This window comes from Erythrolamprus reginae, chromosome 11 (assembly GCF_031021105.1).
Source record: "Erythrolamprus reginae isolate rEryReg1 chromosome 11, rEryReg1.hap1, whole genome shotgun sequence".
In the NCBI taxonomy this organism is placed as follows: domain Eukaryota; kingdom Metazoa; phylum Chordata; class Lepidosauria; order Squamata; family Dipsadidae; genus Erythrolamprus; species Erythrolamprus reginae.
This window is the reverse complement of record NC_091960.1, coordinates 1,718,429-1,840,846: the sequence shown is the minus strand read 5'-3', so window position 1 is coordinate 1,840,846 and position 122,418 is coordinate 1,718,429. Positions and strand designations below refer to the sequence as shown.

The 122,418-nt window shown below is 47.4% G+C and overlaps 7 protein-coding genes and 1 pseudogene across 14 annotated transcripts; 5 read left to right on the top strand and 3 right to left on the bottom strand.

Moving 5' to 3' along the window:
• The first annotated feature begins 3,398 nt into the window (after nucleotides 1–3,398).
• On the top strand, nucleotides 3,399–30,134 carry SYMPK (symplekin scaffold protein). Its single transcript, XM_070764302.1, has 27 exons — nucleotides 3,399–3,623; nucleotides 5,482–5,653; nucleotides 6,128–6,193; nucleotides 7,060–7,113; nucleotides 7,715–7,788; nucleotides 8,368–8,494; nucleotides 9,321–9,570; nucleotides 10,580–10,750; nucleotides 11,377–11,616; nucleotides 12,320–12,474; nucleotides 13,773–13,923; nucleotides 14,780–14,987; nucleotides 15,854–16,004; nucleotides 16,168–16,403; nucleotides 17,637–17,718; nucleotides 18,899–19,012; nucleotides 20,035–20,182; nucleotides 21,580–21,740; nucleotides 21,836–21,944; nucleotides 22,044–22,144; nucleotides 22,854–22,944; nucleotides 23,178–23,279; nucleotides 24,601–24,788; nucleotides 25,267–25,443; nucleotides 26,415–26,555; nucleotides 28,695–29,003; nucleotides 29,847–30,134. Exons 2-27 carry the CDS (start codon nucleotides 5,540–5,542, stop codon nucleotides 30,054–30,056), a joined length of 3,930 nt encoding a protein of 1,309 aa, XP_070620403.1. The 5' UTR covers nucleotides 3,399–3,623; nucleotides 5,482–5,539; the 3' UTR covers nucleotides 30,057–30,134.
• A 2,784-nt stretch (nucleotides 30,135–32,918) lies between these two features.
• On the top strand, nucleotides 32,919–38,682 carry DMWD (DM1 locus, WD repeat containing). Its single transcript, XM_070764303.1, has 3 exons — nucleotides 32,919–32,996; nucleotides 35,151–36,086; nucleotides 38,407–38,682. The coding sequence occupies exons 2-3, from the start codon at nucleotides 35,154–35,156 to the stop codon at nucleotides 38,452–38,454; spliced, it is 981 nt and encodes a 326-aa protein (XP_070620404.1). The 5' UTR covers nucleotides 32,919–32,996; nucleotides 35,151–35,153; the 3' UTR covers nucleotides 38,455–38,682.
• A 4,642-nt stretch (nucleotides 38,683–43,324) lies between these two features.
• DMPK (DM1 protein kinase) lies at nucleotides 43,325–68,711 on the bottom strand. Of its 5 annotated transcripts, XM_070764733.1 has the most exons (15): nucleotides 67,891–68,477; nucleotides 58,577–58,668; nucleotides 58,111–58,194; nucleotides 56,128–56,223; nucleotides 53,968–54,116; nucleotides 53,759–53,852; nucleotides 53,304–53,504; nucleotides 51,960–52,223; nucleotides 51,128–51,213; nucleotides 49,218–49,326; nucleotides 47,900–48,042; nucleotides 47,548–47,645; nucleotides 46,915–46,991; nucleotides 45,981–46,061; nucleotides 43,325–44,506 (listed from the first exon to the last, which is right to left on the bottom strand). In XM_070764733.1, the coding sequence occupies exons 1-15, from the start codon at nucleotides 68,045–68,047 to the stop codon at nucleotides 44,408–44,410; spliced, it is 1,830 nt and encodes a 609-aa protein (XP_070620834.1). In that variant the 5' UTR covers nucleotides 68,048–68,477; the 3' UTR covers nucleotides 43,325–44,407. The 5 variants fall into 5 exon arrangements, 4 of the variants coding, with proteins under 4 accessions (XP_070620834.1, XP_070620832.1, XP_070620831.1 ...); XM_070764730.1 differs by lacking the exons at nucleotides 43,325–44,506; nucleotides 46,915–46,991 and adding an exon at nucleotides 44,902–44,999 and having other exon boundaries at nucleotides 51,975–52,223; nucleotides 67,891–68,476; XM_070764729.1 differs by lacking the exons at nucleotides 43,325–44,506; nucleotides 46,915–46,991 and adding an exon at nucleotides 44,903–44,999 and having other exon boundaries at nucleotides 67,891–68,476.
• Nucleotides 68,712–72,852: 4,141 nt separating this feature from the next.
• Nucleotides 72,853–86,634, top strand: SIX5 (SIX homeobox 5). 3 transcript variants are annotated; one of them, XR_011560348.1, is made up of 4 exons: nucleotides 72,853–73,670; nucleotides 79,107–80,374; nucleotides 83,099–84,365; nucleotides 84,621–86,634. XR_011560348.1 is itself a non-coding variant. In XM_070764728.1 (3 exons), the coding sequence occupies exons 1-3, from the start codon at nucleotides 72,868–72,870 to the stop codon at nucleotides 83,704–83,706; spliced, it is 2,679 nt and encodes an 892-aa protein (XP_070620829.1). In that variant the 5' UTR covers nucleotides 72,853–72,867; the 3' UTR covers nucleotides 83,707–86,634. The 3 variants fall into 3 exon arrangements, 1 of the variants encoding a protein (XP_070620829.1); XR_011560349.1 differs by having other exon boundaries at nucleotides 83,099–84,942; nucleotides 86,491–86,634; XM_070764728.1 differs by having other exon boundaries at nucleotides 83,099–86,634.
• Nucleotides 86,635–90,653: 4,019 nt separating this feature from the next.
• On the top strand, nucleotides 90,654–95,567 carry LOC139174511 (homeobox protein six1b-like). Its single transcript, XM_070764932.1, has 3 exons — nucleotides 90,654–91,037; nucleotides 94,474–94,637; nucleotides 95,318–95,567. Exons 1-3 carry the CDS (start codon nucleotides 90,654–90,656, stop codon nucleotides 95,565–95,567), a joined length of 798 nt encoding a protein of 265 aa, XP_070621033.1.
• Nucleotides 95,568–96,873: 1,306 nt separating this feature from the next.
• Nucleotides 96,874–110,895, bottom strand: MEIOSIN (meiosis initiator). 2 transcript variants are annotated; one of them, XM_070763661.1, is made up of 13 exons: nucleotides 110,816–110,895; nucleotides 110,096–110,186; nucleotides 109,264–109,363; nucleotides 109,029–109,160; nucleotides 107,503–107,757; nucleotides 106,476–106,596; nucleotides 105,755–105,858; nucleotides 105,297–105,443; nucleotides 104,774–104,850; nucleotides 102,933–103,049; nucleotides 101,100–101,383; nucleotides 99,555–99,644; nucleotides 96,874–98,318 (listed from the first exon to the last, which is right to left on the bottom strand). In XM_070763661.1, the coding sequence occupies exons 1-13, from the start codon at nucleotides 110,893–110,895 to the stop codon at nucleotides 98,147–98,149; spliced, it is 1,770 nt and encodes a 589-aa protein (XP_070619762.1). In that variant the 3' UTR covers nucleotides 96,874–98,146. The 2 variants fall into 2 exon arrangements, with proteins under 2 accessions (XP_070619762.1, XP_070619763.1); XM_070763662.1 differs by having other exon boundaries at nucleotides 109,029–109,157.
• Nucleotides 110,896–116,220: 5,325 nt separating this feature from the next.
• LOC139174180 (adenosine receptor A1 pseudogene) lies at nucleotides 116,221–117,345 on the top strand (annotated as a pseudogene).
• Nucleotides 117,346–118,996: 1,651 nt separating this feature from the next.
• On the bottom strand, nucleotides 118,997–121,838 carry SNRPD2 (small nuclear ribonucleoprotein D2 polypeptide). Its single transcript, XM_070764885.1, has 3 exons — nucleotides 121,732–121,838; nucleotides 120,171–120,350; nucleotides 118,997–119,399 (listed from the first exon to the last, which is right to left on the bottom strand). Coding segments are annotated over exons 1-3 (357 nt in total). The 5' UTR covers nucleotides 121,734–121,838; the 3' UTR covers nucleotides 118,997–119,224.
• Nucleotides 121,839–122,418: the final 580 nt, after the last annotated feature.

The window sequence follows — 122,418 nt, the reverse complement described above, 5'->3', positions numbered from 1 at the left end:
AATTGAAGAAAAAATTTAAACCAGATTGGAGGGGCACTGCCCTCACCCATTAGTCAATAAGGCTCTAAGACAAAACCTTGGTCACTTTAAGACTTGTGGACTTCAATTCCCACAATTCTGAGAGTTAAAATCCACAAGTCTTAAAATGGCCAAGGTTGGATACCCAAAATTATAGTCTTTAAACACAACCTTGCTGCCCAGGGAAAAGTACATTTAGGATCTAGTTTTTCCCTCCACATCACACCTGGACTGTTCAAAAATATTGTTGACCCTTGCAGATTCACACAGCATTTGCTGCTTGTATCCTTAAGATTCATATTGATGGTTTCTCAGTATAATTTTATTGCTTATTTGTACCCTATGACTATTATCAAGTATTGTACTTTGTGATTCTTGACAAATGTATCTTGTCTTTTTATGTGTACCGAAAGCATGTGCACCAGAGGTGGATTCCTCCCAATTTGCACCAGTTTCACAGAACTGGTAGCAAACCACTCATGATTGTCACCAGTTCTTTTGGTGCCAGCCCATGGACACCGCCATCTCTTTTTTAAAAAATTGATTATAATTTTTTGGGTATTTTTTGGGGGGGAAAGGGGATCCCCCCCCAATTTCGGACAAATGACTCTCCAGTCTATTCTTAAAAACCTCCAATGATAATTAATTAGGCTATAAAAACGATCAAACTGACGGATACTTTTTTCTTAACTAGGGACAAACATATAATTATGGTATATGTATCTTTTCCTATTGGTTCAGCTTTTTTGCCTGAGCATCTTCAAATGAAGTTACAGAATATTGCCTCAAAGGTTATCTAATGCCAAGATTATTCCAACATGAAATAAAACAAGTAGAACCATGCTGTCTTCTATAGGTACAGTTACATCCAATGAGCTTCTGCACCAATTATTAACAACCCATCCCGCCAGCACCCACAAGCGCTTTCTGAACTCTGTAGGAGGAATCTGGGATGAGTATCTAGCCATGGAGAACTGCCTCCCTCTAAAGGAGCAAAAGGGGATTTTTTATTTGGAAAAATAAAAACAAACCAGACCTGCTTCCCCAAATGTCCTGATCTACATTCAGGGCTGTGCAAAATGCTAAAAGTTTTCTTCCAGTTTTTAAGTTTTGCTTTTTTATGTTACTTCTGGTATCACGTTCAATGGCTGGACCCAATGGACCGAAGCAGGACCAGGAGCGATTTGAGCAGATTTTTCCTTACTGTTTTTTAGTTTCACGTTTTGTTTTGTTTTCAATAAATATTGCAACAATTGTTGACAGTTTTAGCCTCTAGCCCAGGCCTGCATGAGAGCCCCAGAGCTACATGACAGCTGCCAATAATGGAAATCCACTACTGCCAAACAGATCTTCTAGGGACACCCTGAAAGATATAGTGCCAAGCACCTGCAATGCCTCTCCAAGAATACTGGCACTCTTTTGCTAAATGCCAGAGATCGTGATACCACCTATTTCTCAATTATTATTATTATTTGCATCCCACCATTTTGCAACTAACTCAAGGCAGCATACATATGCAACACACCTTTCTCTTCCTGTTTTCTCCACAACAACCCTGTGAAGTGGGTTAGGCTGAGAGAAAGAGAGAAGGACTGGCACAAAGTTATCCAATTGGCTTTCAAGCTTACGGTGGAAGTAGAACTCACCATCTCTTGGCGACTGGTTCAGTCACCCAGCTGGTTTTCATGCCTAAGGCAGGACTAGAACTCATAGTCTCCTGGTAATTGACCCAAAGTTCCCTAGCTGGTTTCAAGGCTTAATTGGAACTAGAACTCAGCATCTCCTGGTTTCTAACCACTGGATAGCGGTGGGCTACGAGCCGGAACGCTTTCCTGCTGCACCTGCGGAGTCAGCAAAATCACGCACGGAGCCACAGGTGCACCCGTATTCTGGCAAGGCTTTTTTGCTTCCGCGCATGCCAAAACACTCGTGCACCTGTGGTTCCGTGCACGATGTTGCTGCCTCCACAGGAGCAGCAGCAAAATCGCGCTGGTCCCGCAAGAATTTACGAGCCACGGCGGCGACCACAATTTAGCGTTCCAGCTCGTAGCCTACCACTGCCACTGGGCCAAACTGACTCATCCATCCAGCCCTCTCTCTTCTGTCAATTGGGTGCACTGCTCTGGACTTTATCCTCTGATCAGGAAGGTGCCATTTGAGACGACCGGATGGCTACTTTTTAACTGCTTAGAATCTAGAATATAATTTTTAGGACCCAGATTTAAAAAAAAAAAGACAACTAACATTATAGACAAAGTTCAAACAGCTAAATCACAGGTTGTGGTTGGGGATATAAATGGAAGGGTAGGATATTATTTTATTATTCCTTATATTTATATTTATTATTATATTTATATTTTGTTTTTATTAAAACGAAACAAGACACATATAAGGAAACGACAAACATATAACAAAATATAGGAGTTATTACCGCTCCACTCGTATCAAAGTTTCCGGAGAAAAACCTTTGCAAATCATATCATACAACCAAACATCTATTTATAGTTCCTATTATTTACAGATTTTTAGCTATTTAATTCTATATAATATTTGTTATTTATTTATTCCTTAATCTTCTGCTCAACCAATCATAGACCTTATCCCAGACTTCGTAATATTCTTCTTGTCCCTTCAACCCTTATTTGTCCCTTATTTACATTACTTCTATTTATTTTTATTTTCAATAAGCCGCCTACAGTTGCTGTGAGTAGATGGGTATGTAATTTTTCCTGAATAAATAATAGTTTTCCCCGCCCCGCTTTCAACTTTTTAAAATTCAAACATCGGTCGTTTTGCATTACCTTGCTTTCATTTACCCATGTGTTTGTTTTTATCCCGTTTTTATTACTTTCACTGATAACCTATTTGTATTTTTGTGTCTTTCTTTTCCTTTTGTATTTCAATTTCTCACGACAGTTGTTAGCAATAGGTTTAAATGAGTCCGACATTTCTTTTCTTTTTTTTAGGTAAATTTTAGCTTATTCAAAGAATGGTTAAAATACAAATATATTTTGTATATTTGTATTATATTTAGCACAATATTTTTGAAAAAGGACAACCCTAACTGTCAAAAATATTTTCCTGAGGAAAAATAATCCGCCCTCTTCTCCTTAGGAGAGCGGCGCAATTTCCCTCACAATTTCCCCCGAAATGTTATAAAATGGAGGCGCTTCCAGACTCCCCAGAATTCCCCGCGGCGACGCGTGGGGAAACTACGCCTCCCAGAACCCTTTGCACGCCGCACCTCCTGAACTTGTTGGAGCGCGTGACGACACTCAATCGTCAGAGCTGCTCTACCCAGGGTGCCTTGCGACGCGCGCTTAGCCTCACCCTCCCTCTCTCCTCTAATGAAAAGATAGAAGCGAGTCGGGCCCGCCTTTGGAGGGGCCGGCGAAGCAAACTACGCTACCCAAGAGGCGTTGCTTTTCGCGCATGCGCGGCGGCGCATCAAGGCGAGGGGAATTTGCGTTTGCCGACATGAGGGTCTTGCGGAAGCTTGGCTGAAAAATAAATAAAAGAGGGAGGGTTTGGGGAGGGGGACAGAAAGACAAGACATTAGTTTTCGCTTTACTGAGTCGAAGGAAAGGCGCTGCCCGGCTCTGCTGGTAAGGGAAGGCCGCGCTGAAAGAGGCCTAGCAGTTGTCATGGAAACGGAAGGGGGTCGTTGGGGTGTCAGCCCCCCCGGGGGCAGTCGGGGGTCTGGGATGACTGGACGTTTGGAGGGGGGGGCTCATAGGGCGAGATGGCGGCCCTCGGACGGGTCAGCTGTTGGCCTAGAACAGTGTTTCCCAAGCTTTGCAACTTGGAGATATTTGGACTTCAACTCCCAGAATTCCCCAGCCAGCATTCTGGCTGGCCTAGAAGCGTTGGACTCGTATCCCATCATCCCCAGCCAGCCTATTTCCCACCATCCCCAGTTAACCGGTGCCCCCAACATCTCCAGGCACTCTAGCACCCCCATTATTTATAGCCAGCCAACTTGACCCCATCATCCCCAGCCAGCGTGTACTTCCATCATCCCCAGCCAGCATGTGCCCCTATCGTCCCCAGGCAGTATGACAAGGGGAAACCACCCTCCAAAGCAATCTGCCTTTCAGGGGTTCATGGAGCACCCTCTGGCCCTGTGGGACTCACTGCCACAAGACCCAGAGTGATTGGATGGAGCGGTTCCTGAGGGATAAGTTTGGGGCCATTGAAATTTTAATATCTTGCCCCGCCCAATGAATGAATGTAGGATGTATGAATGTGTTTGTTTAACTTTTAACTATGGGGATTTTTAGATTGTAATTTTACTTAGATTTCTAACATTTTATTTATTTTATTTATTCATTTGTCCAATACACAAATACATAGGAAGAAAAATAGACATGTAGTAATATATATAAGGGTAAAGTGAACTTAGAGGAAAGGATATATGAAAGAAAGAGAATATATATGATGTTTATATTACCTTTGTTGTAATGCTGCCCTTGGTCTCAGGACAAGGGCGGCATAGAAATAGAATTAATTAATTATAAAGACCCATTTGTTAAATTTGTTTTTTTAGAGCAGTATTATATTGGCAGTTCTTTGTTAGCAAAAACTTCAGAAGAGAAGGATTGAGGGGTAGTCATTTCTGACAGTCTCAAAATGAGTGAGCAGTGTGGTTGGGCAGTAGGAAAAGCAAGTAGGATGCTTGGCTGCATAGCTAGAGGCATAACAAGCAGGAAGAGGGAGATTGTGATCCCGCTATATAGAGTGCTGGTGAGACCACATTTGGAATACTGTGTTCAGTTCTGGAGACCTCACCTACAAAAAGATATTGACAAACTTGAACGGGTCCAAAGACGGGCTACAAGAATGGTGGAAGGTCTTAAGCATAAAACGTATCAGGAAAGACTTCATGAACTCAATCTGTAGAGTCTGGAGGACAGAAGGGAAAGGGGGGACATGATTGAAACATTTAAATATGTTAAAGGGTTAAATAAGGTTCAGGAGAGAAGTGTTTTTAATAGGAAAGTGAATCACAATCTGAGGTTAGTTGGGGGAAAGATTAGAGAAAATATTATTTGACTGAAAGAGTAGTAAATGCTTGGAACAAACTTCCAGCAGGCGTGGTTGGTAAATCCAGAGTAACTGAATTTAAACAGGCCTGAGATAAACATAGATCTATCCTAAGATAAAATACAGGAAATAGTATCAGGGCAGATTAGATGGACCATGAGGTCTTTTTCTGCCCTCAATCTTCTATGTTTCTATGTATTTCTCAACCTCAGCAAATTCCACAACTGGCTGGGGAATACTGGGAGTCTGGGGGGGGGGGGGGGGGATTCCTGCAGTTGAAATCCATACCTATTTGTTGAGACTGAGAAACTCTGTTCGACATTACCACCAGGATTGGACCATTAAAGTTTCTCTTTTGAACGACCATGAGTTTCTTCCTAGCTTGCTTTTTAACCTAAATGCCCTGTGTTTTCTTCCTAGGTGTCGGTTTGCTAGGCTGGATTTTGTCTGTGGTTGACTTGATCGAGGGTGGGAAGCCATGGCGAACACGAGTGGCGTGGGAGACCCTGGCCTTTTACGGCTGAGCATCGCCTCCCAGTTCTTCTCGGGGGAGGAAACAGCAGAGATTGACACCAGGACCACCTCGGAGAGAGTAAGGCTCCCAGGAGATGACGCTTGAATGTTGTCATGATATGAGCTCAGTCTGGAGCCATCATCTTAAAACCAGTTGGGAGTTAACGGAGTTCCGATCTTTGCAATTTCTTTCCTTCTTTCTTTATATAGCAGAGCTGGGCAACTATGGCCCTTTTATGACCTGTGGACTTCAATTCCCAGAATTCCTGAGTCAATTTTGGGAGTTAAAGTCCACAGGTTGTAAAGAGACCATAGTTGCCTATTTCTCTAACTTTGATCCTTCAGTCCATTTGTTGTTCGAATCATGGAGTGTCACATTTGCAAGAAAATAAATCATGTTATTTTTAAAAATTCAAACTCTTTTTCCATTCAATCTCTTTTACATCCATTATTAAGATTTATTACACCCGATAGTTTTCCATACATATAATAGACTTCTCTGGAGTTTCTTTTTGTTCCTGATACTAATTTGGGTTTCGTTTTAAATAACCAGGTTGTGGATTTGCTGAATCAAGCTGCCTTAATAGTCAACGAGTCTAAAATCACAATCCTTAAACAGGTGAGTGAAGTAACTTTTTCCTTTTCTTGAATTTGAATCCAAGCTTTCTTCAGTTAAATCGGAGGTCTCGAAACTTGGCAACTTTAAGATTTGTGGACTTCAAGTCCCAGAATTCCCCAGCCAGTATTCTAAGAGTTGAATTCAGCATTCTGGGCATTGAAGTTCACACATCTTACTCAAGTTAACAAGTTTGGAGACGCCCCGCTGTTGAGAAGTTGAGAAATGCTGTATTAGAGAATTAAAATCATAGGCAATTTTATATGGTAGAGCCATTTTTGCAAATGAAGTGAACCAAATGAATTAATTTTCAGCAAATTATTAAGGTCTCTGGGGTTTATTTATTTATTAGATTTGTATGCCGCCCCTCTCCGAAGACTCGGGGCGGCTAACAACAATATAAAAAGACATTGTAAACAAATCTAATATTAAAAGACAATCTAAAAAAAAACCCAATTTAAAGAACCACTCATACATACAAGCATACCATGTATAAATTCTATAAGCCTAGGGGGAAGGGAAATTTCAATTCCCCCATGCCTGACGACAGAGGTGGGTTTTAAGGAGCATGCGAAAGGCAAGGAGGGTGGGGGCAACTCTGATATCTGGGGGAAGCTGGTTCCAGAGGGTCGGGGCCGCCACAGAGAAGGCTCTTCTCCTGGGTACCGCCAAACGACATTGCTTAGTATCTCCCTGGCCTTTCCTCACAATCTTTGTACAGAAGGGCCACTTGCTCACATCAGTGTGACTTGTAGCTGGGACACAGGAATACTCAAAATAGTTTCATAATGTGTGCCAGCTTTTTCTTCTTGCTTGCTGTATATTACATTTTCTTTTCTTTGTTTTCTTTTCTTTCCCCCTTTTCCTAGGTCCAGGAATTGATTATAAACAAGGACCCTACCTTGCTGGATAACTTCCTGGATGTGAGTTGTCTGGGAATCTTCATAGAAATCTTCTTTTCTTCACAGTATCTCCTTTGTGGTTCTTCCTGCCCATAAAGCTCCACCACTGGAGGGTTTTAGAATAGAATAACAAAGTTGGAAGGCACCTTGGAGGTCTTCTAGTCCAATCCCCTTACACCACTTCAGATAAATGGTTATCCAACATCATCTTTAAAACCTCCAGTTGGAGCATTTGCAACTTCTGGAGGCAAGCTGTTCCACGGATTAATTGTTCTAACTCTCAGGAAATTCCTCCTTAGTTCTAAGTTGGAACTCTTTTAAGAAGAGATTGTACATCGCTTTGTCTCAGGTGGTTTAGGATCTCCTGCTTGGCCAAGGGCTGGACTAGGAGACATCCGAGGCCCTTTTAATTTGTGCCAACCAGTTGGATTTGAATAACCCCTTCCAGAATAATCAAGGGGCGGGAAGATTGTGGCTGCTAGAACAGCCCTTCATCTTCCTCCTTTCTGTCTATTCTCTTTTCCAAATTGGCTCACAATGGGAGATGTTTCTTTTTGGAGGGGAAAGAGAACTGAAACGCCAAACAACCCCGGACGCAAATCCCTCTCTTTTTCTGTTGTAGGAAATCATAGCTTTCCAGGCAGATAAATCCGTTGAGGTGCGAAAATTTGTAATTGGGTTCATAGAGGAAGCCTGGTAAGTCCACAGTGTCCTTCTCATTTATCATATTTAGAAACTGGCCCAGAGGAATTCTGGGCAGAGTACAAACCAACAATTTAATACAATAAAATGGACCTTCAAAACCAGGGGTGGGCTACTGCCTGGGGGTGGGGGGCGACACGATGCAGTGGGGTAGCAAAAATGGAGTTCCACCCCAGAGCACCTAATTTGCACTGAAAGAGGTTGAAAGAAAATGCATAAGCCCACAGTGTGGTAGTAAAAATTTTGGTAGCCCTTCACTGATCAAAACGTAAAGGCAAATCTAGTCAAAACCCAACATTAACAGTTGATTAAAAGGCAGAGGGAGGACTTTTAGCATGGCTGGCTGGGGAATTCTGGGAGTTGAAGTCCACAAGTGTTAAAAGCCACCAAGCTTGGAGACCCCTGCGTTAGCCATTTTCGAAAAGCCGGGAAAACTTGCCATTTTGATCCTCGCGTTTCCGAGGTAGCGACAGGCCATTTTAACCTCCCTTTTATTTCTGTGTCAGCTGCATTCGTCGACTTTTGCCTGGTCCTCTTTTGATTCGTTCCCGTTTTCACATTTGTTCTTTCCAGCAAACGGGACACGGAGCTGTTGCTCAAGCTCATCGCCAACCTGAACATGCTGCTGAGGGACGAGAATGTCAACGTGGTGAAGAAGGCCATCCTGGCCATGACCCAGCTGTATAAGGTGGCCCTGCAGGTGAGCCGATCCCCAGGGACCAAAGCAGGTTGCCTGCTCACCCGTCAGCAGAACTGCTTGTGAGTAACAGAAGTCAGGGACTTTTGTCTCCCGCCTGTGTTACTGCTTGCTTTTCCCTGGGAATGGTCAGATAAGGCTCGCAGCAGTGCAAGGGTGCCAAGCTAGAGCCTCACTTGACCCTTCCTTCCAATTTGCCTGGGAGTTTTCCCAATTCAATGGTCCCTCTACTTACGAACTTCATTCGTTCCGTGACCAGGTTCTTAAGTAGAAAAGTTTGTAAGAAGAAACAATTTTTCCCATAGGAATCAATGTAAAAACAAATAATGCGTGCAATTGGGGAAACCACAAGGAAGGTGGAGGCCTTGTTTCCTCCCACGAGATTCCTAGAGAGGCCCCACGGAGGCTTCTCCCAGATTTTTCCAGCCCTGTCTCCTCTCAGGAGATTCCTAGAGAGGCCCCACAGAGGCTTCTCTCTGCCTTTCCCGGTTACAGTTTCAGAGGAACGGGTTTGTAAGTGGAAAAATGGTTCTTGAGAAGAGGCAAAAAAATCTTGAACACCCGGTTCTTATCTACAAAGGTTTGTAAGTAGCGGCGTTCTTAGGTAAAGGTACCACTGTATCTTCCTCACTTCTTGAAATGAAAAGTGAAGCCTGAGATTTGCACCATCCTAGAGGAAAGGGATGGGTCCAAGTAAACAGGACACAAAAACTCAGAGTGGGGAGTGGGTGTTGGTCACGGGGGCCCAGGGTGGCACCAAGCATCCTTTCTCCACCTGTGGCCCCTCCAACTGGCCTCAAGGACTTTCTTCCTTTGTTTCGCTGCCCAGTGGATGGTGAAGTCCAGGGTGATCAACGAGATGCAGGAATCCTGCTGGGAGATGGTCTCCGCCATGGCCAACGAGATCATCCAGCTGCTGGACTCCGACAACGACGGGATCCGCACTCACGCCATCAAGTTCGTGGAGGGGCTGATCATCACCCTCTCGCCCCGCATGCCGGAATCGGAGGTGCCCAAGCGACACGAGAACGACATCAGCCTCGACCGGGTGCCCACCGACCACAACTACATCAAATACAGTAAGGAGCCCCCGTGGCGCAGTTGCGGGGACTCTCCACAGCCATCCCCGCTTTTGGGTTCCCAAGGGACTCCAAGGGTGTCGGGGAGGGAGGTGTTACCTTCCGCCAGCTCCAGGGAAGCCTTTGGAGCCTAGGCAGGGCAAAAAAGCCCTTCATGGCATCGGACCATAATATCTCCGGGACCGCCTTCTGCCGCACGAATCCCAGCAGCCAATTAGGTCCCACAGAGTTGGCCTTCTCCGGGTCCCATCGATGAAGCAATGTCGCTTGGCGGGACCCAGGGGAAGAGCCTTCTTTGTGGCGGCCCCGGCCCTCTGGAACCAACTCCCCCCAAAGATTAGAATTGCCCCCACCCTCCTTGCCTTTTGTAAGCTGCTTAAAACCCACCTCTGCCATCAGGCATGGTGGAATTGAGATCCTCTTTCCCCCTAGGCCTTTACAATTCTATGCATTGTATGTATGTATGTATGTCTGGTTTTTATATTAATGGGTTTTTTAATTGTTTCTAACATCAGACTACTATTGTACACTGCTTTATTGTTGCTGTTAGCCGCCCCGAGTCTCCGGAGAGTGGCGGCATACAAATCCAATAAATGAATGAATGAATGAATGAATGAATGAATGAATGAATGAATGAATGCATACAAATCCAATGAATGAATGAATGAATGAATGAATGAATGAATGAATGAATGAATGAATGAATGAATGAATAAATAAATAAATAAATAAATAAAAATCTAATTAATAATAATAATAATAATAAAAGCACGAGCCTACTGTTCCCACCAAAAGTTGGGAAACAGCCCCCCCCCCCCCCAGGCATTGAATTATGGGTCTGGCCACTCACGCATATGGGATAGCACCCACCCACGCTCTTTCGGCACAAGAGGGAGAAAAGGTTGGCCATCACTGGCTTAAGGACTCACTAGGGGTCTTGCTTGGTTCTTGGGGCCCGACAGGCACCAATTCCTAAGTTGATTTCTCCCTCCCCCCCCCCAACCCCCAGATGCCCTGTGGGAGGAAGGGAAGGCAGCGTTGGAGCAACTTCTGAAGTTCATGGTCCACCCAGCCATCTCCAGCATCAACCTAACAACAGCCCTGGGCTCCCTGGCCTCCATCGCCCGACAGCGGCCGATGTTCATGTCCGAAGTGATCCAGGCCTACGAGACGCTGCACGGTAAGATTAGCTGCTTATAATTCTAAAACTATGAGGACAATTAAAGCATAGAAACATAGGAGATTGAGGGCAGAAAAAGACCTCATGGTCCGTCTAGTCTGCCCTTATACTATTTCCTGTATTTTATATCAGGATGGATCTGTGTTTATCCCAGCCATGTTCAAGTTCAGCTACTGTGGGTTAACCAACCATGTCTGCTGGAAGTTTGTTCCAAGCATCTACCACTCTTTCAGTTAAATAATATAAATAATATTTTCTCACGTTGCTTCTGATCTTTCCCCCAACTGACCTCAGATTGTGCCCCCTTGTTCTTGCGTTCACTTTCCTATTAAAAACACTTCCCTCCTGGACCCTATTTAACCCTTTCACATATTTAAATGTTTCGATCACGTCCCCCCTTTTCCTTCTGTCCTCCAGATGATACAGATTGACTTCATTAAGTCTTTCCTGATACGTTTTATGCTTAAGACCTTCCACCATTCTTGTAGGCCGTCTTTGGACCTTATCAACAGTTCCTCCTCTGGTTTCCCCCCCCTCCCCAGCCTATTCCCCCTGGGAGAGAATCCTGGGGGCCTCCTCCCCATTTCTGGGGGCCTCACCTGCTTCCTCTTCCGTCCTCCCGTCAGCCAACCTCCCCCCCACGCTGGCCAAATCCCAGGTGAGCAGCGTCCGCAAGAACCTCAAGCTCCACCTGCTGAGCGTCTTGAAGCACCCGGCCTCCGTCGAGTTCCAGGCCCAGATCACCACCCTGCTGATGGACCTGGGCACCCAGCAGGCTGAAATCACCCGCAATATGCCTAACCTGAAGGAGTTACGCAAACGCCCTCGGGACGAGAGTGACCCCACCTCGAAAAAAATGAAGATGGGTGAGCAGCGGTCTTTGAAAGGGCAGGGAGGCTTTGCAGGTGGGGGGGGGGGTGTTCGCTTTTGCCAAGATCTGTTGATGATGTTCATCCTGGTGCAACCTCTAGGCTGCATCAACAGAGGGAGAGAATCAAGATCGCGTGAAGTGTTAAGACCAATTTATAAGGCCACGCTTGGAATACGGCATTCCGTTTGGGTCGCCATGATGCAAAAAGGATGTTGAGACTCTAGAAAGAGTGCAGAGAAGAGCGACCAAGATAATTAGGGGACTAGAGGCTAAAACATACGAAGAACGGTTGCAGGAACTGGGCATGGCTAGTTTAATGGAAAAAAAAGGACTAGGGGAGACAGGATAGCAGTGTTCCAATATCTCAGGGGTGGCCACAAAGAAGAAGTATTCAATTTATTCTCCAAAGCCCCTGGGGGTAGAACAAGAAGCAACGGGTGGAAACTAAACAAGGAGAGAAGCAACTTAGAACTAAGGAGAAAATTCCTGACAGTTAGAACGGTTGATCAGTGGAACAGAAGTTGTGAATGCTCCAACACTGGAAGTTTTTAAGAGGTTGGATAACCATCTGTCTGAAGTAGTGTAGGGTTTCCTGTCTAAGCAGGGGGGTTGACTGGAAGACCTCCAAGGTCCTTTCCAAATCTGTTACTGTTGTTATGATTATGATGATTGTTCCCTCCTCCTCCTCCTGGTTGCAGAGCCTCCCCTTGAGGAGGACGACGAGGACAAAGACCTGGAGCAGGGGGTCGTGCCCAGCCCCAAACCCTCCATCCAGATCAGCACGCAGTCAGATATCGACATCACCGCCGAGTTCCTGCAGCCTCTCTTGACTCCGGACAACGTGGCCAACCTGGTGGGTATTTGGGGGGATTTAGTTGGAAAACCACCTCTTGGTTTTTCTGGGAGCATTTTCTGTCCCCTTGGGGTCAAAGAAGCCCAGAACTCTGCTTTGGAGCGAGGGTCTCCGACCACGGCAGCTTTAAGGCTTGAGGACTCCAACTCCCAGAATTCCCCAGCCAGCCATCCTGGCTGGACGAAGCATCTTGGTCTGAAACCAGAATCAACACTTGCCCCTTTGCTGGTTTTGGGTTGAGGCGCTTCTCGCTTTAGTCATGGAATTTGGGAGGAAACGGCAAATTTAAAATATAGATTAAATATACTGGATTACACTACTACTTTATATTACGCTGCTAGATTCTGTAGTAGCTTTGTGCCATAGAGCATCTTGGCAGGACCCAGAGGAAGAGCCTTCTCTGTGGCGGCCCCGGCCCTCTGGAACCAACTCCCCCCAGAGATTAGAATTGCCCCCACCCTCCTTGCCTTTCGAAAGTTGCTTAAAACCCACCTCTGCCGCCAGGCATGGGGGAACTGAGATACACTTTCCCCCTAGGCCTTCACAATTCTATGCATGGTATGTCTCTGTATGTATGTTTGGTTTTTATATGATGGGTTTTTAACTGTTTTTAGTATTGGATTTTGTTATATATTGTTTTATTGCTGTTGTTAGCTGCCCCGAGTCTGCGGAGAGGGGCGGCATACAAATCCAATAAATAAATAAATAAATAAACCTTGGAAACTTATTTATAGGGTGCCCAGCAAACCTGGAAAACAGTGAAATCAGGGAAATATCAGGGAATTCATGAAAAAAAAATGGAATAAATCAAGGAAAAAATCAAACTGTATTAAAATGTTTAAAAGTCAGGGAATAATCATGTTTTTTAAAAAATGGATTACGCTCCTTGCCAGAGTCTAGCAAAAATGAGCATAACTGTGGCAACAACTTGCATGCTCAGCTACCGATATTTCTCCATGGCGTAGCCATTTGGTATGACGTCATCTACGACCTCTGCCTTAACAGGGAAATATCAGGGGATTCCAAAATGCTTTCCCCCTGGACGCCCTGTATTTATGATAGTCGCAGTGTCCTGAGCTCCTGGAATTCCCCTTCAGGGGCCTTCTGACAAGACAAGTCAGTGGGGAAGCCAGATTCATTTAACAACCAGTTTACTAATTCATTAATTGACCCAATTCACTTAACAGTTGTGGCAAGTGCCGTAAAACGGGGCAAAACCCATTTAACAAATGTTGGTTGTAAGTCAAGGACTACCTGTATGGGAAAATGACAATAAAGGCCACCTCTTCTTATCCCAGGTGCTCATCAGCATGGTCTACCTCCCAGAGAACATGCCAGCGTCCTTCCAAGCAACATACACACCAGTGGAGTCCGCTGGGACCGAAGTCCAGATCAAGCACTTGGCGCGACTGATGGCCACCCAGATGACCGCAGGCGGTCTGGGGCCAGGTAGGGATGGAACAGTTGCTCAAAGTTACAGCGGTGCTGAAGCAAGTGACTTGTGATCATTTTGCACGTTCATGACTGTGGGAATGTCATTTGCATCCGGGTGCTTGACAGCTGACTCAATGTTGACAAGGGTTACAATGCTCTGAGGTCACGTGATCCGGGGGGCAGGTTTCATGCCAATTGGGGAATTCTGGGAGTTGGAGTCCACCTGTCCAAAGTTGGGAAAGAAAGCCCTTCATGCAGTGTTCCTCAATTATTTTCTATTACACCCCCTAGGAAGAAGTAAACGTTTTTTGCCCCCCCAACTCTCTGCCGGGACGATTGTTTGCAATATTTAGCACGTTTTCGCTGAAAAATCTCAAGTGGCTTATCAGTGTGGTTTAAGTGAGGCCCTAATTTATTTGGCTTCATGCTGTCCACTGCCAACATTTTTAGACCCAGTAAACATCTCGGTCTTCCCTCGTCTCCCACCGTAGTCACAGGGAAGCCAAGCGCTACATACGCTTCTTTGCCCTATTTCCTCCTCTTAGCTTTCAGGAGACTGACGTTTGTCTCATGATCTCCGTCTCTCTCCTCCTCTCTTTTCATCCCTGTCCAGTTTTTCCATGGTGTCTCTTAAGGGTTTGTCATCTGCACTTCACATCTCCTGCTCTGTGCTTAGTGCTATTGTTCAGTGCAGCAAAAAAAGCACATGCCCCGTTTCATGCCCCCCCCCCCCCCGGCATCGCTCCACAGCCCGTCTCATTGGAGGCCCGTCCCCCAACTATTTGAGAAGCACTGCCTTAATGTGACAGGGGTTGCCACCGGTCGGCTGTTGAGTGACGGCTGTTAACGCTCACTTTTTTTTTCCTGGCAGGAGTGGAGCAGATCAAACAGGTCAAGGAGGCCATCAAAGGAGAGAAGATACCGAAGCCAGAAGGCGTCTTGATCAAGCGGCGCCTTTCCACCCTTAACCTCGGCCAGGCCATCTCCGTGGTGGGAGCTGCAAGCCCGGCTTCTCCTTCCACGGAGGCCCCGCAGGCCAAGCGGCGCCCGGAACCCATCATCCCTTCCAGCCAGCCAAGGTGAGCACCAGCAGAAACGCTCGGTGGTGGCCCCGCGGGGTGAGATATGAGAGATTTGGCAATAAGCACCACGGTTGGCGGTATTCCCGAGAGACAAGAGCCTGGCGTGGGGCATGGGGGGGGAAGGCCCTGCCGTGGGAGATTAGCAGGCCCCAAGCCGCTTGGCTTTTTGTAAGGATTTAACACCCCGTCTGGGCTCCCAGGCCTGTGGCTCTGGATGTGCTTAGCGCCCCCCCTCCCTCTGGGCCTTGGGGATAACCGGCCACGTGCCGTCTTTGGGGATGCTTTAACTGTCCTCATAGTTTTAGAATTATAAGCAGCCCAGAGTCGTTGCTTAACGGTGGGTAGCTATAGAAATTGGATATGGGTGGATGGATGGATGGATGGATTTTTGCCCATACAGGTAGTCCTCGACTTATGACCACAACTGAGCCCAAAATGCCAGTTGGGAAATTTGCGAAGTGAATTTGGTCCAATTTTACAACCTTTCTTGGCACAATTGTTAAGCGAATCACCAGTTAAATTAAGTAACCGGGCAGTTCCGTGAATCTCCCTCCCCCACCAAAGGGGATCACATCGTCCCGGGACACGGCCACTGTCATAAAGGCGAGTCGTTCACCAAGCACCCAAATTTTGACCCACCCCTGACATTGGGGATGCCAGAGTGGTCATAAGTGTGAGAAACGGTCCTAAGCCTTTTGTTTCCGTGCCGTCGTAACGTCAAATGCTTCACTAAACAAACAGTTGTATGACTACCTTACCAACAGGGGGGGGGGAACCCACATTTGGGAGACGCCCCCTCCTCCCTCTCCCCCGCCAGGCCCTGCCCCCCCTCAAACACCGACCTTGCTGTGCTGGTCTTCCAGGCTGGTGGGGGCCAGTGGCCGCAAGAAGATCTTCCGCCTGTGCGACGTCATCAAGCCTCTCGCGGACGCCCAGAAGGAGAAGCTCAAACTGGCAGCGGTCAAACGGATCCTGCGCTCCGAGAAGGCCGTGGCTTACAGTGGGGCGGCCCACGTAAGTCAGGGGTCCCCCAACCCACGGTTTGCTCGTGTGCAAAGCTCCGTTCAAGTGAAAACACGCACACACACAAAGACCCTCTGCAGGGCCGGGCTGAGGTCAGTAGAAGGGGCTAGGTTGATGGACTCTCCTGGCCTCAGCTCCGACTTTCCCGCCACAGGACCGGGTGAAGATCCTCTCCTCTCTGGTGACCCAGTTTGAGGTCCCGCTGAAGCAGGAGATCTTGGCCTTCGTCCTGGAGGACATCCGCAACCGGCTGGACCTGGCCTTTGCCTGGCTCTACCAGGAGTACAACGCCTACCTGAGCCACTACCCCACCGGCTCCCTCAACAACTACGACAAGTGTCTCATCGGCCTCCTCTCCGGCCTGCAGGAGAAGCCCGACCAGAAGGACGGGTGAGTCCTTGGGCCCCTGGATGGTGGTGGGGCAGTGGGGGCATGTTTTTACTTCCTTGCTACTGGTGGTAGTCTTAAATTACAGCTGCCACCAAGCAAATCATTCAGGTTGTAGATTTGGGGACCGACGTAAGAACCAGCTGAGTTTGTTTATTGTATTTGTCAGGATTTAAAACCGGAGGTGATATTCCAAGTACAGTGGAAATGCTGTCATTACTATGAAGGCAGAAGGAATGCAATTTGTTCTACAACCTGATTGGTCAATACTTGTATATATTGTAATGCAACTTTGCATAGGTGTGGTTTGGTTGTCGGTTATTCTGGGTGGTTTAGTGTGGTTTAGTAGTGGTCCTGTGGCTGGTTGGTTGGACTGTGATAATGTTCATCTAGTGCAGTGTTTGCCAACCTTGGCCACTTGGAGATATTTGGACTTCAACTCCCAGAATTCCCCAGCCAGCAAATGCTGGCTGGGGAATTCTGGGAGTTGAAGTCCAGATATCTTCAAGTGGCCAAGGTTGTGAAAAACTGATCTAGTGTAATAGTTTTGTTAGGTGGTCTGTTATATAGTATAGAGTTAATAGTTTTGATACTAAGAAGAAGTAAAAGTCTTCTGAAGAAACACCTCCTCCTGTTGTGTCTTTATTAAGGCGACTGTCCAGTGGCTGGTATCCCTCCGTGCTTCCAACCCAAGTTCAAAAATTAACTCTGACACCTTTATTATATTTACAAGTAACTCAGAATGGCGAATATATCCAACACACCTTCCTCCTCCTGTTTTCCCCACAACAGCAGCCCTGCAAGGTGGGTTGGGCTGAGAGAGAGGGACGGACTGGCCCAAAATCACCCAGCTGGCTTTCATGGCTAAGGTGGGACTAGAACTCGCGTCTTCCATTTTCCAGCTTGGAGCCTTCAGCAAAAAACTCAACTGGCTTTCCTAGATTTAGAATTGTTTTGAAGGGGCAAGAATTGTTTGACGACAGGGCATCAGGTTGCCCCATCACTTCTGATGACATGTCTTCTGCAACTGGTTTTGACAGGGCTCCTGGTCAGAATGGTTATCCATAGAAATAATTTTAAGACCCGCTTCCTCTGTTTGAATCGAAAAGTTTGCAATCGAGTTTTGCTGGCTTGGAAATGGTGCAGCTCATTTGTTCCAGTGGAAATATGACTTGTTTTGGTCTCCTCCTGAGGGTTCGCTCTTTGGGTTGGCTGCTCCCATTGTGTCTCTTGCAGGATCTTCACCAAGGTGGTCCTCGAAGCCCCCCTGATCACGGAGAGCGCCCTGGAAGTCATACGCAAGTATTGTGAAGACGAGGTGCGTCTCCAAGACCATCAGCCGACTCACCCAGCTGAAAGTCCCTTCAAATGTTTAGCATTTCGAATTTAGATTTGTAGATAGTGCTTTACAGCCCTCTCTAAGTCAGCCTATTGCCACCCCCAACAATCTGGGTCCCCATTTGACCCACCTCAGAAGGACAGAAGGCTGAGTCCACCTGGAGCCTCCTGAGATTCGATCTGCCAAACTGCTGGCAGACGGTGGTCAGCAGAAGTAGCTGGCAGTAATGCACTCTAACCACTGCGCCACCGAGGCTCTCATTGGGACTGCCACTCCCAAGCCGAAGTTCTCATTCATCGCAACTGATGCCTCAGAGCTTCCATGGCAGTGCTGGCTGGGGATGATGGGCATTGAGTTTCAGGGTGACATCGGGGGAGCACTGGGTTGAGAAGAAAGGGACAGCAATACACACACACACGGTCTGAAGGGCTGCAAATGATGGAATCGTAAGGTTGAAAGGGACCTTGGAGGTCTTCTAGTCCAGTGTTTCCCAACCTTGGCAACTTGAAGGTATCTGGACTTCAACTCCCAGAATCCCAGGTATCTGGACTTCAACTCCCAGAAATCCCCAGCGGGGAATTCTGGGAGTTGAAGTCCAAATATCTTCAAGTTGCCAAGGTTGGGAAACAGTGTTCTAGTCCAATCCCTTGCCCATGGCAGGAGACCCTATACTATTCCAGACAAATGGCTGTCCAGCCTCTTGAAAACCTAATTTAATTTGAGAAATTAATTAAAAACTTAATCTTTTTAAATCTTGGATTTTAAAAAAAAATCAAACCCGTCATTTTGGGGGAAGAAAATTAACATGTTTCTTCAGACGTTCAGTGATACTCTCCCCAAAATCTCCCATAGTACTACCTGTAGTATATTCCTATCTCACACCTTTTCACTACATCAAGGGTGGGCTTGACCTGTGGGTTTCAATTCCCAGAATTCTTGAGCCAGCTATGGGTGGCCGACTCAGGAATTCTGGGAATTGAAGTCCACAGGTTGGATTTCAATTATCTGGAATGAGGCTCCTAAATATTTATGGCCTTACAAAAAGCATAAGTTGGGGGAAATTAATATTTTTCAACATGCTAACAATATTCGTGGAATTTTTTTCCCCTTCCATCTTCGGACCGGGACACACCCTGGTTTCTTCTGTGCTGCTTTGCAGAGCCGGACCTATCTGGGCATGTCCACCCTCCGCGATCTGATCTTTAAGCGCCCGTCCAGGCAGTTTGAATACCTGCACGTTCTCTTGGACCTCAGCTCTCACGAGAAGGACAAGGTGAGTCTTCTGCCCTCCGACAGTCAACGTTTGGGCCAAAACATCTCAGGTGCAGCTCTTAGCAATATTAATCCTAAATTTTCCCATGCACGTAATCCTCGACTTAACAACAGTACATTTAGTGACTGTTCAAAGTTACAGCAGCAACGAAAAACTGATTTATGATACTTTTTTCACACTTATGACCATTGTAGCGTCCCTGTGGTCGCGTGATCAAAATTGCTTGGCAACTGACTCACATTTATGACAGTTGCAATGTCCCAGGGTCACGTCACCACCTTTTGGGCTGTCTGGACAAGCGGAGTCTCAGTGGGGAAGCCAGAATCCCCTTTATGGCCATGTTACTAATTTAACAATTTCAGTCGTTCACCAAACAGTGGAAGAGTAAGGTCATAAAACGGGGGCAAAAATCACTTAACAACCTCATAGGATTGTTGTTGTGGAGGAAATAGGAAGATGTGTGGGACATGTTCCCCACCTTGTGTTACTTGTCAAAATAAAATAAAAGTGAGATATAAATGAGACAGGTAGAAGAAATAAAATGTTTATGTTTATGTTTATTAGATTTGTATGCCGCCCCTCTCCGTAGACTCGGGGCGGCTCACAACACAATAAAAAACAGTTTATAACAAATCTAATAATTTACAATTTAAAATATTTAAAAAAACCCATTATTAAACAGACATACATACAAACATACCATACATAAATTGTATAGGCCCAGGGGAGATATTTCAGTTCCCCCGTGCCTGACGACAAAGGTGGGTTTTAAGGAGTTTACGAAAGGCAAGGAGGGTAGGGGCAGTTCTAATCTCCGGGGGGAGCTGGTTCCAGAGAATTGGGGCCGCCACAGAGAAGGCTCTTCCCCTGGGGCCCGCCAACCGACATTGTTTAGTCGACGGGACCCGGAGAAGGCCCACTCTGTGGGACCTAATCGGTCGCTGGGATTCGTGCGGCAGGAGGCGGTCTGGGAGATAAAATGATCTTGATGGATTTGAAAGCGATCTGTGCTTCCGTCCCAGGTCCGCCAGCAGGCCCTCCTCTTCATCAAGCGGATGTACGAGAAGGACCACCTGCGGGAATACGTGGAGAAATTTGCCCTGAATTACCTGCAGCTGCTGGTCCACCCCAACCCCCCTTCGGTTCTCTTTGGCGCTGATAAAGATACAGGTAACTCAGCCCCCACAAGGTGGAATCTTCCAATGGGCCTCGGTTGCCTCCAAGCCCAAGTGACCAGGTCTACGCATGGAGAGTGATTCCATTCTGCCGATGCTACAGGAACCTCCTCATGCTGCCCACCTCCACACAGGTAGAGAAAGTCGTATGGCACGTAAGGAGGTGGTCAGTTATGGACCTTTTGCAGCTGCCCCAAGGACTCGGGGCTAATTCCACACTCGCAGACTGACTGCTACTCGGACAGGGGTTGTAGGTGAAAAGCCACCAGAGCTGGGGCAGAGTTAAGTGTGCCGTGAGCCTAGAACAGTCATGGCAAACCTTTCCTCCCCCCCCCCCCCCCGGTGCCGAAAGAGCGTGTGCGCATGCTATCGTGCATATGTGCGAGTGCCTGCACCCATAATTCAATGCCTGGGGAGGGCGAAAACAGCTTCCCCGCACCTCCTGGAGGCCGGAAATGGACTCTTTCCCAACTTCTGGTGGACCCAGTAGGCTCGTGTTTTACCCTCCCCAGGCTCCAAAGATTTCCCTGGAAGCTCTCTGGAAGCCAAAATCGCCCTCCCGGAGTCTCTGTGTGAGCCCAAAAACATCTGGGTGGCACACACCTGCACATTGGAGCTGAGCTAAGGCAACGGCTTGCGTGCCAGCAGATATCGCTCCACCTGTGGCACCTGTGGCCTAGAACCATCACATTCCCATGAATAGTTTTTTAAATCCAACCCCTCTTCAGTTCTGTGGACCATAAAATGGGGCCCAAATACAGGTCGGCGGAATTAAAGAAGGGTTGGATTTGGACCATTTGTGGGGACGTAACAATTCTAGGCTGATGGTGCATTTGACACCGCCTCCCCCAGAGTACCTCCGGAAACACCTGCTACCGCACGAATCCCAGCGACCGATAAGGTCCCACAGAGTTGGCCTTCTCCGGGTCCTGCTGACAAAACAATGTCATTTGGCAGGTCCCAGGGGAAGAGCCTTCTCTGTGGCGGCCCCGGCCCTCTGGAATCAACTCCCCCCGGAGATTAGAACGGCCCCCACCCTCCTTGTCTTTCGTAAATTACTCAAGACCCATCTATACCGCCAGGCATGGGGGAGTTGAGAGACCTTTCCCCCAGGCTTTAAAAAAAAAAATTATGTTTGGGTATGTATATGTTGTTTGCTTTTTTAAATATGATAGGGTTTTATGTGCTTCTTAATATTAGATTTCTTTTCGCTGGAATATTGTTTTTATTACTGTTGTGAGCCGCCCCAAGTCTTTGGAGAAGGGTGGCATACAAATCTAATAAATTGAATTGAATCGAATTTTTCTGCTATGAGCGTTTCCCGACAGCCTCCCTCCCTCCCCAGGCCTGGCTATTTAGCCTTTTCCTTGTCCACCTTCCTTCCCCTTGCAGAGGTGGCCGCCCCCTGGACTGAGGAGACCATCAAGCACTGCCTCTACCTCTACTTGGCCCTCCTTCCCCAGAACCACAAGCTGATCCACGAGTTGGCCTCGGTCTACACAGAGGCCATTGCGGACATCAAGCGCACCATCCTCCGAGTGATCGAGCAGCCGGTGAGGCCGCAGAGACCCCTCCTCTCTCTCCCCCTGGGCCAAACCGGCCCTCCTGTCCTCCTCCTTCCCCACTGCTCACTCTCCCCAATTCCCAGATCCGCGGGATGGGCATGAATTCCCAGGAGCTGCTGAAGCTGGTGAAGAACTGTCCCAAGGGAGCCGAGACGCTGGTGACCCGTTGCCTCCACAGTCTGACCGATAAAGGTACGGCTTTGCCAGGTGGATCTTGAGGTGTGGGGGACTCCTGGCCACTTGACCTCTGCGGCCTCTACTCAAAGGCCCACGGTTTTTTCCCCTCTGCAGTCCCTCCGTCTCCGGAGCTGGTGAAGCGAGTTCGAGATCTCTACAACAAGAGGCTCCCGGATGTCCGATTCCTCATCCCAGTTCTCAACGGCTTGGAAAAGGTATCTTCTGCCTTCTCCCTGCTGGGACATTTTTAGTGAAATCTAAGTTAAAATAAGACTCAGAATGCAAAAGTTCTTATGTACCTTGGGGGGCATTACAGGCTGGCCTTGACTTAACGGCCACAACGGAGCCCCGGGTTTTTGCAGCCAAGTGGAACATTTGTCCAAGAAATGTTGCTTCGTTTTATGGCCCTTTTGTGCCACAGTTGTCAGGGAAATGGCTGCAGTTGGCTGGGGGATTCTGGGAGTTGAAGTCCGCAGAGTTGTTAAGGAATTCCATCGTCCAGGTTGGCTTGTCCGAAGGTCAGAAAAAGGTGATGCTGCCACCGTCATAAATATGAATCAGTTGGCAAGCCGTCCCGAGTCTACGGAGAGGGGCGGCATACAAATCTAATAAATAATAATAATAATCCAAATTTGATCACAGGGATGCTACAACGGTCGTAAGTTGCTTTTTTCAGTGGCGCTGTGACTTTGAACGGTCACTAAATGAACTGTTGTAAGTTGAAGACTTCCTGTAATCTCTGCTAGCGTCTTATTGCACTGGGCAGGGAATCAGGGCCCTCTGGCCTGCAGGACCGGACTTCTCTGTCCCGTGAGGACGTAGCGGAGAAGCCAAAGCCCTCTGAAGACGAGAGAAAAGGGGGGGGCACGCGTGGCCCATCCGCACTCTCTTCTCTCCCGCCCCCCTCCCCAAATCCCTTTCTAGAAAGAGGTGATCCAGGCTCTGCCCAAACTCATCAAGCTGAATCCCATCGTGGTGAAGGAAGTGTTTAACCGGCTCCTGGGAACACAACATGGTAGGAACCCCATCCCGACGGCGGCAAACTCCCGATCTCGGTTTTGCGTTGCCCCTGCCACAAGGAGCGAAGGCCGAAGTCGGGAGACGGGGTGGCAGAGGGAGGGCGGAGGACTCGGGCTCTCAAACCAAGCCAGGGAGCCTGGCAGCTTCATCCTCTCGTGGGTCGCGGGCTGCTTCCTGGGGCTCCGGAGAACATCCGCAGGCTCATTCCTCTCGCGGTCGTTCCAACAGGGGAAGGGAATTCCACAGTTTCCCCGCTCAATCCCGGAGAGCTGTTGATCGCCCTGCACAACATCGACTCCACCAAGTGTGACATGAAGTCCATCATCAAAGGTTGGCTGCCTTCCTCTAGACCAGTTGCGCTCATTGCGGAGGGGGATTCGGTTCCTTTAAAAGGGGCACCTGGGTGGGCCTTCTCTGAGTCCTGTCAACTAAACAATGTCGTTTGACGGGACCCAGGGGAAGAGCCTTCTCTGTGGCGGCCACGGCCCTCTGGAACCAACTCCCCCCAGAGATTAGAATAGCCCCCAACCTCCTCGCCTTTCGTAAGCTCCTTAAAATCCACCTCTGCCGTCAGGCATGGGGGAACTGAGATATTCTTTCCCCTTAGGCCTCTACAATTTATGTATGGTATGTTTGTATGTATGATTGGTTTTAAAATAAGGGTTTTTAGCTGCTTTAGTATTGGATTGTCGCATGTTGTTTTTACCACTGTTGTTAGCCGCCCCGAGTCTACGGAGAGGGGCGACATATAAATCCAATAAAATAAAATAAAAAATAATAATAATAATAATAATAATAATAATGTATGTTTGGTTTTATAATAAGGGTTTTTTAGTTGTTTTAGTATTGGATTGTTACATGCTGTTTTTTATCCCTGTTGTTAGCCGCCCCGAGTCCACAGAGAGGGGTGGCATACAAATCCAATAAACAAACAAACAAACAAACAAACTACAACTCAGAATATCATTAGCAATCACAATAGCCCTTAGACTTATATGCCGCTTCCTAGTGCTTTTCCATCTCTCTCTAAGCAGTTTACAGAATCAGCCTCTTGCCCCCAACAATCTGGGTCCTCATTTGACCCACCTCGAAGGATGGGAGGCTGAATCAACCTTGAATAACAGAGTTGGAGGTCTTGTCCAATCCCCTACTCTGGCAGGAAACCTATACCACTCCAGACAAATTTATCTCAATTGAAGAGGCCGGAATTCTTATCACAACTGAAGATTTGCGGAATGGCACTGCAGGTGAGGAGGCTGAGCCCAAGGGAGGGAAGAGTCAAACAAGCCATCAGTCTCAAGTCGCTTCGTGCCCACACGAGACCAGCCCACCTTGAATCCCTCGGGCTCTTATTTACACCGATTTCCTTGGGCCACTCAGGTTCTTGTCCAGAGCTCGAGTTTGCCGTAAACCTTCGTATTCATTTGTCTGGTTTTCTGACGTCCCAAGCTTGACACATACCAGAATAATATACTGCTCAAAATAAATAAATATAGGGAACACTTAAACAACACCATATAACTCCAAGCCAATCAAACTTCTGTGAAATCGATCTGTCCACTTAGGAATCAATTGACCGTTTGCGAGATGCCTGGCGGCCCCCTTTTTCCATCCTTCCTTTCCTCACGTTCTTCGATTTCTCTGCCTGCAGCGACCAACCTGTGCTTTGCGGAGCACAACGTCTACACCTCGGAGGTGCTGGCGGTGGTGATGCAGCAGCTGATGGAGCAGAACCCGCTGCCCATGCTCCTCATGCGGACGGTCATCCAGTCACTGACCATGTACCCCCGGCTGTGCGGCTTTGTCATGAATATCCTCTCGCGCCTCATCTCGAAGCAGGTGGGTCGGCGGGGGGCAGGGAAGGTAGCAAAATCACATGTGGACACGCAGGGCAGTGGCAGAATTGCGCTGGACTCCACTAGCACTCAGAGCCACGGGGGCGAGCACACGTACACGTCACCACTTCACCTTAGCAGCCCCCTCTGCTAAGAGCCCAAAGATCTGGTGGCTTGGGGCTCCAAAGGGGGGGCCTCATGTTGGAGCCGCCTTAAAGATCCCACCTTCCCCTCCACTCCTCTTACTCCTCCCCACCCCATCTTTTAGCCGTTGTATTTTGCATTTTTATAATGCTGTACTGTTTATATGGTTTTATTTTTTAATACATTTGATGAATGAATTGGGTGAATTAATGCATTGGATGGATGGATGGAGGGAGGGAGGGAGGGAGAGATGGATGGATGGAAGGAAAGGATGGAAGGAAGGAAGGAAGGATGGAGTTGCTCAGCCACACTCTTGAACTCTGCTTCCTCCCCCCCAGGTGTGGAAGTACCCCAAAGTCTGGGAGGGCTTCATCAAGTGCTGCCAGCGCACCAAGCCCCAGTCCTTCCAGGTCATCCTCCAGTTACCCCCACAGCAGCTCAGTGCCGTCTTTGAAAAGTGCCCAGAGCTGAGAGAACCTCTGCTGGCTCATGTCCGCTCCTTCACCCCCCATCAGGTAGGGGCATCGCCTGTATGACCAAGACCAAGTAAAAATCCAGAGTGCTCCCCTGTGCACCTGGGAGGCCATTTGCCCCATGGGCTTCAAAGTACCGTATTTTTCGGAGTATAAGACGCATCTGAGTTTTGGGGGAGGAAAATAAGGAAAGAATCTGCTTACCGGTCTGGTCAGTTTCAGCACATTATTAGTCTGATCAGCTTCAGCGCATTATTTTATCCCCAGATTAGGGATTTAAAAAAAAACTTTATTCAGAGAGAGTAACAATGAAAGAGTTTGCAAGCCAGTAAGAGCTGGGAAAATCATTAGCACCTGGAAGGAAACATTTGGAGCGAGCAGAGAAATGAAACAAACCCTGCCAAGACTTAGGGCTTGGAAAACATTCTTTGCAGAGAGTAACAATGAAAGAGCCTGCAGGGTAAGAGCTGGGAAGATCGTTAGCAGCTAGTTACGGCTAGAAAAAAAAGCTACATTCAGAGTATAAGACGCACCCTAATTATCAGCCTCTTTTAGGGAGGGAAAGGGTGCATCTTATACTCCGAAAAATACGGTATATCTCCTCAAATGAAGTCACTGAGAGAACTGGATCAGAATTAGAGTTGGAATTATTGGCCAAGTGTGATTTCACCAATAACACAATGAACTTGTGTCCGGTGCAGAAGCTCTCGGTATTCACACAAAACAACAAAGTGATAATCATAGATAACAATAGGAAAAGGTAATAGGAAAGATGGCAAGGGCAGTAGTAGTAACACACACACACCCTACTACATGGGTAAATGTCTTTGGGCATAAGACAGGGGTGTGGAAATTAGGTGTTCAGCAAAAATGGATCTAGGACCAGATGTTAGTTGAAAAGCCAAAGTCAGAATAATTTTGCATTTGTGTTCCGGAGTCTTGGATAAGTAACTAACCTTCATTTTGCTGCCTTCAAGTCCTGCCATTTGACACAGTATCTTTCTCGCCTCCAGCAAGCCCACGTCCCCAATTCCACCATGGTCATTCTGGAAGCCACCACCAAGCAGGAAACGGAAGGCAAAGACCTTCAGCCCCTGGAAGAAGGGAGGGGCCCTGCTCCACCCAGGACGAAGACCCTGAGGAGAGAGAGGGAGGTCAGCGCTACCAGGACGGAGGGGGGGAGTCATTGCACATGGATTGTACTGAATGGCAACAGCAGAGGGCAAGGGTTTGGCATTAGGAGGGCAGAGAGGGAAGGGGGCATTGTTGGGGAACTGCCCCAGGAAAAGAGCCTCGGTGGTGCAGTGGTTAGAGAATGCAGCATTGCAGGCTACATCTGTTTGATCACCGGCTGCCAGCGGTTTAGCAGATCGAATCTCAGTGGGCTCCAGGTTGACTCAGCCTTCCACCCTTCCGAGGTGGGTCAAATGAGGACCCAGATGGTTGGGGGCAAGAGGCAGACTCTCTGTAAGCTGCTTAGAGAGGGATGTCAAAGCCCCGTGAAGCGGTATATAAGTCTAAATGCTATTGCTACTGCTAAGAGAGAAATCTCAGTTTTGCCTTCCAGTTTGGTTTTGGTTTGAGAGCCAAATTTTGACAAAGAACAGAAACAGTTTTTTTTTTAAGATGGGATTTAGCTTAGAAACATAGAAGATTGACGGCAGAAAAAGACCTCATGGTCCATCTAGTCTGCCCTTATACTATTTCCTGTATTTCATCTTACAATGGATCTATGTTTATCCCAGGCATGTTTAAATTCAGTTACTGTGGATTTACCAACCACGTCTGCTGGAAGTTTGTTCCAAGGATCTACTACTCTTTCAATGAAGTAATATTTTCTCATGTTGCCTTTCTGGAGTTTAAAGGATTCTACTTTCCATTTAGCTAAAGAATTACCAGAACAGGCTTAGAAAAGGATTTCTTACCCTTGAAGTCCAGTTTCTGTTCTGTATATTTTTCCTGCCATTTAAGTAATTACATCCCCCTCTAAACCTGTTTACAGAGTCAGCCTCTTGTCGCCAACAAAAGTGCATGTATGTGTTATTAGGGGTTTTTAATTAAGTATCTTAAATTGTTTTTACTGGAAGCCACCCAAAGTCCTTCTGGAGTTGGGCGGCATGATAGATAGATGGAAGGATGGATGGATGGATGTTAGAGATAGATAGATAGATAGATAGATAGATAGATAGATAGATAGATAGAGAGAGAGAGAGAGAGAGAGAGAGAGAGAGAGAGAGAGAGAGAGAGAGAGAGAGAGATCTGGGTCCTCATTTTGCCCACCCAAGGATGGAAGGCTGAGTCAACCTTGAGAGGGAAAGGAGGACCCTGTCCGTGGGCAGAATTATTCTGGCCAGACAGGCAGTCCTCGACTTTTAACTACTATAATTGCGCTCCAAATTTATGTTACTAAGTGAGACATTTGCTAATTAAGCATTTGCCCCATTTTACCACCTCTCTCGCTCCGGTTGTTAACCAAACGGTCACAATGATCAAATCCACACGGCCGTTAAGTGAGTGGGACTTCCCCAAGGCGTAAAAGCACATCACGTGACCGGGATTCCGCAACCGCCAAGCGCCTGAGTTTTGATCACGTGACCCAGGGGGCCTGCTGCAGCGGCCTCTGTAACTTTATAAGCGGTCACTAAACGAACTTTCGTAAGTCGAGGACCACCTGCAATTCCATTCTAAGCAGCCCCACCGGTGCTCTTCAATGACCCGAATGGCTGATCCCCCTAAAGCTCCCCATCATCTAAAGCAGGGGTCACCAACTTTTCGGACCTCGGAGACCACTAAATTCATCATGTTAAATCCTGCAGACCAACTAATACGATTTTTAAAAATATATATATATAAATAGTATTTACTGCAATACAAAAAGAAATGAAAGTCATTTTTCTGCAGACCACCAAAATTTATCTCCCAGCGGCCAGTTAGGGCTCCTAGAATTGGTCTTCTCATGGTCCCTTTGGCTAGACAATGTCAGCTGGCGGCTCCGCATGAGGGCCTTCTCTGTGGCAGCCCCAGTTCTATGGAATCAACTCCCCCCAGAGATCCGCAGGACCGGCACCCTCCTGGCCTTATGAAAGGCCATGAAAACATGGCTTTGCCGGCAGGGGCCGGTAAATGATGCTATCTTGCCCCGGGTGAATGGAGGTGAATATTTTAGCATCCGCTGGCTGGGGAATTCTGGGAGTTGAAGTCCAGATATCTTCAAGTGGCCAAGGTTGGGGAACACTGCCCGAAGGAGCTTTGTTAGTGTGGATCTTCAAAACCAAATCTGCTGGATTCCCCAGGAAGAAGCGGAGCCCCAGCCCCTGCTGCCTCGGGTGTCCCAGGACATGATCGCCCTGCGCCTGGCCCAGGAGAAGGCCCTGAAGAGGCAGCTGGAGGAGGAGCAGAAGCTCAAGCAGCAGCAGCCGCAGCCCCCTCGCCCGGCTGGGCCCCCCACCCCTCCCCCGGCTGAGGAGTTGGTGGACCTCCCCGAAGATGTGCCCGAAGCCGAGACCCCCACCATCTTCATCAGCATGCAGGAGGAGGAGGAGAGCTTCGCGGGGCAGAGCTCCCTGCTGGACTCCAGCTTGGAAGGAGCCTGGGCCACCAAGGTAGCCCCTTCGCTTTGGGTTTGGCAATGGATGGGTGGGTTGGTTTTGTCAGCATTCTAGGCCGCCTTTCTCCAGGTGACTCGGGGTGGCTTACAAGATAAAAAGTCAATACAGGGAAGAGAAAGAAGCAAGGGGAAGAAGGAAGGAAGGAAGAGAAAGGAAGGAAGGGAAAGGGAAGGACAGGAAGGAAAGAAAGAAAGTGAAAGAGAGAAAGACAGAAGACAGAAGTAAAGGGAAGGAAGGAAGGAAAGAAAGAAAAGGAAGAAAAAGAAAGGAAGGAAGGAGACAGAAAGGAAAGAAAAAGACAGAGAAGACAAGCAAGGGGAGGGGAAGGAACGAAGGAAAGAAAGAAAAGGGAGGGAGGAAGGAAGAAAAAGGAAGGAAGGAGAGAGAAAGGAAAGAAAGAGAAAGAGAAGACAGAAGCAAGAGGAAGGGAAGGAAGGAAAGAAAGAGAAAGACAGAAGACAGAAGTAAGGGGAAGGGAAGGAAGGAAAGAGAAAGAAAAGGAAGGAGACAGAAAGGAAAGAAAGACAGAGAAGACAGAAGCAAGGGGAGGGGAAGGAACGAAGGAAAGAAAGAAAAGGGAGGAAGGAAGAAAAAGAAAGGAAGGAAAAGGGAAGGAAGGAAAGAATTGGGGGCTTTTTTGGTAAAAACAGTTGCCCCTTTGACTCCAATCCTAGGTGTCACCATGGCAACCTTTCCCGACCAAAAACCTGGTTACTTCCTTGGACCCCTCTAGGGTTAAAAAGCCCAGTTGTCTCAAATTCTCTGCTTGGCTCCCAAAGGTTTTTCCCCATGTCCGATTTTGACTCTGACGGGCGTCGTGTCCCCCTTTCCCCGCAGGAGCTGCTCAGCAAGGAAGGGGGCAGTGGCAGCAGCTCAGACGAGGGCTCCTCCAGCAAGGCCCCTGCCCCAGCCCAGCCCAGCCCGGCCCCGGAGGAGCCGGCCAAGGAGAGCCCAGCCGCTGAGGCCCGGTCAGCCAGCCCTTTGGAGGAGCCCCCGGCAGCGCCCTCCAAGCCTGGCACGGAGGAAGAGGAGAAGATGGAAAGCTAATGGGGGGGACGGGTGGGTGGGAGGGGGAGGACGGGAAATGGGGGGTCTCTGCTTTCTCAATAAAGCTGCACAACTCTCCTGGCTGGTCCTGGTGTGTTTTCTGGAGGGCTCAGCCGTTTTCTCTCTCTACCAGCAATGGGGAAGACTCTCCTTCCTTGCAGGCAGAAGGGGAGGGGAGGAGGATTAATGCTTTTGGCCCACTTGACCACTTTGTGTGGACTTCGACGGCCAGAATTCCTCAGCGGGCTACGAATTGAAATCTTGACGGACTATCCAACCACAGGAATTTTTTTTTAAAAAGCAAGGTTTTACACAGAGGCAGGAAAACCCCAAAGATGCAACTAGAGATTGGGTGAAACCTGGCTGAAAATACAGTAAAAAGCGAATGCAATCCAGGCACAGCATTAAAATCACGGAAAGTATTAATATTGCTTTACAAAACCTTAGTTAAGGCCACACCTGGAATCCAGCACCCGGTTTTGGTTCCCAGTGTAAAAAAGGAAAGCGCAGAGAAGAGCCACAAGGGTGATTAGGGGCCCGGAGACACAAAAAAAAGGCAGTTGCAGGATTTGGGTTTGGCTACTTTGATTAGAATAGAATAGAATTCTTTATTGGCCAAGTGTGATTGGACACACAAGGAATTTGTCTTGGTGCAGATGCTCTCAGTGTCCATAAAAGAAAAAGAGACATTGGTCAAGAATCATGAGGTAAAGAACAGAATAGTATTATAGAAAATTAGAATAGAAGGAAGAGACATGATAGCAGGCTTCCAGTATTGGAGGGGCTGCCACAAAGAGGAGGGGTGGGTGGGTTGTCTTCCAAAGCACCAGGAAGCAGGACAAGAAACCATGGAAGAATTTGACAAATTTCCTGTCAGAAGAATTGACCAGTGGAACGACTTGCCACCAGACCTTGCGGCAGCTCCAACACTGGAGGCTCTGAAGAAGAGGCTGGACGGCCCCTTGTGTGGGATGGGATTGTGGGGGTGTCTTCTGGTTGAGGAGGGGGCTGGACTAGAAGACCTCTAGGCTCCCTCCCAGCTTCAACCTGACTAAAATCCAGAACCCGCAAAAAACACAGCCAAGCCCTGTTGGCGGCGCCTGCGCAGAGAAAAGCCCCGACTAGGCGGCCCGCGCAGACTCCAGGTCTTTTAACCCGTTGCCAGGGCGACCCCACCCACTCCGCCTCCCCGGTCTCGCGCGCCGTTGCCCGGCAACGTCCCACTCCCTCCGGCCTCCGCCTTCTCCTCCTCCTCGGCGTGACTTCCGGCGCGGGGCGTCGACTTCCGGGAGGCGGCGGCCGGGCGGGAAGATGGCGGCGGCGCTGGCTCCCCCGGCGGCGGCCCCCCCGGACGGAGGCGCCTCCCCGCCGCCGCCGCCCCCGCCCGCGCAGGCCCCGCCGCACGAGCTGAAGAGCCAGTTCCGCACGCGCGAGGGCTCCTACCGGCTGCTGGGCGGGCCCGAGCCGCGCGCCCGCCCCGCCGCCGCCGCCGCCGCCCCCAGCGCCCCCCCGGCCCCGCCGCCGCCCGCCGGAGCCCCCCCCGCGCCGCCCGCCCCCGCCCTGCCGCCCGTGCGCCTCTCGCTCGTCCGCCTGGGCCTGGCCGACGGAGCCGAGCCCTGCGCCGAGGGGGAGGCGGGGGGGCCAGGCGCCGAGCGCAGCCGCGTCTGCTTCAACCTGGGCCGCGAACTCTACTTCTACTCGGGCGCCGCCGGGCGGGGACGCAGGGTGAGCAGGCGGGGAACGGGGGGGGGGATTGCTGGGGAGGGAGGGGGCGCTGGAGGGGGTCATCAAGAGGATTTGGGGGGCCTGGAGAGGGAGATCTGGGGGTGGCATCCGTTGGAGGGTCCTGCAGAGGGAGGGGACGCTGGTGGGGGTCATCAGGAGGATTTGGGCACCCGGGGAAGGAGTGGGGGCTGGACAGGGAGATGTGGGGAGGGGGCAGAGGGAGGGGTCAAGTGGAGGGGGTGCAAGGAGCATTTGGGAGGCCCGGGAGGGGAGATTCGGGGTGGGTGGGGGGGCAAGGCAGATTTAGGAGGGCTGTGCGGGGGCAGCAGTCTGGGTGGGGGGTCTGGGTGGGGGGAATGGTCATTGGATGGGTCATCTGGGTGTGGGGTGCAAGGAGGATTTGGGGCAGCCCAGGAGGGGAGGACAGGTGTGGACGATGGGCAATGAAAAGCCAAAGCAGAAGAGCCCAGTGTCTGTCTTGATGTGGCTCCTCCAAACATTTCCTGGGATGGGAACCCTCATGAGAGGCTTTTTCCAAAAGGCAGCTGGGGACTTTGGGGGGGGGGGGGGTTTGTTGGGTTTTCTCAAAGCAAAACATCTCATCCCTGAAGCTTCTGACTGAAGACTAAGACTGGAGAAGCTTTTGGGATGTGAAGCGAAACATCTTCAGAGGAAAATAAAAAACCCAAGAAAGTTGAAGTTTCCGTTCAGAAAAAGCATCTTGGGGACAAACCAAACCCGGAGGGTGGAAACCCTCCACAGACCCTTAGCAAGGAAGCTTCCCCCCAATTGGAACGTCCAGTGAGGGTTTTGGCTAATAAAGAAACTCTCCTTATTAATGTAATCAAAATAGGGAATGTATATTTTTTGATCGCCAGCGGGCAAGCCTGAATTATTCATGGCGGCTATAAAAAGGACCAGCCGGAGGAAGCGAGCGGCACTTTTGCGGTGGTGGGCCTTCCTTGCCAGCGTTAGATCTCTTTGCGCAAAGTCCTTGCCTCGGGCTTATTTTGTCTCTTGTGATCTTCCCAGTCCATCGATCTGAAGAAACCCATCGACAAGCGGATCTATAAGGGGACACAGCCCACCTGCCATGACTTCAACCAGTTCACGGCGGCCTCCGAAAGCATCGCCCTCTTGGTGGGCTTCTCGGCTGGGCAAGTGCAATACTTGGATCTGGTCAAGAAAGACACCAGTAAGCTGTTTAATGAGGAGGTGAGTCCAGGGCAGGTGACCAAGAGAAGAGGATTTTTGTAGCTCAGGGTTGAACTGGGGGGTCCTTGGTGCTCTCAGCTTCAGGGGTTTCCTGCAAACGTTTCATGACCCAACTGGGCAACATCCTCAATGTTAGAAGGGGGTGAAGTTTGAATCTCCTTTTATACTCAATGCCTTGCTCTGTCAATATAGGCGAGAGTGTTCTTAGTGGTTCCTTGATTAGCCTGTGGCAGTGATGGTGAACCTTTTTCCCCTCGGGTGCCGAAAGAGCGTAGGCCCGAGTGCCCACACCTTAATTCAATGCCGGGGGAGGGCAAAAACTGCTTCCCCCACAGGCCCTCTGGAGGCTGGAAACGGCCTGTTTCCCAAATTCTGGTGGGTCCAGTAGGCTTGTGTTTTTCCCTCCCCAGGATCCAAAGGCTTCCCTGGAGCAGGAGAGGGTAGGAAACACACACACACCCCCCCGAGGCTCTCTGGAAGCCAAAAACGCCCTCCCAGGGCCTCTGTGCGAGCCAAAAATCAGCTGGCCGGCACACGCATGCACATTGGAGCTGAGCTAGGGCAACAGATATGGCTCCGCATTCACCATCACTGGTTTATGGATTACTATTGTTACATAGAAATATAGAAGACTGACGACAGAAAAAGACCTCCTGGTCCATCTAGTCTGCCCTTATACTATTTCCTGTATTTTATCTTACAATGGATTTATGTTTATCCCCGGCAGGTTTACATTCAGTGACTGTGGATTGACCAACCACGTCTGCTGAACCATTGTTGGTAATGGTTGTTGTTTATCAACACTTAGATAAGCAGAGATAACACCAGAGTTAACATTAGACTGACAATCAGGCAGTAAACAATACCTAAATCAAAAAAACCCACCAACTCGAATAAGCAGTAAACACAGGCTAAGGAAACTACCAAGGAAACATTTCCACCAACATTTGCAGGGCAAGTCACTGTGAACAGACAGAGAACAAACCACACGCCCTTCTAGCACTGCTGGGGTTACCTACCTGGACCCTGAAATGTTGGCAACCTGTGGGATTGGGGGGGATCACTGCAGGTGTCTTTCAGCTCAGCCTGGCTCCATTAAGTGGGGACCAACAGCTGGCAGCTTCCGGATATCAGAATCCGATGCATTTCTGGTTGCTGGGAGGTACGAGAGTTCTAGAACATCTGGAAAACACCCTCTCCTGTGTCTTGGTGACCGATACTAACCCACAGATTAATCAAGCTGCAGTAGCTGGTGGCTTTGGCGCTTGGACAGAAAGGTGACTCACAGCCTTAGCAGACCCGTCCTCCTAGAACTCGGCCCTGGAGAAGCAGCAGTTCGCCCTCCAGTTTGCACCCTGCCTTGCAAATCTCCTGGCCGTGCCGAGGCAAAGATAGGGTTGCCGTCTCCTGCACCAACGGCTTTCCAGGGAAGCACGCGGCAGGCGTTCCAATCCCTCCCTCTTCTCTCTCTCTGATTCTGCCTTAGTTTTACAAAACTCCCCAGTCTGGATATTCTGCCTGCTTTGGCTCTGTTTTTATTGTTTTGAAATGTCCGTTTGCAATGTCTTTTCTTAATTGAGTTATTCACCAGGACGGACCGTTGCAGAAATCAAACAAGTAGTCGTAATTCTAAATGACCTCTGTGTAGCAAGAGGGGTGACTTTCAGAAGTAGAGAATGGGCTGGGTGTTTTTCGGGCCTGCTCAGCCTTTGCTTGTAGGGGGGGGGGTGTTTGAGGAGGGGGCTCTTGGAATTCCCAGGGTCTTTCCCCCCCCCTTCATCTTTGCTTCTGGCTCTCGGCCCTCCCCGTGTTCCCCTCCAGAGGCTGATCGACAAGTCCAAGGTCACCTTTGTGAAGTGGGTCCCCGAGTCGGAGAGCCTCTTCCTGGCCTCCCACGCCAGTGGTCACCTCTACCTGTACAACGCGGAGCAGCCCTGCGCCTCGGCCGCCCCGCAGTACACGCTCCTCAAGCAGGGCGAGGGCTTCACGGTCTACGCCTGCAAGAGCAAGAACGCCCGCAACCCGCTGCTGAAGTGGGCGGTGGGCGAAGGGGCCCTGAACGAGTTCGCCTTCTCGCCTGACGGGCGCTGCCTGGCCTGCGTCAGCCAAGACGGCTGCCTGAGGGTCTTCCACTTCGACTCCATGTTGCTGCAGGGCATGATGAAGAGCTACTTCGGGGGGCTGCTCTGTGTCTGCTGGAGCCCCGACGGGCGCTACATCGTCACGGGCGGAGAGGACGACCTGGTGACCGTTTGGTCCTTCGCGGAGGGCCGGGTCATCGCCCGGGGCCACGGACACAAGTCCTGGGTCAACGCCGTGGCTTTCGACCCCTACACCACCAGCACGGAGGAGGAGGAGGAGGGCGAGGGGGAGGAGCTGAGCGGGAGCGACGAGGACCTGCAGGACCCCTCCGAGTTCCGGCGGGTGAGGACCAGCAGCACCCTCTCCCACCTCTCCAAGCACAGCGCCAAGAGCACGCCCTCGGTCACCTACCGCTTCGGCTCGGCCGGGCAGGACACGCAGTTCTGCCTCTGGGACCTGACGGAAGACGTCCTCTACTCCCACCCGCTGCTGCCCCGCACCCGAACGCTCACCAACGCCTTCGGGGCCGGCATCCCTCCCTCGGGCAGCGGGGGCAGCAACCTGGCGGCCGAGTCGGGGGGCGGAGGGGGCCCGCTCCCCCGCTCCCTCTCCCGCTCCAACAGCCTTCCGCACCCGGCCGTCACCGGCGCCGCCAAAAGCCACGTGGCGGACGGGGCCGTGCCCTTCAGCATCGGCAAGTTCGCCACGCTGACCTTGCAGGAGCGGCGGGACAAGAACGCGGAGAAAGAGCACAAGCGCTACCACAGCCTGGGCAACATCAGCAAGAGCAGCGACAAGCTGAACGTGGTGCCCCGGAGCAAGCTGGACACGGCCAAGGTGCTGGGTACGGCCCTCTGCCCCCGCATCCACGAGGTGCCCCTGCTGGAGCCCCTGGTCTGCAAGAAGATCGCCCACGAGCGGCTGACGGTCTTGCTCTTCCTGGAGGACTCGATCATCACCGCCTGCCAGGAAGGGCTGATCTGCACCTGGGCCAGGCCGGGCAGGGCGGTAAGTGGGGCTGGCGGCGCTCGGGCTGGGGTCTTCTTCAAGGTAGCCATAGTAATAGCGTTTAGATTTGTATCCTGCTTCCTAGTCCTTTTTCCAGCCCTCTCTGAGCGGTTGACAGAATCAGCCTCTTGCCCCGAAAAATCTGGGTCCTCCTTTGACCCCCCCTTGGAAGGACGGAAGTCTGAGTCCACCTGGAGCCGGTGGTGAGATTTGAACTGCTGAACTACAGCTGGCAGCTTTCTTTCTTTCTTTCTTTCTTTCTTTCTTTCTTTCTTTCTTTCTTTCCTTCTTTCCTTCTTTCTTTCTTTCCTTCTTTCTTTCTTTCTTTCCTTCTTTCTTTCTTTCTTTCCTTCTTTCCTTCTTTTTCTTTCTTTCTCTCCCTCTCTTTTCTTCTTTCTTTCCTTCTTTCCTTCCTTCCTTCTTTCTTTCCTTCTTTCTCTCTCTCTCTTTCTTTCTTTCCTTCTTTCTTTCTTTCCTTCTTCCTTTCTTTCTTTCCTTCCTTCCTTCCTATAGCATTTAGACTTATATACCACTTCGTAGTGCTTTCACCGCCCTCTCTAAGCGGTTGACAGAATCAGCCTCTTGCCCCCAGCAATCCAGGTCCTCATTTGACCCCCTGAGTCAACCTGGAGCCGGTGGTGAGATTCGAACTGCTGAACTACAGCTAGCAGTCGGCTGAAGGAGCCTGCAGGGCTGCCCTCCAACTACTGCGCCACCCGTTCTTGAGAGAGGGAAAAGCCCTGGCAGCCACAGGGGTTAGAATGCGCTGCTGAAGGCAAACTGTGCCCACTGACCGGCTCATAGTTTGACTCCGCCTTCCGTCCTTCTGAGGTCGGTAAAATGAGGACCCAGATTCTTGGGGGCAAAAGGTCAGCTCTGTAAACAGCTTAGAGGAGGGCTGTAGTGCCCTGTGAAACAAGCGGTGTGTTTCATTGTTTGAGCTGGGACCAAGCAGCATCCTGGTTAGTCTGGGATTTGTTACAGGGAGTCCTCAACCTACGACCAATGTTGCTTCTTGAAAGGTTTGACTGGGAAGGGCTTCAAATGGCGGTCACACAACCCCGGGACAGTGCAGTGTAACCAGTTCTAAATAATACAAAACGTCAAGAATTTTGATCACTGGCCATCAGCGGTTGTGCCATAACTCGCTCTTTTCAGCTCTGTTGCAACTTCAAACGGTCACTAAATGAATAGTTATAAGTGGAGGTCTACCTGTCATTTGAGGTTCCATTAGGACGAGGGGTGGGGTCGGGAGACGGAGGGCTATGGGGGTCATTCGTGCTCTCTGAACCGAGTTCGTGCGGATGTTTCATGACCAAACTAGGTAACGTCATCAGTGCCGTGATAGGATGACCTAGAAATATTCTCCCCTCTCTGTGATTGGTTCCTGCTGCTTCCAGATGCCCTTTGGGTTCCCTCCTACGTAAGCTTGACTTCTAGGAGCAGAACCTGGTTTACAGGGTATGTTCCAAAAGTAATGCAATTATTTTTTAAAGTAATTTATTGAACAGATTTACACAAACACTTAAAATTCTTCAAAGTATTGTCCTTGGGCCTCTACACATTTTTCCCATCGACTCTGCCATGACCGATACACGCCCTGGAAGGCGTCTTCGGGGACCTCTCGCAAGGTTTTCGTCACGGCTGATTAGATTTCTTCTATGGATGAAAAACAGGGTCCTTTCAGGGCTGCCTTAATCCGAGGGAAGAAAAAGAAGTCTGGTGGGGCGACATCAGGATTAGGGGGGGCAGCGTTGGCATGTGGTGGTTGGCCAGGAACTTGCGGACTCGTAGCACGTTGTCGCAAGGCGCGTTTTTTGTCCATAGAAAAAATCCAATCAGCCTTGTGAGAGGTCCCCAAAGACGCCTTTCAGGGCGCGTACCGGTCATGACAGAGTCACTGGGAAAAATGTGTAGAGGCCCAAGGACAGGACTTTGAAGAATTTTAAGTGTTTGTGCAAATCTGTTCAATAAATTACTTTTTTTAAAAAAAAATTGCATTACTTTTGGAACGCACCCTGTATTTAGCCCTTATTCCCCAGCAAGAGAGATCCTCTCGGCCTTAGCCGGTTGGTGGGTCCGGTGATCCCTAGATCCCATAGGTCTGTCCTGGGGCGGATCCAGGTAGAAAAGCAGAGGACGATGGCTGTCTTAAGTGCAAATGGCCAGAATCGCAGGCTAGAAGGAAGACAAGACGTGTTTAATTGGCAGAGAGGAAGTGCTGACGTCCAGCTCAGGCTAATTTTGTGGATTCACCCCACTGGACCAACACTAGCCATGCCGATATTTAAACTTTGTCCCCAACTTTTCATTTTTTCAGATCCTGAATTCCCAGAACGGCGGCTCTCCTAGCGGCACAATTGTGTAAAACGGCACTAACTCGCACTCGGCTCGCTTCTCCGGTTCGGAACCGTTTGGAGCAAAACTTGGACCAAGACGGGGAAAGTTTCCCACAACGTGTGTGTACAGGTCGTCTCTCCCCACCCCTCCTCGCCTGTGGAAACCTGACTGTGTGGCCATTCGGAAACCCTAACCGCTAACCTCTTGAGACCAACGGCGTCGTGCAGGGTGAAAGGCACCTCCCCGCTATTTAAAAGTATTAATTAACAAAACTCTTTATTATTTAATGTTAAGATTTGAGCACAGGGTGCTTGGAGGGGCTGATTTTGCACAAAGGTGAACTGAGCTACTACTCCCCCTCCCTCCTCTGCCCTTCCCTCCCTCCCAACAGAAATTCTGGTTGCTCTGACCCAGCCCACCCTATCCCTAGCGCCATCTTCCTGGACACACACCCCGCCCCCCCCAGGAGTCAGTTTTGTACAGGGGGGGGTACAAAAATCGTTCCCTGCCCCCTGTAACCGTCCTTTTCTCCCCTCCCTCCCCTCCCCTTTGCTTTAATCCCATTTTTTGCACAGAAAAGTTCCCGTGTTTCTGTTGACCGGAGGTAGCAGTCGTACCTCCATCCGGCAGATAAGTTCCCTCTTGATTTTTTGCCGCGGACGGCCCTCCCCTCCTCCTCCTCCGTGTCCAGCCAGCGGACTTTCCTACAGACACTGCTTACAAAAGTTTCGAGATCCAGCACGATACTGCCAGGGAATTCTCGCCATCCGTTGTTTCCGACGTCTCCTGTGGTGTTGTGGACCTCCGCTTCGGTGTCCTTCGTCCGCCCGGCTGCACCTCGAAAGGGACCTTTGGAAGCCCCATCGGTCAGTCCTTGTGACTCGACAGCCGGTTGGCAACCACTCAAGGATGTTTCTCACGGACGGTTTCGTTTGTTCCTTTCTCTCCAACACTTTTTGGTTGTCGTCGTTGCTGCCTGTCCTGTCGATGACGTTGTCCATCATGCACTGGCAATCCCAGCACATCCGCACCGTCTCTCGTTCCACAGTCTTTAAACAAATCTTGTCTGCGTCCAGCTTCTCGGCCTCGGACACTTGAAGAGGAGGTCTGGACTCCAACTCCCAGAATTCCTTAGCCAGCCATGACGGAAGAAGGAGGCCCACGAATCTTAGTAAGTTGGTGAGGTCAAGACACAACATTCTAGATGATGTAGCCACGGCATCTGACATTTGTCCGGTCAGTTGCTTAGTTTCTTAACTTAGGCTCCTGGGGAAGTCATCTTTGGTCACTATATCTCGGATGGTTCGTGGCAAATCCTGGCTTCTGGGTCTGCAGTTCTCCATCTTGATGTGCCAGACCAAGGGCGGGCAAAGTTGACATGTGGGCTTCAACTCCCAGGATTCCCGAGCTAGCATGATTGGCTCAGGAATTCTGGGAGTTGAAGTCCACAAGTCATAGAAGAGCCAACTTTGCCCTCCCCTGTGCCGGACTAATTCAGATAGGCTTGGCCTTAAAGTGGACCAAGACTAGATGGTCACAATCGGTCCTAGACGTTTCATTCCCCAAACTAGATAGCATCAGTGCTAGTAAGGAGTGGGTTTTGGTGTGCAAATGTCCCTCCTTACCAGCCACTGATGATGCTACCTGGTTTGGTAATGAAACATTGACAAGAAAACCACCAAGGTCCTTTCACTTCAACCCTGAGCCACAAATATTCACCTTTATTGCTATGTGGTCAAGCTCCTGGTTTGGTTATAGAGCAGAGATGTGTTTCAAAACCTCAGCAACTTTAAAGATGGGTGGGCTTCCAACGCCAGAGTCCCCCAGCCCCAGGCGGCGTTCTGGGAGTTGAGAGTCTAAACATCTTGAAGTTGCCAAGGAAACCACAGGATAAGATCTTGAATTCTTGGTGAATTCTCTCGGGTCACTGCTTCAGCCCGATTTAAGGTTCGGGTTCCAGAAGGCGAACAAGGTTTCCCAACCCGGCTCGTCCAAACACCGATTCGGAGCCAACCAAAACATTTTTTTTTTTTTAAAAAGCGTTTTAAATTTAGCCTGGATTCTCAAAAATATCCCAACTATGCTTTGGGCCTGTGGACAACTAAAGAAAGTCTTGGCCTCTTTTCATTTATACAGAGAAGGGAGTGGGAGTTGCTGGAACTGTGTTATGGATAATTAAAATTTATTATTTATTAATCAGATTGGTATGCCGCCCCTCTCCGCAGACTCGGGGCGGCTCACAGCAATAATAATACAATGTAAACAAATCTAATATTTAAGTTAATTTAAAAAAAAAACAATTTAAAAACCAATCATACATACTAGCATACCATGCATAAATTTTATAAGCCTAGGGGGGGAGAGAATGTATCAATTCCCCCATGCCTGACGACAGAGGTGGGTTTTAAGGAGCTTACAAAAGGCTAGGAGGGTGGGGGCAACTCTGATATCTGGGGGGAGTTGGTTCCAAAGGGTCGGGGCCGCCACAGAGAAGGCTCTTCCTCTGGGTCCCGCCAAACGACATTGTTTAGTTGACGGGACCCGGAGAAGGCCAACTCTGTGGGACCTAACTGGTCGCTGGGATTCGTGCGGCAGAAGGCGGTCCCGGAGATATTCTGATATGAAGGGCTTTATAGGTCATAACCAACACTTTGAATTGTGCTGACTGCGGAGTGTTGGTGTGACATGGGCATATTTAGGGAAACCCATGATAGCTCTCGCAGCTGCATTCTGCACGATCTGAAATTATGTCAAAATTATGTACAATGTTGTCCTTTAAAAGACGCACGTTTTGGTTGGCTTTGAATTGGTGATTGGTTGCAAGCGCTACAGTTTTTCTCATCCGTTCAGCTTCCCAATGGACTGGATCGGTGGGGGGGGAAATTAAGAATTTGGCTTATATTTAATAGCTGTATACGATAGCAGTGCAGCATAAGCGAAAAGCATTCCTACAGATGCCCCCATCGAATTGTTTCCTTCTGTCAGATGGCCATTAGATCAGTGTTTTTTTCAAGCTCGGTCACTTCAAGACGTGGACTTCAATTCCCAGAATCCCCCAGCTGGCGCGAGTTCCAATCCCAGCCGCCGCGTGCGCCCCATGACGGAGAAATATTTCCTCCCAACCTCGCGATTCCCTTTGCCCGTCTCGGGCCGAAGCTGCAAAACCCGCGTCCGTTCATCGAGTTGACCAGAGTTTGTCTCTGTCGGCTGTGTGAACCCTCGACAAAACTCCCCCACCAACAAGGAACCATGGTCTCCACCGTCGGCTTCGTTCAGTCCGTCTCTCCAGTCGCAAAATCCTGCCCGGCGTATCGAAGACCCCCAGCCCCGGGCGAACGGAGGACCCTAACGCAGGAGCGTCTCGTCCCCCCCCCCGCCCCCCAGGATTAAAAAGCCATACAACCACAGGCCCCCGGCTTCATCCCGAAGCGACAGGAGAGGGGAAGGAAGGGGGGGGGGAACCTAATTATTTCCCACCCAGATACACTTGGATTCTTTGCCGCGAGACGGACGGACCTCGGAAAAACAGTCTTAATTTGCTTTCTTTCCTTCCTCTGATCCAACCCCCCCCCCCCTCCCATGCATGTCTGAGCCCCCTGTGACCTCCTCAAGAAGCCAGCTGGTGTCTGGCAGCCACGTTCTCCCCTCTCCCCCATCCTTTTGCCTTACTCCCCCTTCCCCAAATCACATCTGGAAGCTGCCGACAACAACAACCCTGTCTCTCTCTCTCTCTCTCCCCCCCCCCCCCCCCCGGGTGCCTTTCGTTACTTTACTACCTGCTCTCAACGTTTGTTACTGTCGTGTCTGAAAAAGCGTTTAAATTATAGAAATCATGAATGCCTATTTATACTAAAGAGACCGTTTTCACAGCTCGGACTCCCTCCAGGACTCTTGATTGGCAGCAGGGGGGAAGTGGGGCGCGAAAGGGGGCGGGGAGGAGGGCAGGCTTGCAAAAAAAATAATTTGGGAAGCAGTCCTCGACTTAGGACGAAAACTGAGCCCCGAGTTGTTAAAAGTGCATTTTTGCCCCATTTTACGACTCGCCACGGTTGTTAAGTGGATCTGGCTTCTCCATTGGCTGCTTGTGAGAAGGTCGCCAAAGGGGACCAGGTGACTCTCGGACCATCATAAATGGGAGTCTGTTGCCAAGCACCTGAATTTGGGTCATGTGACCCCAGTGATGCTGCAATTGGTCCCTTAGGTCAAAGGTCATGAGTGACTTTAAGGCTGCTGTAAATTTGAACAGACATGAAATAGTAACAGCGTTTAGACTTATATTCCGCTTCCTAGAGCTTTTACAGCCCTCTAAGCAGTTTATAGAATCAGCCTCTTGCCCCCCACGATCTGGGTCCTCATTTGACCCACCTGGGAAGGACAGAAGCCTGAGTCGACCTTGAGCCTGGCGAGGATTGAACTGCTGGCAGTGGGCAGTTAGGGAAGGAAGGATGACAGCAATATCATTTAGCCCTTAGACTTATATACCACTTACTAGTGTTTTTATATCCCTCTCTAAGCGGTTTACAGAATCCGCCTCTTGCCCCCAACAATCTGGGTCCTCATTTGACCCACCTCGGAGGATGGAAGGCTGAGTCAACCTTCAGCCGCTGGTGGGATTTGAACTGCTGAACTACAGCTAGCAGTTAGTTGAAGTAGCCTGCAGGGCTGCACTGTAACCACTGTGCCACCCCCGGCTCTGTTGTAAGTCGAGGACTCTCTCAAAGGGTGAAAGGCCTGGTTGGGAGGGGATTGTGGGAAAACACAGCTGCTAGCGTTTGATTCTTCGCATGCGTTTGTGTGTGTGCACTCACACCCACAAGCACAGGGGCCCCCACCCCCACTTTCCGTTGTGGATTTGCTTCCGGCTGCAAAACCCTCCAAGCGTTCCTTGCACTGCGAAGGGCCGGGAATCATCCGACTTTATTCCCCCTGGAAAACGTACAATGTGTCCTCATGCGCGCAGCCCATGCACCGCCTTACACAAAGGAGGAACAATAAATAATTTGGGGCGTGGAAGGCGAGAGAGAGACCCCCAGGGGGCCTGAAGTGAAAAGCCCCACGTTCCCCCTCCCCAGACACAAGCTTGCGTTTTACATAAACATGCGCACACTCTTCCAAACATGGGGACTAGAGACTTGGGTCTCCCGCTTTGAGGCAGGAAGGGCCGACACATCCCCCCCCTCACCATTCGAAATACCTTACAAAGGGTTGAGCCGTGGCGGGCTACAGGTTGCCCGCTGCTTTCAAACGTGGAGATAGTGCAGATAAAAACAGGGCCTGGCAGTTTAAAACTAGCGGCCCCCCTGCGGAGTCCGTGGGCACCTCAAGGCCTTGCGGGGGGGGGGGTCAGATTGGGCTTGTGGCCTTAGAAGCACAAATTGCAGCCGGCCGGAGTGCACTGTTGGGGAAAGACACAGTCGCCTTCTTCTCATTGAGGAAGGTGTCGCTTCTCACAGGTCACCGAGGAAGGCTGGATCGGGGGGGGGGGCTTTTCCTCCTGCCCCCAGGGCCCCTTCTGACCCTCATCTCCCCCAGGGGCATCAGAAATGACCAGAACGGCAAAAGTCACGGGAAGAATCTCCAAATTCTTTGCAGGGTCCTGGGCGAAGTGTTTTCAGCACGCCGGCTTCGTTTGGAATTTTGGGGAACGATGTACGTTTCCAAAAGTGCCGTCCAAGAATTTTTGGGGAGGGGGTGGTGTCTTTATGGGGGGGGGGTCTGTACAGAGTGCAAATATGCTTAGAAAAGCAGGGTCCCTGGATCGTCTCTTCAGCCCCGGCTGCTTCCCCTGCCAAGGCGGTGGGTCGGTGGCCTCGAAGCAAAGGAGGGAACCAGAGGGGCGGCTGGGTCTCCAGGACGCGGCCTTGCCACCTGGGCCCAGGCCAGCCCTCCACCCAAAGGGGCTGGTCCCCATTTCTAGGCTTGCTGGGGCAGCTGCAAGCAGCCGGTGTGACCGAGTCTTCCTTGCCCCAGCCAGGAGGGGCTCAAACGGCTTCCACTTGGCCCTGGTTGGAGGCCTCCAATCCGTGCCCACCAGTGCACAAGGGCAGGTGCCCCACCTGGGCGATGCAGGGCCTACGTACCTGGAAAGGGAACGCAGTTGGTCAAGATGCCGGGCTCCCAAAGACTCTTGAGGGGAGGGTGTGCGATAACTAGGTATACTGTATACAATATACAAACAGCAAGTATGAATCTCTCTAGTATAAACTTTCCCCAAGAGGAGCATCGTTGGCTCCCTCTGATGGCCAAGCAGGGAATGGCTCTTAAAGGTACAGCCGTAAACTTACATTGTTAGCTTCTGTAGTTGCATACAGGGTGGCTGGAAAAAAATGGGATTGCAGAGAGACCCCATCCCACCCTTCCTGGGCAGAGAACTTCGCTAGTAGTCCATGCGGTGTCCAGATGAGGGATCTTAAGCCCCCACTTTCGTCAGAATTAAAACGGGACACCCCTAGGTTGCAAATCGTCCTGGGCCAGCAACAGGTATATCCGGATGCTTCAAAGAAAAGGTCTACCCAAGCTGTGGCCAATATATCTCAAAAGGGGCCACCTCCAATAATCCACTCGGGCCACGTTCTGAAACAGAAAAACTTGCAAATGTGGGGAAAGTTTTTAGTTTGGGAAGGAAGGGAGAAGCGGGGGGAGGGGGGCAGGAAAACAGAGAAACTATGGGTTATAAAACTACGAGGGGAGAGGAGAAATTTTGGTGGGCAAACCCGGATCAAGGAGAGGGATGTTAATGGGTAGAAAATTTGTGACCCTCTGTTGATCACAGAGGATCACAAACAGATTTCAAAGTGAGCTGGCTTCAATGTCTGCCTTCCGGGGTCAGAGGTTATAAGGTCAGAGTCGTGGAATATTGGTGTGAGGGTGGGGGAAGGGAAGGATGGGCTGGGTGGGCTTCTTAGCTCCCATCTCAGGAGACTGGAGGTTTTTCAGAAGAGACTTGACCTTTGAAAACAGTACACGGTCTCCTGCTTGAGAAAGGGGTTAGACTAGGACAGTGTTTCCCAACCTTGGCAAGTTGAAGGTATCTGGACTTCAACTCCCAGAAGTCCCCAGCCAGCGAATGCTGGCTGGGGACTTCTGGGAGTTGAAGTCCAGCTATCTTCAAGTTGCCATGGTTGGGAAACACTGGACTAGAAGACCTCCGAGACCTCTTCCAACTCGGTTATGCTGAAACCAGGAAAGTCTAGTGGTAGTCAGACCTTCAAGAGTTGGTCCATCTTGCAAGTCCTCAAATTTTGACTTCAGATTCTTAAAGGTTGGACCAAAGCTGCAGTGACTGTCAATCAAGAAGAGACAGAAACCACAACCTCCCCAGGTTCAGAAGCCCACATCAGCCCGTGGCCTGGCTCACAAGGACACCACGGGAGGGCCCTGGGTCTCGGGATGGAGGCCAATGGGCTTTGGAGTCCTGGTGGTGCCTGTGAAGGAAACGGGTGTAGAAGACGCACACAGACCCACAACCAGCTGAAGGCATGCAGTGCAAAGGGGGAGAGTGCTGGGAGCGAGAAAAGTTAGCGGCATGCGCCCCAAAGAAAGCGGATGACGTACCCTCGAAAAGAGCAGCAAGGGCCGGTACAGAGGTACCACAAGCGGATATTCACATAGCCGCGATGCCACGCTGCCACTTGGCTGGAAAGAAGAGAAAGCAGAGGTCGACGTCAGCAGGGCGCAGCGTCCACCGACGGACAGAGAAGGGAGGGGGAGAACGCCCACGTGGCGGCCTCTACTCCTTGCGTAGCCTCTACTACTTGCATAGCCTGTACTCCTTGCATAGCCGCTCCGAGTCCTCGGAGAGGGGCGGCATACAAATCTAATTAATAATAATAATAATAATAATAATAATAATAATAATAACACCTTCTAGGGCAGGGATGCCGAAACTATGGCACAGGTGCCATAGGTGGCATGCGGAGCCACATCTGCTGGCATATGAACTGTTGCCCCAGCTCAGCTCCAATGTGTATGTGTGTGCCGGCCAGCTGAGTTTTGGCTCGCACAGAGGCTCTGGGAGGGCGTTTTTGACTTCCAGAGAGCCTCCAGGAGGATGGGGGACGGCGTTTTTACCCTCTGGCCCGAGGGAAGCCTTTGAAGCCTGGGGAGGGCGAAACACGAGCGTCCTGGGCCTACCAGAAGTTGGGAAACACTCTTGTTTCTGGCCTCCAGGTGGGGGCAGAAGCTGTTTTCACCCTCCCCAGGCACTGAATTATGGCACCCGAGGGAAAAAAGCTTCGCCATCACTGTTATAGAACCTTCACAAAACCATGTTCGTAGTCCCCTTGAAAAGAAAACCCCTCAGGGCCATTTTTTCCAGCCCTGCGCAGAGCTGATGGCTCTTTAAAAGGGACAGAATGTTAAAATGGGGCGGAAGGAAGACATCAGGGGCCAAGAAAGAGGTGCAAACCCCCCCCCCAAAAAAATCCCAGCAAGGCTTGTTCAGCTACACAAAGCCCCTGCTTATTTTTTTTCTCCCCCGCAGTCTTACGTGGGCTGGCCCTCCCACCCAGGGCAAGGAAGGCTGGCTGAGGTTGGGGGGGCAGGGGGGGCTCCAGACTAAAGCCGCTGTAAGGAAAAGAAAAAACGAGGGGCTGGGGGGCTCTCGGCAGGGGGACGGGACAAGCATCCATGCTCAAACACATCAGGCCTGCGAGCAGCTGCACCCACCAGCCGAGACCCGCTGCGCAGTCCAAAGCTGCCAAGCCTCGTGCATTCCATGCGAGGGATCCTCTCGGCATCGCTGGGCGCAGTTTCACCCGTCTTATTGTCTCTTTCTTTTGCCACCGTTGTTAAATCACTGCAGTTGTTAAGTGGGCCATGCGGTCGTTAAGCGAATCTGGCTATGCTTGGCTGGGAATCTGGGATGGTTAAAAATGGCGATCACATGACCCCGGGGAAGGGCAACAACCGTCATGGGTACCTGCCAGTTGCCAAGCGTTTTAATTTGATCTCGCGATCACAGAGATGCGCCAACAGTCACAAAGTTTGGGGCTGTTGTAACTTCGAACGGTCACCAAACCCAGAATCCGAGCCCTCCCTGTGCTTTTGGGGGTGACCCAAGTGACCCCGGGGAGTAAGGGAGGCCAGAGCGGATCAGGATGGGGAAGGGTCTAGTACTTGCCCTCCTCCGACGCTGCCTTCATGTCTTCGATCTGCTCCGTCAAGCGCTTGATCTGAGCTTCCAGTTCCACGTTTCGGCTCTCGGCCTCCTTCAGCTGGCTGCGGGGGGGGGGGGGGGACAAGGGGGCCCCCGGTTATTTCCGAGACCACCTGCTGCCACATACCTCCCCAGCAACCGGTAAGATCCCACAAGGTTGGCCTTCTTTGGGTCCCGTAGAGTTTCGGCTGGTAGGTCCACGGGGGAGAGCCTTCTCTGTGGTGGCCCCGACTCTCTGAAATCAGCTACCTCCTGAGATCCACATACCCCGACCTTATTGGCTTTCCAATAAGAGCTGCCCGCCTCTTCGTCTCACCTGGCGAAAGTCTGGTTGGCCACCTTGACCATGCTGAGCTCCTGACACAGCATCTCCCGGCTCTTCAGCTCCTCCTCTAAGGCCGCCTGCAGTTCCAGGAACAATGACCGGTCCAGCTTCTGCCCATCGGACAGTTTGCAGGCCTGGCAGGAAACACAAAGCGGTGATGGTGTAACGAACACACAACCGAGCCTCCCGCTGTCTCCAGGGCCTCCTCTGCAGCTGCTCCAGATCAGGCTAATAAAACCCAGCAATGCACTTGTCAGGCTATGTTCCTCTCCTCTTTTTTCTTCTTTCCTCTTCTCCCCTTTTCTCCTCTCCTCTTTCTCTTCTCTTTTTCTTCCTTTTTCTCTTCTTTCCTTTCTTCTCATCTCTTCTCCCTTTTTCTCTTCTCCTCTCTTTTCCTCTCTTCTCCCTTCTCTTTTTCTCCCCTTTTCTCCTCTCCTTTCTTCTCATCTCCTCTTCTCCCTTTTTCTCTTCTCTTTTTCTCCCCTTTTCTCCTTTCCTTTCTTCTCATCTCTTCTCCCTTTTTCTCTTCTCCTCTCTTTTCCTCTCTTCTCCCTTCTCTTTTTCTCACCTTTTCTCCTTTCCTTTTCTTTCTTCTCATCTCCTCTTCTCCCTTTTTCTCTTCTCTTTTTCTCCCCTTTTCTCCTTTCCTTTCTTCTCATCTCTTCTCCCTTTTTCTCTTCTCCTCTCTTTTCCTCTCTTCTCCCTTCTCTTTTTCTCACCTTTTCTCCTTTCCTTTTCTTTCTTCTCATCTCCTCTTCTCCCTTTTTCTCTTCTCTTTTTCTCACCTTTTCTCCTTTCCTTTCTTCTTTTCCTCTTTTCTCTTCTCCTTTTCTCCCTTTTTCTCTTCTTTCCTTTCTTCTCCTCTCTCCTCTTTTCTCTTCTCCTTTTCTCCCTTTTTCTCTTCTCACCTCTCCTCTCTCCTCTTTTCTCTTCTCCTTTTCTCCCTTTTTCTCTTCTTTCCTTTCTTCTCCTCTCCTCTTTTCTCCTTTTCTCCCCTTTTCTCTTCTCACCTCTCCTCTCTCCTCTTTTCTCTTCTCCTTTTCTCCCTTTTTTTCTTCTCACCTCTCTCTCCTCTTTTCTCTTCTCCTTTTCTCCCTTTTTCTCTTCTTTCCTTTCTTCTCCTCTCTCCTCTTTTCTCCTTTTCTCCCTTTTTCTCTTCTCTCCTCTCTCATTTTACTTTTGCACACAGGTCTTTGAAGAGCCTCTTAATTTTATTTTATTTTTTTATTTTAAATTTCACTTATTCTCCCCCCGAAATCATGGCTAAGCGATGGCCGCCCTCCCAGCTGCCCCCCCCCTCTCCACCTACCAGCTCCTCCCCTGGAGGCGTCTCCTGGGCTGCTCCGGACGGCCTCCTCCCAGCGGGCTCCACCTCCATGGCGATGGGACCAGGCTCCCTTCCCTGGCGCTCTTTCTGTCTGAGAGGGGGGGGGAGTCTCAGTGACCGCGGCTCTCCAGCCACGGCACCTGGACACGCAGTCCTCCACTTACGGCCACGCCTGCAGTGACCGCTCAGAGTTATAATGGGCACTGAAAAAAGGGACTTGACAATCGTTTTCTCATGCTTTACAATCGTTGCAGCATCCCTGTGGCTACGTGATCCGAATTCGGGTGCTTGGCAACCGCCTCGTATTTATAACGGTTGCCGTGTCCCGGGGAGTCACTGGGTGCCCCTTTGCGATGACCTGACCAGCAAAGTTAACGGAGAAGACGGACTGAACAACTGTGCCAAGGAAGGCAGTAAACGGGGGCAAAATTTACATAACATCTGTCTTGCTCAACAATGGAAATTTCAGGCTCAATGGTGGTCGTAAGTTGAGGACTCCCGGTATGTCCAGCTGGTCCTTTTTGAATTCTCCACAGCTGGGTTTATTTCATGTATTTGTGGAGAACAGAGGCGTGGTTGCTTGTCATGCTAGGTGACTCCAGGTGGCTAACAACAACTCCTAAGAACACAATTGTTATAAAACCTCTAGGGCAGGGTTTCTCAACCTGGGGACCGGGACCCCTTTGGAGGTCAAATGACCGTTTCACAGGGGTTGCCTAACAACACGGGAAAAGACAAATTTCCCATGGTGTTGTTAGGAACTAAAGCTTCTAAAACTAAATTAAATTAAATTGTATTCTGGCGCCCTGGAACATATTTTTACAATCCGACCAATCAGGAGTTGACAGTGGGTCTGTCCCTCTGACCTTCCTGCCAATCAGCTTCAAGCTCTGTTGGGAGAATTGGCGCTAGACTTATGGTTGGGGGTCACCACAACACAAGGAACTGTATTAAGGGGTTGCGGCATTACAAAAGGTTGAGAACCACTGCTCTAAGGGGGGGAAATAAAAAGCCAGAGATAAAATATCCCTCACACAACAACAGAGGTGCCATATGGCAGAGCCAGCCCCCCAACCCTACTGGGCCTGTTTAAAGTCCTGGCCCAGCTCTTGGGACCAAAACCAGACCTGGAAAGCAGGTGGGGGTGAGTGCTTGCCCCTCCCCCTTGCCATAAAGCTGGGGAATTCTGGGAGTTGAAGCCCACCCCTCTTAAAACATAGAAACATAGAAGACTGACGGCAGAAAAAGACCTCATGGTCCACCTAGTCTGCCCTTATACTATTTCCTGTGTTTTATCTTAGGATGGATCTATGTTTATCCCAGGCATGTTTAAATTCAGTTCCTGTGGATTGACCAACCACGTCTGCTGGAAGTTTGTTCCAAGGATCTACTACTCTTTCAGTAAAATAATATTTTCTCACGTTGCCTTTGATCTTTCCCCCAACTAACCTCAGATTGTGTCCCCTTTGTTCTTGTGTTCACTTTCCTGTTAAAAACATTTCCCTCCTGGACCTTATTTAACCCTTTCACATATGTAAATGTTTCAATCATGTCCCCCCTTTTCCTTCTGTCCTCCAGACTCTACAGATTGAGTCCATGAAGTCTTTCCTGATATGTTTTATGCTCAAGACCTTCCACCATTCTTGTAGCCCGTCTTTGGACCCGTTCCATTTTGTCAATATCTTTTTGTAGGGGGGACAAATGTAGGTGCTGAGATGGGGAAAAACGAGGATGCAACAAGGATCCGTTCTGCTGCTGAGAACAAACTTTGGACCCAAAACTCTGGTGGAAATTGATACCAGGAAGAAAACTTTTAGGTTGCAGCTCCAGCCTAAGCCTTTGGGCGCAAACTTACACACAAGTTTGGCAAAGTACAAAAGGGTGCCTCTTACTTCACAGCCGTGTAAGTGTAGGAGTAGCCCACAAAGGGCAGCTGCACTCCGAGGGGAGAGGTCTCGATGACGTCCCACAGGGTCTCCTGGAAAAGAGGGGAGGGGGGAGGTTGTCAGTGAGAGCAGAGTAACCACAATCACTACAGTCGCTAAGTAAGTAAGAGGGTTATTAAGTGAACCTGGTGTTCCCCTCTGTGACTCCGATTTCCAGGTCACAAAAAGGGATCACGTGACCCTCAACCCATCATAAATCAGCCAGACAATGTCGGCTGGTGGGACCTAGGGGAAGGGCCTTCTCTGTGGGGGCTCCAGCCCTCTGGAATTAGCTCCCCCCCCCCGGAGATTCGCAATGCCCCCACCCTCCTTCCGAAAAAAGTTCAAAGACTCATCTGTGTCGCCAGGCCTGGGGTCATTGGATCTTTCCCCCTGACCAACAAGTGATTTTTTCTTAGTATGTTTTATGGAGAGAATGATAATGAATGTTTTAAATTATTTTAGGATTTTTAGGGTTTTAATTATATTAATTGGATTTAGATGTATTATTACTATGTTTTTATATTTGTTGTGAGCCGCCCTGAGTCCTCGGAGAGGGGCGGCATACAAATCCAATTTAAATAAATAAATAAATAAATAAATAAATAAATAAAATAAATAAATAAATAAATAAGAGTCAGTTTTCAGCTGTCTGAATTTGGGATCACGTGACCAAGGAGAGAGGGAAAGTTGTGTGAAAAACGGTCCCAAGTCACATTTTTCATTGCCGTGGTTAACTTTGAATGGTCACTAAATGAACGGTCATACGAATAGGGGAGAAAAAGAAGAGCTCACGTACCCCTCCCCCTCTCACCATGTCGGTGAGACAGTCATCCACCACGTCAAAGTTGCACGTGTCCGTGGCGTTGGCAAACTCGGGCACGAAGGAGGGGCTGCAGTCGCGCAGGCCCTGCCAGTCGATGCCGGCGAAGAAGGGGTGTTCCTTGAAGTCCTGAATGCCGTTCCGCCCCAGGCGCGTCTCCCGCGCACAGACCAGCCCTTCGATTAAGGCCTGCGCTTCCGGTGGGATCTCTGGGGCCGAGAGCGGGAAGCGGAAATGGTCCTTGGGGGAAAATGAACGTTGGAAAGAAAGGGGGAAGCAGCGAGTGAGTGACCAGAACAGGGCCTGGGCTACATGCGCTGACCACGTTAGCTGCTAGGGTTCTCTGGAAAGTAAGGCATCGGACCAGAATATCTCCGAGACCGCCTTCTGCCGCACGAATCCCAGCGACCGGTCAGGTCCCACAGAGTTGGTCTTCTCCGGGTCCCGTCGACTAAACAATGTCAGTTGGCGGGACCCAGGGGAAGAGCCTTCTCTGTGGCGGCCCCGACTCTCTGGAACCAGCTCCCCCCAGAGATTAGAACTGCCCCTACCCTCCTTGCCTTTCGTAAGCTCCTTAAAACCCACCTTTGTCATCAGGCATGGGGGAACTGAGATATCTCCCCCGGGCATATACAATTTATGTATGGTATGTTTGTATGTATGTCTGTTTAAAAATGGGGTTTTTAAATACTTTAAATTGTAAATTATTAGATTTGTCATGAACTGTTTTATTGTGTTGTGAGCCGCCCCGAGTCTACGGAGAGGAGCGGCATACAAATCAAATAAATAAAATAAAGGTTACAAGGCACGTAACTCTCGTGGGGAATGTACGACTGTCCTCCTCCTCCTCTCCCTCCCACCCAAATTCTGAGCTTTTATTTCTTTCCTAAGGGGTTTGCCTGCATTATTGGCTTTTACATTGATCCCTATGGGAAAAATTGCCTCTACTTACAAACTTTTCTACTTAAGAACCTGGTCATGGAATGAATTAAATTCTTAAGTAGAGGCACCACTGTATCTGCAAAGCTCCAGCAAGGTCTGAGAGTACCAAGAATCTCATAGTCCTCCTTCTCTTCTGCCTCCTCCACTCCGAAAAGTCCCCCCCTTCTTCTAGCACTGATGGTGTTCCCTAGTTGGGTCGTGAAAGGTCTCCAAGAAAACCACCCAGCTCAGAGAGTGCTCAGGACCCCACAGCTACAAAGACCCTCCCCTGTCAGTAGAACCAGGGTACCATCAACCACTTCTCGGTCCAGCACTGGGGCACGTTAACCCACCCACCCCACTTTCGATCCACCCTCCCGTCGCCCTCCAGCCACGAACCTTGAAGTTCAGGATCTTGCCGTAGGTCTCCACCACGGCGTCGGCAAAGAAGGGGGTGTGCCCAAAGAACATCTCGTAGGCAAAAATGCCCAGCGACCACCAGTCACATTCCGTGCCGTAAGAATGGCGGCCACCTTCCACCGCTCGCAAGATCTCCGGGGAGAGGTAGTCGGGGGTGCCCACTGCCACTATGGAACAGACCTGCCGCCGTGAGAATGCGGGTCAGAACCTCGGAACCAGAGTCCAAACTGCCCCGTCCTGTTTCTGGTATGGCCCCTTAGCTGTCCTTGAAGCCAAGACCCTCCAGTGGCAATCCTAGTTTGTGAGTAGCTTGCACAGGAACTCAGAAAGGTCTTGGGGCCAAAGCCATACTCCTTGGCCATCATTAAGCCATGATGGTCATTTTCCTCCCATCCCTAGAGTTGCCCTCCCCCCAACTCGGTTGGAAGTCTCACCGTCCGGTCTTCTCGAAGCTTGAGGCAGGAGCCAAAATCCCCCAGCCGGATGTGCCCACATCGGTCGAGAAGGATGTTGTCGGGCTTGATGTCCCTGCCGGACGGAGAGCGGAGGTGATTGGCAAGGAGGCCGGGTGGAAGAACCCCAAGAAGGCTGCTCTGGACATTGCCACCACCCCCTCCCCTGGAGCCACCCCCAGCCACGGCACCTGTGCACGTAGCCCATGCTGTGGATGGAATCAATGGCCATCACCATCTCAGCCAAGTAGAACCGGGCCATCTCCAGCGGGATGCGGTCCCCAAATTTGCTCAGGAGGGTCAGGAGGTCACCCCCAACGTAGTAGTCCATCACCAGGTACTGGAGAAAGGCAGAAGGAGGAAAAAAACTAAGGCCGAGGGACGGTTCCGTTCTTAGGCGAGTTGATTGACATCTCCATCACGGTACAGACCCAACCCTAGTACGGTATAATGCAGTACAGTGTTCCCTCGATTTTCGTGGGTTTGAACTTCGCAAAAAGTCTATACCACGGTTTTTCAAAAATATTAATTAAAAAATACTTCGCAGTTTTTTCCCCTATACCACGGTTTTCCCTGCCCAATGACGTCATATGCCATCGCCAAACTTTCGTCCGCCTTTAATAAATATTTTTTTGAATAAACTTTAATAAATAAACATGGTGAGTAATAATCTAAAGGGTTGCTAAGGGAATGGGAAATTGCAATTTAGGGGTTTAAAGTGTTAAGGGAAGGCTTGGGATACTGTTCATAGCCAAAAATAGTGTACAGTGATCCCTCGATTAGCACGGTCTCGATTAGTGCGAAACGCTACAACACGGTTTTTCAAAAAATATTAATTAAAAAATACTCCACGGTTTTTTTGCTATACCACGGTTTTTACCACCCGATGATGTCATACGTCATCACCAAGAGTCACTTCTCTGTCTCTTTCTCTTTCTTTCCTGTCATTCTCTGCTTCAATCATTTTCTTATTTCTCTTTTTTTCTCCACTTTTTTCTATCATTTCTCTCTCTCTTTCTCTCCCTGTTGCCGGCGTGGTATATGAGAGAGAAAGAGAGAGGCAGAGGTCGGGCGCATTACCGGGAGGTGGAGGCGGCGTGGGGACGCTGGGTGCCGGGGACACCGAGGAGGGGGTGGACGTGGCCTCTCAGCTGCAGAGCCGAACAAGGGCAGAGGCAACGGCGGAGTCCGGCGCTGGGGTCATGCGGGGCCGCTCATCCAGGGGGGCGTGGACTGGCAAGTCGCCCTCCTTTCTCTCTCTTTCTCTCTCTTATACCACACCGGTAACAGTGAGAGAAAGAGAGAGAGCGGAGGGCACCTTGCCGGTCCACGCCCCCCTAGATGAGCGGCTCCGCATGGCCCCAGCGCCGCCCAGGCAAAGGGGAAACCCCAAGATCGCTTGCCACTTGCCGCTTGCCGTATTGCAGTGAAGGAGGCGAAGCAAGGCTCCAAGCTGCAATACGGCAAGCGGCAAGCGGCAAGCGATCTTGGGGTTTCCCCTTTGCCTGGGCGGCGGGAAGACCAAGGGAAGGTTCCTTCAGCCGCCCAACACCTGATCCGCTCCGCAGCGCGGCAGCAGCGAGGAGCCGAAGATGGGGTTTCCCCTTTGCCTGGGCAACGGGGAAACCCCATCTTCGGCTCCTCGCTGCTTCCGCGCTGCGGAGCAGATCAGCTGTTGGGCGGCCGAAGGAACCTTCCCTTGGTCTTCCCCGCCGCCCACACGCAAACTCCACCATCTGCGCATGTGCGGCCATGAAAAAAATGGTGCGCATGCGCAGATGGTGTTTTTTACTTCCGCACCACTATAACGCGGAAATCGATTAGCGCGGGAGGTCTTGGAACGTAACCCCCGCGCTAATCGAGGGATCACTGTATTTACTTCCGCATCTCTACTTCGCGGAAATTCGACTTTCGCGGGCGGTCTCGGAACGCATCCCCCGTGGAAATTGAGGGACCACTGTATAAGGTAAGTTATACGACACAGTCTATTCTATGCTATATATTCCATACTGTACTACATGCTGTCGTCTGCTTTTAACGACCCCCATAACCCCTTGCAGGGTGGAGTCTGGGCGCCCTGAGTCTAGGGAAAAGGGCGGCATAAAAATAAATAAATAAATTAATTAATAAATAAATTAATAAAATAATAAATAAATAAGTGAAGAAATAAGTGAATAAATAAATAAATAAATATAGTACAGCACAGCATATTATCATAATAGTTTAAATGTTCATAGCAGCCACCTCCTCTATAAAGCGACTGGGAGGTCTGAATAAACCCAAGCCAGCCAGACCCACCTAAATGCTCAGACCCAAGCGATGCTCCCTGCCCTCCCTCAGGTGGGACTCACCAGGTAATTCTCGTCCTGGAAAGCAAAATGCAGCTGCGTGATCCAGCGCTGGTCTCCGTTCACCAGGACATCTCTCTCCTCCCGGAAGCAGGAGACCTGGAGGAGCAGAGTGGAGATTTCAGAGAGAGGTGGAGACCCCGGGACAAACCTATAGTGAAGGGCAGGTGGCTCTATCTACACTTCTCCAGTTCAGGGCTCTCCAACCGTGGCCACTTTAAGCCTGGAGGACTTCGACTCCCAGAATTTGTGTTTGAGTGTTATGCACGTGCATTGATTGGCTGCTTGTTTTGTTTGGTTTTATAATGGGGTTCTTATTGCTTTGATATATAATGCTTGACTTCTTTTATTATTGTAGTGTATTTTTTATATTGTTTTTTTAATATATTTTTTTATTAAATTTTTATCACAACAAACAAACAAAAAAATCTTTTTAAAAAAGTGCCCAACACCAATAACCCCTCCACCATTTAGGGGGTTAAATTATTTACAGTAAATTTCAATTTACATTTCTTTACATACAAAAAGCGATTGGAGTTTATTTTTCACATTGTCGTCATATATTCTACTTAAGATATAATCTTTCACCTTATTCCATCGTGCCATCAGCTTCTCCAATTTATTTTCATTGTGTATTTTTTATATTGTTGTAAGCTGCCCTGAGTCCCATTGGGATTGGGTGGCATAGAAACATAGAAGATGGACGGCAGAAAAAGACCTCCTGGTCCATCTAGTCTGCCCTTATACTATTTCCTGTATTTCCTGTATTCATCATAAACATGGATCTATGTTTATCCCAGGCAGGTTTACATTCAGTTCCTGTGGATTGACCAACCACGTCTGCTGGAAGTTTGTTCCAAGTATCTACTCCTCTTTCAGTCAAATAATATTTTCTCAGAAGTCAAATTAATAAATAATAACAACTGGCTGGGGAATTCTGGGAGTTGAAGTCCACCAGGCTTAAAGTTACCAAGATTAGAGACCCCGGCTCTAGTTGGTCACAGGCCACCTACAGTCAAACAAAACTTTCCTGCCATCGACGTGAGAAATACAGGCAGTCTTCAAGGGACAACGTGACTGAAAAAAAGGAGCATCCTTGTGGTCACATGATCAAAATTTCGGCACTTGGCATTGAGATGTAGTTATGATACATCCCAGGGGATCACATGATCTGCTTTTGTGATCTCCTTTGCCAGCAAAGTCAGATTTATCTTTGCCTCTGGCAAAGATTTATATTATTTTAAATATAATTTATTATTATTATTATTCTTTTTAGCTTAGTTGTCAAAGTGGTGGAGTTACGATCGATGAAATGAAAATAAAATTTTAGGACGTTTCGTTAAGTTGATAAGATAAGGAAACTTTATAGGTACATTGTTAGGCATTGATGCTGTGTTTTCATTTATGTGTGTTTTTAAGATGCAGAAAAGAATAGAAAAAAATTATACCCGTCAACTAAACAATGTCGGTTGGCGGGCCCCAGGGGAAGAGCCTTCTCTGTGGTGGCCCCGACTCTCTGGAACCAGCTCCCCCCAGATATTATAACTGCCCCTACCCTCCTTGCCTTTCATAAACTCCTCAAAACCCACCTTTGTCGTCAGGCATGGGGGAACTGAGACATCTCCCCCGGGCCTATATAATTTATGTATGGTATGTTTGTAAGTATGTCTGCTTAAAAATGGGGTTTTTAAAAAAATATTTTAAATTGTAAATTATTAGATTTGTCATGAACTGTTTTATTGTGTTGTGAGCCGCCCCGAGTCTACGGAGAGGGGCGGCATACAAATCTAATAAATAATAATAATAATAATAATAATAATAATACCCAAAGGAGGGGGAAGCTAGGTTCGCTTAATGACTGCCTGATTTGCTTAACGACCGTGGCAAAAAAAAAAAAGCAGGTAAAAACCAGGCATGACATCTTGATTAGCAAGATGCCTAGGTAGCCCTGATGGTTCGGTGGACGTTCAGCCTCTGGTCTTTTACCTCTCCCCGTTTCAACATGTCCCACTTGTTCATTATTTTCATGGCATACACCTGGGAGGTCCTCTTCTGCTTCACCACCGCCACCTGCGCAGGTACAAACAGTCAAGAGAGACACATGCAAGATAAAACAAGAACCAAGACTGGTGAAAATCAGCTGCTTATAGGTCAATTTTTTCAAGTTATAAAATAGAAGAAAAGAGGAGTTTTGTCAAAGTAAGAATGTAGGTTTAGATGTAGTACTAGTAAGAGCTTTCCATTCTTTAGCTTGCTCTTTTGTTTCTATTTATATTATTATTATTATTATTATTATTATTATTATTATTATATTATTATTATTATTATTATTATTATTATCTGTCGTAATCCCCAAATACTGGGGGGGGGGGGTTTACCAGCAAGGACATCTCTTGGGGAGGGGGGATGTCTCTAAAGGTAGCCCCTAGTACGGCGCGCCCCCCTTCCTCACCTCGCTGAAGGCTCCTCGGCCGATCACTTTCAGGATCTCGAAGTCATCTCGCTGCAGCCGCAGCTGTCTTAGTCTGGAGGTGACCGGCTCCGCTGCAGAAAAGGAGAAGGACATTGTTGGGGTTCCTCATATTCATTCAATTAAATATAATTCAATGAAATATCCAGGAACCCTGAACTGCAGAGGTTGAAGGAGGAGATGCGAGACATCATCTGACTATGTTCCGGTCCTGCCTCAGCTGGGGGACTTTAGTCCAATCAACAGGTGATGACGAGTTCTAGTCCCTGTCATACATTTAGCTATGAAAGCTGCCAGCCCCTCTCTCTCAGCACAACCCACCTCACAGGGTTGTCGTTGTGGAGAAAATAGGAGCAAGGTGTGCTGGGTATGTTTGCTGCCTTGAATAATTTGTAAAAGTGGTATATAAATATACCAAAGACAAATTCCTTATGTTAGCCAATCACACTTGGCCAATAAAAAATTCTATTCTATTCTATTTTCTATTCTATTTTCTATTCTATTCTATTCCATGTTATTTTCTATATTCTATTCTATTCTTTCTCTATTCTCTCTCCTATTCTATTCTATTCTATTCCTTATTCTATTCCATTCCATTTTCTATTTTATTCTATATTGTTTTCTATATTTTATTATATTCTTTCGCCTATTCTATTCTATTCCATTCCATTCTATTTTCTATTCTATATTATTTTCTATATTCTGTTCTATTCTATTCCATTCCATTCTACTCTTATTCTGTTCTATTCTATTCTATTCTATTCTACTCTACTCTACTCTACTCTATATCTAAACAAACAAGCATTGATAGTGATTGTGGCTTAGGGGAAAGGCAGGAGTCATTTAATCAATCCCAAATCAACAATTGTTTCCTTGCTGGTAGTGGCCTGGCCCTTTAAGCCCCCTGCCCCTCCGGCCAAGCTCTCGTCCACAAATATTAATAGCCCCGCAGAGGATCGGCATCCCACCACAACCACCCTGGACCTCTGACTCAGCTGGCCGCAAGGATTGAGCTGCCCGCCTTAAAAATAAACGTGTGGGTGGCAACTTGAGAGGGTGGGGTGGGTGGGTGGGTGTTTTAAGAATCCACGTGGTCTGCAACCAGGAAGACGTCAGGTGGCCATCAACCTTAACCTCCCCGGTGACTCAGCTGCCGGCCTGCCCAGATATCCAGATTTGGCAGCCGAGGGGTAATAGCGTCTTCAAGGATCTCAAACAACTTCCTCACATGGCGACCCGAAGATCAAGCGGAGAGATCCAGGAGGGGGGGGTTGGGGGGGTTGGCAGGAGGACAGCTAAACCCTCTGGCAAAGGAGCAGCGCAAAAATAGCTGCAGGATGTGATCAAGGCGGCTGGAATGGGGCGCCTAGAGGTCACACAAACAGCACCAGGCGCCACGGATGGGAAGGGGGAGAGCAGACCCCCATCGTCCCCAGTCCGGCACCTTGGGCAAGGGTCCCCCTCAGAGGCTGCGGGAGGAGGGCCCGAGGCTGTCCAGCAAAAGCACCCAGCACTCTGCAGCACACCTCTGGCTCCTTTTGGAGCTGGGCTGGCAGGAAGTCCCCCTGTCCAGCTGGCATCGGGCAGCAAAGTGGCCCTGGCTAACTGCAGAATGCTGGGTCCCTCAATTGGACTACATCGTTAAAAGCAGGGAGAGAAGGGAGAAGGGAGAGACGGGAAGGAAAGAAGGAAGGAAGGAAAAAAAGATGAGATGAGATGAGACAAGGAAAGAGGGGAGTGAGGGTGGGAAGGAAGGGAGGGAGGGAGGAAGGAAGGACGAAGGAAAGAAGGAGATGAGGAGAGAGGGGAGGGAGGGAAGGAGGGAGAGATGAGGAAGGAAGGAAGGAAGGAAGGAGATGAGGAGAGGGGAGGGAGAAAGGAAGGAAGGAGTAACAATAATGGGAGGGATGGAGTGTTCCTGTGTTTTCATATACCACTCAGAATTTGGTGGGAGAGAGACCCTGTTTTTGTGCAAAGGGAAGAGAAATCTGTTCTTAATATATGAATAAATTCTCCAGATAAAGAACCATCTTGTCACCAGTATCTTAGGCCAACTCTTCTTTTTTTAAAAAGGAAGGGCATAAAACTTTGGGCAGAAGCCCTGCAAGGAGCCCCCTTCCTTCCCAGCCCTGCCAAGCAGCCCCTTCCTGCTTCCTCCTCGCAGGGGAAGAGAAAAAGGCGCCTGGCTGGCAGCAGCTGGTGTTGGCACCGGCCAAGAAAGGACAGAAATAGGACCGAATTCCAAAGGCAGAAGGAAAACAAGCAGGGTTTGTTTTTTTTCCATTCTCATATTTCTTAAATTTCCGACACAGCCACATTGGGCAATCGGGTGGAATTTGCAGGAAGAATCTGTGCAACGAGCCCTCTAATCAATAATTGTTATTTATTATTATTATTATTATGATAAGGCACATCAATACTACAGCTCTAGACACTATCAGGGGGGGGGGGATATGTTGTACAGCTAGATCCCTTTGGAGACCACCTCAGCAGCCATAGAGATCAAGGATTTTAAAAGTTATTGGCAGAATTTTGAAAATATGGAGTAAACCCAGTATATCTGGTGCTTCTCAGATTGGCTTTGCAAATCCCCTCAGTCTGTCTATCTTATCTACCATCCTGTCTGTCTGCCTGCCTGTGTCTCACCTGTTAGCTACCTACCATCCACCCATCTACTCTCTCTCATCTATCTATCTATCTAACTATCTAGCTATCTATCTATCTATCTATCTATCTATCATCTATCCACTATCTATCTATCATCTACCTATTTAGCTCTCTATCCACTATCCATCTCTCTATTTCTCTCTCTCTCTATCCATCCATCCATCCATCATCTATCATCTATCATCTATTTATCTCTCTATCCACTCTATCTATCTATCTATCTATCTATCTATCTATCTATCTATCTATCTATCTATCTATCTATCTATCTATCTATCCACTCTATCTATCTATCTATCTATCTATCTATCTATCTATCTATCTATCTATCTATCTATCATCTACCTATTTAGCTCTCTATCCACTATCCATCTCTCTCTCTCTCTCTCTCTATCTATCTATCTATCTATCCATCCATCCATTATTTATTTATTTATTTATTTATTTATTGGATTTGTATGCCGCCCCTTTCCAGAGACTCGGGGCGGCTAACAGCGACAATAAAACAGTGTACAATAGTAATTTGGTATTGATGATTAAAAATCAATTAATATAAAAACCAAACATACATACATACATACCATGCATAGAATTGTAAAGGCCTAGGGGGAAAGAGGATCTCAATTCCCCCATGCCTGGCGGCAGAGGTGGGTTTTATCTATCATCTATCATCTATTTATCTATCCACTCTATCTATCTATCTATCTATCTATCTATCTATCTATCTATCTATCTAATCTATCTATCATCTACCTATTTAGCTCTCTATCCACTATCTCTCTCTCTATCTATCCATCTATCTATCCATCTTTCTATCCATCTTTCTATCCTTGTTATTATCTATCTATCTAGTTATCATCTAGCTATCATCTATTTATCTTTCTCTCATCCTCTATCCTCTATCTAATCTATCTATCTATCTATCTATCTATCTATCCATCCATCCATCATCTATCTCTCACCTATCTTATCTGCCTACTACCCATCCACCCATCCTCTCTCACTCACTAACTAACTAACTCATTCACTCACTCACCTAACCCATCTATCCATCCATCCACTCCTTCTCTCGTCCATCTATTTCTTCCCATCTGCCTGACTGCAATTCCTCTTCACCTGCAGAGGCGCCCAGTTCTCGCAAGGAGCCCAGGCCAAAAAAAGAGGGTATTTTGGGTCCCTCGAGACCCGGGATTATTTTTGGCCTCTTCCAACAGCTACACAACCCTGCAGCCCAGACACAGGGAAAGAAGAAGCTGAGCCACTGGGTGCCTATTTCAGGCACCAGCCGGGTTGGGAATCTGGGCTCGCAAGAATTCTCAGATTCCAGCTGGGCCCTGGGAGACCGGCGGCTGACGGCTGGGGGGGGGGGCTCAAGGGAGGGGGGGCGGATGGGGGAGGGCAGCATTCCTGCCCATGGAAACTTTTGTGCAGTAAACACACGGTCAAAAGTCCAAAGGTGCAGCTTTCATCCGGATTCAGCCAGGTTTGCTCTGGGAAAAAGCGAAGTTTGCAGCCAAGGGCTTCAGAGCATGGGCAGAGTGCTGCTCGCCATGGTGCAGCTAGTCCCCAGTGAGGCCTACATTGTATTCCTCAGTTTACAACTGCAACAGACCCCAACCATGTCTGTCATTAAGCAGTGATTTCTGACACTCTACGAACGGGGGAACGGTGCAGTCAGGTGGTAGGATGCTTGGCTGCATAGCTAGAGGTATAACAAACAGGAAGAGGGAGATGGTGATCCCGCTGTATAGAGTGCTGGTGAGACCACATTTGGAATAATACTGTGTCCAGTTCTGGAGACCTCACCTACAAAAAGACATGGATCAAATTGAACGGGTCCAAAGACGGGCTACAAAAAGGGTGGAAGGTCTTAAGGCTAAAACGTATCAGGAAAGACTCAATGGACTCAATCTGTAGAGTCTAGAGGACAGAAGGAAAAGGGGGGGACATGATCGAAACATTTAAATAGGTTAAAGGGTTAAATAAGGTTCAGGAGGGAAGTGTTTTTAATAGGAAAGTGAACACAAGAACAAGGGGGCCCAATCTGAGGTTAGTTGGGGGAAAGATCAGAAGCCACGTGAGAAAATATTATTTGACTGAAAGAGTCGTAGATGCTTGGAACAAACTTCCAGCAGACGTGGTTGGTAAATCCACAGTCACTGAATATTAAACATGCCTGGGATAAACATAGATCCATCTTAAGATAAAATACAGGAAATAGTATAAGGGCAGACATCTAGGGCTTTTTCTGCCGTCAATCTTCTATGTTTCTAAATAAGTGCTATTGCATGGGGGGGGCATGGGGGGATGTTCCATCTTCTATGTTTCTATCATGCCATTCGCTTAACAACGGCTACGTTTCGCTTAAGAACCCTGGCCAAAAAAAACCCTCAACCACTCACAAAATCGGGCACAACTCACTTAACTTGCTTAGCAGTAAAATTCTGGTCCATTTGTGGTCATCAATGGGTATTGTTAACCTATATTTTCCTTTCAGGCTAAGGTCACCTGAAGCCTCTTCAGTTTGTCTGAACATCCTAATTTTTAGCCCTGGAGGAAGCTGCAAATAGCTAAATAGCTTCTCCAGGTCCCGCCGACTAAACAATGTCATTTGGCGGGACCCAGGGGAAGAGCCTTCTCTGTGGCGGCTCCAACCCTCTGGAAACAGCTCCCCCCAGATATCAGAGTTGCCCCCACCCTCCTTGCCTTTCATAAGCTCCTTAAAACCCACCTCTGTCGTCAGGCATGGGGGAACTGAGATATTCCCTTCCCCCTAGGTGTATAAAATTTATGCATGGTATGTCTGTATGTATGATTGGTTCTTTAAATTGGGATTTTTAAATTACTTTTAATTTTAGATTTGTTTACATTGTCTGTTGTTAGCTGCCCTGCGTCTGCGGAGAGGGGCGGCATACAAATCTAATAAATAAATAAATAAAAGAAATCCAGGCAACCCCCTGCCCTCCCCAGTCTTGCTCCGAAAGCCTTTTCCCTGCCCCGCTTGGCCCCATCCCTCCGCAGGCCTGCCCCACTCCCTGTAAGGAAAAGCAAAGAAGAACCGAGCAATTTCTTCCCCGGGAATAAAGAGCGAGGAGAGGGCCCAGCCTGCCCTACGCACGAGGCCTTTTATGGCGTTTTCCAAAGTCACAGCAGCCGAGAAACACATCACAGGAGCCACAGGAGCCCCCAGGTTCGGCTCTGCCGGACCGATCTCCCGAGCCACGCCTCGCCCAGCATCAAGGAATATCAAAACCCACATTATCATAAGAACCTAAGCAGAGCCCTGCTGAATCAGGCCAAAGCCCATCAAGTCCAGCATTCTGTGTCACGCAGTGGCCCCCCAATTGTCCATGGGGATCTTGAGCAGAAAGAGAAGGCAAGACCCTCCCTTTCCCTGGACCCCCAACAAAAGGGATCCCCGGTCTACACCAAGGCCAGAACAAGCAACTCCTGTTATATACTCAGATCTTCAATCAATCAGACTAGAGCTGGAAGGGACCTTGCAGATCTTCTAGTCCACCCCTCTGTTCAAGCAGGAGATTCTATACGATGCCCAGTCTCCTCTTAAAAGGCTCCAGTGATGGAGAAAGAAGGGAAGGACGGAAGGAAGGAAGGAAGGAAGGAGGGAAGGAAGGAGGGAGGGAGGAGGAAAGAGAAGAAAGGAAGGAAGGAAGGAAGGAAGGAAGAAAGAAGGAAGGAAGAAGAGGGAAGAAAGAAAGAAGGAAGGAAGAAAGAAGGAAGGAAGGAAAAAGAGGGAGGAAAGGAAGAAAAGAAGGAAGGAAAGAAAGAGGAGGAAGAAAGGAAGGAAGGAAGGAGAAGGAAGGAAGGAAGGAAGGAAAGAAGGAGGAGGAAGGAAGGAAGGAATGAAGGAAGATTAACAGAGTTGAAAGGGACCTTGGAGATCCTCTAGTCCACCCCCATGCTCAAGCAGGAAACCCTGCCCCATTTCAGACAAGTGGCTGTCCAGGTTCTTCCTAAAAGCCTCCAGTGATGGAGCCCCCACAACTTCTGGTGGCAAACTGTTCCACTGGCCTTCACTGTTAACAATTTTCTCCTCTCTCCTTGATTAGTTTCCATCCATTGTTTCTTGTCCTGCATTCTGCCGCTTAAAAAAAAGTTTGACCCCTCCCTCTTCTTTGTGGCAGCCCCTCAAATACTGCAATGCTGGTATGGCGTCCCCCCTAGTCCTTCTTTTCTCTAAACTGGACATACCCAGTTCCTGCAAGTATTTTTGTCTACAGGCCTTCAATCTTCTTAGCTGCTGTGACACGCACAAAAAGAGACCTTCCGTTCTCATGACTAGACCACAAAGAATCATGGGCCGGAAGGGAGCTTAAGAGGTCCTCCAGTCCAACCCCTTATCCAAGGCAGGTGTCCGTCCTTATTGGAGAAACCTCCTCTATTCAATCCCCACCTTCTTCAACGGAGACCGTGCCTGAAACAAGCGAGTGTGAACAGGCTTTGCAAAGTTTGGTCCTGCCTCCAGCCGGGTGGACATAAGGAAGTGCTACTTCAAAATTAAACCCTCCAGCCACAAATCCAGGCTTCAACTACACGGGGAATTCCTTGAAGAACAGGTTCAATTGCGCCCATTCCCCTCGGTCATTTTCCACTTTCCTTGGGATTAAATTCCCAGAAGTGTGACCCACACAACAACCCAGAGTTAGTCATGGCCTAATTGACCAAAGGTCTCGCTTTCAACACCCCCGGGCCCACAAAACATGACAATTAGAAATGGATTTTTTTCTCCAAGTTTCAGATTAACACAAGTCTCGGTGGTAAAATGTGTCCAGTTCTGGAGACCTCACCTACAAAAAGATATTGACAAAATTGAAGGGGTCCAAAGACGGGCTACAAGAATGGTGGAAGGTCTTAAGCATAAAACGTATCAGGAAAGACTTCATGGACTCAATCTGTATAATCTGGAGGACAGAAAGAAAAGGGGGGACAGGATCGAAACATTTAAATATATTAAAGGGTTAAATAAGGTCCAGGAGGGAAGTGTTTTTAATAGGAAAGTGAACACAAGAACAAGGGGACACAATCTGAAGTTAGTTGGGGGAAAGATCAAAAGCAACGTGAGAAAATATTATTTCACTGAAAGAGTAGTAGATCCTTGGAACAAACTTCCAGAAGACGTGGTTGGTAAATCCACAGTAACTGAATGTAAACATGCCTGGGATAAACATAGATCCATCCTAAGATAAAATACAGGAAATAGTATAAGGGCAGACTAGATGGACCAGGAGGTCTTTTTCTGCCGTCAGTCTTCTATGTTTCTAAAATAGAATCGAAGGCACCTTATTTATTTCTTCACTTTTACTTTGATTGACTGTATATAAATAGCTAAAGGCAACACCCCCTCCCCACAATACTGCTCCCTCCTCCTGTTTCCCCACCACCACAACCACCTTGTGAGATGGATTGGGATGAGAGAGAAGGACCCGCACAAACTCACCCAGCCGGCTTTCATACTAGAACTCCCTATTTCCTAGCGATTGTCCCGAAGTCACCCAAGTAGTTTTAAGGCGTATGAAAAGATGAACTCACTGCCCCCCAGTTTCACCCCTAGACCAAACTAGCTATGCCCACCTCATTTGCAAAGTCTTCTGCCTCACGTATCCCAGCGGTCCCACAACAGTTGGCTTTTTCCAGGCCCCGTCGGCCAGACAATGCCGCCTGGTGCGGCCTAGGGGAAGAGCCTTCTCTGTGGCGGCCCCGGCCCTCTGGAACAAGCTCCTTCCGGAGATATGTATCACCCCCTCCCTCCTCGGCCGGCGGGGAAAGGGGGCCATGAGTGATGAGATTTGTCTCCAGCCGATATTATGAATCATTGAATTGGATGAATGTGTGTGTCTGTATGGTATTTTTAGAAATTTGCGTCATTCTTTTCAAGTAAATTAGATTTCTTTTATATATTGTTGTATTTATGATGTTGTACGCTGCCCTGAGTCGCTGGGAGAAGGGCGGCATATAAATCTAATAAATAAGTAAATAAATAAACTCTGGGCAGCTATGCTCCCAAAGCCACAAACTCCCTTCTTAGAAACATAGAAACACAGAAGACTGACGGCAGAAAAAGACCTCATGGTCCATCTAGTCTGCCCTTCTACTATTTCCTGTATTTTATCTTAGGATGGATATATGTTTATCCCAGGCATGTTTAAATTCAGTTCCTGTGGATTTATCTACCACGTCTGCTGGAAGTTTGTTCCAAGGATCTACTACTCTTTCAGTAAAATAATATTTTCTCACGTTGCTTCTGATCTTTCCCCCAACTAACTTCAGATTGTGTCCCCTTGTTCTTGTGTTCACTTTCCTATTAAAAACACTTCCCTCCTGGACCTTATTTAACCCTTTAACATATTTAAATGATTCGATCATGTCCCCCCTTTTCCTTCTGTCTTCCAGACTAGACAGATTGAGTTCATTAAGTCTTTCCGATAGGTTTTATGCTTAAGACCTTCCACCATTCTTGTAGCCCGTCTTTGGATTAATTAATTCATTTATTATAATATTGATTGATTGATTTATCTGTAGCGCCCCCCACCCCTTCTTCTCACTGCCCTCTTTCGGGGGCAGCACATCAACCTCCTTAAATCAAGTTGACAGCTGCCACCGGGACTCACCCCACTGTAGGAACTCCATGATGTATTTCTCCTGGGCCAGGGGCGAAGTGCTCAGCTCGTGATGGACGCAGAGCAGGAGGTCCACCAGCGTCTCCAGGCCGATGCTGCGGTCAAGGACCAGCTCCTCCAGTTTCTTCAGTCGGACCTCTGCTGCCATGGGGCCAGCTTGGCCAGGCCCTGGGGACACCCCAGGTGGGCTCACTCCAGGGCGGGTACACTACATCGAGCGGGCACCTTCCTGGCTGACCATCACCTTCCTGGGTGGCCACACGAGACCTTTCAATCCACCGGCAGGGAGATGCTCAGGGTCCCACCACAGCAAGTTCTTCTTCACAACTTCTTCACAACTCTTGTCGCAGGCAGAGATTTCTCTTCCCTTTGCACAAAACCAGGGTCTCTCTCCCACCCACCCCCGACACACACGCCCATCCAGAGCCCCCACTGCTGGCTCTCCGGCCTGCCTTGCGGCCACCCAAGACTGGAAGCGCTGAGGTTATTTTTTCCCTCCCTGGGCGCACAAACACACAGCGCGCCAGTTTTCCACGCCTTTCCCAGTGTCCCAAGTGCGCTGCCTTTCGAGCCAAAATAGGCTCCTTCGCCTGGTCTTCCACCCTCCCTCCCTCCCCACACACACACCCCCGTCTGTCCGTCTGTCCGTCGCTGGCTGCCCGTGCTTGGCACCACCCTGCGGCTGCCGACTTCGCACCCAAAACCTCTCCCCCCCCACAGGCCCCTTCTGCAGGGAGGGGGGGGAGAAATAAAAACACCAGCTCTCTTTCTGCTTCCCCCCCTCTGCTGGGTTCCCCCTCAGGCTCAGCCCCAGCCCACCCCCCTGACCTCGGGAAGCCACACCTCGCCCTCCTGCAACGTCCAGCCTGGCTGGCCGTCGGGTGCCAAGGCCCTGCGCAGGAGCAAACAGGCCAGGGTGCCCATTTAAAGGTCTCCACGGAGTCTCAGGCCAAGAGGTTTCTCTCCTCCTTTTAACCCTTCCCTGCCTGGGAGTCTGGAGGCCCCGTCAGGTTTATTACTTCTGGCAGGGGGTTTAAAAATCCCTCCAGCAAATCAGGGCTATGCTGCCGACTTTGGGGAGGGGTCTGGAACATTGTTTAAGAACCTAAGAAGAGCCCTGCTCAATCGGGCCAAAGCCCATGAGTCCAGCATTCGGAAAGGGGCGTGCATAAGTGCACCAGTGTGCCTTCCTTCCCTTGTCCTAATATTTCTCTTTTGCTAGTATCATGTATATAAATATTATGTCTTTGTATACCACCAATACGTATCTGACAAAACAAACAGACAAATAAATACATTCTGTGTCCCACAGTGGCCCCCCAATTGTCCATGGGGATCTTGAGCGGAAAGAGAAGGCAAGACCCTCCCTTTCCCGTGACCCCCAACACATGGGACCCAAGGGAATTTTGCCTGCCTCCACCAACATAGAGGCATAGGCACATGGACATCTGTTTCGATAACCACGGATACACTTGGCATCCATGAATCTGTCCAATCCTGCCTTGAAGCTCTCCAGCCTGACAGCTGTCACGACCTCTTCTGGAAGGGAATTCCATAAACCAAGGACCCTCTGGGTGAAGAAATATTTCCCTTTGTTTGTCCTCACTTTCTCACCTGTGAGCTTTAGGGAGGGCCCCCTCGTCCTAGTATCGTGTGATAGAGAATAGTTGGGGAATTCTGGGAGTTGAAGTCCAAATATCTTCAAGTTGCACTAGAGTGATAAGGAGGTAAACGGGGTTGTGGGGGTTGGGATTCTCCCCCACCCACCCAGGCGGTGAGGACATTTGAGCGGGGCGTTATTTCTGCTTGAGTTCCCCCCCCCTGCTCCTTGCTGTGATGGGGGGGCTGGTCAGCTCCCTGGAAAGCATCCCACTCACACACCCCCTCTCCTTTCGAGCTGTCTCTGGCCAGGCTCCACTAAGCTAAGTTTAGAACAGAAACATTCCTGCATCCTAAATGGAACGACAGAACAGCCAGCATTTTGGGGGGCGTGGGGGGGGCAAACTGGCTGGGAATAGTTTACAAGGGTTCTCAGCCTCCCTTGTTTTGACCCTCCTGACATGATTAACGGGTCCAAAGACGGGCTACAAGAATGGTGGAAGGTCTTAAGCATAAAACGTATCAGGAAAGACTTCATGGACTCCATCTGTAGAGTCTGGAGGACAGAAGGAAAAGGGGGGACATGATCGAAACATTTAAATATATTAAAGGGTTAAATAAGGTCCAGGAGGGAAGTGTTTTTAATAGGAAAGTGAACACAAGAACAAGGGGACACAATCTGAAGTTAGTTGGGGGAATGATCAAAGGCAACATGAGAAAATATTATTTTACTGAAAGAGTAGTAGATCCTTGGAACAAACTTCCAGCAGACGTGGTTGGTAAATCCACAGTAACTGAATTGAAACATGCCTGGGATAAACATATATCCATCCTCAGATAAAATACAGGAAATAGTATAAGGGCAGACTAGATGGACCATGAGGTCTTTTTCTGCCGCCAGACTTCTATGTTTCTATGTTTGGGGCCTTGGGTTAGAGACCCTCACACTGTCCCTCATCCGCAGGGACCCTTTAGCAGGCGGCAAAAGTCCAATTGCAAAGATTTCACAGCTGGATTTTCTCCTTGGTTTCCTTGGAGCAAAGTTAAGATCAAAGTTAAGAGTCCTGGGGGAAGTCAAAAAAGTCAAAATGGCTTCCCTGTGACCAAAGTGCCAGGGTTAAGGTTAGGAATCTGGCCGTGCATTTTCTTATTTTACTTTTTTTTTTAAACCCAGATTTAATCAAATGTGTTTTTTAAATAAAAAGGCAGTTCACAAAACCTCCTACTGAAATGGGTTAGTCGGAAAAAGGCGCTTCCGGATTCCCGATTTGAAAACAGATTCAGCCTCCTTGCCCCGTTTTTAATCCCACGCCAGGATGCCCAACATACCACTGTAATTTCTTATCTGCAAACAGGACTTATTACCTATAGAGACTAAGCAGTTTTGTCTCTGTTTTCGGAGTTTCTAAGTAACCAGCTTTCGAATTCTCCACCTTTAACAAACCTACGTGGCCAACAGCACCCCCTGGTGACCAGCCTGGGAATAGCATGTGAACCTAGAATTCTCTCTTGGTAGGTAAGTTAGGCCAACTTATATAACAAGGGCAGATTTTCAAGTTTCTCACTAGCCTTCATCAAACCAGGCTAGGAAAAGTCTGCGGGTGGGTGGACTGAAATAGCAAGGGGGATGAGGGACAGGGAGAGTGGAAGGGCTTTTGCCCGCAGCCAGGGCTTCTTCATCTCTTTAAAGCAGAATTTTCCAACCTGGGCAATTTTGCGGACTTCAACTCCCAGAATTCCCCAGCCAGTCCTACATATCCACATATTTGAAAGTTATCAGAGTTGGGAAACCTGGTTTTACAGGGAAGGAAGACCACGAGGTATAGAAAGGAAGCAAAATTCAGCAGACATCCTACATTATCAAAATGGGAATCACATTTGATGCTAAAATAGTTCCATGACAAAGAAAGGTTTCGAAATTATCCAGAGCCAGCAATAATATATATATATATATATAATGTGTGTGTGTGTGTGTGTGTGTGTGTGTGTGTGCGTCAAATATATATATATATATTTCACACTCTGACGAAGTCAATAGGGATTGACGAAAGCTTAGTAACTTTGTACTAGTTTTAAAATAAAGTTTAAATGTTCCAGAGATAGTGATGGCTACTGCCTCTTTATATATATATTGTTCAACAATGTGTTTGTTCGTCTGAGCAGAAAGCTGAAAGCACCAGCCTGAACATGACGAGTGGGACCCCATCGAAATGTCAACCTTACGGGCCCCAGGGGAAGAGCCTTCTCTGTGGTGGCCCCGGCCCTCTGGAATCAACTCCCCGCAGAGATTAGAACTGCCCCCACCCTCCTTGTCTTTCGCAAATTACTTAAGATCCACCTGTATCGCTAGGCATGGGGGAACTGAGACACCTCCCCCAGGCTTTTATATTTCATGTTTGGTATGTGTGGGCTGCATGGTTTTAAATGATGGGGTTTTATATGTTTTTAATATTAGATTTGTTTCATTGTAACATTGTTTTTTTAATTGTTGTGAGCCGCTCCAAGTCTTCGGAGAGGGGCGGCATACAAATCTAATAAATTATTATTATTATTATTATTACTATTATTATTATTATTATCATTATCATCACTAGTTTATGTATTGATCTTTACATATTTACACAAAACTCATAATTGCTAATTTCTAATTATATATGTGTGTGTGTATATGTGTATATATGTATATATACATATATATACATATATATACATGTAGTTTCTGCAAGTGCTAACTTGCAGGCCTTTAATATACGTGTTAAAAAGTAGTAGTTCGTTTTTGTATGTTGTCCTCTCATAACTCCTAGAAAATCCCCATTCCGACCCCTCCTGGCCGCCTTTGAATCCTAGTGCTGGCTGGGGAATTCTGGGAGTTGAAGTCCAAATATCTTCAAGTTCCCAAAGTTGGGAAACACTGTTCTGGTCTACCCCATGTTCAACCCTCACCCCATCCAGGACAAAAGGGGGTCCCGATAGTTTCCTGCAAACTTCCAGCGACGGAGCACCCCGTTTTTGGGGGGGACAGGAGCGTCGGAGGGTGTCGGGGAGGGGGAACGTGCAGTCCGAGCTTTTTTCCCAATCCTGGGTGGGGGAAAAGCAACTTCGCTTGCAAAGGACCCCCGGGGCTGTTTCGGGGAGTTCCGCGGGGCGCCGAGCTGGGATGCGGGATGCCGACGGAGGCGGAGGGGAGCTCGGGGCTGGGCTGAGCCGCCTCGCCGGGCCGCCCGAGGAGCAGCTCCGCCCCAAGGCGGGAGGCGGAGGCGGAGAAAGCGAAGGGCGGATCGGGCGGGCGGGGGGCAGCGGCGGGCGGCCAGGGGCGCGAGGGGGCCGGGCCGGAGGCGGGCGAGGGGGGCCGGACTCCCGCGCCCGAACATGGCCTCCTTCCCCGCCGAGCCTCCCGGCCGCGGCCCACTCGCAGCCCCGCCGGACGCCCCGTCGCCGGGCAGCGCCGCAGAGGAGCCGCGCAAACTTTTGCCAACTTCGGCTCCTCCCGCGGCGGCTGCAACGACGGCGGCGGAGGCTGCGGCTTCTCCTCCTGCTGCTGCTGCTGCTGCTGCTGCGGCCGCCGTCCTGCCGCGCTTCTCGGCCGAGCAGGTCTCGTGCGTGTGCGAGGCGCTGCTGCAGGCGGGCGACCCGGGCCGGCTGGGCCGCTTCCTGGGCTCGCTGCCGGCCGAGGAGGCGTCGCGGCTGGCGGCGTCGGGCTCGGGCGAGAGCCTGGCCAAGGCGCGGGCGCTGCTGGCCTTCGAGCGCGGCGACTTCGGCGAGCTGTACGGGCTGGTGCAGAGCCGGCCCTTCGCGGCGGCCCACCACCCGTTCCTGCAGGACCTCTACCTGCGGGCGCGCTACCGGGAGGCGGAGGCGGCGCGGGGCCGGCCGCTGGGCGCCGTGGACAAGTACCGGCTGCGCAAGAAGTTCCCGCTGCCGGCCACCATCTGGGACGGCGAGGAGACCGTCTACTGCTTCAAGCGCCGCTCGCGGGCCGCCCTGCGCGACTCCTACGGCCGCAACCGCTACCCGAGCCCCGAGCAGAAGCGCCGCCTGGCCCGCGACACCGGCCTCTCGCTCACCCAGGTCAGCAACTGGTTCAAGAACCGGCGGCAGCGCGACCGAGGCGGCGGCGGCGGCGGAGGAGCGGCGGCCGGAGGAGCCGGGGGAGGCGGCACGCCCAGCAAGAGGTAAGAAGAAGCGGGCAGGGAGGCGGACCTCTGGGCATGGGCAGAGCGCCAGGCAGCAGAGGTGGGCTGCTAAGGTGGGACGTGTGCTCGCCCCCGTGGCTCGCAGTGCGAGGGGAGTCCAGCGCAATCCGGCCACTGCATCTGGGCACCTGGAGCGCTGGGGAGACCCTATTTGGAATAACCCTGTGTCCAGTCCTGGAGACCTCGCCTACAAAAAGAGATGGGTCAAATGGAAGGGGTCCAAAGACATGCTACAAAAAGGGTGGAAGGTCTCAAGCATCAAACTGATCAGGAAAGACTTCACGGACTCCATCTGTAGAGTCTGGAGCAATGTTTCCCAACCTTGGCAACTGGAAGATATCTGGACTTCAACTCCCAGAATTCCCCAGCCAGCGAATTCTGGGAGTTGAAGTCTACATATCTTCCAGTTGCCAAGGTTGGGAAACACTGGTCTGGAGGAGATCAAAACATTTAAATATGTTAAAGGGTTAAATAAGGTTCAGGAGGGAAGTGTTTTCAACAGGAAAGTGAACCCAAGAACAAGGAGACACAATCTGAAGTTAGTTGGAGGAAAGATCAAAAGCCATGGGAGAAAATATGATTTGACTGAAAGAGTAGTAGATGCTTGGAACAAACTTCCAGCACACGTGGTTGGCCAATCCACAGCAACTGAATTGAAACATGCCTGGGATAAACATAGATCCACCCTAGGATAAAATACAAGAAATAGTATAAGGGCAGACGAGATGGACCAGGAGGTCTTCTTCTGCCGTCAATCGTCTATGTTTCTATGATTTCACTGCAGAATTGCACTGGATTCCGCTCGCACTCAGGGCCATGGGGGCAAGCATCCGTCCCCCCTTAGCAGCCCACCTCTGCCAGGCTAGGAGAGAGGAAGGTAGAGCCTCCAGGCACCGGCCACTTGCCAAAGCCTCGGATGTGGAGGGTTAGGAAGGAAGGGAGTTGTGGGTGCCCATAATCCACAGGGTTCAATGCCTGGGGGACGCAGCCCTAAGAGTGGGGGTCTCCAACTCCTGTACCTCTGAATCCTAAGCAGTCCTTTCCCTCCCCCTCTCCAACATTGCAAGCAAACCAGGATGAAACTTAAACCCGAACTTTCAGAGGGGGGGTTCACCTGCTGCCCCACAGCCATCTTTTTGCTGTGGAATTTGGGGAATGCAAGAGGATGATTTTGCAAAGCCGGTTGGGGGCAGGGCTTGCCCACCCCCCCAAATGGCTCCTGGGCTGAAACCTGGCCAGGTGCAAATTCCCAGCAGCCCCAAGGGCAGCCAAACCATCAGCAAGAGCTCCCTTCTGGCCCCTCCCACATCTGACCTGGCATGTGTTCCAATAAAGGAGACAACCCCCCCCCTCAACTGTCCCCCTCCACCCATTTCAATTTCCCAGGGTTCCTGGATCATTCTTGGGGTGCCAGAGGGGAGTGTGTGAACTGGCTTCCAATTTCTTTGGAGTGAGCAGAACTTTCTGAACATGCAAAAAAAAAATTTTTAAGGCAGAGGAAGAGGGGGATCTACCAATGGAAGATTTGTAGCCAGGTCTTCGGTCCTGCCTGACCTTGGTGGGTTTCCTGTGGACGTTTGGTGACCCAAGTGTAACACCACCGCTGCTCAGTATCAGCACTGGTAGCCCTGATGATGTTCCCTAGTTGGGCCATGAAACGTTTGCAAGGAAGCCGCCAAGCTCAGAGAGGCCCCAAAGGAATCCACCATCTTCCTCCTCCTCCTCCTCTCTCCACCCAGCCATGAAACTCTAGACCAGCGGTCACCAACACGAGAAAATGTTGGTGGTCCACAGAAAAATTACTTGCATTTTGTGCATATAAATGCACTAAACTAACATTGCACTAAATACAATTTGTCTTTTAAAAAAAACCAACAACATATGAGTAGATTTAAAACTATGAATGTGGTGGTCCCTGAGGTCCGAAAGGTTGTTGTGACCCCTGCTCTAGGCCATTGTTACTCAATCTTGGCCCCTTTCAGACAAGTGGGCTTAAACTCCCACAATTGGAATGGGGAATTGTGGGAGTCTGTTTGTTTGTTTATTATTGATTGAGTGATATATTGATTGATGGACTGGACTTCTATGCCACCAAGGGACTCGGGACGGCTTACAACAATATAAAAATGCAATACAATAATAAAAAGAAGTCAAGTGTAAATAACAAACAATTTAAAAATAAAACCATTATAAAACTCACAATACAGCCCAAGCAAAATAACACACATTGCAATCAATCCAAATATGCCCATGTCACACCAACACTCCGCAGTCTGCATTGGTTGCCAATCAATTTCCGGGCACAATTCAAAGTGTTGGTTCTGACCTATAAACCCCTTCATGGCATCAGACCAGAATATCTCCGGGATCGCCTTCTGCTGCACGAATCCCAGCGACCGATTAGGTCCCACAGCCTACTCCGGGTCCCGTTGACTAAACAATGTCGGTTGGCGGGCCCCAGGGGAAGAGCCTTCTCTGTGGTGGCCCTGACTCTCTGGAACCAGCTCCCCCCAGAGATTAGAACTGCCCCTACCCTCCTTGCCTTTCGCAAACTCCTCAAAACCCACCTTTGTCGTCAGGCATGGGGGAACTGAGATATCTCCCCCGGACCTATATAATTTATGTATGGTATGTTTGTAGGTATGTCTGTTTAAAAATGGGGTTTTTTTAAACTATTTTAAATTTTAAATTGCATATTATTAGATTTGTTATGAATTGTTTTATTGTGTTGTGAGCCGCCCTGAGTCCACGGAAAGGGGCGGCATACAAATCTAATAAATAAATAAACCCAGTAGAAGTCCAGACGGTCTGAAAGGGACCAAGGGTGGGAAGCCCTCGATAATGTCTTTTCTGGGTCTTGGGACAGTTTAGCAGACCCTCGACTGGGAGAGCTTCCCTGCCCACCGGAGCCTTTCGAGGGAGGCTGTGGTGGAGGCTGCACACAGCCCAGAGGTTCCAGCTTCTCCAGGCTGACCCTCCCTTTCCCCAGCTGAAGTCCTGCCTCCGTCCATTCTCTTCAACCCACACAACGTGCGAGACCAGCTCTCCTTTGTTGTGAAATCTGAATCCCAGGCGTTGCTGGGCCCTTTTTCCACCCGGTCTCCTCCCTTCCCAGGGCAAAGGGTGGGGACCCACAACCATCCCCTCCTCCTCCTCCAGATAGCTGGTCAAGGGAGCTCCACCTCTTCTCCCTCAAGGAATGCTCACAAACACGGGCTGGGCAGGCACGGCCTCTCCATAGAGTGAGCCCCAAGGAAGCTGGACAGGCCCTGGTGGAACAAAGCCACTCCATAGGCTAAGCGCCTGAAGCCACCCAATCGTAGATTTTGGGAGGTCATGCTCTAGGACAGGGATCTCCAAACTTTTTAAAGAGTTGTGGGCTTCAATTCCCAGAATGCCTCAGCCAGTCCTTAAAACTTTCTATTTTCCTAACTTTGGCAATTTTAAGAATGGAATGGAATATAGAAAAATAATAGGGAATAGAATAGAATATGTTTGTGTGTATGTTTGGTTTTTTATAATAAGGGTTTTTTAGTTGTTTTTATTAATTGGATTGTTCATGTTGTTTTACCACTGTTGTTAGCCGCCCCGAGTCTGCGGAGAGGGGTGGCATACAAATCCAATAAATAATAATAATAATAATAATAATAATAATAATAATAATAATAATGAAATAATGAAATAATAGAGAATAAATAGAATACGGTAATAATATAAATAGAATAGAATGATAAAATAATATAAAATAAATGGAATGGAATAATAATATAAATAGAATAGAATATAGAAAGTAATAGAGAATAGAATGGAATAATAAAATAATAGAGAATAAATAGAATAGTAATATAAACAGAATAGAATATAGAAAATAATAGAGAATAGAGTAGAATAGTAAAATAATAGAGAATAAATAGAATAGAACAATATTATAAATAGAATATAGAAAATAATGGAGAATAGAATAGAATTCTTTATTGGCCGAGTGTGATTGGACATACAAGGAATCCATCTTTGGTGCAGATGCTCTCAGTGGACATAAAAGAAAAGAGATATTGGGTGGGAGATTCTGGGAGTCCACAATTTGCCAAGCTGAGGGACCCTGTTCTAGGAAAATAGAAAAGTGGTTTATTTAACCAGGGTTTGGACTTTGCACGGTGGGAAAAAAGGGGGTTGAAATTCCCATACTGCATCTGCATTGCTTCTTCGACCCCCTGCAGCCTCAGTTAATTTGTTTGTGTATTAAATTTATATGCTACTTTTCAAGTGGGCTGAAATAATAAGGTTATTGTTTTGAACTGACAACAAAACAATCAAACTGTTCCTTTGTCCCAGCCAGCTAATATCCGAGGAAATTGGATCGCCATTATTTTTGTTTCTTTGTTGATGGCCCACCTCTATTATTATTTATTAGACAGGTCAAGGTGGCCAACATATTTAATACACCTTCCTCCCCCTATCCCCCCCACAACAACCACCCTGCGAAGTGCTTTGGGCTGAGAGGGAAGTCACCTAACTGGCTTTTATGCCTAAGGCAGGACTAGAACTCCCAGCCTCCTGCCGATTGGCCCAGCTGGCTTTCATGCTTAGTGGTACTAAAACTCACCATCGCCCGGTTTTCTAGAAGTTCCCAGAAATCTCTTCCGAGCTTGACAAAGAGAAGGGATTGACTCCAGGGTGGAAGTGGACGGCTGGATCAGAGGGAGATCCTTGGTTCAGATCCCTTTCAACTCCTAGAAAAAATAGCATTAGCATTTAGACTTATATGCCGCTTAATAGTGCCTTCACAGCCCCCTCTAAGCGGTTTACAGAATCAGCCTCTTGCCCCCAACAATCTGGGTCCTCATTGGACCCACCTCAGGAGGAGGGAAGGCTGAGTTGATCTGGAGCCGGTGGTTGGATTTGAACTGCTGAACATATATAACAGGAGATTCCTAGAGAGGCCCCACAGAGGCTCCTCCCAGCCTTTTCCAGCCCTGTTTCCTCCCAGGAGATTCCTAGAGAGGCCCCACAGAGGCTCCTCCCAGCCTTTTCCAGCCCTGTTTCCTCCCAGGAGATTCCTAGAGAGGCCCCACAGAGGCTCCTCCCAGCCTTTTCCAGCCCTGTTTCCTCCCAGGAGATTCCTAGAGAGGCCCCACGGAGGCTTCTCCCTGCCTTTTCCAGTTAGAGTTTCGGAGGCTCGGGTTTGTAAGTGGAAAATGGTTCTTGACAAGAGGCAAAAAAATCTTGAACACCCGGTTCTTATCTAGAAAGGTTCGTAAGTAGAGGCATTTGTAGGTAGAGGTACCACTGCAGGACCTCAACTGGTGAACCAGGCGAACCTGGGCAAACGCCCCCCTCGCCACAGCCGAAAGATGATGGTTTATAAGCTGAGGATTCCCCGTGTCGGGATAATTTACCTTCTGCTCTCTCCTGCAGTGAATCGGATGGCAACCCCAGCACAGAGGACGAGTCCAGCCGTGGTCCGGAAGAGATCGAAGCCGTTGGGGGCCTCTCCACCAGCCACGAGGGAATCGCGGCCCCCGGCAGCCTCTTCTTCCCCGGGGCCTGCACCAGCGCCTCCTCCATCCTTCTGAATGGGAACTTCATCACTGCCAGCTCTCCCCCAGCCATGCTCCTGAATGGGGGCTCGGTCATCCAGACCCCCACCGGAGGGGTCATCCTCAACGGGCTGACCCTAGGAGACAACCAAACCATCACCCTGAGCCCCATGGCAGCCCCCAGCCCACCCATCCTCCTGAACGGCTCTGCCGGCCTGCTCAGCCCTAGGACCCCCAAGACGGAGGAGGTGGGCAAAGCCCCCCTGGAAACCCTCCCCACAGCCGCCGTCATCTTCAACCCAGCGGCTCTCCAGGGAGAGGTGAAGTCCGAGAGCTCCGACCCGCTAGCGCTGGGGGTGGAAATGAAGTCGGAGGATGGGCCGGGAGCAGCTCTTCCTCCCCTGCTGTCTCTCCCGGAGGCCTCCCCACTCCTCCCCGAGCAGAAGGGGGCACTCTTGGCTGCAGTGCCCATGCCCCAAGTGGTCCCTTCCAGTGAAGAGAGCACCACGATCCCCCTCTTGCCCATCGCCCCTCAACCAGCAGCTCCTCAAAGCCCGCAGATTGTCCCTCTTGCTAAGCTGGTCTCGGTCAGTCAGGCTCTGACCACGGGGCCAGTGGGCGGTGGGCAGGGGTCCACAGTGTCGGTATCTCCTGCCATCAGCGCCACCCCCCTCCTCTCCGTGCCTGGGTCCTCTGCAGCCCAGGCCACCATCCTCCACGTCTCTGCCCCGCCCCTTCTCCCACTCACCCAGGTGTCGCCCCCTTCGCAGGTGGTCCCTCTCTCCCAGGGGGTCCCCGGCGCCCAGCTGCTGTCCCCGCCTCAGATGGTCCCGGTCTCCCCCACCCAGATCTACACCGTGTCCCAGGGGGCTCCAGCCCCTCAGCTGGTCTCCCTCCCTCAAGTGGCCCAGGGTTCCCAGCTCATCTCCTTGCCTCAAGTGGTGCCCACCTCGCAGGTGGTGGCTCTGCCGCAGGGCGTGGGCAGCCCCATCCAGATCCTGACCACTGCCGCCCCCATCAAGGTGGGGGCTGTGGCTGGGACTTCACAAGGCACAGGGGTCGCCGGAGGCCTTGGCCAGAACAACGTCCATCTGCTCAACACCGGCGTTGGCGTTGCCGCGCTGCAGCTTCCAGGAACAGCACAAGGTAACTACGCCGCGGGGCTTCAAAACCTCATCCAGCCGTAATGTAGGAGCTCTCCTAACGTTGTAGGAAGGCTAGGGGTTCTCCAGAAAAGATCAACAGTGCATAGCTGAGAATTGGAAGGGGTTCCACGTACTAATGGAGGAGAATATTTGTATGCTCTCTACATGGAGCTACCTTTGAAAAGTGTTCGGAAACTTCAGATCGTGCAGAATGCAGCTGCGAGAGCAATCATGGGCTTCCCCAAGTATGCCCATGTCACACCAACACTGCATTGGTTGCCGATCAATTTCCGGTCACAATTCAAAGTGTTGGTTATGGCCTATAAAGCCCTTCATGGCATCGGACCAGAATATCTCAGGGACCGCCTCCTGCCGCACGAATCCCAGCAACCGATTATGTCCCACAGAGTGGGCCTTCTCCGGGTCCCGTCAACTAAACAGTCGGTTGGCGGGCCCCAGGGGAAGAGCCTTCTCTGTGGCGGCCCCGACTCTCTGGAACCAGCTCCCCCCAGAGATTAGAACTGCCCCTACCCTCCTTGCCTTTCGTAAACTCCTTAAAACCCACCTCTGCCGTCAGGCATGGGGGAATTGAGACACTCTTTCCCCCTGGGCCTTTACAATTCTATGCATGGTATGTATGTACGTATGTATGGTTTTTATATTAATGGGTTTTTAATCATTTTTAGTATTAGATTACTATTGTACACTGTTTTATTGTTGCTGTTAGCCGCCCCGAGTCTCCGGAGAGGGGCGGCATACAAATCCAATAAATAAATAAATAAATAAATAAATTAATTGGAAGGGGTTCCACGAACCAATGGAGGAGAATAATTGTAGCTAAGAGTTGGGACTCTCCGAGCTTAGTTGTTTTCAAAGCTGTGATGGGCTACTGGCCCCAAGTGGGGGACGCAGTGGGGGAAATAATTTTATGCACTATTTATTGAAAACTTCATAGTTTTTTTAATTGCCCTTCCTTCTCCAGTACCTTAGTATGATCCTTAATTACTTTTAAGGTAGGAAATAATTAAATGTTTTTACCCATAAACGCTTCCATAATTTTAATCATCATCTAGAACTGAACTTTGATAGCAATGAAAGAAAACTGAGCTACTTGCCTCATCTGTTATCATGCTGAACCTTGTGGGTTCAGTGCAAAACCTGAAAATGTTCCTGTGCTCCTCAACCAATAACACTGTCTATCATTGACCCTTTTTGTGGCTATTTTAATAATAATAATAATAATAATAATAATAATAATAATAATAATAATAATAATAATAATTTATTAGATTTGTATGCCGCCCCTCTCCAAAGACTCGGGGCGGCTCACAACAATGTGACTTCATCAGCTGAAAAAAAGTCCAAGCACTTATTTGAAAACTTATCTCGGTCAGTAAGCCACTCCCACCCAGTCACATGACCTTTAAGGTCAGCTTGACAATCGGTCACATGATTGTCAAGCCACTCCCACCTGATCAGATGGGCGGCAAGCCACTCTTACCCGGTCAGATGACCGTCAAGCCACACCCACACAATGAGCCAGGCCCACAGTGTGGTAGTAAAAATTTTGGGAGCCCTTCACTGTTGCAAAGGTACACAAACACACACACACTCTTGGAATCCTTGTGGTGGTCCATTTCTGGACGTCTCAAGAATTCCTCTCTGGTCATCTTATAACAGACAAAATCTAGGTGGGATTATTGTCAATTCCTCTGCCCCGCGGTTCCACTGTCTCCAAGCTGTCATTATTATTATTATTATTATTATTATTATTATTATTATTATTATTATTATTATTAATTGGATTTGTATGCCGCCCCTCTCCGCAGACTCGGGGCGGCTAACAACAGCAGTAAAACAGTACAACAAAATCCAATACTAAAAAAACAATTAAAAACCCATTATATAAAAAATCAATCATACATACAAACATACCATGCATAAAATTGTGAAGGCCTAGGGGGAAAGTGTATCTTAGTTCCCTCATGCCTGGCGGCAGAGGTGGGTTTTAAGCAGCTTACGAAAGGCAAGGAGGATGGGGGCAATTCTAATCTCTGGGGGGAGTTGGTTCCAGAGGGCCGGGGCCACCACAGAGAAGGCTCTTCCTCTGGGTCCCGCCAAGCGACATTGTTTGGTTGATGGGACCCGGAGAAGACCCACTCTGTGGGACCTAACTGGTCGCTGGGATTCGTGCGGCAGAAGGCGGTCCCAACTGGTGCACCAAGCGAACCTGGGCGAACGCCCCCCTCGCCACAGCTGAAAGGTGTTTCTCTAATGTGAGCTGTGGATCGAGGAGGGCGCCCAAGTTGCGAACCCTCTCTGAGGGGGTCAATGATTCCCCCCCCCAGGGTAATGGACGGACAGATGGAATTGTCCTTGGGAGGCAGGACCCACAGCCACTCCGTCTTGTCTGGGTTGAGTTTGAGTTTGTTGACACCCATCCAGGCCCCAACAGCCTCCAGGCACCGGCACATCACTTCCACTGCTTCGTTGACTGGACATGGGGTGGAGATGTATAACTGGGTATCATCGGCATATTGATGATACCTCACCCCATGCCCTTAGATGCCCTTTCCTCTTCCTCCTCCCTCCACCGTTCCCTCCTTCCTTCCCAAAGCCGTCTCCTAAATCTGGAGGGCCGGCAGACGCCGGGGTTGAGCAATGGGGGAGCCAGGATACTCGAGATCTTGTCTAAAGCGGATCCTCTCTTGTCCTTCTGCTCCAGGTAACCTCCTGCTGGCCAACCCAGCCACCGGCAACGGCACCATCGTCACTGGAATGGCCGTTCAGCAAGGAAAACTGAACCTCACCGCCACTTTCCCGGCGAGCATGCTGATGACCCTGGTGCTCTCCGCCCCGGCAGCCTCCACCTTGACCCTTCCCATCAAGCAAGAGGTGGCAGTGGCCACACCGCCAGCTCTGGGAGCCCCTGAAGGCAACGGCGGGTTGCTTGCGGGAGTCCCGTCGGTGCTGCCTTCTGACGTCTCCCCTCTTCCATCCTCCAACAGCACCGGCCCGGCTAGTGTGGCCTTCGGACTGGACGCCGGCCAAGGCTCCCTCCTGTCCAGCTTCTCCCACGCAGAGACCCTGTCCCTGTCCCAGCCGCAGGTCGTGTGGTCCAACCCGGTCAGCATGGACCTGCAGGGGAGCGACTCCGCGGGGCTCTTTGAGATGGAGAAGGGGCCAATGGAGGGGCTCCGGCTGCCGGAGGGCGAGGGTCTTTTGCTGGCAGCTGCTGGGGGGGACCCGCTGGGTCCCGAAACTCTGGACTCGGACGAAAAAGTGCTGACTCAGCTGCAGTCGGTCCCAGTGGAAGAGCCTCTGGACCTGTAAGACTTGGACAGGTGGCGAGTTGTCGTCTTCTGGACAACCACCTCCGGACTGAGAATTTGGGCCTCCTGGTCTTTCCCAGAGAAACGTGAGTTTGGGAGCCCTCAAAAGTGCCTCGATCGGAGGAGACGCTTCCCTGCCTGTCCATCTTCGCGGCCCCATCCTTGCACACGAATAGTGTCACACTACAAAGGTTCTCTGCATGGCCCTTCATGCTGACCATAACTGACCACTGCTGGTGCAGCCAACCAGGGCGCTCCTTGATGGTTGTCAGAATAGCAAACACTACAATCCTGGGGAGTTTTGGGCTTTCGACCAGTCGTTGAATGACCATGGGAGGTTATGACGGACTTTTTGAAAAGCTATACTTATGACCTCCCCTCAAAGTTATGACCACGGCGTTCCTCCTTGGGGGTCATGTGATCGCATTTCAGGTACCTAACAACCGACTCACGTTTACAACCGGTTGCAGGGGCTTGCAGTGTTGTGATCGCAATTTGCTGCATTTTTGTAAGTTTTCCATCATGTTTTTCAAATGGTCTTGGAACTAAGTCCAGTCATAAGATGCCTCGACAACAACTTACAATTGAAATTGTGGTCCTAAGTCAAGAAAGGCATCCTAGAACAAAGAAAGATCTGCTTTTCCATTCCTCGTTGTGAAGGTAGACATTTTCTTCTGTTTCCTTTTCGAACTTCCTTCCTACTAGATATGCCTCTCTGTTTTCAAAGTCACACTACATATCTTGGGAATCTCACTCAATCCAGGGACATTGTATGATACAAAGAAATATTTCCTGTCCTCTCATCCATGGTGCTAGGGATGATCCCAAATCCCACTTTGGAGAGGCAGGAAAATCACTCAGTTTCCATGCTTTCATCATTCTTGGAATATTTCTTTTTCTTCTTTTTTGGAATAGCGTTGAGGACAGCCTGTCATCCCTCAAAAAGGTCACCTCTGGAAGTATGGAGATAATGGAAGAAACAGCACATCTGGAGCGCTCTGAGGGATGAGTTGAAGGAGGAAGGCTGTTCTGAGTGACAAGCGTGCAATCTTGGTTCAAATAACCCCGTCCCCGAATCGATCTTGTCCTTCAGAGCAGGAAAGGGCAGCTGGGAGGTCTCCCCAATCTATCTGCACACGTGCCTTGTTGACGGAAGATAAGAGGACTAAGGAAACGCCAGGCTAACCATGACCATCCTATCCATGGACAATGTAAACACGGTGTGGATTCTGCACAGGTTGGTCCTAGAGTTAAATGGTACCTAGATTCTATATACAGAACGAGCTTCTTAAGCCGCAGTGATATGAGTTACTTTAGAAACATTTTTGTATTTTGGGACTGAGAGCCAAAGGCAGCTGTCCACCATAGTTACTTTCACCTGCGATGGATGGAAGGGCGCGAGAGAGGGGCATAATTCGGCGTTATTGCAAAATGGAATTCCTCCCCAAAATTTCTTTGAACACGTTGAAATCCTAAAGTCGGCGCGGAACAAAATATGCATAAAATTGTTTCTAAAAGGCAGGCCTTCGAAAAACACAATTCCCCATACTCTGTGTAAATTAGATGTAATTCTGCTGCCTGATTGTTTGAGTTTTTATCATGTGGATATGTAAAGGGTGGGGTGGGGATACCATTTTATGCACACTACGTTCATACCACCTTTAGGAAATTGAGTAACTTGTGAGAATGGATTTTAAGAACAGAAGCAATCCCGGTCATGAATGAAGTTGGAATTTACTATAAATTGAAGATACCACATATAGCATGGAGAAAAATCAAGCCTTAATCCAGTGTTTTTCCAAACTTGGCTACTTTTAAGATGTATGGACTTCAACTCCCAGAATTCCCTAATGCAGCTGGCTGGGAACTTCTGGAAGTTGAAGTCTATATATGTTAAAAGTAGCCAAGGTTGGAAAAACACTGATGTAATAGAATAATCTGGTATTAAACATTCTTGATAGGCGGCTACCTTTTTGCGTGTCCTTCAGAAATATTAAATGCTTTTTTTAGAGCATTAAAACATGTTCCGTATAACCAAAAATATTTTGCTGTAAAGACAATTTTTGCAGAGAAAAATTTCAGATAGAAATCCTGGCTTTTCTCGCTGGAACAGAAATATTCTTGAGGGAACCCGGGACAATTGCCTTCAGTCAATATGGACAGAACTAAACTACCGTATTTTGGAGAGTATAAGATGCACACACAGACACACCCAAAAGAGGGTGGAAAGGTTGGTGCATCTCATACTCTGAATATAGCCATTTTTGGCCTCCTGAAGTTTGATCACATGGGGCGATGTTGAATCTGGGTTACCAGTAATCCCAAAGTAGGTCTGTTCTAACTTTGAATGGTCACTAGTCATAAGTCAAGGACTACCTATCACATCTATTTCTCCATTATCCCTCATGTTATGAAATATTGCAATTAGTTCTAGTCCTCCAGGACAAAAATATGTAACTCAAATAATTTTTCCCCCCCCCCCCCCTAAATACATGCGAACAACATTCGCTTTCTGTATTACTTGGAATCTGTGAAAGTTTTTACTTTTAATGAGGTCCACTTGGTTCAAAATATTGTAAGGTGGGAAACTTCACAATTCATTCGGCTGAGAAAAAAATCAAGTTACACCGAAGCAATTGTTTTCCAATATTTGTGTGCCGCCCCGAGTTCACGGAGAGGGGCGGCATACAAATCTAAATAATAAATAAATAAATAAATTTACCACCACCTTGGTTAGGCAAATATAGCATTGTAATTTCTCTAAATGTGCCTTCTCTCCCGTCAGGTACTAAAGAAACACACCTGTTCCCGCCACTTGTGAGAAGCAATCATTTCTATAAGATATTTTTATATCTCTCATTCGTTTTTTTACATCTTTTTGTGTCTTTTATATATATAAATATATATAAATATATATTTTATCCTAAAACTCTTGTCTCTGTTGCCTATGTTCATTCTATGGGGAATTCAGATTATATACTGGCTTATGAAACAGTCTGTCTCTATAGTTAGACTGTTAAGTTGTCGATGTTTAAACCACAGTTTCATATTTGCACATTTTCAAGTTTGTGTAAGCAGTTTCAAATTTGTACATTTCCAACTCATCTGGACTGCTGAGACTACAAAGCTCATACTCTAAGCATTGTTCTTGCCGGCTGGCACTAATGGGTGTTGAAATCTGTGATACCTGGAGCCAATTTTGACCCTGGCTCTAAGTTACTAGTGTGGTCATGGTTGGGGTCACCCTCTTGCCTTTTCCGACCACCAGGGATCCCTCCTGCCTCCCATAAATCATAAAAGATTTGAACAGATGGCCATTCCTGCAGCCCTCCAGAGCGTGGGGAGCAACCTGGAAGCTTCCTGTGGAAAATGGGTTTGTGAACCTGGGGGACTTCAACCCCAGAACAAAGCTGGTCCTTCCCCCTGGGAAGAAGTAAAGCGATCCAGGTTGGATCGTGTTACCCAGATGGCTGTGTAAGTAATACCGCCTTGGGTGGGAGCCAGGAGGGGGGGCTTTTCTGATCCTTGAATTGGAAGATAAAGCATGGGAGGGGGCTGGGGTGGGGGGGACCAGACCGAATCTCAGGTGAGGTTAACCCTTTGTAGAGATTAAACCTTGCACTGGTATGAAAAATGCAGGGGGGGAAATTTGCTGGAGGGACGAAAAGTAGACCAACGGAATAGCAACATGAAGCAGTAGAACAATTAATCTGTGGAACAACTTGCCTCCAGAAGTTGTGAATGCTCCAACATGTGGAAATTTTAAGAAGATGTAGGATAACCCTTTGTCTGAAGTGGTGTAGGGTTTTCTGCCTAAGCAGGGGGTTGGACTAGAAGACCTCCCAGGTCCTTTCCAATTCTGTTATTCTATTCTATTCTATTCTATTCTATTCAAGCCAGTCAGGTTTATCAATGCATGCTTGATTTATTCATTAGATCCGTTTTTTCCAACCTTGACAACTTCTCACTCATCTGTATTCAACAGATACATGGAATATACAGTATATTCAGTATGCATTGTATTCAATATTCATCTAAAGTGTGGACTTAACTCTCAGCAACCCCCAGTCAGAGAAGAATTCTGGGAGTCCATGCATCTGAAAGTTGAAAAAAAACCTATTAGATTAATATTGAATATAATATATACTAAATTTCAATAGCATTCTGGCTGGGGAATTCCAGAAGTTGAAGTCCAGACATTTAAAAGCAGACATGGTTGAGAAACATTCTGTTAGATAAATGCCCCACCTTGCCTTCAGATGCTTAAGGCAGCCTAAATAAAATGCAACTGACACATTGCTGTATTTCTTGGGTCCTCGTTTTTCAAGGGGTACTTCATTTTAAGGCAACTCCTCCTTCCTGCTTGGTGTGCCAGAAACAGTTACTGGATAGTGCGGTCTGCAAGACATGGTCCCAAAATTAAGCCTCATTGCATCCATCGCTATGGCTACTCTCTTGAGGTTTTGATCCACCTGTATCAAATGCTCCAAATCGAAAAAATTAGCTTCTATGTGCTGCAAATGAGGGAGAAACAAAGTTAGAAGCACAGAAACATAGAAGATTGACAGCGGAAAAAGACCTCATGGTCCACCTAGTCTGCCCTTATACTATTTCCTTAGTATTTTATCTTAGGATGGATCTATGTTTATCCCAGGCATGTTTAAATTCAGTTCCTGTGGATTGACCAACCACGTCTGCTGGAAGTTTGTTCCAAGGGTCTACTACTCTTTCAGTCAAATACTGTAATATTTTCTCATGTTCCTTCTGGTCTTTCCCCCAACTATCCTCAGATTGTGCCCCCTTGTTCTTGTGTTCACTTTCCTACTAAAAACACTTCCCTCCTGAACCTTATTGAACCCTTGAACATATTTAAACGTTTCAATCGTGTCCCCCCTTTCCCTTCTGTCCTCCAGACTCAACAGATTGAGTTCATGAAGTCTTTCCTGATAGGTTTTATGCTTAGGACCTCCCACCATTTTTGTTGCCCGTCTTTGGACCCATTCAATTTGGTCCATATCTCTTTGTAGGCGAGGTCTCCAGAACTGAACACAGTATTATTCCAAATGGGGTCTCACCAGCGCTCTATACAGTGGGATCACAATCCCCCTCTTCCTGCTTGTGATACCTCTAGCCTTGCAACTACTTTTCAAGAAATGCTGTCGAACGAGGAAAAAGAAAGCAGCCCATCCAGCGACGATGCTCGGAGGGCCAACTGAGCATGGCGCAAGGATAGCCCATAAGCCCCAGTAGGGGAGAGCGGGATCCCCCATGTGGAGCGTTGAAATCCTACCGAGATCCCACCCTGAGCCCATGAATGAAATACAGCCTGGCCTTCCAGCCATCCCTTGCTGGTAATGGATACGGCTGTTGCCTGCAGCTGAAAAAAGTCTCTTGTTTTTTTATTTTTTATTTTTTGGCAAGTCGCAACAGGTTATTCGTCTTGCGAATAGCTGCCTGCTGAGTCCGAAACATGATCTCCAGCCTGGGAAGAGCAGGAAACGGCAGAAGCAGCATCCTTGCTCTTTGCCTGCACTGTCACCACCTGGTGAGGCTGGGAACAAAGGGAGACAAAGCCCCCCCCCCCCCCCCCCCATCAAAGGGATCCAGGCCAGCCCACGAAAAGCCCCACTCGTTTGGCTCAGGAAGAAGAAGAAGAGCCACCCGCCCACACCTGGCTTGCTCTGAAAAGAGGAACTTCGCTCCGAGTTTTCCCTTTTCCAGGAGAGGCGAGAAGCCCTTGAAAACGGACAAGATAACTAACCTTGAAGACCAGTACGTTTGATAACGGAGTTTGGAGCTTGGGGACCAGAGTAGTGGTCCCTCTAATTTTTCTTTGGGGTGGGCGGAAAAGTATAGTGTCTGAGCGGCAGCCCCTTCGGGACTGGGCGGCACAGAAATAATAAATAAACAAACAAACAAACAAACAAACAAACAAACAAACAAAAAACCCACCCTGTTTTGCCTGAGAGAATTTCAAAACAAAATCCTGTCCTGTGTGTCTATAACAGTGAGCTCATAATAGGGCAACTCTATCAATATCAAAATGCCACTTAAATAGTTGAGCTAGTTTCAAACTAGATTTTGACTTTCTTTCTCTTTTCCTTCCTCTCTTTTTTCTATCTGTTCCTCTCTCTTCCTCTCTCTCTCCTTCCCTCTCCCTCTTTCCCTCTCGGCTTCTGGGCAGGTTTGGAAAACTCTTGAGTTGATGATGGTTTTTAAGTGAGCGATTGCTCACTGCTCAGCTTAGAGAGAACTATGTCACCAGAGTTGAGCAGTAGCTGCAGAAGCATCTGTGTCTTGTTCAGCTCTTTTGTCACTTAACAATAATAACCACACCGGAGCCAACATGAAATAAGGTGCAAACCAAAAAAAAGAAAAAAGCTCTGATTTGGGATAAACGGGCCGACCCCTGAGCAGAGCTAACAAGTCTTTTCTTTGGGTCTCCTGCTCTCCCCCCCCCCCGCCCCCTCCGTAGGGGGCATCTCACATTTCCATACCCCCCACAACCTCCTCCGCTGAAAGGTTTCACCATCCCAGGGTGACGTGGTGAAAGTCTCTCTCGCTCTCCTTGCAGAGTTGGCCAATGGCTGGCCACAGCTGCAGCCTGTGTGGGCTGGGCCTGTAACCGATACCCCCCAAGACACCCACCCAGGGCAACTGTCTCTAGAGCCAGAAGGCAGAGAAAGGAGCCCGGAGAGCACCGAGGCCCGGAGAGGAGAGGCATGATGGCCACCAAAGCGAGGGACGTGGAAGGCGCCAGCGTGGCCTTCCACGTCTCTTGGACTCTCTTGCCTTAGTCAGGCACAGCTGACTTGGTCTTCCAACCAAAGAGAGGACTACTTTGCATCAAGGACAGCAGGGTCTTCTAGAGGGTAGATGTTGGGCAGCCTTTGAAAGCCTCCACTTGAGGCCCTGCGGGAAAGAGCCCATTAAACCCCCCACTTAACCATGAATTTTGGCTTCACGCAAGAGCAAGTGGCTTGCGTGTGTGAAGTCTTGCAACAAGGGGGCAACATCGAGCGCTTGGGACGCTTCCTCTGGTCCCTGCCCGCTTGTGACCACCTGCACAAGAACGAGAGCGTCCTGAAGGCCAAGGCCGTGGTGGCTTTCCACCGGGGCAACTTCCGAGAGCTCTACAAGATCTTAGAGGGCTACCAGTTCTCTCCGCACAACCACCCCAAACTTCAGCAACTCTGGCTCAAGGCTCACTACACCGAAGCGGAGAAGTTGCGCGGGAGGCCGCTGGGAGCCGTGGGGAAATACCGGGTGCGGCGCAAATTCCCTCTGCCTCGGACCATCTGGGACGGGGAGGAGACCAGCTACTGTTTCAAGGTAGGTCTTCTTGGGATTGTTTTTTGTCTAGGGGTATTTCCCAACTCTTGCAGACATCCCACTCCTCACAAAGAAAACTCTTGCTTCCAACACCCAAACATTTCGATTCTTCAAGCACAAGACCCGTCAATTGTTCTTTGAAAAGTTTATATTTGGGATAAACCACTTGATAATAATAATAATAATTTAATAATAATAATTTATTATTAGACTTGTGGACTTGCCCCTCTCCGAAGACTCCGAAGATACTCCAATAAGTTCTAGAGACCTTACCTACAAAAAGATATTGACAAAATTGAACGGGTCCAAAGACGGGCTACAAGAATGGTGGAAGGTCTTAAGCATAAAACGTATCAGGAAAGACTTCATGAACTCCATCTGTATAGTCTGGAGGACAGAAGGAAAAGGGGGGACATGATAGAAACATTTAAATATATTAAAGGGTTAAATAAGGTTCAGGAGGGAAGTGTTTTTAATAGGAAAGTGAACACAAGAACAAGGGGACACAATCTGAGGTGAGTTGGGGGAAAGATCAGAAGCAATGGGAGAAAATATTATTTGACTGAAAGAGTCGTAGATGCTTGGAACAAACTTCTAACAGATGTGGTTGGTAAATCCACAGGAACTGAATTTAAACATGCCTGGGATAAACATAGATCCATCTTAAGATAAAATACAGGAAATAGTACAAGAGCAGACTAGATGGACCAGGAGGTCTTTTTCTGCCGTCAACCTTCTATGTTTCTATGTAAGGTTATAACAAGTCCTCTCTTACCTAAATCTACCATGTTCTTCTAATTATCCTGTATTTCTATCACACTCAACTCTAGGGTCACTTTATTTCCACTTTTACTTAATTGCCACTAGGGTATTTTATTTTAATCTTTAAGCCATTGCATTGCCTCTGTTTCCTCTTTCATGGATCTAACACTCCTACGTTCTTCTCCTGCCAAGAAATCTCTCCTGGTGGTGACCCTCATCGCTTTGTTTCTTGTCTGTCCTTCCACCCGACTCTTTTTCCTACCAGTCTCGCCACAACGCTGGTTTGATGAAAGACACCTATCCTTTGAAATGTCCCTTTAATCATTGGGACATAAAACTGCCCTTGATCTTTGGAAACTGGGGTTCTAATTCAGGAACTAGGTAGGGGACAAGACGAAAACGTTCCTTGTGTGAAGCTTAAAATTTTATCTGATTTAATTCTGGTTAATTAGTTAAATAATTAAAGATCTGTACAGGAAATAAGGATCTCTCCCTTAGGTTTAAACCCCCCCTCCTTTTTTTTTGGTTGTTGTTATAAAAAAAAAGGGAAAAGTTGTAGCCACTTTTATAGGAGCCCTGGATGGCAGACTTAAGGTTGTCTAAGGTTCAGGAGATTAGATTAGATTAGATTTATTGGATTTATATGCCGCCCCTCTCCGCAGATTTGGGGCGGCTCACAACAATGGCAAAAACAGTACATAGTGACAAATCTAATATTTACCAATCTAAATTACAGTTTTAGGTTAAAAAATTCATAAAAGCAACCCCAATATATATAAAAAACAAGCACACAATCAATCATACACCAAAACAACATGGGGAAGGGGGAGATGTTTCAATTCCCCCATGCCTGACGGCAGAGGTGGGTTTTGAGGAGTTTACGAAAGGCAAGGAGAGTGGGGGCAATCCTAATCTCAGGGGGGAGCTGGTTCCAGAGGGCCGGGGCCACCACAGAGAAGGCTCTTCCCCTGGGTCCCGCCAGACGACATTGTTTAGTCGACGGGACCCGGAGAAGGCCAACTCTGTGGGACCTAACCGGTAGCTGGGATTCGTGCGGCAGAAGGCGGTCCCGGAGATATTCTGGTCCGATGCCATGAAGGGCTTTATAGGTCATAACCAACACTTTGAATTGTGACCGGAAACTGATCGGCAACCAATGCAGACTGCGGAGTGTTGGAGTAACATGGGCATACTTAGAGAAGCTTAGCGAGGAGGAATCTCACTTTCCATCACTGCTCAAAAGTTTTTAACGTCTTGCCTCCAACTTTAAAAGTCAATTCAAAATACACAATACAAGCTTCCCTGTCATTCTTTCCCTGTTACCCTTGCCTTTGCATTAATCTTATTTACTGCACAACTTAGATCAGGAGATAGTTGGGGAAGGGGTCTCTTGCCTGCTTCAATCTTTCATAATATTTCCCACTTCCTGTAAATTCCTGCAGAAACATTCTGAAATAATCATCGGAGCGAGGCCCTAACCATGTATCTCCAAGAACGTTCTGGAGACGTTTCAAAACACATTTATTTCATGCAGCCATGGGTGATCATATATGCCCTAGCTCTGTTATTACAATCAAGTTATCCTTTCGCCCTTAAATTCAGAAACAGCCCCAAACCTTTAGGCTCCACAAAATCTCACCCTTAATTAAAAATAAAAAAGAAGGGGGCAGGATTGAGTGCTCATTTCTGGAAGGCCACCAAGACGAAAGAACAATGATGTTGCCCCCTGTGGGTTACATTATAACATTTAACCTGACCTTGAAATACATACACTTAAAACAATACTATTTGCTTTTGAAGTTGGCCTAATCGCAGAAACGGACAAAGTTACTTGCAGCAGTTCAAAAAGCAAATTTTTTTTAAAAAAGGATTTTGAAATCATAGCAAAACTGCAGTCAGGTTACTGGTTCTGGATTCCTGCAAAAAGAAGCTAAAGGCCCTTAAATACATTGTAGGAAATATAGATTTGATTGCCTGAGCTGGAAAATGTCTAGAAATTAAACAATAAAAATGTTCAAAACACTGAACTACTGAAGGTTCAGTGCCACTATTTTAGAGGAAAAAAGATTTAAGTGATTTATTAGATTTGTATTATATTATATTGTTCTTTTGTTGTTGTGAACCACCCTGGGTCTTCGGAGAGGGGCGGCATACAACTCTAATAAATTATTATTATTATTATTATTATTATTATTATTATTATTATTATTATTATTATTATCGATGGGGAATTTGATGGGGCTTTGAGGTATTGTATTTATTTGGAAAAATTATGTTGTCGCCTACTCACACATGACACAAAGCTATTACAATTATCTCACTTATTAAAATTAGTGCAAAGAGGAAATTTTTGCTTTCACAATTTTGGTCTGATTATGTGACCGGACCCAATTTTATTGCCATTTTTATTGCTGAATCAAGATTCTCCTATTGACTTTGTTTGTGGGAATCCAGAGTGGAAAGACACAAACCATGATTACAGGCCTGCAAGACATTGCAACTGTCATAAATGCAATCCAGTTTCCAACCTCTTGAACTGAGAGTGGATGGTAACTTCGAGGACCAGTTGTAAATAACTTTTTCTGAGACTTTCATAACTTTGTTGTTAAACAAACTGCTGTAATTCGAGGACTACCAGCAATGCTAAGTTGAATGTCTTTCTGCCCTTCTGCAGGAGAAATCCCGGAGTGTGTTAAGGGAATGGTATATCCACAACCCCTACCCATCCCCTCGTGAGAAAAGAGAGCTGGCAGAAGCGACTGGGCTGACCACAACTCAGGTCAGCAACTGGTTCAAGAACCGGCGCCAGAGGGACCGGGCGGCAGAGACCAAAGAGAGGTGAGGGGGCTTCTCTGCCAGCAGAAAATTCAGGCCAACTATTCTGAATGTATTTATTTAGCTACCCAACTTGCCACACAGTTAACTCTGGGGGGCTTACAGAAAATCCTTTGGGGCCTGGGGCAGGAAAATGGCCTTGGGGCTAGACACGCAGATGACCGCTAGGGTGAGCCAGAAAACGAGGACTGGGACACGAGGGATCTCCATTCCATTGCTTCGGCCACTAAGACAGCGTTTCACAAACCCAGCCACTTTTAAAATGTGTGGATTTAACTGTATGTTATGGCTAATAAATGAATTTTAAAAATATCTGCAGGATACGGTCCCAATATTCAAGAAGGTGGCAATGCCAGATCAACTCCCTACTTTGCCTGCTTTTCATGTAAAACACAGTTAAAACGGGAGAAAGGAAGAGTATTATGTATGTTTGCTGTATTGAGTTAATTCTGGAGTAATAAAGGCAGAATAAAAATCGAATCCATCCGATATAAAAACAGGAGGGGGGTTTATTCTCCCCATTAGGGCCAACCTCTTGATATTTCTGATGATCCCAGATCAGAGAAGGATGAAATATTTATTAACAGGTTGCTTTTTAAGACCAACCGATTCAGTTGGCATTTTGGCAGCAGAGTTTCGGAACCACGTGACCTTGGGCTTCGTCTCTTTCTTTTTGGCTGCAGGGAGAACGGCGAGGGTGGCCTTCTGAAGGAAGGACACGGCCTGCCCCGAGACAGACACCTGATCCCCAGCTCCGAGGACGAAAGCTCCGCCATTGACAGCCCCTCACTGCTCTATCCGGCCTTGCAGCTTTCGGTTCCCGAGGGATCCTCCATTCACAATGCCCAACGGGTGGACTACCTGCAGAACCAGCCCCTCCACAACGGCCTCCTGGGGTCCCTCACTTCCACTCTCGTAAACCTGGGGTCCTGAGTAACCTGCCGCCACATTCTCAGCAGGTTGATTCTTTGTTCTAGCCCCTCTGCGTGTAAATATTCCCCACTTCCAACTGCAAGGATCATCGCGTCTCTTTGTAAGAGGGAAATTGTGGTGCAACCCTATTGAATCATCACATTTGATATTGAGCAGAAACTAAACACGTTTCCACAAGGGTGGAAAATGCCACGTGTTTTTCTAACTGTGAGAAAAGCTGGAGCCACCTGATCTGAAATTTCTTCTACCTGGCCAAACTCTTGGTTTCTGCCCTCTCTGCGCCCTAAAACAAGGGAAGTCACTTGGCTGCAAAAACAGCTATACAGCCAAGCAAAATTAAGGAACAGAGGAGCAACTAACAGCACAGGATCAGGAGTTTAAGGTCAGGATGGGCGTCTGCGGCAGGAACATCTGTTTAAAGCAGAAAGCACCCAATTAAGATTAATTAGGGCTTAGGCCTGGACAGCTGAGCACATACAAACACTTGTCCCCTAGAGGGAACAGATGTGATTTGCATATCATAGTGCCAAGGACCTTAACGACTTGGATAGAGAACCACATTTGAGATTTCAAATGGAACCAAGAAATAAAGCAGGTGGAAAAACCCTGGGGTTGACCTTCTGCAGGTAAATCTTTTTGCAGAGAGATCCATCAAGTTCATAGGATTGGGGCAACCCTGGAATATCCCCTTGAAAGGTGTGGGATGGGCATTTAGGCCTTTGGAGGTGGATTGCTTGAACAGAATTAAACGGCGTGCAAGTAGCCCACCAAAGCCAAATCTCTGCCAATTTTTAAAAATAAATGTATAATTGGAGGGTGGGGGGGAGTTTATCCAGGGCAAGGTAAGTTGTGCTCCATTTTATTGCTATTATTATTATTATTATTTTGCCATAGTTGTTAAAGGAATCACTGCACTTGTAACGGGAATAATAGAGTTCTTAAGTGAATCTGATTTCCACCGTTGACTGTTTATCAGGTCACAAATAACAATCACATGACCCCAGAATGCTGCAACCTTCTTAAATACACACCAAGTGCCTGAATTGTGATCATGTGACCATGGGGATGCTGCCATAGTCAGGGATGCCCCAAAGTTGCTTTTTTTTCAGTGTCATTATAACTTAGAACAGTTGCTAAATGGATGGTTGTTAAGTCGAGGATTACTACCTGTTAAGGCACCATTAGGAGTTTTGCTGCCTACATGATGACATGGAGGTATCTAAATACATATTGATTACTCCTCCCTGCTGCCTTTCACTTTCATCATCACTCAGATCAGAGAAGAGACAAAGAGGCACCCAATCAGTTAATTTCACTGCCATATTTTATTTTAATTATAAATAGTGTTGGAGGAGGGGGGGAACTGCCAATAAATATATAAATAGGTAAAACAATGGAAAAACCCATTGAAGCTTAAAACAGTATTTCAAACACAAATTGATCTGTGTGTAGAGGACACAGTCCCAAAGGGGGAAAGGGATGACTCAGCATTCCACCCAAACAAATCCAAACCAACCAGGAATATAAGAATCTCATTTTAAGCCTCTCCTAAAGACAAAATTCTCCCTTCTCAATATGAAGCCTTAACCCTCCTTAGCTCAGAATCAGTCTTGTCTCTTTAAAACTTGCTAACTCTCCTTGAACGAAAGCAAACCTGCAGAATTATTCCTTCCTTAGGATTTTGAGGAACTGGCCCACCTAACAGGGTCAGTGGAAACTCAATGCCACTCAGAGCAAGCTCTGAAACGGACTTGCCTCAGTTAAAAGTTTAAAACATCTAGAAACCACTTACTATATAATAATGAAGCCTGAAACGTGGTGTGCAGCAAGCAAGTCTATACGGACCTCAAACGTTCCATTTGTACTCGCCAAATGTGGAACTAAACGGCTGGTAACTAAACTGACGGGGTGGATCTGAGAACATCTATGGGCAGATAAAAGCTTAGGCAATAAATATAGACCTTCGGTTTTCGTCTCCAGTCCATTAAAATTATTTTTAAAAGCACATCCTTTCAAGTGCATTTGTGTTTTTAGATCAAGGATAAAAAGTTAATATAAAATCTAAAACTTAGCCTGTTCTTAAATAGACCAACGTGGTCCCGTCATCTAGAACTAGAGGTTCCCCTTCCTTCAAGCTGTTTTCTCCCTGCACTCAATCCTGCTTTGTTCAAGGTCGCTAGAGGTCAGTTTTGGACATAGGTAGAACAGCATATAAAGTGTAGTGACTGGAACAACTGGAAATCGGAGGAAAAAAACCCTCCCGTCTATCAATGTCTTCATTCTGCTCAGGAAACCAAAATGCATAACGACAGGTGAAACATTGGCGGTGGGTTATGATACAAGGCTAAGAAATAGATGGGGAAAGCTGATGTTTTGGGGAGAAACGGGGTAAATGGCCTCTTTCCTTGTTGCTTCTCTACCTTCCCCCTGACAACGAGACCAAGTAAAGCTCCCATTGCTTCATATATTGGCTGAAAACGAAGTAGGCACCCACACTATTGAAGAACCGTGAGCAGCAGCAGAGAGAGGGTTCCAGAGCCCACTGAACACATATACATTACCATCCCAGTGGGGAGGAATCATGGGATACAGCCTGAGAAAGAGATGTTGCCCACTGTCTGGGTGCCAGGAATGGATTTCTCAGCAAGCAGCAAGTGGAAAGGTTTGGGGGGCTCTGGGTCCTCATCGCCACTGGAGAAATCGTCTCTCACAATTCGGTTGTTGAGGCGGCTGAATCGGCGAGCCTTCAGGCTGCGAGAAAGAGGGAAGGAGCATAAAAGGGAAGTTTCCAAACATCCAATAACATAACTTCAAACATGACGTATCTTTGAGTCCTTCCTTTTCCCAGATATCACAAACCAATTTCCTAGAAGCACTTTTCCTTTGAGCAAATGTTTCTCACACCTAATTTCTCTGAAGCCTTCTGCCTTATCACAACCCATCTCCTCTCCTGTGTTGCTTCAGGCAATCTCAATTTCCCCCCTTTGATCGCATAACTTGCCCTGTCTGGGGTGATGTAAACTTGTTTATCAGTGAGATGTTTATTGAGCCCTTTTATAGTCAGTCGTTTCCCTGTTGTAATTCACCAGTAATACAGACTAAGCCAGTGATTTTCAACCTTTTTTGAGCCGCGGCACATTTTTTACATTTTAAAATCCTGGGGCACACTCTCCTCTCTTTTTCCATCCCTGTCTCCTCCCACCCTTGTGTGTGTGTTTGTATACACACTTTTGAACCATTTCCAAAAACAGGTGAGGGCTGGGGTTTTTTTCTCTCTTATTCTTTGGGTGCTTTTTATCATATGCTTTAAATCAAGAGTCACTTCTCTCTCTCTCTTTTGTTTCTCTCTCTTTCCTGTCATTCTCTGCCTCAATCATTTTCTCATTTCTCTTTTTTCCTCCCCTTTTTGCTCATTTCCCTCTCTCTCTCCCTTCCTCTCCTTTTCTCTCTCTCTTGCTTTCTTTCTCTCGCACTTTCTTTCTCTCTCTCTCTTGCTTTCTTTCTCTCTGACACTTGCTTTCTCTCTTTCTCTCTTTTCTTTCTCTCTCTTGCTTTCTCTCTCTCTCTCTCTCTTTCTCTTTTTCTCTCTCTCTCTCTCTCTCTCACACACACACACTCTCTCTCTCTCTGCAAAAAGTTGTGAGACCGGAACCTGAGCTTCCTTCTTCGTGGCACACCTGACCATGTCTCACGGCACACTAGTGTGCCACGGCACACTGGTTGAAAAACACTGGCCTAAGCAGTTAGTACCGTCCTATCCTGGCTATAATAGAATCAGGGTAAGCAGAGCATTTTTATGCTAGAGGCCCAGATATATATAATATGATATAATCCTATTCTGACATTCATGCTATACTGCAACAAAGTTTAGAGTCCAACAATTGTCCACAAGTCTTCAGGGTGCCAAGGCTGGACTCCCTTGTGGCCAACTGATTCTCCAAAGGATTTCCTGATCCCTTCATCCATTGCTGCCCAAAGCAAACATACCAATATGGCTTCCGCTCCTGCTTCGTCATCATACGCCACAGCTGGGCCAGCTCCCGTGTAGCTGCAGTGGAAGCCATGCCTGGGCAAGAGCTATGAAGAGATTAAAACACTTGTTAGATCAAACTCATCAGAAGCAGGAAGCCAAGACATTCTCAATGTCCCTAACTCCCTCCGAGGCTTCAAGAAAGCAACGTTTCTGTAATAAGCATTAGCCAAGCCAGGAATTTGACAGCCAGGAGTTCGATCTTGACTGGCTCAAGGTTAACTCAGCCTTTTGAGATCAGTAAAACGGGGACCCAGATTGTTGGGGGCAACGTGCTGACTCTGTAAACCGCTTAGAGAGAGAGGACTGTAAAGCACTGTGGTATAAGACTAAATGTTATTGCTAACCCAGGCCAAATGTTCTGCAAATACAGCTTCTTGGTGTCTAACTGATCTTGGAAAGTCTATTGTGTGATTTTTTAAATATATTTTTGGCATTTTATTGTATGTTATTGTTTTATTCCTAAAATGACTGGTCTTTGAGGATTTGCTCCCTTATTTATTTGTCCATTTTTGTAAACGTTCTGACGGGAGTATAGTAGTTGCAAGGTTTCAAAAATTACTATTGGTCTTGAATTTAAAAGTCCCTAGTTAAATCTCAGCATAGCAAAGAGCTCACTGGGACTGTCAGTTAGCCCCAACTTCCACTCTGTAAGGACAGAAAGGACAATAATTGACATTACTGGCCTGCTCTAGAAGTGACGGTATACAGGTAGCCCTTGACTTACAACAGTTCATTTAGTGATTGTTCAAAGTTACCGCAGAATTGAAAAAAGTGACTTTTTAGACTTTTAACCATTGCAACATAGAAACATAGAAGACTGACGGCAGAAAAAGACCTCATGGTCCGTCTAGTCTGCCCTTATACTATTTCCTGTATTTTATCTTAGGATGGATCTATGTTTATCCCAGGCATGTTTAAATTCAGTGACTGTGGATTTACCAACCACGTCTGCTGGAAGTTTGTTCCAAGGATCTACTACTCTTTCAGTGAAATAATATTTCCTCACGTTGCTTTTGAACTTTCCCCCAACTAACTTCAGATTGTGCCCCCTTGTTCTTGTGTTCACTTTCCTTTTAAAAACACTTCCCTCCTGAACCTTATTTAACCCTTTAAGATATTTAAAATCACATGATTTTACATTTGGATGCATCCCCGCGGTCACGTGATATACTTTTGGATGCTTGGCAACGGATACTTATGATACTAGCATTGTCGCAATTCCCTTTTGCGACCTTCGGACAAGCCAAGTCAGTCGGGAAACCGGATTCACTTAACCACCGTGTGACTAACAACTGCAGGGGTGAAGTTAACAAATGGGGCAAGAAAGGCCGTAAAGTGGGGGCAAAGCTTCACTTAACCCACGAGCCCCAGAAATGTTGGGCTCCATTGCAGGTCGTAAGTCAAGGACTAGCTGTATCTTGAGAAAAACGAAAGAGCTGCAGGCCTGCTAATCGGAGCCAATGCCGGACTTTGCTGGGGTTTCAATTCCCAGCTCTCACCGGATGAAGTGCTTGCGGTTCAGGCGACAAAACATGATGAAGCCGTTCACGCACTTCTTCTTCAGCTGCAGGGGGGAGGAGGCGTTGCTGCGCTTCTCCGCGCCGGCCATTGGGCGCCTGGCTCTCCTGCCCGCTGCCGCCGTCGTCTTCTTCTGCTTCTTCTTGCTCCTCTTCCTCAGGGGGGCTCCTTGGGCGGCCTTGGCCCTCGGGCAGGGGGTCCAGGTGCTGTCGCTGTTCTCCTCGCTAGAGGAGCCGGGGCCTTCGGGTCTCATCGGGAGGGATCCCTGGAAGGCAGAGAAAGAGGCTGAGAAAATGGCAGCTGAGGTCCAGGAATTGCCCAGGTAATAATAAAGCAGAGCTTGGCCTAGCAGGTAGAGGTCTTTGGCCACCTTAGCGAGGATGCTTCATCCAAGGGCTGCAATGTTTGGAACCATAACATTGGTCCAGGATATGCAGCTGATTGACTGGAGAGGGCGGGCCCCTGCGTGAGGTGATCAACTCTGGGATTGGTGGGTGGGTGTAAAGGGGGAGGGTTTATTTTTTCCCGCCCTTTTTTTCCCTGGGTTTGCTCTGTATTGCTGTCTAGATTTACCTCATGATGTGCCTGACTATATGTATATAATTTATATAAATTTATATATAAATGAATGTAATTTATTACACACACACATACACATACACACGCACAAATATATAATATATACATAGCTCAACCTTCCCAACTTAACAACTCCAGTGACTCATTTAACAGCTGTGGCAAGAAAAAGTTGTAAAATGGAGCAAAACTCGCTTAACAACATAAATTTCGGGCTCAATTGGGGTTGTAAGTTGAAGATTGCCTGTAAGATGTATTTGAAATTATTTCATTAATGGAGAAACATTATACTGTACAGGAGTAAAACATACACTGATCTAGTACCCGGGATTGTAATGATCTTGAATGTTAATTTTTACAGAATATCAACATCTTCCTTTCACAAAACCTCCTTAAAAGTATATACACACATGTACTAAAATAATCAATATAACTTAAATTTTACACTAATATAAATGAATGGATGATACTCAGGGCAGTCAGTGACTAAGGAAAGTGGTGTAAGATTATTACGAAACATTGTCCAAATCCCCATAGATGATCGTCCAGCAGAGTCCATTTTGCAACTAATTTTTTAAATTCTTGTACAGATGGGTATGTGTATCATAACTGCCTATAAACACTAGCTTCTCAATTAATTTCTTTAGTTTTGTTATAAAGACACAGCAATATAGGTGACCATGACTGCCTCTTGGACAGAAAAATATATAGTTTAAATATATATAAGCGATCGATAAGGTCCCACAGAGTTGGCCTTCTTCGGGTCCCGTCGACTAAACCATGTCGTTTGGCGGGCCCCAGGGGAAGAGCCTTCTCTGTGGCGGCCCCGGCCCTCTGGAACCAACTCCCCCCGGAGATTAGAACTGCCCCCACCCTTCCTGTCTTTCGTAAACTACTTAAGACTCACTTACACCGCCAGGCATGGGGGAGTTGAGACACCTTTCCCCCAGGCTTTTTTTATACTTTGTTTTATGTTTGGTATGAATGTTGCTGTTTGGTTTTTTAAAATAATGATAGAGTTTTATATGTTTTTAATATTAGATTTGTTCCACTGTTATATTGTTTTTATTGCTGTTGTGAGCTGCCCCGAGTCTTCGGAGAGGGGCGGCATACAAATCTAATAAAAAAACTTTAAAAACAAACAAACTAAAGGCCTTCATAAGGACATTAGAAGATTCCCTGGCCTGATTTCTCTGGCTCACAAATGACCAGTTCCTTCCTCACAACCCATTCCCCACCTCTTGGATTTGTTCTCTCCACGAGGACAATATTTCATTCACTCTTGACATGGGGCTGGTCTCGGTTTTACCTGCTTCACTGTAGGAAAGGTAGCAGTGATCCAGCGTGAATGCCGACTGCAAGAGAGGAAGGTAGAAATCAGCGGGACGGCATTGAAAATTGAATGAACGAAGACAGGGGAAGGAAAGAAGAGCAGAAAAGATTAGGCTTCAAATGTAAGGTGCAAGTACGTAACAGTCACCAGTACAAAACCCTGTCGAAACTACCATTAAATCTCGTTTCCTTATCATTTAAACTGAAGTTAGTCTTGGATCAGTTTAGCAGTGGGTGATTTGTAGAGCTGTTAACAAGTGGGACAGTCTCTTAATCTCAAAGAGTTGCTTAGTGAAGAAGCTTAGAAAGGTTATTCGAATAAAAATAAATAAGCATGCAGGTGGGCACAGCAAGAGCCGAGTTTGACCATTGAAGAAATGGAAAGTTGACCAAGGCATTACATATTGTAGATCTTAAGACAGCACATGGCTCCAAGGACAATTGTTACTGAAATGCCATAGTGTTTTTTCTTTCCTGTTCTAGAATAATTTACTTGTATGTCTTCTCACTTCCTTACCCTGTTGAGTGTGTGTCTCTGGCACACAATTCGGATGCAAAGTATGGCCCTTAGCCTCAAAGAAACCTGCCTATTCCAGATATAATCCAATGCGACTGACCAAGGTCTCCAGAGAATTATTAGCTACCCTACATTGTAGCTCAAGGACACAAGGACATTGAGGATCTTCTGAATGGAAAAACTCTGCTCCGTCATTAAGCCATTCGGCTTTTTTTCAGGCAACTGCACATACTGTATATAAAAATATTTCCCTTATCGTAATTGCACATACTGTTTGCAATAATTGCACACAGTATATGCAATTAGTCTCAAGCCAAGTATGTTAACCAGTCTCCACTGAAAAAATATCCTGTGTGAGCTAACAATAGGAGACTCTGTTGTGCAGTTATTCATTAACATTCCCAAGTCAACCTTTGATATTACAAATAATAACAAAGGCCAAGTGTGTGAGAACCACCTCAGATGGAGAGAAGTAAAAAAGGACACACAACAGAGCAGGCTGCCTTTTTCAGTCGGGGCTATATTTATATCTGGAGCAACAACAGAGAGAGCCAGGATGGAGAGCGTTAAGGTGTCAGACTAGAAGCCAGGAATCCCGAATGGAAGCCCAGCCTTAGCGGCAGAATTTCACTGGAAATTGAGTCAGGGTTTTTCTTGTTGGCTGAAGAATTTTCGCTGCTTATTCAAATAGGTTCTGGAGTCTAAGCAAGTGAGTCAGGGGGAGCCCAAATAGGTCCCCCAGGGTGGTTTCATTTCTCACCTCATCTGAACAGACTTGTGGGATGAGCAGGCAGAGAATTGTTAAGAGCCCTAAATCCTTTCTCCTAGATGGATACTGCTCTTGCACCAATCCTCTGGGAGATTTGACACTGTCCTTCCATCTGTACGGGTGGAACTGCACAGGAATATTAGGAAACCCCACCTGTATGACTGATAAATCTTCATGGACATAGTATTCCTACAGAAGTTCACTACGTGACTTTGGCTCAGTCACACACATTCAGCTTTCAACAGTTACCGAATGAATGTCAGTTCAGGATTCACTGCTTTGACCCATGAAAGGGAAGATACAAATCTAGCAAATAAAGAAATAACACATATACCAGGAACTACACATCTATTGATCCTGGGAAGTACCAGGTGGGAAAAAGCTGGAATTCAAACTCTGCAAGCCGAAATACAGGAGTAGAAGATGAAGAAAGAACGTAAGCTGAGGAGCAAAGTCCTTACCTTTCTCAACAGTGTTCCAGCAGGGGTGTGTGAAAAATTGCTGGACTGAGGAGACAAATACACATCTTCGAATAATACTGCAAAGAAGCAAAATGTTCTTTGAAAAGTGTTTTTCAAGGAAAGGTTGCAGAGAAGCAACTATTCTCATTTGCACTCTGTTTCCCCCTTTTCATCTCATCCATATGTTACATTTACTGGAAGGTAACACTCCTCCTTAAAACAATCACAGTACAACATTGCAGATATCTGCTTCCGGTAATTCATAAAGTCTTCGGGTGTTCAGTGTTTAGTTCCCACAGGAACTGTTGTCCATAACAGGCCAATAATGTTGTGAGTTTTAAAACATTCCACTTCCCGGAAAACCTTTCTAAATCCACTTGCTCTGCTCATATTTAAAGAGGAGAACAAATCAACCCAGGAGGAAATGGGCATGTGGGTACAGCCCCATCCTTTTTGGTAAGAAACATGATAAGCTTTTTGGGGGGGAAAGGCTGGGTTACCTCCCTCCTTGCTGTCAATTTACCTGGAGAAAGCTCCTCCTGAACACCTTGGAGAATGTGTGGAGGGAGTAGCCGAGCAGGAGAGGAGAAAAGCGAAGGGCTCAACCCCAAGTCAGAACAGTTGTGGCTTCGGGTTGCAATCCCGGGGGAACACAGCTGCATGCTTCCTACTGCGACATCAAATGAATCAAATTTATAGGATATTATTTATTTCAACATACAGGTGGTCCTCCGCTTACAATCACTTAGCAACCGCTCAAAGTTACAACAGCACTGAAAAAAGTGACACTAGACCAGTCCTCTAAAACCACTGCAGCATCCCCAATAACAGGATCAAATTTGGACCCTTGGCAACTTCTATATATTTAAAATGTTGCAGCCTCCCAGGGCCAAGTGACTTTTCTATCTAGCTTCTGACAAGCAAAATCAATTGGGTGGGTAGGTGGGGGGCTTTTCTGCATATTTTTGAGCAAGCACTTACCATTGGAGAATTTCAAAGGGGACTGGATGGAGAGCCAAGGACTGGCTTGGGGTCCTTCTTCCTCCTCTTCTTCACAAGAGGAGTGATAGTGCACAAGCTCTTGTCTGAAAATGATCAAAATGGTGATCAAGACAATGAAATGAGAGGCAAGAAAAGAACGGACTACAGGAGGGGACTATTTCTGTTTCAGGGGGACAAGATATCATTAATCTTTTAATGGCTGCTTTTATTTATTTATTTATTTATTTATTTATTTATTTATTTGATTTATTTATTTATTCATTTATTCATTCATTCATTCATTTATTTATTTATTGGATTTATATTTTGGTTTACAGAGGCTCCATCCTCAAAGCCTTCTCACTTAATTCACTGTTTTCTCTGGAATCTTTAATTATTATCAAACCATCTACCTTATTACAAAGTAAACTTCCTCTCTTTTGAATGCAGGCAAGTAACTTGTATTAATCATATCTGACAACACTTGTTTATTAGATAAGATTAACACAGAAAGACACAGCCAAATGTACGTGAGCAACTGAGGTCTCAAAGACCAGTATTTCATCTGCCTTAAAATGGAGATTATATGCTTCTTGACTTCAAAAAGTCCTTGTCTGTTTTTTAAAAAGCCACAAACATTTTAAAAATGGTCTAATGCAAACTCCCAGCCATTTAGGAATTCAGTTTTACAAAATACGAAAATACAGCACTCAATTCCTACCTTACCAATGTGTTTCCAGGGCCCCCACCGTATTGATGCAGTTTATTGTAAGCCATTTGTGCTGTATACACAGAAAATGTATTCTCATCGTTATATTCCTGGTCACCATCAAAATTCCAGCCTGTCAATAACAGTTACAAGGATAGAGGGACAAAAAGTTAAATTCTTTAGAATCTAATTTATAATCTGTGAGCTATAAAAATAAATTTTATTTTAAACAACTCAAAATAGAATAACATTTCCCCATGTTAAGAACATCTTTCTGAAAATTGATTAAAACCAGATCTGAATCAGAAAGGAAAGAAGGGAGGGAGGGATGGAGGAAGGAAGACATGCTCATGTATACATACATGGGTTAATATTTAATGTACATGAAACAACACTTGAAAATAAAAAATATATATAATATATTCAGGGTGGAATGTTTTTAACAGACTGGTGGATTTAGCAGAGACTAGCAAAGAAGTTGCTAAACTACTGCATGCCATGAATTTAATCAGAAAATCTATTTCAAGTAACCAAAAATATTTGCATCTTAATGTCTAAAAATACTTAAGCTGGTGAGGGAGCTTCCCTATGAAAATTATTTATTGGAAACTACCAGGATATTTTTTCCTGTTCATAATTGTCTGGAATTCACTGCCGTGCCATATAGACAATAGTGGCTTATATACACATATGGAAAGGATATACTCCTTGCCTGTTAGCAATTAGAGCGAAGCAACTTGTTTAGAGACACATATACTAAATGCCAGAGCCTGGGCTGAGCATCGGGATGAGAAACATCCAATGGCTGCTGATTGGCTCTTGTGGGAAACAGAATGCCAGACTAAGCAAATTGTTGGTCTTATAAAACAGAATTCCTTATGTTCAAACACCAACACAACGTAATAAATCTCTTTTTCCTTTTGATGGAAACAAGTCCCCATTAACCTCTCCCATATTTCAAATTACACTGTCTGTCACAAAGGAGCCATTTATTCTCCACTGATTTTTATTTTCGTACAAAGCAGCCACGAAATTGCACCTGCAGGATCAAATGGGACCCCAATTTTGGTGAGATCCAGGAGATTGGTGTTTGCCGGCTGGTTAGGCTCTGGTAATGGAACTTTAAAACTGGGAAAGGAAGTTGATTGCTTCTGGAAGGATGAAAGTATAGAAGACACATCTCCCACATCAGGCAGGCCCTCTTCCTCTGGGTGTGGGACAGCACGGGTAGAATCTTTTCCAGCCTCCATAGCAAGGTACTTGCACACTTTCCTGTTCACACCACCACGGCGATCTACAAAACCAAGTGATATAAGCACGCTTGAAGTGTGTTGCTAATGACCTTTAAAGCCCTACATGGCATTGGGCCAGAATACATCCGGAACCGCCTTCTACCGCACGAATCCCAGCGGCCGATAAGGTCCCACAGAGTTGGCCTTCTCCGGGTCCCGTCAACCAAACAATGTCGTTTGGCGGGCCCCAGGGGAAGAGCCTTCTCTGTGGCGGCCCCGGCCCTCTGGAATCAACTCCCCCCAGATATTAGAACGGCCCTCACCCTCCTTGTCTTTCGCAAACTACTCAAGACCCACCTTTGTCGCCAGGCATGGGGGAGTTAGGATATTCCTTCCCCTAGGCCATTACAAGTTATGCATGGTATGTTTGTGTGTATGTTTGGTTTTTATAATAAGGGTTTTTAGTTATTTTATTAAATTGGATTGTTACATGTTGTTTTTACCATTGTTGTTAGCCGCCCCGAGTCTGCGGAGAGGGGCGGCATACAAATCCAATAAGTAAGTAAGTAAGTAAGTAAGTAAGTAAGTAAGTAAGTAAATAAATAAATAAATCTCAGCTCTGACAGTACCTGCCTCCTTACAACAGGAGCCTTAAGATGCTTCTCCCATAGGAAAATTCCGCACTTGAGTTTGTTCAGCTGAAGTACCAATTTCCTAAGCTCAATCCATTCCTGCATCTTTTATTCCCCTTTTTAACCTCCCCAGGGGGCAAACCCCCACTTATCTAGTTTCTTCCTGGGCTGAGCTTTGCAACCATTGTACACTACACCTCCTGTCCATCCAAAAGCAGCAAGCATATTGGGTGACACCCTCTGCTTCTCTCTGCCTGCCATCAATCTAAGATCCAAGTAGAGCAGGGATTTCCTACCTTGGCAACTTTAAGGCATGGCTGGCTGAGGAATTCTGGGAGTTGAAGTCCACAAGTCTTAAAGTAGCCAAGGTAAGGGACCCCAGAAATAGAGGATAAGGTGATGTCTAAAACTACAGAAGCCACAAATGGCTGTGAGGCATGGGCTATAACAGGCAGTGCTGCAATGGCTGATCATGCAGAGCAGAGATCTTCAAACTTGGCAACTTTAAGGTTTATGTACTTCAACTCCCAGAATTCTCCAGCCAGTAGCCAGCATAGCATAGCTGGTTGGAGAATTCTGGGAGTTGAAGTCCACAAGCCTTAAAGTTGCCAAGTTTGGGGATCCCTGATGCACAGGAAGAACTTACAAACAGCAGTGCACTGGAGAACTGAAACCCCAAGATTGTGGGATACTTCTCACACCTGATTTGCGGGTCCGTCTCCTCTTTCTGGGTTTCTTGTAGACAGCCAGGGGCTTGGGATTTTTTGCCCGTGGTGTGACTTCTCTGCACTCTCTCTTCGGGGCAGGTATCACCTCTGGCTGAGATCCAGCTGCTTTTGACGAAAGAACAAATACGGATCATACTTTTTGTTCAGGTATATCCTCAGTATTGTCTGACCATGGGTGTTCTCTGCCTCTTTTCTAGCATTTCCCTACCTTTTTGTTCCTCGCCATGACCTTGGAGCACCGACTTGGCTCTATCGATGCTTGTCTGCAAATGTTCAATGTAGCGAAGGACTCGGAGCAGGATTTCTTTCTGGTTGAATATTGAAAATGCAAAATTAAAGAGCAAAAACGGGGAAAGAAACACCTGTCATTTGTATTCAACGAAGAAGAAAAATAATAATAGCTCCCAAAAGAAACCAGCATGGCTGCATAAAGAACTCTCTGACAAAAAGGACAAGTATAAAAAGTGGAAAGAAGGGGAAATAACTAAGGCAGAATATCAGCAAATAGCCCAAGGGTCAAGGTTCCATGTAGCATCCAGACTAAAGAGTCCAAGTCAAAGTACTCCTCAAAGAAAGCAGAGCTACTTAACTCATTGTTTTGCATCTGTTTTATGTTTTTTTGTTTTTTTTATGTTTTATGTTTGCACCTGTTTTATGTCTTTTGTGGTGCTGTTTTTGATAGGTTGGACCCCCCCCCTTTTTTTCCCCTTTGATAAGTCCAACCTATCAAAAACAGCACCACAAAAAACATAAAATTGCCTCCATAAGTTGTGAATGCTCCAACATTGGAAGTTTTAAGAAGATGTTGGATAACCATTTGTCTGAAGTGGCGTAGAATTTCTTGCCTAAGCAGGGGGTTGGACTAGAAGACCTCCAAGGTCCCTTCCAACTCTGTTGTTCTCTTCTGTTCTCTTCAATTCAGTTCAGTTCAGAGTCAGCATACACATGTTGTGCAACCAAGCCCAATTTCAATGCCTCCGTACATCCAAAATTATAGAACATTCCTTGAACATTTATGATAAATTCTATTATTACAATACCTTTGTCAGCCTCTTACAACTGGTCCGTAGTGGTATGGGTAACATCTGAGCCAATTCTTTAAGTGTGTTGGTGTAGTTATTGCGTTTTCTTCTGTTAAAAAGAGAAGGGAGGCTAGATATTTCCTACAAATACATAAATAAACTCTCTCTATATATACCTAGATACTTGCTATTTTTATTCTCCAGAAGTAATAGATGATTTTCCAAATACAGAATTTAGCATCCTAAATAACCTAGAACCATCCTTTAGATGTTATTAAATTGTCAAATATTAATATTTAATACATGAATATCACTGAAATAAATGTTAGTACCTTCCATCTCATTTTGTTCAATGTGACAGTCCCAGATAGATGCACACACACACACACACATAGATATGAAGAGGCCATCACAATCTCTGGAACATTTAAAATTTATGTAAAACTATTAAAAAATTACTGAGCTTTCTAATTATACCCGGAACTCGCATTTTTAGGACAATTCTTTTGACTGTACATACATACATACATACATACATAGACATATATATATATATATATATATATATATATATATATATATATATATACACACACACACACACACACACTATATCATATATAGCTTGGGGCTGTATTAAAACCACCTTTGCTTAACCCAATAATAGGGGTTATTATCATAGCCATATCATCATCATTTAAGATTTTGGATTTCAGGTTGTTTGTTTTCTTTCCTTACCTGTCATCACAATTTTGTTTGAAATTGTTGATGTTTGCTTGCATTTCCTCAGAGCAAACCCTCCCTATTTGATCCCACATCTGTAACGAGAGAGGTGAAGATAAAATTTATTGAGTCCTGGATCATAAATCACAACAAACAAAATGTGTTGGGGAGAGTGAAAAAGAGTGTGAGAGGAAACTTTTTAAGACAACCTTGGCAACATTAAGATGTGTAGACTTCAACTGCTATGGTAAAAAGTGAAAATTGCATATAAAATGAAATAAAGGAATTAGGAAGCAAGAGTTCCTCAAGGGGAGAGCCCTAAAATACAGAAAACGTGCCCAGAATTGTATGCTCCATTTTGGAATTAAATGGTAAAAGAATGCTCTATTTTTCATTCATGGGCTAAATGGAAACCAGGCCTACAGAACTCATATGCCAAATGTCTACTGTAGCAAGGGCCTCAACTCAAGACTACAAAATCAGCTGTCAAACTCATTCCAGACACCAATAAGAACTGCACTCCAAAGAGGAGATCACAAGTGGCACAGATTTGTTCCAAAACAGGATCTGGTCAAACCACCAGATAGTTAAGATGAAAATAGCTATTACAATTGTTCTATTGGAAACAGACATTGTCATTTCTTAGGGAAGGAATAAAAATTATAAAATGCCATCTTGATAAGACCGATAATTTGGAATCCTGAGCTGACTGTGGAAAACAATGGAGAGGAAAACCAGCTATATAAATGTGAGGATATATTAGAAGGAATAAGTCAAGAAGATAGACAGGAAGAGAGGGAAGAGGAAGTAAAGGAAAGACCCAAAGAAGGTAGAGACCAAATCTAAAAAGAGGAGGGAGTAAAAACTAGACGGCAGTAAAAACCAACAAGTGAAAACAAAAGGAAGGAAAACAACTAAAAGAAGCAACAAACTAAACAAATGAATAAAGAAATTAAATTGATTTCGATAAACATTAAAGGATTAAATTCCCCAGAGAAAAGAAGGAAAATATATACAAAATTAATTAAAGAAAAAGCAGACATTATATGTCTCCAAGAGACACATATAAAAGAAACAGGAAAAAAAATATTTAGAGAATACAAAACTGGGAGTATTATATTCATCACTAGGAAATAAATGTTTTCAATAAATAATGAAAATTGATCAATCAATGTGTGTGTGTGTGTGTGGAGGGGGGAATAAACATTGGCGTGGTAAAAGAACAGTGAATTCAGGGATTTAAAATGGCAGGGAAGCTTCCTAAAAGAGATTCTCCAGAAGGAACAGAAAAGTGAGGATTTACATTGTTTATATATTAAAGAAAGAGCGTAAGAGGACATGGAAGCTGTTTGCGGAGATACTTGATAATAATCAAATGGTGGTCACGAGCCCACCGGAAAGTTCTGAAGGCCAGAAAGGAAATACCATCCAATTGTGAGCCCCCATAAAAATCCTTTCTTTTTTTTGGAGACAGAATAAACCCAGTCCTTTCTGGAAGTCATGAGAGATAAGGATTATTTAGGAAGGGGGTGGCAATAGTAGAACTTTTTATTTATTCATTTGTCCAATACACAAATACACAGGAAGAAAAATAGACATGTGATAATATAAAAGAGGGTGAAAGTGAACTTAGAGGAGAGGATATATGAAAGGAAGAGAATATATAAGACAGGTGAAAGAAAGGAAAGACAATTGAACTTTCTTTCCCAAAGGAGAAAAGAAAGGAAGATGTGAAGAGTCCAGATTTTGAAAATGGACCGTTTTCCTCAGATTTTGCTCGAAGGCTTCACCCTGGGGAGGCCAAAAGATAGTGAGGAGGGCAAATGGATGCCCAGATCAGATGCCCATGCAAGAAAGGGGGGGGGGTAAAGAGAAGGAAAAAGAAGAGAAGGAAAAAAGGGGAAAGAATTGAAGGAAAGGAAGGGAAAGGAACAGAAGGAAAAAGAGAAGGATGATGATGAAGGATGCTCATGGCGCGGAATATAACTAATTTCTCTCTTTGGGGGCATCCAGAGCTGGTCCCTTAGTGTGTTTGAAGAACAGATCCAGCCAAGGGATCCATCCAGCCAAGGGATCTCCTTTGCACCACACTTCAAGCCTCCCCTCAAAACTGAACCCCGAACTGCCCTTGTGACTTATAAACCATGATGGTTGCTGCCATGCACTCCCAAACCATGATGATTTATTCCCAAAAAACCTAGTTTGGCTTTCCAAGGGCTGAAAACCATCCAGCCAGCTAGGCTGAGCCAGAGTTAGAAAAAGAGAATCCAGAAGGGGTTTTGGCCAAAGAGGGGAGAACAGTTTGTGTATATTTTGAGGGAGGAAAGGTGAGGAATAGAGGAGGATTGGAGGTCACACCACACCCCCAATTTCCTCAGATCTTAATAGGCTACCAATGCGGGGAGGGAGCCTTCGTGGAAGGGGAGCGAGCAGCTAATAGGATCCCCTCAGGATACCTTCGCCGCCTCTATGGCTGACACCAGCACTGGTTGGGGGGGGGGGAGCGGAGAAAGGGAAAGCAGCAATCACAGCGGCGCGCGCTCGCGTCAGACCGGGGCCCGCGCAATTCAGGGACGCGCTCTCGCTCGCGCAGCAGCGGGCGGGAGAGGGAGGGGGCGGAGCCTGCCCGTGAAAAGTCATAGCGGCGGAAGGGGCAATCCCTTCTCTCACAGGACAGGCGGAGGGAGCCAATTGGTTCGGAGGCGAGGGGCGGGGAATGAGAATTTAAGGGAAAGAGAGGCTGGCCAATCCTCTGGCGGCATTCTCGTTCCCGCCAAAAGAAGGGGGCGAGGCCAGTATAAAAGGCGCGGGTTGGGCCCTATTGCGCTCTTTTGTGAGATGGGTGGGTGCGTAGGTAGTGTTTCTCTTTGAGGGGTGGCTGTAGTGTGACTCGCTTCTCCGTCGTTTTTAATTAATAAAACAGCGTTCCTCAAACTTTTCAATTTGAAGATGTATAGACTTCCGCTCCCAGAATGTATAGACTTCAGTTCCCAGAATGCCCCAGCCATGCACTCATTTATATATTATACAGTATTTCAGAAGGATAACTGGTTCCCACCCGTTAATTTATCCATAAATAAATGGTGAGATATATGTACCCAAATGCATCCCAACCTCACACGTGAAAGTTATAATTAATGCATTTGCCAAAACTGGTCTGCTGAAAGATCTTTGCAGTTCTTAATGTTTCTAGCCCCTTGGGCTCAGCTGTTTTTAATAAAAAAATACTCCATTTACATTTTTATTTATCAAGAGGGAAAATAACCCTCACAAGTTATAGGTAATTGGCGTTATAATGCCAGCAAAAAGATCTAGCCAAGAAATAATAGGAAACCCTGCAGGGGCGGAGAAACAAAAAGTGGATATTTTCAATACTACCTTAATTGACAAATTCGATAATCTGAACTAAAATTCAGGGGAAATAATATAACTTTTGAGAAAAAGGACCAGCCCAAAAAGAGACTTTTTCCCCAAAAGAAACTGCTTTCATTTTCTTTAAAATCCCTTCTTTCTGCTGCCAAATATCGAATGTTTATTCAAACAATATTGATTTAGCTCTCCAAGGCAATTGTGGTTTTCATAGAACAGATGAACGCATAACAAACAAAAATCAATGTGAAATTTCGCCCACATATAAAAAGCTATCTGTTTTGCAGATTGGAAAAACAGCCTGTAATGAGTGACCTTTTCAACCAAGTTGATATTCCTCGATTAGCCTTGCATTCTGCTGCTGGGGATTGTATATTTATTTATCCAGGCTGTATTCACAGCTGTGCTTGGTTCCTTTCCGCTTAACGGATTTAATGAACTGTTCCATGCGATAAAAGCTTTTAGTACCTTTGATTTCTTTCTCAGCAGATTAAAAAATATGTGTATATATATATATATATATATATAGGCTTCCTTGATGTAAAAATAACTAAAAAAAATTTTTTAAAAGAGATATTTACTTGCTGACTTTCCCAAAATGGAGAATAAACATTTTTTTTCAGAATTGTGTTATTGTAGAATTATGTAATTTGTTCCTATCTTTAATGCAAACACCATGAGCAAAACAAAGCAAGGGTACATGATGTTTACCTTGAATTGAGCCTGTTTGTGTGAACCATGTGGCTTTTTCAAAGCAGCCCAGAGGCTGAGAAAATTAGTGATTTCTGAGATAGCAGAAGCCAAACCTTCTTTATTGCTGTCTCACCTGTCCCCATTTCAGGGCTGCAACTGCAATATGATGGCAACTTTACTACTTGTCTCATCCCAGAGAATCTAAAATGCACCTGGTTGTTGTTGTTCCTGTTGTTCTTTTTTCCCATTCTTTTTTCTAGCTGCAGCAAGGCAGATCATCTCTCCACTGCCTGGTCCTGCTTTATCCCTTTCTTTGCAAAATGCAGCAACTTTTGTATGCAGACTGCGACCTATCGGATCTAATTTTTATAAACATCAGAAGGTAGAAGCAGCAGAGGGTTGGACTAGACCTTTCTGATTACTCCAGAGGTGATTTTAGAAGGCTGCAGGCGTCTTTCCTCGCTTTCGATGACTTCCCCGTTGGGAGATTACAGCAGGGATCTGTAGGTAAGTCAGATATCAGCTTTGGTTGGGGGTCTTCCAAAGGAATCCCACACCCCCCCTTGTCGCTTCTTGGCAATATTTGCTTTCCAAACTGGAGGGTGCTATTCCAAGCTCTTGCTTTTAGAAGACTAAACATTGCAATGTGCACTTTCTGATAGAAGAGAATTATTTGTAGCTCAGGATTGGACCGTGGGCTACAACTGATGAGGTTAAACAGTTTGGCAATGAGATGTTTGCAAGAAAATAACCCAGCTCAGAAAATGAAAAGCACCAAAGACCTCCTCCTCCTTCTCCCAAACCCCACTCCCTTCTAAAACTGATGATGTTACTGAGTTTGGTAATGAAATGCTCAAAAAGTAAATAAAGGGAACACTCAAATAACCCATCCTAGATCTGAATGAATGAAATATTCTAATTGAATATTTCATTTGCACAACTATTCCATTTGCACAACAGCATGTGAAATTGATTGTCAATTAGTGCTGCTTCGTAAGTGGACAGTTTGATTTCACAGAAGTTTTATTTACTTGGAGTTATATTCTGTTGTTTAAGTGTTCCCTTTATTTTTTTTGAGCAGTGTATAAAGCGTACTCCCTAAAAACAGTGATGATGTTAGCTAGTTAGGTCACGAATTATGTCTTCACCACCAAGCTCAGAGAGCACAGAGGACCCCAAAATACAGCACCCTCGTTTCCTTCCTCCACATGTGGATGATTTAAATGTTTCTGATTCACAGACTTGGGTATAATACAAGCGAGTATGACGGAGAAACCTGACGCAAGTCTCAACGGCGAATTCTCCTCTTCCCCCAACCCCGTTTCACCGAGACTTCCTTTCCTCAAGCATGGACGGTGATGGGACAACGATCTGCAGAGTTCCAGAAACCCGAAGGGAAGACTCTCCTTAACCCAAATGGCCCCGTTCTTATAATGGATAGCGTGGAGAATTCATCCTTCGTTAATCTACCTCAGTGCCCTCTAACCGCTAAAGCGACCTCCCCATCTGTTGTGCACATCCCCTATTTGCTGAGCGACAGCTTGACCGCTCTGCTGTCCATCACGGGCAACCTCTTCATCTGTATGGTCATCTTGCGGAACAGGAAGTTGCGTTCCTCTGTCACTAACTATTTCCTGCTCTCGCTGGCCGTGGCAGACTTCCTGGTCGGGGCGGTGGTCATCCCCTGTGCCCAGTTCACAAACATGGGGCTGCCCCAGGCCAGGCCCCAGCTGTGTCTCCTGATGCTCTGTTTGCTTCTGATGTTCACCCAAGCCTCCGTCTTCGGGCTGCTGGCGATCGCTGTGGAGAGGTACGTCTCCATCCTGAAGCCGTTCCAGTACCAGTCTCTGCTGAGCCCTCGCAACTCCCTGCTGGTGATTGCGGCCTCTTGGCTGCTGTCCATTTTGACCAGCCTGCTGCCCGTGATGGGCTGGCACGACCCCCTGCCCCTCAGCAGGCAGTGCCTTTTCAACAGCATCATCACCAACGCCTACATGGTCTACTTCAATTTCATGATGTGCATGCTGGCCCCCTTGGTGGTTATGTTGATGCTCTATGGGCGCATCTTCTTGGAGGTCAGGCGCCAGATCCGCAAAGTGGCCGAAGGGGAGGTCGACATCAGTGCCCAGAGGAGACGCCGGATCATTGCCCGCAAGGAGATACGGACGGCCACATCGCTCTTCATCATCCTCTTCTTCTTCATTGTGTGCTGGCTGCCGCTTCACGTTCTCAACACTGTCATGCTCCTATGCCCCACCTGTTGCATCCCCAGTCAGCTGACCCTGGCCAGCATCATCCTCTCCCACGCCAACTCTGCCATCAACCCGGTGGTTTATGTCTTCCGCGTGCGATCTTTCAGAGATGCCCTCGAAAGCACCTTCCGCTGCATCTGCGGCTCTGGACCTCTCTCCCCATCTCGGACGATGCCCGCCAACAGTTTAGAAGGGCCGCCACTTCGTAACACTTTCCTGCCAGGCAAGTGAACTTAAAAGTCTGGCGTTGGGTTGGAACTGTCAAACCAATTCTTCGAATTGGAAAGAAAACATCAGAGCTATTAATCATCTCTCCACAAGAGGGAGTAAGAGGACCTGCAAATATTATTTTTGCTGTTTGGTAGCCGCAACCGTGAGCATCATCAGCCAGTGACCAGCTGCCTGGTTATTTTTCAAAATTATACCAAGAACGCTACACTGGATCCATTTCTCCAGGACTAAGTATACGCTTCTTGGAAAACTAAATATTTGCTTTCTGGATCGCGTAGCTGTTGGTCAGTTGTATTTACCGAGTTTGGTGGGACCCAGGAGAAGAGCCTTCTCTGTGGCAGCCCCGACCCTCTGGAACAAGCTCCCCCCAGATATCAGAGTTGCCCCCACCCTCCTTGCCTTTCGCAAGCTCCTTAAAACCCACCTCTGTCATCAGGCATGGGGAATTGAAATTTCCCTTCCCCCTAAGCTTATAAAATTTATACATGGTATGTTTGTATGTATGAGTGGTTCTTTAAATTGGGGTTTTTTAGATTATTTTTAATATTAGATTTGTTTACATTGTCTTTTTATATTGTTGTTAGCCACCCCGAGTCTTCGGAGAGGGGCGGCATACAAATCTAATAAATAAATAAGTAAATAAGGACATGTTCTAAGACAGGGGTGTCCAACCTTGGCCATTTTTAAGACTGGTGGACTTCAACTCCCAGAATCCCTCAAGGCTGGCTGAAGAATTCTGGGGAGTGGAAGTCCACAAGTCCTAAAGTTGCCAAGCTGGAGACCCCTGTTCAACCATTGAGTACATGGCAAACCCTGCTACTCAACTCATCATTGTGCGAAGTAAAGACAACAACTGGTGTCACTTCCAGAAATGCAGGGTGGAAGCACTTTTCCATATTTCTATCTTCATTTCCCCATGTGTGATGCAAAGATTGTAGGGCACCTGCCAAGACTTTTCTGAAAAAGCCGTCTGTCCCCAGACAGAACTCCTCCCCGTGGGACTGTGGGATTTTGCACAATGTATTCAACTGAATGTTCCCTGGGAGATAATCGATGCTTTAAATAAATGTGTCTGTATGTAATGGTGATGTTTCAAAAGACGTAACCAAAAGATGCTTAAAGTGTTAAATATATTCGATATCAAAGCAATATGAAGAGGCTAGAGAGAATGAAAATTGCACAGGTGGAATAAGAGAATGACTCCTGGGCCTAAGGAATGAGTTCATGCTCACCTTCTCCTGTTGTGTGGAGAAGGTGCTAATGGCAGATCAGACAACCAAGCATAGAAAACAAAGTAGTGGGGAAAAAACCCAGGGAACTGTAGGACCTTGAAGAATTCTAATATAAATCGCTTTTTTCTCTTACGCACAAATTCATAATGAAGAAAAGCTCTAATCTTTAATTTGGCTACAAATATTGCATCCTACAACATGTCGCGGGCAACAGAAGTCCGGAGGTGGGGCATCCCAGTGGCAGTGGCTTGGGTTTGTAAGGTGAAAATAGTTTGGAAGAAGAGGCAAAAAAATGTTAAACCCCGGGTTTGTATCTCGAAAAGTTTGTATGACGAGGGGTTTGTAAGACGAGGTATCGCTGTACTGGGCAGAAGCACCGGCACCAGCCAAACGAAAAACGAAAGCCAAAAGCAATCCAACAAATTCAACAAATGGTTTATTATAAAAAAAGGAAAAATCAAAACCTCACAGGCTGGAATAGACTGAGGTGCTGAGGGAGTTCCACCTGTCAGCACGCCACACAATTGCACGCTCGTCACGTAAGAAACATCAGCCTTAACACTAAAGCCAAAAGATTCCAGTCTTTTGAGAAGGATCCTAAACGTGGCCTCTTGGCACTCCCAGGCTCGTGAGCCACCTCGGCCTGTTTACTTGCCAGCAATAAGGGGATTCCTCAGCACTACAATCACGGAGTCTCCCCGCAGGAACATCTTTGAGATGTAACGGTCTTTGTTGACTGGCTTGGACTTCTTCTTGCCTTTCCCACTCTTGGGCACCTCGGTCCACATCTCCTTGACGTTCTCTAACACCATGTTGCAGTGCCTGGTGGAAGAAAGCGCCGGGCGTTATGCAGAGACGAGATTCCCCCATCGACCGCTGGCAAATCCCCCAACAACCCTGGAGGAAGTTCTGAGAGAGGCAGAGCCCCACAGAATTCCAGGCTGAAGAATATTCTGATCTGAAATGGAACTTTCCATCTGCTGCGCAAGGTGTTTGTTCTACCTGCTGGTAGCCATTTGAAAGGAGTTATAACCTTTCTTGGGGATTTAATTTAATTTATTAGATTTGTATGCCGCCCCTCTCCGAAGACTCGGGATGGCGAATTCATGATAGACACATTACTGCAGTCCACAGGAACCCTATTCAAGCCCAGGAAAAGAACCGTTTCTTTAAGGAGCCACTGAGAATTGTTTAATGCCTATGCTAGATCAATAATAATAATAATAATAATAATAATAATAATAATAATAATAATAATAATAATAATAATAAATTTATTAGATTTGTATGCCGCCCCTCTCCGAAGACTCGGGGCGGCATACAAATCTAAGATCAAAGCATCTTTACTTCTCGGGAACCCCATACCTGAAACTGAGCCCAAAATTTCCATTGCTTGGGAAAACAGCTCCATTTTTGTTGGCAGAGGCACAGCAGGCCAATCCTCCCTTGTTTCCAGAATGGGCCCGCAGGCCAGATCTAAATACCCAATGGGCCAAATCCACCCCCGGCTCTTGAGTTTGACCCACCACCTTAAACGAACAAGAACAATACAGAATTGATGGATGGGAGGCGTGCCCAGGTGAGAGAACATACCTATCAAAGGCCTTGACACGTCCCAGAAGCTTCTTGTTATTGCGACAATTGATCAGCACCTGAGTGTTATTTTTAACAGATTGTGTGAGCACGGATAAAGGCCCTGTGTTGAATTCCTCCTCCTCCCGCTTTTGCAATTCTTCGGGGGTCATCTCACTTTTGGGCTTGTTTAAGAGGCTCCTAAAAAATATAAAGAAAATAAATACATAATTAATTGGGGTGAAAGTAAATTAATTAATTGGGATGAATTTGCTTTTTAAAAATCAATTATTTCCTTTAACAAATTATATCTTAACAAATCAATTATTTCTTTTAATCAATTATTTATTTTAAACAAATCTTTTTTAAACAAATTATTGACGGGGAGAAGTGCAGAAGATAAATTATGCCTCCTGTTCAGAGGACCATCATGCATAACTAAGGGGGAACGAGAGGCAAAGTCTCCTATTCATCTCTCCCAGTAATTCTGCAACAGAAAAGCACCGGCTTCTATTCTGCACTGATTTAAAACAATCACCATGAAGATACTAGATGTATAAATCACCACACTACAAATATAAACCTCTTACATTCCTGCGCAGGGGTGGCACAGTGGTTAGAATGCAGTACTGCAAGCTGTTTCTGCTGACTGCTAGCTGTAGTTCAGCAGTTCAAATCTCACCACTGGCTCAGCCTTCCATCCTTTTGAGGACCCAAATAGTTGGGGGCAAGAGGTCGATTCTGCCAACTGCTTAGAGAGGGCTGTAAAAGCAATAGGCGTTTGAAAGATGGTGTATACGTGGTGACTTGATCGAAGTGTATAAAATCATGCATGGGATAGAAAAGGTGGATAGAGAAAAATTCTTTTATCTATCACACAATACTAGTACAAGGGGGCCCTCCCTAAAGCTCATAGGTGAGAGAGTGAGGACAAATAAAGGGAAATATTTCTTCACCCAGAGGGTCCTTGGTTCATGGAATGCCCTTCCAGAAGAGGCAGTGACAGCTGTCAGTCTGGAGAGCTTCAAGGCAGGATTGGACAGATTCATGGATGCCAATGGTATCGGTGGTTATTGAAACGGATGTCCAAGTGCCTATGCCTCTATGTAGGCTGAGGCAAGCAGGGTTCCCTTGAGTACCATTTGTTGGGGGTCAAGGGAAAGGGAGGGTTTTGCCTTCTCTTTCTGCTCAAGATCCCCATGGACAATTGTGAGCCACTGTTGGACACAGAATGCTGGACTCGAGGGCCTTTGCCTCGATTCAGCAGGGCTCTGCTTAGGTTCTCATATATATATAAGACTAAATGCTATTGCTATTCAGAATACAATAGTTACTACTACTCTTCGCCTACTTAGAGAGTTCCTGCGCTCTAGTTTCCAACTACAAAGATACAAACTCATCGCATGTACTGGGGGGGAGGGGCTCCCTCCCTTTCCCCTCCCCCCAAAAGAGAACGGGGGGGGGTTCTTTTGAGAGGGGCGCCTATTCCAAGGCCCAGAAGACGCCTCTCTACATATTTTACACACAAAACGGCACAAACACACAAAGCGACCGCTCCGTCCTCCCTCCCGCACTTTCTCACATGATGCCGCCGCAATAGATCCGCCGTTCGCTTAAGATACGACTCCGGCGCGGTGAAGTAGGAGCACTTTCCGTTTCCGGGTTAAACAGAGGCGCGCATGCGTTAAAGCAACGGGGAGCACGAGGGGGTTGGGCTCGCCTTGCCGGTCACTGCAGCGACGGCAAGCCCAGTGAGTCAAAACAAAAATCACACTAATGAGGGGGGTTTTTTTCATCGCGCATGCGCCTGAGGGAACAGTTTCTATGGGGGTCTTTGCTGAGGCGAGGCGTGGGGGGCGCGAAGCTTTCACACGGGGGAAGCAAGTGGGCATCGTCCCTGAAAGAAGCCGAATGGAAAATAGCTTGCTTTTTTTTAAACCTTCATTTTGTGCCGTCCTGGCCGCTGAAGTGGCTAAAAACGGACTGAACTTGGCTGAGGTGGTTTGGTACAACAACCCTGCACTGTAGGCCAGGGTTGTATGAGAGGCTTTTAACCTGGGCCTCCCCAGGTTTAAGTCTTTGGAGCCAAGAACCAAAACCTCAAGCAACTGAGCTTCCCCCCCCCCGCCGTCAAATTAACACCCCCTCCCGTGGCTAATGGCAACTTCAATGATTTATTTATTGCACACTTTTTGCATAAGATGGAGTCTTGGAGGCTCCTCCTGCCAATTTCCCCCAACAACCACAACCCTGCGAGGTGGGCTGGGCT

What these genes read in the sequence shown, in the direction of transcription:
- SYMPK (XM_070764302.1), top strand. Translation starts at nt 5,540, where the DNA reads ATGGCGAACACGAGTGGCGTGGGAGACCCTGGCCTTTTACGGCTGAGC. An exon ending in CCAGGACCACCTCGGAGAGA is followed by an intron (nt 5,654 to 6,127) that starts GTAAGGCTCCCA and finishes TTAAATAACCAG; the next exon opens with GTTGTGGATTTGCTGAATCA. An exon ending in TGGCGCTGATAAAGATACAG is followed by an intron (nt 20,183 to 21,579) that starts GTAACTCAGCCC and finishes TTCCCCTTGCAG; the next exon opens with AGGTGGCCGCCCCCTGGACT.
- DMWD (XM_070764303.1), top strand. Translation starts at nt 35,154, where the DNA reads ATGATGAAGAGCTACTTCGGGGGGCTGCTCTGTGTCTGCTGGAGCCCC. An exon ending in GGGCCAGGCCGGGCAGGGCG is followed by an intron (nt 36,087 to 38,406) that starts GTAAGTGGGGCT and finishes TCATTTTTTCAG; the next exon opens with ATCCTGAATTCCCAGAACGG.
- DMPK (XM_070764733.1), bottom strand. Translation starts at nt 68,047, where the DNA reads ATGGCAGCAGAGGTCCGACTGAAGAAACTGGAGGAGCTGGTCCTTGAC. An exon ending in TCCAGGACGAGAATTACCTG is followed by an intron (nt 54,117 to 56,127) that starts GTGAGTCCCACC and finishes GCCTTTCTCCAG; the next exon opens with TACCTGGTGATGGACTACTA. An exon ending in CGCCTCCAGGGGAGGAGCTG is followed by an intron (nt 48,043 to 49,217) that starts GTAGGTGGAGAG and finishes GTTTCCTGCCAG; the next exon opens with GCCTGCAAACTGTCCGATGG.
- SIX5 (XM_070764728.1), top strand. Translation starts at nt 72,868, where the DNA reads ATGGCCTCCTTCCCCGCCGAGCCTCCCGGCCGCGGCCCACTCGCAGCC. An exon ending in GGCGGCACGCCCAGCAAGAG is followed by an intron (nt 73,671 to 79,106) that starts GTAAGAAGAAGC and finishes TCTCTCCTGCAG; the next exon opens with TGAATCGGATGGCAACCCCA. An exon ending in GCTTCCAGGAACAGCACAAG is followed by an intron (nt 80,375 to 83,098) that starts GTAACTACGCCG and finishes CTTCTGCTCCAG; the next exon opens with GTAACCTCCTGCTGGCCAAC.
- LOC139174511 (XM_070764932.1), top strand. Translation starts at nt 90,654, where the DNA reads ATGAATTTTGGCTTCACGCAAGAGCAAGTGGCTTGCGTGTGTGAAGTC. An exon ending in AGACCAGCTACTGTTTCAAG is followed by an intron (nt 91,038 to 94,473) that starts GTAGGTCTTCTT and finishes GCCCTTCTGCAG; the next exon opens with GAGAAATCCCGGAGTGTGTT. An exon ending in GCGGCAGAGACCAAAGAGAG is followed by an intron (nt 94,638 to 95,317) that starts GTGAGGGGGCTT and finishes TTTTGGCTGCAG; the next exon opens with GGAGAACGGCGAGGGTGGCC.
- MEIOSIN (XM_070763661.1), bottom strand. Translation starts at nt 110,895, where the DNA reads ATGTGGGATCAAATAGGGAGGGTTTGCTCTGAGGAAATGCAAGCAAAC. An exon ending in TCAGGAGGAGCTTTCTCCAG is followed by an intron (nt 104,851 to 105,296) that starts GTAAATTGACAG and finishes GCTTCTTTGCAG; the next exon opens with TATTATTCGAAGATGTGTAT. An exon ending in CTGGAACACTGTTGAGAAAG is followed by an intron (nt 103,050 to 104,773) that starts GTAAGGACTTTG and finishes CCTCTCTTGCAG; the next exon opens with TCGGCATTCACGCTGGATCA.
- SNRPD2 (XM_070764885.1), bottom strand. An exon ending in CGTGTCAAGGCCTTTGATAG is followed by an intron (nt 119,400 to 120,170) that starts GTATGTTCTCTC and finishes TTCTTCCACCAG; the next exon opens with GCACTGCAACATGGTGTTAG.